The following is a 144,179-nucleotide window of genomic DNA, read 5'->3' as shown; positions in this document are numbered from 1 at the left end:
AATTCATCAGGCACACTGAACGCACATGTGTTGTCCACTTACGCACACACAACCTTGTTGTTGTAACCTAAGTCACCGTTGACTACATGTAGGTCACCACTGAGTTGGTGAGGCACAGTCACCCTGTGGTATGGTACACACCACCTTCAACAGCAACAGCCACAAAACTGAAGTTGTCAGCAATGGCACAAGACAACATTTTTCGATACATGTATCTACAACTGCCCATGCACCCTTGTCCCATTGTGCAAGTGCTACATACGGCAGGCACTGGAAGACAACTCGGTCAGCACCAACATCTGACTTGGCTGATGCATCTGTGTATACATGTGTTGGAGTTGGTGCAGGCTTTGGGATATTATGGGATAGCACCACCAACATTGACATGAGGCTCCTATTCACCAGCAAAAACACACACACATACACACACACAACTGCTCTGCCATGTGGCTTTTCTGTGATTTGCAACATTGCCAATCTGCAGCTGGTACGTCATCTACACAGGGAATATATGGGCCATCCTCCTGGTAACATAACCATCAACATGTGTGATCACCTGGTTGGCCTCTGCTTTCAGATGTATACACCACTAAGCTAGGTACATGGGCACCATATTTGAAACCTATATCTCCATGTACCTACAGGTGTACCCAGTGGCCGGCATCTGCCTCGCCTGCCTCTGCATCCTCCATACAGCCTTCACATGTTTTCCCACTTTGTTGTGTGCTACTGGGTCACACACAGTAAGTGATGTCAAGCTGGGTTACATTTGGACACTATATGGCAGCATGTCCACATCTGCTGTGGGATTCATCCTGGCAACATATCTAGCTACAGTTCCCACAGTTCAAGGTGTTAGTGTGTCTGGTGTGGGGTGATGTACTTTGACCTGTTGTATGGGATATTGTGACATGAACATTTGCACATTTCTGTTTTGCGTGTGTGTAATGTTGATGCAAGGGGTATGTTGGATTGATACTTACCAACTAGGACTGCATTTCCATATGTCCCATCCTGGTAGCGCTGATTTATTATGGACTGTTGGAAGATGTACGAATCATGCACACTCCCTGGGAACTTGACTATGACATTGGTGAACAGTCCTCGGTGGTCCACTATCGCATGCACATTCATGGAGTGAGTGTGCTTTCTATTGCGATATATGTGTGCACTGTCTGCAGGGGGCACAAATCGTACATGTGTGCAGTTTATTGCGCCCAGAACTTGTGGGAATCCTGCTATGGCGTAGAATCCTTGCTTGACCAGGAGCTGTTCCTGCAGGGTGTTGGGGAAGTAGAATTACCGCTGCCACCAATCTGTTGGAACCTGGGATGTCAGGTCACCTAGGGTAGCCTGGCCTAGGGTAAGATATAAATACTAGAGGCACAAGTGTGAAGGTTGCAAACCACCCAGCAATAAATTCACGCAATAGCACACAAAAATGACGCTACACCAATGTTGGAAAAATAAGTACTTGTTTATAAAAATAGTATTTGCTCTCTTATTCTTAGTATTCACGGTTTAGTAATATACATTCCGTCAGGAGAAATAGCATTAGTCTTAAGTCTTTGGAAAGCTACAGCTCAGTATATGCAGTTAACATGAAATCAGTAGTATTATTTTCAACAGGGTTAACTTGTATCAGTAATCAACATCAATAGTACATTTCATCACATTAGACTCCAAACTTTGATGACACTCAACTTCTATGAAGTGCTCTTTAACTCTCCCTCTCAGCCACTCTAACTACCACCATGGGACACTGCTACAGAAAGGTTTCAGTTGTACAGTACTGAGCAGCAGCAGTCCCTTTTAGACACCTACTTTCCTACTTAACTAGCAGGTACTCTTAGAACAGCCTCACTGGCCACTGTTTAATCCCTCAGTATCCACTTCCCAACCTAGACTGGCTCCTCTGGAGTAATGACCTGCTATAAGCAATGAGCCAGTCTGGGAATTCCAGGTAACCAACTGTCAGTGTAGCCCCTTGCAGAGATTCCTCATGGATGCTGTACACTTTAGTTTAAATTCTCAGCTATAGTGCTGACTATGTCTCACTTCCCCTGTTTAATCCTCCTTACTTGTGGTACATTTGTGAGTTGCAATCTTGAGTCACCAAAGGCAGGGCAAAGGAGCTGAACGCTGAAGAGGCTCACCAACCTCCAGGGCCCCTCAGCTTCCCCCTCCTACTCGAGCCAGCTCCTCCGTGTGGCTTCTGAGCAAGGAAAGGGAGTTTTCCGCGATTCCTCTGAGCCGCTGCTGGGCTCCTCAACTCTCCCCTCCCGCTCGCGCCAGCTCCTTCGTGAGGCGCTCGAGCGGGGGAAAGACGATGCAATTCGCTTCAGGCGCTGTTGAGCTCTCGGCGCCTCCCCGCCTGGTCCCGCCTCCGCCTTCCTGAAGGGAAGCGGCGCGACCGGGCATGCGCGAGCGAGTGGCGGCTTCACTTGGAGACTGCTCGGTTCTACCTTCTCCGGCCCCGCCCACAAGCACCAGCTTACTCGCTCCTTGTGCCGGGTTAGCGCTGACAGGAGACAGCGCAGGAAAAGACGATCCTCTCCAGCAGCGGCCGCCGCAACCACCACAGAGCACACAGGCGGCCCGAACAAGTGACCAGGGCACTATGTGGCGCCTCGTGAAAAACGCGCTACCAGCCCCACTACAGTCACTGGGAGATCACTTCAGCAAGGGCAGTCCCAGGTAACAGGGAAAAGGGGGAAATACGCTTGTGACTTATGGCGATTGACTCCTCACCAGCTCACAGCCCTTATAGCCACTGAAATAGTATCCTGGGGTCACTTCCCTTAAGTTCCTTTACTGGGCAGAGGACTGCGCTCCGCAGCGCTGCAGTCTCCTTCTCCTTTTAACACCCCCTGTTGCTAGACTAGGGGCAACTAGGCGCCCAGGGTCTCCAATCATCCAACGCAGCAGTGATAGGACAAATAACCCAAGGGAGGAAGGGTGGTGAATCAATAGGCCAAACCTCTGACTATCCTGCCCCCACCTTAAGCTACAGCCTGTCCTCTAGCTGACTCTCTCTGGTAGACAAAATGGCTGTCCAGCATTCCGCCTTTCATAGGCTGACCCTCAGGAGTCCAGAAGGGACCAGAAGGTTCTGGAACGCCCTATTCTACTCTATGGGACAGGTTCTGGGTTTGGCAGTTAGGACAGTTAGTAGCCACCATTTTGTGACTCCAACTATTTCCCTGTCAGAAAAGGCCTCTAGGCCTGAGGTGAAAAACTATGAGGGGGGGGGAAAGAACACCTATCCCCTTCACCAACACCTAGAAAAGCTAGTGGACACAAAAATTAGTAAAAGTATGGGGGGCAAAAAGGGGACAAAATAAATAATAAATTGGAGGGACTACGCAAAAAGCCAGACAGGTCTAACACTGGGGTATCAGGCTGATTATGCCATCCAACACAGTTTGGAGTAATATTGAGAAGGATGCCTGTGAGACTCCACCAACTCTGGCTGTTCTAGTTGAAAAGTCTGTGAGGCCAAGAAATGCAGCACGTCCAGCAGCTTTGTTTGCGGGGGATATTAGTTATCCGCTGAGTTGGTGGTGTAAGCCTGTGGGCTATCTGGTTCAGGATGTATTCAATAGATGTCCTTTGGAGCCTGTAGTGGGCTATGACATCCTCTGGTGTTAGGTCACCAAGGCTGAGACATCTGCGCAGGGGCCAGGGGCCAGGAAGTGGTCGCGGTGGCAGTGGTGGTTGTTGCCTTTGTGGGACTCCTAGCTGTACGATTAGTGCCTCCATGGCATCTGCAAGTCCGCAGGTTTGTGTCTTGGCTGGTGTTCTTTATTAGACTCCTTTTATCTCCAGTTTTTTAGTTTTAGAACTGGTTTTAGCAGTTCCTAATTATCTCCAGTTAAGGGGCCAGCCAAGGGGCCTTAGCGCGACTTTCTAATCATTTCGATCATTGCTAATAGTGCGATGGTGCGTTAGCGACTTCTTTCATGCGATTTAGCGAGGGTACGCCTACTTCACATATCATTAGCGATGGTTGAAATGGTAGCTATTGACGGAAAACTGTCGCTAATGGTAGTTAGCGACAGCTTGGTAATAGGGCGATAAAATTATCACTGCTTTAGCGGGAAAAAGTTTAGCTAAAGCGGCGATATCGCCCTTGCTAATATGCCCCAATGTTCTTTGATGTCTATAAATTGTAAGCATTAAATTCTGAAAAACTAAAAAACTACGGAATGTTTTTACATCACATCCCAAAAAGCATACTTTCAGGGTACAGATCTAGGTTCAGATGTATGACCCACCAATTTGCGACTCACTAATTGCAACGCATTTGTGACTCACAATTTGCGGCCTACGAATTGGGATGGGTATTGTTTGCCTATTCAACATGAACATCTTGATTATATCCCTTTCCTCTATTGTGATGGACGGAGCATCTGAACCAATCAAACACTCACACCCAGTCAAAAGATCTGGGTTTGATCCATCACCGTTCTTTAGCCCACTATGCCACCCCAGTTCAGACATGGCGATATGCAAATCAGTCTGACCCTGTGCCTCATGGGGACAGTCCAGCCCGAACTGCCAAGCCATGCCTTCCCTGGACCGGAAACAAGCTTCTGAGGACCGGTTTCTGGCATTACGGCCGTCTTCAGCCCAGCTTGCTTGAATCCAGTGGCAAAGTGAGTAAGGGACTCACATCTGAGCATACCCTGCCACACTTATGGCGGCTAAAGCGGTACAAAAGGGGGTGGTGATGTACGGAGCAACTGAACCAATCAAACACTCACACCCAGTCAAAAGATCTGGGTTTGATCCATCACCGTTCTTTAGCCCACTCTGCCACCCCAGTTCAGACATGGCGATATGCAAATCAGTCTGACCCTGTGCCTCATGGGAACAGTCCAGCCCGAACTGCCAAGCCATACCTTCCCTGGACCGGAAACAAGCTTCCGAGGATCGGTTTCTGGCATTACAGCCGTCTTCAGCCCAGCTTGCTTGAATCCAGTGGCAAAGTGAGCAAGGGACTCACGTCTGAGCATACCCTGCCACACTTATGGCGGCCAAAGCGGTACAAAAGGGGGTGGTGATGTACGGAGCATCTGAACCAATCAAACACTCACACCCAGTCAAAAGATCTGGGTTTGATCCATCACCGTTCTTTAGCCCACTCTGCCACCCCAGTTCAGACATGGCGATATGCAAATCAGTCTGACCCTGTGCCTCATGGGAACAGTCCAGCCCGAACTGCCAAGCCATGCCTTCCCTGGACCGGAAACAAGCTTCCGAGGACCGGTTTCTGGCATTACAGCCGTCTCTACAGGCACCATATCATCATGTGACATGTAATAGAGATTTACACCTGTAATCTTAGATGCAACATAACACGTTTATACAAACAATAATAATGTAATAGTGATACTTTGAGGTTTGTTAGGCAAACATGTGCAGGACACATTGGCAACAGCTAAGTTGAGAACAAGCAGGACATTCAAGTTTATTGTGATTTTAGAAAGTGTAACGTACTAGACTTCATGCCACAAGGTATTCCTGTCAAGTATACAGTAGGTTGGATCTGCAAGACCTTCTCCTCCAAGGGCATGAATGGTATTGAGGGCCTGAGAGAACCACCACCAGTCCTGTTGGTGTCCATGTGATGCTTGGATCCCAGGGAACGCACCTTCCCCCGCAGGTCATTCCACCTCTTCCTAATTTCCTCCTGTGTGCGCAGGTTTTTTGCCACAGGATTTACTCTGTCGACTATTCCGGCCCACATGTGCCTTTTCTGGGATAGGAATGTATTTTGGACTTGGGCTCCAAACAATTGTGGCTCTACTCTTAGGATTTCATCCACCATGACTGACAATTCTCCCTCAGTACAATGTGGATTTTTGGGGCCTGACGTGCAAAAAATAAGAATACATTAAATAATTGATCACAAGGTATTAAGAAAAGTGGGTAAAGGGACAGGAGTCAGGGAGAGTGGAAAACAAAAAAAAACCTCAGTTCACTGGGAGAGCCTTTGGTATCAAACGCCGTGTTGGAGCTGGAATTGCAAAGGATCATGGTCTTCAATAGGGGGTGTTTTATAGTGTAGTATGCAGCTGTTTCCATTTGGCCAATGGATGTATCAGGTGTGATTTTCCATCCAGTGGCAATAGTGATGGTGCATTGTTGAGTGCATACAACAACTGACACACTCTGTCTGAGAACAGCAACAGTGTGCTGTGACCGCAGCGGGAAGCACTCTGTCAATGGGGATGGTGAGGCAGCCTGCATGCATCAAAAAACGCCAGGCAAAAGACTGTCGACTCAGCAAAGTACTGGGGACCACTGCCAGATGATCAAAATCTAGCCTAAAGTCTTTTGCCATTTTTACATCAAAGTCTTTAGGCATAGGATCAGCTAGTGTCATTTATGTCAAGCTGAAAAATTACAAAATACTGTTACCACTTAATGCACAGTATTACAAATTTGTATTGGCAAAATACCATGCAACTCAACCTGGAATGAATAAAATGACCCCTTACATATGTGCTGATCTTGTTATAAGCTCTATCCAAACACAGAGGAGCGCGCCCAGTATTAGTCAAAACAATACCCTATTCAATTCAAAGCCGTAATACTATACGGACCTTGCCATGCTGCTATTTTCAGGCATTCTAATACAAGAAGTGAATCTGTGAGCCCACTGACAAAGAGGCCACAGTATTTGCAGTTTCCAACTTTATTCAGTGTGCCAGGCAGTTTAGAATGAGACATCTGATACTCTAATTACGCTTGATACCAGCACTGCCTGAATTTTGCTCGCAACAATACACTCATATGCTATACCCTTTTAAACGTTACCAAGCCTCTTAAAAATGTTAACTTTACTGTATCATATTAAATATGTTTGATAAAAACGTTTGTGTGTGAACTTTGTATTACGTTTGTGTGTGGATTAATTTATCCAATTTAAGGAGGTTGAAGGGTTGAGTGGGTAATTCTTAGCCCAGATGTCAATCAAACACATGAACAACACGCGTTTTCATTGCAAGAAGTTTGACAAATTATTGCTGGGAAGAAAACTGAATATTCATGCATGAACCTGATTTCCCACCCGCCGTCACTGGCAATGTTTAAAAGAACGACATTTATTTCAATTTTAATTGAATTGGAAGCACCCATGGCACAATTATTCATGAAATGACGTAAAAAAATGCATGCATAGGGCAAATGAGGCAAACAATGAATAGATTATGCTGCTTCTTAATTCGAGCAAAACACATGAAAAATAAATAAATCAAGTGATGCTGATATTCTGCTCTTGCAGAGGTGTCATATTACTCACAAATGGATATCATCTTTGAAGGTATTTAGCTTCTGAGTGTTTGAATAATACATGATGCACTTTGTAGAGCAAGAATTTCTCAAGGGAGTTTCTGTTTAGAAGTGTTTGTAGTGTACCTGGGAAAATATGTTATGCATCACTCCTCTCGGAATGAAATGCCGGTGGTAAAATGAAGTGTGTTTGATAGTAGACAAAACCTTTTGTGAGTCCTGTCAAGTGTCAGCAGCTTGTACAGCATGCCACAATTTGTTTACTTCAAGTTAAGGCTGGGAAATGAATGCAAGATTGGAAGGGTAACTTTAAAATCTGATGTATCAGCTCTGGTTTCATGTCAATGAAACATAGCAGAACATAATAAAATGTAGTAAAAGCTCCGACGGCTTCCTAGTAACCTCATGTATCTGAAGGTTTCAACTTTACCTGCTGCGGTGAACCAAAGTAATTTAGGAGAACTAACCGTTCCATGGACTTATACATGGTAACCCTGTGTGTTTTGTATAGTACTACCCTGGCTAGAGACATTTCAGAGCACTTTATAATGAAACAATGCAGTGCAAATGTTTAACAACATGTTTCAATTATTATCAACAAAGTAACTACTAGGCCTGGGCAGAATTTTGGTTACACCAGAAAAATCAGAGAAATGTTGGTAAATCCACTCCCACTCACTGTTCGAATTCTGCTGCGTTTAGCTCTATTTCTTAGCACAAAATGCAACCTTACATCCATTTTGGATGCAAGGGTGCATTCTGTGCAAATAAAATAGCGCTAAATGCTGGTAGTGAGATTGTGGAAAATCCTACCCCAAGAGCACATTTAGCAAGCGCAAGTGGCTGGTTGCACTTGCTATTCATGTGTTTTTGCATTTAGTGCTGTTTCTTAGCGGAAAATTGTTCCTTGGGGCATTTATGCTCAAAGAAATAGCACAATATGCACAATTACTCTTCCCACATAATTAAATTGCAATCTTGCTGAATTCTTCGGTAATTCTGCATGATTACGCCGCACAGAAATACAGAGATTATGTCCACCCCTCATACCAATTTAGGGCCTGATTACGATGCAGGACGGATCTGCTTCCGCAGTCCTGTCTGACCACCGCAGTCTCTTCAGAAGTGGTTGGTTCGACCGCCAGATTACAATGCATGCATCCTGTACTCCGACCGACCGCTTAAAGACCACCAACACCGACAGCCTTTCTCCGACGGCCGAGATGGCAGTTGGAGAAAAACAGCATCCAAAGGGCAGTACAGGGATCTCAGACTGCTGTCTGGATTACAATGTGTGTTTCCGGCGACCTAATCATGGTGGTCCAACCGTCTCCCTCGAGTCGTCTGAAATGATGGATTTAGGGTGCACACTCACCCAAATCAGTTTCTCCCTGACAGTGTACGGCCTGGATCCTTTTGTCCAGGAGCCCCACAACATGGCAGCTGAACCCAGAAGACTATGACCCTGTGGGTGCTGAAATACAGGTAAGTCGGTAGGTGGCATGAATCCCTATTGACTGCACTGTGAATCACCACACTCCAGCATTGGGGTACATACAGCACAAGGCATATCCCCACATATTACATGCGTGTGTGTACATACCAAATGTTTCCTGTGATTTTGCATGCAGTTGCAGCAACATATTTGGGGGTATGTTCACCTCCATAGATGAGACTGCCGCAGTAGCAGTTGTTGCATCGCAATACGGTGGGGGGAAATATCCCAGCCTTGGCGGTCGGAATCCGATCACGTCAGCAACGGTCAGACTGTCGGTCCGACCAGCAGCGTAATTGGGCACTGAGAAATAGTCAAAACTGAACGTCAAATTAACAACAAAGAAAATATGCTTTAAATATAGATAATTTTCTATCTTCCACTTCCTAAAACTAATCTCAAGAGTTCGTCAATCAGGTAAATTCATCCTTGAAACAGTAGACAAATGCAGCGTATTGAATTATCATTTAGTCTCAAAAGTATGACAAGAGTGGAAAGTGGAGATCCCTCCCATTCTCTCAAGAATATTGATAGTCTTTAATATATAGTTGGAAATATCATGACTACTAAAATATTGAAGGTGGCAATATTGAAGGTTAGTAATTTGGAGGCTTGGGGGAGGGGGGGTTAAGTAAATATATAAAAGTTTAAAATATTGTTTCCTTAAATATTGGTACATGTTATTGCTTTCTCTTTTTTTCTCAATTTAAAAATTATTTTTATTGGATATTCAAAGGAGAAAGCAAACATTTTGGACAAGCCAGGCAATGCAAAACAGTTGGCCATGGCCCTCCGGCAGCATGTCCATACAAGGATCATCATTACAAACCCTAGAGTCCAAAGTAATCCCATAAAATACCCCATATCTTGCAATGTCCATAACCAGCTGACATGCCTGCAAGTGTGGTTGGCACTTGATGTCCAGTTCGGGCTTTATCCCGTTTACAAAGTAAAGTGCCCAACCCCACTCGCTAACTTTTGGATCACCTCCCACCCAGGTCTTCCAACAGTCCCAAGAGGGAAATCTGAGCAATCAACTGGCCTAACCAACACCCCTGACAAAATATCCATGAGTTAAGACATGATAAAAGTGTGCACTGTCTGCTCAGCAAGTATGACATATGGGTGTTGGAAGCTTACCCAGCCTTCATCACCCCAGCGGCGTCAGGTATGTAGTGTGAAGACCATTCACCTGAATCATTCAGAGTCAAGAGGAAATGGGCTGTTCTCTCTCGGGGTCATAAGCACCTCCCTCCCATCCCCGTCCTTTAAGGTGCCAACCTAGGATTCCCACCGGAGAATTAGTGACCAGGGCGCGGTAAATCTGGGAGACTTCTCCCTGTCCTAGATGTGGTATGGAACCTTACCCACCATGGGACTGAATTCAGGGACCTCCCCCAAAGAGGACCGATAAGACAACAAAGCGTGGCAGAGCTGCAAGAATTGGAAGAATTGGGGGCTGTGTCTTTGGAAATCGGCCTATAAGTTCAAACATGACTGCATGCATGGACCATGCCACACATCACCCAGACGTGAGATACCAATCAGATCTCACCTCCAAAACCCCTCCAAGCCTGTCACATGACAAAGCACAGTACCCCTTCGGAAGGGGGTTTGGAGAGTAATCTAGTCGTTCCAGCCGTTCCACCTCGTGGCCACTGCCATACCCCAAAAATCACTATGGTCAAGTCTGTAAGGGAGCGGGGGACCAGCCACCCATACACAATCACATGCCCAATGCACTATCGCATCCCATGACATGAGCGACAGCTCCACGCACTATGTACGGTCTTCACTCCCACCATGAAGCCAGTCATTTAGAACTACAAGCTGTGAGACTGAATAATACAGCTGCAGGTCTGCTGCTGCCAGCCTCCTTCAAAGGTGGATTGTAAGTATTTACCAAATGCAATGCACAGAACTTGATGGGGCCACAGAAAGGGGCAAACCAAGGCCTGAACACAGCAAAACAACGACCTGGGGATGCTATGGTGGACAATTTGCCAAACACACAGGAAGCATGGCAACACCATCATTGTAAACAAGGCAATTTTCCACATGATGCTAAGTGCAGCCATTGCTCTAAATCTTTGCGCATGCCAGCCATCAGGGGTGTCAGGTGCAAGGACCGGGCAAGATTGGAAAGGAGCAATATGTAGAAGCCAAGATAGACGAAGCTTACCCACCAGAGAAATATATAGGCCCGCCAATTGTGAACTTGCAAGGAGCCCATCAGTGGGAACAACAAGGACTTTGAGTGGTTAACCGGTAAACAGACATCTGTCTATAAAGGTCAAACATGTATAAAATTTAGTAGCCATTTCAAAAGGGTCATTGCAAAAAAGCAGCATGTCTTCCGTGCAGAGAGCGATTCAGTCCTCTTTGGCCCACAAAAAAGAACCCCTGTAACTATGTCATAGTGAACTCGCATCGCCAGTGGCTCAATTGTGAGGGCAAAGAGAAGGGGGGTAGGGGACATCCCTGTCTGGTTCCCCCCTGAATCAGGAACACCCGCAAAATGGACACGTTCACCTGAATCTTGGCCATGGGGCTGGCAGGGTCCATACATAGGGTACAGTGATGTGTACCACAATGTGGCAAAACTTGCATTGGCCACGGTGAATCAGTGTAGGAATTACCCAGAGGAGATGATTAGCCAGCACTTTGGTGTATATTTTAAGCTCTGAGTTAACAAGCAATATTGGGCGATAACACGTGCATTTCACTGATGACCGCTCCGCCGCGTGTAGGACCACTTTGGTCGCCTTGTTTAACTCTGCCTAGAAGCATTCCTTGGTTGTCACATCATTGTAAACTGCCCGTAAATGGGGCGACAACATTTTCAGAAATTTCCTGTACTATTCTAGAGGGGAGCTGTCAGGTCCCAGTGTCTTGCCGGAGTTCATACCTGAAAGGGCTGTATCAACCTCCTCTAGCGGAATGATTTATCCAGCTCAGCTGCATCAGCCTCCGCAAGAGAGCACCGTGACAAATCTGCAATTAGAGGGGAACAGTACTCATGCGGTGGTCTCTGGCGGTGGGCACATAATGAGCAATAGTAATCAGCAAACACTACAGTAATATCAATGATCTCGGTGACCAATCCCCGCTCAGGAACCCGGATACTAGGATCTACCCATTCTGCTAGTCTCCAAGATGCAAGTCAGAACAGGAGCTTGCCCGACTTATCGCCCCAGCCATAAACCCTGCTCTGGGAGACCAACCAGGACTGTCTGGCCTCGTCAAGGCATAACTGCTGCAATGAGAGCCTGTACAGTGCTAGCTGACTGGGTTCAATAGAATTTGCAGACCATGCTATGTGGGCTTCCAGTCCTTCAATCTGTGACAATTTCAGCTGGTTCCAATTACAAAAGTATATGTGGTCCACCCTCCACATTAATGTCTTATCGGAGGCCCAAAGTTTCCCAAGGGAATCCACGGAACCAACATTGAGCTCCAAGAATGTGTCAATCTCCTGTGACAGGTATTCTGCAGGTGCGCTGTCCACAAGGCACCAAGCATTAAGGACCCATACCAGATAAACCCCCTGGGCCTCTCAGCTCAGGTAGGCAGTGACTGGGGCATGGCTAGAAATACCTTTGGGAGGTATATCCAATCCATTAGTGAAGAGCAAAATGGTAGCTGGCATGAAGACATTGCTGATGCGTGAACTGGTCATATGTGCTGTGGAGCTATGATGTTTAGGCATGTGTGCAAGGGTTCCAGTTGTGCCAGACATTACAAAGGCCAAGGTAAGATGCCCAGTCTGCAAGGCAAGAAGCCATGGGTAGGGGCCAGCACAGGAACTCAAACTGTCAGCTTGGATGAATATCATGTTAAAATCCCCCCCACAAAGATGACAGCCCACGGAAAGCTCGCAAAAACCTGCTCACCGCGTCTAACATTAGACCGGACAGCCGAGGGCAACATAAACGTGCAACAATTTGTGAGCCTGACCGTTAATTGCTACTTCCACTGTTACACAAATACTCTGAGGGTCTGATGAGCTGTTGGCGATTACCATCTGGAGGCATTTGTGAAACAGAATAGCTACACCGCAGGATTGCTTAGTGTGGCCAGCATGATATACCCAGTCGTACCCATAACGTGCCAGGAATGGGCATCGGGTACCAAGAAGGTGCGTTTCTTTCAGTAGAAGCACCCAATACTGCACTCAGTTTACTACAATCATTGAGACCCTTGACATTTCATGACATTAATTTAAAAGCGTAGGACACAGAGATCAAGGAGGAACCCAGATGGGCATCCAATGAAGAAGAGGGACCAAGGGATCACAGGGTGTCTAAAATAAAACAAACACACAGCCTAATGGACTGAGTAACTCTGAACAAACACCCTAACATCCCCCCACCCCACACTTCCTTCCTAGAAGCATCTGTCACCCCAACAGCATAAATCACAAACAGAAGAAAAACAACTTTTGGAGCAAGACAAACCTTGTTTCCCACCGGAGATACTCTTCGAAAAGGGTATAGTGCTGCTGGCACAGTAATTCAGTAGAGTCCAATGGGCAACTGTGGTAGCCTCTTCAGGTCCAGGCCCCCTCAGCCTCCGTGAAGCAGCAGAGGTCGAGGCTGCCCAGTCTGTAAGAGGGAGGACCTATCTGTGTTCTTCACCTCCACAATGGCATCCCTCAAGGGACTGGGTGCATCTGTGGTGGAAGAGGCTTGGGACCACTCATTCTAGAAGCAAAACTTGCGGGAGCCCCTTTTTCTTTCGAGACCGCTGTGCACCAGCTGCGGCCTTCTCAAGGAAGTGCCCCACCAAGGTGGTGTGAAATATTAACTAAGGACACGTTCTCCATTGGCCCATTGCCACTCCACTTTGGGGGTATAAGAAAATAGGGATTTGGAAGCATGAATCACTCTGAGACAGGCTGGGCAAAAGGAGCATATATCGCAAGATAGTCACTCGCAGCTTTTGCTTGGCAGCCTCAAAGGATTTGTGTTGACGCTGCATAAGGTGAGTGTAGTCAGGGAAAACCAGGATCTGGGTGGACTGAAACATTGTGGGGGCCAGCTCATGGGTGAAAAAAAGTACCACATCTCTGTCATTATAAGTCAAGATCTTTGCCATCAGTGAAAGAAGGGAGGCCTCGGTGGGGGGCTGCCACAAACAGTCTATGGGCCTGCTCCACCACAAAGGACAAGGGCAAGTGAACCTCAGGAACCCACAATTGGATCCATTTCTCTATGAAACTCTCAGGAGTTGCTCCCTCAGCCCCCTCGGGGAAGCCCACAAAATAAAAGATAGTTCCATCAGGCCCGGTTCTCTGCTCCTTCAGCTCAAAGCTCCCCGCTATGGGACGCAGTGCTCAGACAGGTCACCGCACCTTCAGTGTCAACAGAGAGCCCACCAGGTCAGAGATATGTCCCTTGGTGCCAGCGATGCTCGGTGCCAGCAATGCACTTTATGAAATTGGGAAGATCTTGGCATAGAAGCGTGAAAACCACAACAACCTCCCCAATCCTGGTCTCTAAAGCTGATCGAGAGGCCTGAATGGCGAGAAAGATGTTCATAGCATTGGACGGGCCCACCAGTGAGGGTGGGGTTGCATCTGTGTTGTCCTACTTGAATGCAGGTGGCTATAAATGTATCTATTTGTGATTATGCCTGAGCAGGGTGGGTGCCCCCACCCCATGATGAGATCGAGACACTGATCAGAGCTCTATGAGCAGAGCGAAAGCCCACCAATATATCTCCCTTAAGAGCCAATGTTCATGCAGGGGAAGTGACATTCAATGCTCCAAAGCAGATTACTGGAGGGGGGGTGATGGGGTGAATAAGATGAAGGGGAGATGGGCTCTGACCTACTTGAAGAGGGGCTATCTCCCACCCTGGCAGCATGAGCAGTCAGACCGCCATGACTGATGACAGCACGAGCGCTTAGGTCATCACACCAAGAAATGAGGCCCCATGCCCAATCCTGGGGGTCAGAAGGAAGGTGGCTTGTGGTTCCTAGCCCTCAGGTGAGAAAGGTAAAAAACAGCTCACCTGGAAGACCCCAATGCAGTCATAATTGAGCCCAGTGAATAAGAGCAAAGATTATTCGGGGCAGTGGTCCCCTCTGGTAGCCCAGTCCACTCCCCAAAGCAAACTCAGGTAGTGCCGCAGAGATAGCTTCCAGATGAAGGCTCTATGGGTGTCCAGCTGGTGCTGCAATGGGAAAGGCGCAGCTGAGCATGCCAAGCCCCCTATCCAGAGGCCACAAGCCTTGTGGTGCCATGCCAGCACGGAGAACACTCGGTGAGAGGTCCACAACTTGGTGCCCCAATCCAGCTGCTCTCGCAGGGAAGGGCTCTATGGCCCTCTGAGACTGGCGACACAATACGTGAGTGTTGGGAAAGGTCGTTTTAATGCAGGGCTGGACCTACATACCCAGAACTAAAGTGACTCCTAAGGCTTGCTCGCTTGCCTCCTATTCCGAAGTCTCAGAGACATCAAATACCTCCAACAACGCTCCTACTGTTTCTGGACTGTGCCAACTCTGAGCCCTCTCCTACTAAGAGGTGCCAATCCAGTCCAGGGCGCTGGAAGTGGGTTTTTCTGGCTGTTTGCTGCAAAAAACACACATTACTGTTGTTGCACCTGCTGGAACAGACCCACTTCCTCTCGGCGCCCCTGAGGAAATAGGCATTGCATCACAGGCTGTGCATCTCGAAGATGACACATCGCCTTCATCGTAAAAGGTTAACCGACAACACCTTTCCGATTGAGCAGATCGGAACGACACATCACCTTCTCTGGTTTTTGCATTGGGTCTTCGACGAAGATGCATCCTCCATCCTAAGGTGCTTTTTCAGCAAGACAAGATTGGTCCCTTTATCTGACCTGCACTCCAAGGTAATCAGCCTGAATGTTTGGATTTCCCCCTGTCAAGTGCAGTCAGATGTCCCCGGTTGGCAGTTTATGCTTTAAAGCACTATGCTTGCAGATATTCTTAAAAATGTATGATTCTGATTCTACTTATTGGATTTTTGTCATATTGGTCTTGTTTTATTCACTAAATTCAGCTCTATTATTGTAATCTGGTGTGTATTTTTTTTTGTTTGGTGTTTTCACTGTTTTACTGTTTTAAATGTTGCACAAATACTTTATACATTGCCTGTTATGTTAAGCCTGACTTCTCTGTGGAAAGCTACCAGAGTGTAGTGTAGTTCCTATCTTCCCAATAGGCTCTGCGCATTGGAATAATACCTACAGCAGTAAAGGCCTAGGCCAGACGTTAACTAGGTCTACTACTGTCGATACTAGACTTAAAGTTTTGGGTTTGCCAGCTTAGCTCAGAGTTCACTAGAAACTTTCTCGAATGTTCAAGGAGGAATTAACTTCCCTGATTAGACAAGAAGGGATTTAGTTTCTGACAACCATAGAACATGACAACTTTGCTCTCCCCTAATCAAGAGTCAATCTCGAGAGTCGTGTGAACAAAAGGCAAATTATTTTACTCAGTCAGTACGTGCATTCTTAGTCTCATCAGAATGTAGAGAAAAGGAAGAGACGGGCGTGTTCAATAAAAAGGTGTTATTTATTGATCAGTCTCTTTTCTCATACAAGAGAAATGGATCGATATTATTGCAATACTTATAGTTAAGTAAAGTGCATACATTAAAAGCAATAGTATAAAATAATACTGTAAAAACATTGATATGGTTTCTAAGCCATAAGATGTTTTAAAATGAATAAAATATATTACATACACATATACATTTGACTAAACGTACTCAACTGGTGTTTCTAGATACGCCTACCCCGTGTACCTGACCTAAGTCTAATACGTGGGCGGGAATAGAAAGTTACAGTTTAAGTTAAGTTTGTTTTTGCCAAGTGAATAACTAAAGAATTCTCTGTGAAGGGTTATTCAGTTCTGTACCTGGAAGTTAGGATGAATGAGGAATGGTATCTCTCTCTCTGGTCTCGATATTCCAGGCTGCCTGCGAGGGCTGCCCAGAAACGCCGGTGCTGGATTCTCGGCAGGAGAAAGCAGCGCGTCTCTCAGCGCGTCAGAAAGGCGGGGCTGTTGCCAGCGGGGTCTGCTCTGCTCTTCGCTTCGGCAAGTATGGCTGCTCCGTCTCGTCACCACGCGTGTGTTTGCATATGGCAAGATCGGTAATATTTATACCTTTAAGGTGCCGAGATTGACGTAAGGATGGACATAGATACGTCAATAAGGATGTCATACGACTTGCTCGTTAGCACATTCTTTTGCTGAAGTTCTCGGTGAAATCAAAACAATGGCCGCAGGGTTTTGCCCAGGTTGTCATAGGTTTGATTTGTTATGAGAACTCCGTATGCCTTATCAGGGGCTGGAGGAATATCGCTTGTCTAATTAGATCGCAAGCGTTATGACCTAATCAGATAACACGTTCCTGTGCCGTAGTGTGACTGCGTCAGATAACGGTATCTGCATCATGGGGGTTTTCTGCCTCATGGGCTGACTGCTAGTTAACTTGTTGGTTTGTTTAACTAGAATAGGGTCAGGAATAGGGGGATCGATTCAGAACCTATAGGAATACATGACACCCACTCCACGCTAACTATGGACATATTTACTAATCTAGGCATAGTATAACATAGTACAACATACTATAGAGTAGTGTGTATACCTTACCACCCCAAAATACATAAATGCATTTTGAAATTTTCAAATATACTGAAAAATTGCAGACATATATATATATGGTATGCACTCAAGCTGTAGAAAAATGCCAAAGTAATCGCATTTGTATACATTATTGCTTATTTGGTATATGAGAATTACACATGAAATGGTTTCTTAAATACAGAAAAAAGTTTCGAGACCATTCCATCACAGAATAAAATATCTATGAACATGCCAGCGGGCAGCTAATGTCTATAAGTTATCTAAAATTTAGAAACCTTAGTTCTCTAAGAATAGTTCTTACTTTAAGCAGAAGATAGTGTCCCGAAAAATATGCAAAAATATTTGGGGCTGCTGGAAAAACTGCTGTCCGTGAACTGGAGCGAAATTGTTCATGTGACTTTATTTTTAAAGTTGAAGGCCGAATTCAGGGAACGCCGTGTGCGAGCTTGCTCAAAAGTCTCTATTTCTGTTCGGGTGAGAACATCATATCATTTAGGCTTTCGAAGAAACTGTCAACAGCTTCCTGGGAAAGTTCCACTAACTCGGAAATAGGTGTAATCATGCATTCTTGCGCATGATTGTCTCCATTGACATTCTGATTTGCATTACTGACAGAAGGTCGTACCTGTTCGATGCTGCTTTCATCTTGAACTTCACTACCCATCAATCGTAGTGGTGAAGCTTCCACGAATGCCGTCATCAGGATTGGTAGCCTTTGAGGGCAGCACAAAGCATGAACCTTGATCGGGCTCAACAATGTTTCTGCATCCATCGGCGCATCCGATTGTAGCGTCAGACAGGTGTCTAACACGCATTCTTCTCCGCATAGCAGACACCTCAATACAGGTAAAACACATCTTTGCCACATTGGTCGAAATGATAGAAACCAAGTCATGTTCAGGTCTCTAAGCCGGGAGAGTCCCAGGATTTTTGATATCCGGTCCCGGTATCCAATGGCTAGGATTGTTTCTTCCCTTGTCGCAAGAGATTTGTCTGTGACATGGGTTGCCATAACGAAAAATAAGGACTAAGAATAGGATTCCTGCAATTAGTCCCAGGATCAGGGGAAGTCCGCCAAAAATCGAATGGACGAAATCTGGAAAAATACCCAGTATGGCTTTGAATGGTGTTAATGCCATCGAAAATACTGTCTTAAATACCTTTGAGACCCCATTGGTATCAGAAATATTTAAGATTTCATTCAGGATTGCCGCGAAATGTACGGGGGAATTAGTTGATAATAATGTATGTATCTCTGCAGTCGTCCTTGCGACTTGTAGATCATACGTTTCTTTTGATGACGAGAGCCTGGTAGGCGTCTGAAGAAGGACTGTTTTCATTCTGCTTAAAGTATCTATTCGAATAGAAGTAATTTTCAAATCGGGCCATGCCCTTGCCTCCCTGTCTGGGAAGGAGCTGGGGAACAATGAGCGTCCACAGCACTTGACCTTCGCAGTAGTAGTTACTAGATAAGGAGTCCCGGGCATAAGACTACAACATCTGCGGTCTACAATAAGAATGTAACTCCCATTATAGAGTCTTTGAAAGAATGGTTCTATTTCTGTTGCAGGTGCGCCTTGCTGGTGACATGAAAGGTTGTATGAATTCCCTTCACAGGCTCCATGCAAACCAATTCCGTTACACAGAAGTGTGCCACTTAGTGACATCGCACAATTGTTGCCACTAAGAAACACTTTCTGTCCTTTATTACTGACACATGCATGTGAATTGGGCAGGTTCCATGTTGTTTTAAGGTACCCCTTTCCCAATTTCTCGTACATGCCAGCCTGTATACATTTTTGGCAGTATTGAAACCTGAAGGTTGAGATTGGAATATTTATTATCCCATGTATTATCCATTTACTGACAGGTCGTTCTGACATTGTCATTGGTAATCTTTCTAGTTTTTCAATGCTCAAGATTGTATAATCAGCACCCTTTTGCGCCATACTGATTTGTCTATCAGTAAGGTTAAAGATTTGGAATAGTGACGTTGTGTTGATTAAACGCCAAGGCACATAGCCTGAACGCAGATTTTGTAACGTCCAGCCAAGCTGTACAATAGAACGCAATTGTGACTGACCGTGTTGTAATAACAGTAAGTCTTGCGATAATATATCGATTGCTGACGACACAATGCTGTCCAAAGAAAAAATTCTGGAGGACAGAGTCATTAACCCATTGTCCACTACAGAAAGTGATTTTTCCAAATTAATACGGTCAATTTCCCGTATTCTCTCTGCTGTTTCAATTTGAGTAACCTTCCAGGCCTCATTGTATGCTGCATATACAGAGGCTGCTATGAAACGCTTTTGACGCTGTTTGCGTGGTCCCAAAGTGAAATCACGCAAGTCAGCACCATCAGTAAGTAAAGTTAGGTGTTGCTTAATTTCTGCCAGTGTGGAAGTTTGTAGCCATTGAAGGCATAATTTGCCCACACTGTAGGTGGTTATTATCCCTGGGTGATGTCTTTGAGGATATCTAGGGTCTGGCCTGGTCATTTTAAACCCCTGTGTTTTGTTCAGGAATCTGTCTTGACAGTTATTAGTATCTGTGGGCCAGATCAACCACTGTTTCCAATCAGGATGTGTTCTGTTTTGGTTTAATATATGGTTTACGTCTATCTCTTCATCTGTATCAGAGTTATTGCTAAACATTGTTGGCTTTGGAATAGACGGTTTATTTAAATCTTTGATTTTGGCTAAGCCAAGACAGGTGGTCTGTTGAACAGTGTCATTTAAAAATATCATTTGTTCTGGGATCATGCAGGGCTCTAAACAAAGCTTCTATACCCTGTACTTGCCATTCTTTTGTACCCCAAACACTTTTCAATTCAACATTTTTGTCCCAATAATCAAATCCAAAAGTATTCATTTGTTCAAAAAATGAGTCTGAATATAACAATTTTGTGTTGGTCATCATGGTTTTGGTTCCTGTCTTGTTCGACAATTTAAAATAAGATGCTTCAGCATTACTTGTGTTAAAACCTGAAAAATATGAATATTTGTCGTAAACGGTTCTTGAGCTCCCTTTTGGAGGTGTTGCACAATGTTCCCATTGATTATAATTTAAAACATTTCTAGGTTGTGCAGATCTATGTAAAAAGTGGTTACCATAGTGGTTATAGCAATACATACTGTCATAATTTGTAGAACCCTGCAAATAATCATGTTTGGTAAATTTAGCAGACATCACTAAGTCAGACATCATATTATTAATGCTTTCGAAGTCCCAATCATCAGCAAATGAGTTTGGTTTTGCAAAGTCACTCAATGAGATCTTAATTTGGTGTGGATATTTCAGGATCTCGACCGGACCATAAATTTCATAGTCAGTGTTGTCCCAGGCTACCCCACCAGGTATCGGATTGGCTGTGAAGTTGGCTGAAGAAAGTTCTCTTTTCTCGACGTGTGAAGATGTGTGTGGTTTGAGCATCAAGTTGATTTTCTGACTTGCTGTGTCCATTTTAGCATATTTTCCCTCAATGAAGCGTCCCAAAGTAAGTACCATGATGAGCCAAAGTATGAGAATAAATGCACCAAAACCCACCCAAAATTCAATCCATGGGGAAATCAGATATGTTTCTTTCAGTTGTCTCAAAAGTTCCTTAGCTTTGTCTTTAAAGGTTTTTGATGATGGCTGTGTCTTTGATTCGCTGAAGCCCTCAGAGGAATCATCGAAGTTTATGAAGTAGCCGGATGCTGTTCTGTCAATTGTTCCAATTGGTTCAGGATTTCTGTTTCTTGCATTTTCACTTGGTACTTCATTATAGATTGGTGTGTCTCTGCTAAATGTTTTTATTTGGGGTTTCAGAGGTCTTAGTTCTATTGCATTGTTGCATAGTCCTTGTTGTTCTTCTGTAGGCGTTTCGAATGTGATGAGCCTCTTCGTTAGGACCTCTGTGCTGGTAGCAAACCTTGGTGTTCTGCTACTTCTTGGGAGTCCACTTGGCCTACTGTTTGTTATCGGCCACATGTTGTGGTTTTACCAGGTCGATTGATACAACTCGGTTCTCCTTTTTTCCAGCAAGTGGCGGTAGTACAACTGATCTTGTCCCGTTGACAGACAAGACAGGAACTGCTTTTCTGTAAGAAGGCCCAAATTCCTTCTTTACCGCGATCTTTTCCCTGACTAGATCCCCGACTTTTGGAATCCAGACAGGTCTTGCTGGGACAGGTGGTGGTTCTTCAGTGGTTGTTGGCTGTTGTTTGAACTTTATGTTGCTCAGGTCTTTTCTTGTTTTGTTTAAGTCCTGCAAAATAGCCAAACGGTCTTTGATATCAAAGCTTTTTTCTTTCACCACTGAAGTCTGACTATCAATGTCAGAGATCATCATCCTAGTTCCAAATAATAATTCGTACGCACTGAATCCCTTCAGAGAATTTCTTGGCAAGTTATTGAGACTACGTTGGACACTTATTAGATGTTTGACCCACCCAGCTCCCGAACCTAATATCCTTTCCGTTATAGATTGCTTTATGCCTTGGTTTTTTCTTTACACCGTCCCGTACCCTCAGGAAGGAAGTGAGAAGATTCCCGCTGGACTATGCTCATTTGGCCATGTTTCCCCTCAGGCTTGAGGGCTAGAGTGGAGACAATGGTCAAACGTAGCATGCTCTTAGCGTATATGCCATTTAGACCCGCAAATCTTTGTATAACAGTCCGGACGTCAGCCGAGTGCTGGTGATCTACATTATAAGTGGAACTAGCCTGTATAAGTTAATCGCAACCCTTCCTTTTTACTCCTGATTTTTTCTGGAGTAGAACGACGAGGTATTAAACTGTTTCTCTCCCCACTGTGATCTCTGTTGCAGTTTGGGCAGTTTTTTACAAACATGGTATGACGCAGGCTCATGCCTGGCCACCAGTACCGTGATTGTAATTCTTCCAGAGAATCTTTTAGTTTAAGGTGTCTGAGACCCTCGCCCATGTGTGCGTCTGCGATTAACAAGTTTCTCCTGTCCATGTTTGGAATCACTCTATCCCCCACTCCAGGGATTCGAGCAAAAGGGACGGAGTTTGCATCGATTATGTATGTATAATTGAGTGGATAGTTGATCGGTAACGCTGAGCAGTCGCCTTTTGATGACGTTTTCACTGCCAGCACTGTTTCACCTTCAATGTATTTTAATGTACGCTTTTTTCGAACTACGGGAGCCGATTTAGTGGCTGCCGCTGTGGCTGTCTCAGCCAATGAATTCCCTGCAACGTGAACGCCATCACGCTGATGACTCAGTGAGTGAGTCACGTGAGTCTTTGGTAGTTCTTTTTGTAAAAGAGCTATTTGTTCCCAGAGCAGTTTCTGCTTTATTGGTGCATCTGTGTCATCTTTGTAACCGTTTTGAATCCATGTCTGCAAATCGCTGTTATATGATTTGACGCAGTAATATGAATCTGACACTATAAGTGTCAGGAATTCGCGATCCGCATTATCTAGCGCCATTTTCAATGCTATTATTTCAGTTTGTTGTTCTGAATTAGTTTCTACTGAGTGTGTTTTTGTTAATAGAGGTTTTAGTTTACCTCCGCGCCACACTTCTTTTGTAATCTCACATGTGGGGTTGTATGCTTGTTCTCCCCAAACGGACGGTTGAGCATGTCCGTCTGTATAGATTACACAGGCGTAATGTCGCAAAGGCAGAATGTCGATTGGCAGAGGATATGTTTCTTCATATGCTAGATTTTTCATTTCTTCTAGTTCTGGATCAAAGTAGTAGTATACTTTGTCCGTTGTGATTGAATTCACCCATTGTAACCATTCTGGATCCAATGTTGTTGTTGGTAAATTACACGGTGTTGTTAATGCCTCAAAGGCTGATTCAGCTGTTCTGACTGTGATATGTCTACCGTCAGCTATGTCTTTTTCTCTAGCTATTGCGGTTTGAACTGCATGAACAATTTTTTCTTTGTTGCTGAATTTCTGTTCAGCTTCTGTGTACAAGTGTGATTTGAATGCAATTGGTACCTTTTCTCCCTCATTAGAGGTCAGGTATGTGAATCCGCATCTCCCTGGGATGACTCGAATCACAAGATTGCGTGTGTTATCACGTGTTTCTAATTTTGTTTTAATTAGCATGTCTGTTTGTAAGGATCTCAAAATTTCTGTGTGTATTTGAGTCCAATTGGATCTTTTAAAATCTGGTTTAATTAGATCATAAAGGGGTTTGACCCTTTCTGCGTAATTTGCAATGTATGTTCTTCCGAAATTTAGGAAGCCTAGAATCGACTGTAAGTTTTTTAGTGTTCTAGGTGCTTGGAGTACGGCACATTTCTCTAGGAAATTGTCAGCCAGGCTTTTGCCTTCGCTTGATAATTCATATCCTAAGAACAGGACTGTCAGATGGGCAATTCTGGATTTTTTAAAGTTGAATTTGTAACCCTCTGCAGCGAACCCAAGTATTATGGTGTTCACTCTTTTCAAGTGAGTCTCCAAGTCATCATCTGTTAAGTAAATGTCATCGACATAAGATAATGCTTCATCATCATATAGTTGAAGTAATTCTGTTACTCTGGCTGAAAAATACCCCCGGGCTGTTCTTGTACCCCTGGGCTAACCGACAGAATTGTTTTTGAGTGCCATTTACTGAGAATGCAGTTAAATATCTGCTCTCTGGTGCTATGTTTTGACAAAAGAATCCATTAGAGATGTCTAAGGTTGTTTTGTATTTTTTACGCACTATGTTATTCATTAATGCAGCACTGTGTGAGTTTTGCACTGCAAAAGTTTTGCAACATGTGTTAAGGTGTCGGTAATCCAAAACTAGACGATATGAATTGTCTGGTTTGGAGACCGGAAACAAAGGGTTGTTCATTTGTGAGGTGCAAGTTTCAATCACCCCCTGGTATTCTAGCTGATCTAGTATTTCATTTACCTGTTTTTTAGCTTCTTGCTTAATTGGGTACTGCCTTTGTGCAGTAGGTTGTGATTTTAACTGGATTTTGTGAGGAGGAGAATCCTCATCCCATCCCACGTGATTTTTATATAAAGCAGGTGCTAGAGCCACTGCCCACTTTCTGGCAAGTGTGTATTTTTTATGAATTGGAATATGATTTGAGAAGGCAGGCATAATTACTTCTTCGCCATGAGGGCACTCCCTGACAAACTCTGGTGGCCAGTCTTTTTCAGCTAGAAGGATGTCATAACCCTTGGAGAGGTTATCCCAAAATAGTCCCCTTATTTTCCTAGTCTTATCTCCCTCTATACGTAATGTTATCTCGTATATCTTGTGAGGTTTGCTAACCCTGGTGTCTGCAGTTTCCACTTGAAGATATTCATTCGTGTCCACTGTCTCCAGATGATTCATAAGGACTTTGCGAGCTATGCTCACTTCTGCTGCGCTGTCTAGCATTGTCTGAGCCCACTCTCCGTTTTTCAGTTGTGTCCTCAGTATTCTCGGCATTGTTAACTACCTTGATACTGGCTACCTTCTTTTTTGGAAATTGTAATTTCTTTTTTAGCTGAGCAGGTTCCTTGTCTTTGGACTTGGCGTGCTCTTCTCTTTGTTCTGATCGTCCTCTTCTTTCCGATTTCTGCGAGGAAGTCTGAAAAGATTGAGAGGGACGTGTATCAATGTCTTGATATCTATCAGGCTTTTTTATATTATCCCTATTTCTAAGGTTATATCTTTTCCCAGAGGGGTCACTCTGAGGTGACCTGTGTCTTTGGTTCGGAGATTTTTCTCTTCGCCTAGGAGACCTTCCTCGGGACTGGAATTTCTTTTCTTTGGGATTGGATTGTTTGTTTCCATCCCAGTTCTTTTTTGGTGAATTATTATTAAAAAATATTTTTTCTGGACTTTCAGTCAGTTGTGGTTTTACTGGTATTCCACCTAAACTGTCTCTACCTAGTTCCTCATAGGATTTTTCTATGATTCTGGCAATTTCAGCTGGTTGGTCTGCTATATCTGTCTCTTTTAACCTCTGGCGGATCGCCACGTTTGCTGCTTCACCTTTTATGTTGGCTAATAATATAGCCGAGACCTGCTTGAAGTCTTTCAGTAATTTCATACCAAGAGTTAAAGCAGGTTCTGGACCGTATTCGTCTTGAATTTGTTTTAGCACATCTGGTATTACCGAAATGGATGGAACACCGTGCGTTTTTGTGTAGATGGAAGCAAAGACTGTACCCCAAGTGTCACAGTCCTCAATGTGTGGTGCGATTCCCATTGGGAGACAGATAGTCAGAATCCTGTGCTTTTCTAGCGGGGTGGTGTCAGGAAACACCGCCTCAATTTGGGTAATTTTCTGTGCCAACCAGAATGGTATTTGTTCCCGTTTAGCCGGTACTTTAGCTAGGCAGGATTGGATGTTCTGTGGTGTAATTTTATTTGTGTTCCCCTGATGAGGGGTCAGCTGTGGAAGTTTAATCGCTGGCTGAATTGTTGAAGTCCGCATCACATACTGAACTAATTGTCTATGAATTTTTATTAATTGTTTTAGCTGTGTTAACAGGTTAGCTGCAGACATCCCGTCGATGTCTGGATGTGGTGTGTATCCGGCTAGGACCGGCCACGTTGCTCCTGGTCTACCTAAAGGACCGAGCCTGGTGATGTGATTATTATGTTTTAGGGCGCCATCAAATAAGAGCAAATGCTCTTGGAATTTGAGTGGTACTTCCACCTCCTCGAAAGGAGTGTACTCATTAGGAGGTTCCTCTATTTTGTAATAGTGGAAGTACTTTGTTACAGCATTTGCTGCTGGAAAATGTATCCATGAATAGTATACCTCTGTCTGCCGATATTCGTGTGCCTCAATTACGAATATGACTGTGCCACCTCTAGGTGTCAGTCCATTTTCTATAAGTTTAAGGGTTATAGATCTCCTTTTGATGACTGGGATGAGTATTATATCCCCGTCTGCATCTAGTGCTGCAGCATCAGCCGCTGCGAGTTCAGCTGCTAATCTAACTGCCTCTCTTTCTTCTTCATTTTCTGACATTTTACTGTCCTGAAGGTTATTTTGTTTGTTTGCAGATCAGGTTTCTTATGGAAACAAAGATTAGATGCACAATATTTTGGAACAGTGTATCCTTCAACGTTGACTATACCAAGAACCATACATAGGAGTTCCCTCCTGCGAGGTCTGGCGGATATAACCTTTCACCCACTCCAGACGTCTTTGGAGTATTTGGGAAAAGGGGTCTGAGTGAGAAAGCACGACTGAGTTACTCTAAATGTCTTACGTTAGTTTTATCGCCCTTTCCAAACGCGTTGGGCGCCATGTAGTGTAGTTCCTATCTTCCCAATAGGCTCTGCGCATTGGAATAATACCTACAGCAGTAAAGGCCTAGGCCAGACGTTAACTAGGTCTACTACTGTCGATACTAGACTTAAAGTTTTGGGTTTGCCAGCTTAGCTCAGAGTTCACTAGAAACTTTCTCGAATGTTCAAGGAGGAATTAACTTCCCTGATTAGACAAGAAGGGATTTAGTTTCTGACAACCATAGAACATGACAACTTTGCTCTCCCCTAATCAAGAGTCAATCTCGAGAGTCGTGTGAACAAAAGGCAAATTATTTTACTCAGTCAGTACGTGCATTCTTAGTCTCATCAGAATGTAGAGAAAAGGAAGAGACGGGCGTGTTCAATAAAAAGGTGTTATTTATTGATCAGTCTCTTTTCTCATACAAGAGAAATGGATCGATATTATTGCAATACTTATAGTTAAGTAAAGTGCATACATTAAAAGCAATAGTATAAAATAATACTGTAAAAACATTGATATGGTTTCTAAGCCATAAGATGTTTTAAAATGAATAAAATATATTTCATACACATATACATTTGACTAAACGTACTCAACTGGTGTTTCTAGATACGCCTACCCCGTGTACCTGACCTAAGTCTAATACGTGGGCGGGAATAGAAAGTTACAGTTTAAGTTAAGTTTGTTTTTGCCAAGTGAATAACTAAAGAATTCTCTGTGAAGGGTTATTCAGTTCTGTACCTGGAAGTTAGGATGAATGAGGAATGGTATCTCTCTCTCTGGTCTCGATATTCCAGGCTGCCTGCGAGGGCTGCCCAGAAACGCCGGTGCTGGATTCTCGGCAGGAGAAAGCAGCGCGTCTCTCAGCGCGTCAGAAAGGCGGGGCTGTTGCCAGCGGGGTCTGCTCTGCTCTTCGCTTCGGCAAGTATGGCTGCTCCGTCTCGTCACCATGCGTGTGTTTGCATATGGCAAGATCCGTAATATTTATACCTTTAAGGTGCCGAGATTGACGTAAGGATGGACATAGATACGTCAATAAGGATGTCATACGACTTGCTCGTTAGCACATTCTTTTGCTGAAGTTCTCGGTGAAATCAAAACAATGGCCGCAGGGTTTTGCCCAGGTTGTCATAGGTTTGATTTGTTATGAGAACTCCGTATGCCTTATCAGGGGCTGGAGGAATATCGCTTGTCTAATTAGATCGCAAGCGTTATGACCTAATCAGATAACACGTTCCTGTGCCGTAGTGTGACTGCGTCAGATAACGGTATCTGCATCATGGGGGTTTTCTGCCTCATGGGCTGACTGCTAGTTAACTTGTTGGTTTGTTTAACTAGAATAGGGTCAGGAATAGGGGGATCGATTCAGAACCTATAGGAATACATGACAAGAGGGTGAGAGCAACTTAATTTCTGGTGTGTATCAGACTTACCCTGACTATGATTGTGGTCCCTACTTGGTCAGGGTATATACCTCTGCCAAATAAAGCCCCAATTTCTTACAGTGAGGTGCAGTGAACATGTCTGCCCTACAGTTTAGATGCCTTGTGCTTAATGGGGTCACCTAGTCACAGGGGGAGCACTCGTGGGGGCTCACAATTGGATGTCCCAGTCCAGCAGGCCCACGGGCTACGCTGTTACCCAGGAGCCTAGGAGGTGGCACTTACGGGAGTATCAGTGCAATGAGGTTCGACCCTGCCTCAGAGTTTTCTCCGGGGAGCCAGGAGCACATGCCATATTGGCCGACCAGAACATGCCCCCCTAAGAATTACTTTTCATATGTGAAATAATATTTATAAAGTGTCATTTTGGATAGGAAGTTAAATATTTATAAAACCTGTTTTTATTTTTCTGTGTGTATATATGTATGCATGTATAAATATATATGATGTATAATATTTAAAAAGAAATTGTAATGTATATTATAATAAATAGCCATTTTTTTATACAGTGGTGGATTTTTCAAGGAGCAGGGTAAAACAAACATGATTGCAAATGTTTAAAATGTTATTAGAGTCTGTTAAAATTTCAAACATTTTAGTTCATTTAAAATAAATATTTGTTTCCTTTTTGATAATAAAAATGGAAATTATATATTTAAGAATTAAAACACATATAACCAGAATGATGAATACACATTCAAATCGTAATAATAAATGCATACATCAGCTCAATATTTGAATTAAAAAACATAATTAGAGAAAATAATGCTTATTATTTTATAAAGAATAAATAGCTTATTATTAATACTACTTACAGAAATACATATTTTTGAGTTTTAGTGTATTTTAGTCAATTGGTCAATTTATTTAAATGAATAACTATGTTGATGAGTTAGAATATTAATTTTTAATACATCCACATTTCTTTTATCCTTACTGTTTTAAGCACTTGGAGTCATAATTTTATGTTCCCTAATTAGCCTTTAGAGTTGTAATGATACATCATGGTTACTCCAATTGTATTATGTTAACTCAATGTTTATAAGACATTGGAGTTTGAATAGTACATTTGTATTCCCCCTAATTTATTGTGTTCAAATGTGTTGTTTGCTTTTGATTTGGAGATTGCATCTGCTCTCCACCAATTTTTATCTGTTACTCGATTATTTATAGGGTCTGGAGTTACAATATCAAATCAGTTCTCCACCATGTTTTCCCAATGTATATAGGTCTTGGAGCATGTATAGTAATTCTTTACCACTCTAATTTTTGTTTTACTTCCTATATTTATGTGATTTCAAGATAGCATGGTAAATCCTTTCTCTTCAATTATGCGTCAATAGCCCAATGTTTATAGGTCTTGGATCCAGAAAAATCTGCTCTACTCCTAATATATGTTGCTACACCAATTTCGCATGCCTTGTAAAGAGAATGGTAAACTGCATTTTCTCAATTATGCTATGTTCTTACAATGTATTAGACTAAGAATGGTCAATCTAGTACCCTGCAATGGTTTGTGTTTAATCCCAATGTTTATTGGTCTTAGAATAGTAAATCTTTCCTTCCCCTTAATTTACTGTGTTAAAACAAAGTTTGTATATCTTGAGTTAAAATATTACATTTGCTCTCCCCAAACATTCTTTGTTACCAGATATTGAGATTCATAAGGTGGCTAACATTATTCCATCACTGTTAAGGTGACGGGATTGCACAAAGCCTATTTAGATTTCACAGTTGTGCTGGTATAGTCCTAGTGACATATTCCTGATGGAGGTATTCCTTCGCAGGACGCATTCAAAATGTTACTATTCCTGTGATTTTTGGAAGGATGCTAGTATCACACATCTGATGTATTTTTCCTGATTGCTCACACTATGAAACAAACTCCATTTCAGACCATGATCTTTGTCATTCCACTACAGAAGAACATTGTTCTAGGGCACTTTTTCAGTCAAGTCAGGTTTTTTTTTTGTTGCCATCTCTGTTTCTTATTCAATGTACCTTTTTTTACAATCTAGTGGGTTAATACATTCATTTAAGTGTATTGTTTCATAATGCCAGGGAGGAGCTATCCACAATTTACTGAGAGCGAATTGCCAGTTATGGTGGATGAAATTATTAGAATAGAGCAGCAATTGTTTGGAGCCCAAGTCCAAAATAAAACTACAGCTCTGAAAAGGCAAATGTGAGCCAGAATAGTTGACAGACTGAATTCTGTAGATATCCCATCTGCCAAAATATAAATCTCATTAAATCCTATTGGATTTGGATTTTGGTGGCGGGATATCCATCACTGTTGTGACAGAGTAACTGGTCCCCCGAGATCTAAATCAGGACCTACATCTAACCCCTCCAAATTCCAACACTTTCTCTGCCTTTCCTTATGTTGGATTGCGAATTGTAATTCTAACCTCTTCAAAGTTCACCACTTTACCTACTGTTTATTAGATTGGCGTTGGAATAGTAAATCTAATCCCTTCAAACTGCAACCATTTCCCTGATTTTGCTTAAATTAGAGTGGGTATAGTAAATCTAACCCCTCCAAAGGCCAGCACTTTACTAAATGTTGCTTAGATTGCAGTGAAAATTGTAAATGTAACCCTTCCAAGTTCAATTGTTTTCTCTGTTTTTCTTTACCATGGGATTGGAATAGTAAATGCATTCCCTCTAAAATATAACATTTTCCCTACTTTTGCTAAAATTAGGATAGGACTAGTTAATCTAACCCTTCCAAAAAACAACATCTTTCCTCCTTTCGGTAATGTGGTTGTGAAAGTTGTAATTGAAACCGGTCCAAAATCCAAAGTTTTCCCCGCTGTTGTTAGGATTGGAGTGACAATAGTAAATCTAGCCCCTTTAAATTCAAGAACTTTCCCCATTGTTGATTAGATTAGATTGGGAATAGTAAATATAACCCTGTTAAAATCCACTAGTTTATCTGCTGTTGCTTACTTTGGTATTAGAATAGTAGATCTCACTTCTTCAAAGGTAAACATCTTCTCTACTGTTGTATATTTTGAACTTGGTCTTACTGTGTATTGCTTGATTCATTTTTAATTTACTTATTAAAATAAATAATTTACATTTTAAAAAATTACTTTTTGGTTGGTTTGCATATTAATGAAATAATTTAAGTGCATTTTATTTATGTTTCTGTTTTAATAAAAAGTGTAGCTTTAATATGGTTTAAATGTTTATATGTTGTTTTTAGTTTTTTCGTATTTACATATATGTGTATGTGTATGTACATTTACATTAATATTTAAAGTATTTAATCATATAATTATTTTGTACTTTTATAGATTCAAATAGTTATACATAATTAAAGCTCCCAGTTTTCAATATTTACAGATAAATTCAGACAGGAAACAATATATTTTCTGTCTGTATTTATTTTTAAAAGCGGAAAAATACTGAAAATTATGCTTTTTGTGGGTGACTCTCCAAGCTGTCTTTCGTGCTTTCTAGGACAACAGCTGAACAGGTAGACAACATGGGAAGTTAAAAAACAGGTTCAGATTTTGTGGTAAATAAATAATTAATTACCAGTACTATTTTTGAATACATTGAATAAAACAGATAGCTCAATAAATAAGAGACAGGATTCGAGGTATCTGAGTCTAACAGGCTTTAATCAGGCATAAGGGAAGGGACAGGAACGGGATAGCCTGCACGGAAATGGAATGGATGGCAGCTGCAATGCCTCATCGACAGTGCAGCATATATATAGTATAATACATTACATTACATTGCATACAATAGGCGTAGCAGTAGGCGTAACTCGTAGCAGTCGCGAAAGATAAGAACAAAATGGGTGTAACAAGAAGGCGTGTACATGGACATGTGATGTAGACGTCACAGAAGTGTCATAAATGGGGCGGAAACATGGAGGGGGCTTCCTGAGCAGCTGGGACCTTTAACCTAGTGATGCGCGCAAACGGGCAATGACGTGTTACCAGGGAGAACTGGGGGCTATGACTTCTACACTAGAAGAGGAGACTAAAGTCTACGGTGTCAGGACGACATGTACCTATGGCATATCTGGTATCTTGTGTTTGGAGTACATGTTGATAGAAACTAAAAGCTATCAGGGCAGAGGCTACTTGACTCTAAGGCTGGTGCATGCATATATTCTTCGTGTAATGCGTGTGCTATGAATCTTCTATGAATATTAATACAGTAATTCTCTTGCATGGAGACATAAAGACTAGACTATAGCTGAAGCTGTTTATACGGTTCAGTAGCTAAGGAATGCAAAGACGAGGAGCTGAACTGATAACTAGAAGCATAACATACTCTTGGCAGACAGGCAGGCAGAGCCAGGCCGGGCCGGGCACCGCGCGGCAGGAAGTAAGTGAAGGGTCAGGGATGCAGGTGGGGGCTGTATCGCTCCTCGAAGCGGGTTCAGGAGACTGGAGCTTGAATCTGGCGTCCGGGCCCTTTTGAGGCCTAGGAACGGGGACAATTCAATGAATTAACGTGTACACTGTAAAACATGGCAACATAGGCCTAATACTCGTTGCTTTCACGAGAACTGGAAACTGACATACTAGAGTTGGACACAACTGTAATTGCGTCTTTAATCGATCATAGGGGGATACATGCATATCGATCATGCACATATAACATAGGATGGGGAACACGTAGGGACATAGAACAAGGCAAAATATAATTTTCCTCATTCCCTCCTTGACCCTACGTTTCCATCAGGAAACATCAATATTCATGATACCATCTATCTGTTCATATAGCATCATTTGCTCGTCTCGAATTGTCTTGGAACGGGACTTAGGACTAGGAATACAAGAGGTAGCACACAAGCCGCAAATCGCAGGGCCACATTGTAAACAGAGGCAGCAACTGAATATGATCATTACTGCTATACCTATAAATGACAATACTTTCCATCCCCAGGCAGATATGATACTCCAGAGCCAACCGGACCATGTCCAGGTGCCTGGATCTTGGTGTAACTGATGGGCAATTTTATGAAGTCTGGTTATAGCTGAATATACAGACGGTGCGTTATTAGGAATGAAAATGCAGCAACTAGATCCGATGACTCTACAAGCTCCTCCTCTATCGGCCAGTATGACGTCAAGGACGAGACGATTTTGGAGCACGACAAATCTCATAGCAGATTGCTCTTCAGTTAAATTACCTAGAGCGGAAATAGTCTCATTCACTACTGCTTCAAGGGTTCTGGTTAACCTACGTATTAACTTACTATTCTGGACCGGACCTATGAAGAAAAAGAATCCTTTATTGAAGTCTTGATATTGTTCTAAAGTAGTTTCAGTTTGATCGACAATTGGGGACTCAGTCTCCCTTCTATGTCTAACGTGTACTAGATGTGTGTTTCTGTGATAATCGGGTGGGGCTAGAAAAACTGGTGGCAGTAGGAAGGCAATGTAACATGTTCCATCCCAATCGAGGGGCAGACGTATATATGCGGTCTGACCACAAACAAAATAAGAATGACGTGAGGCTTTGAAAATGGATTTCCCACTGTCACTATACTCGACCACAGTAGTACAATCACTATGTCCTACATGTGCGGAACCATTCTTTCTGACACATAATTCGCCTTTAACTGGTAGTACTGAAATAGCGGGCAAATCTGGAGTAGTATCGGACTGGACATTCAGGACCATGAAATTCGAGGAATAATTACCTAAATCATATACTTCATTTTCTAGATCTAATCCTGTTCTATGGGAAAGACCTTGCTTGTCTGGGAAACATGTTCGATTCAAAAGGGACATATCAGTTAGGGATGACGTTAACGTGGACCATGCTCCACACGAACCATTGTGTGAAAACGGATAAGGAAAAAGTGGCAGAACTCCCTTCGGTGTCTGGAAAGGGGGAAGTCGACCACACACTCAACAATTAGTGGCATTGCCGGTCTGGTGTGAATAGTGTAACATTCTGATAAATGTGTTATTACGCATAGCAAGACGATAGGATAACTCGTGAGGAGGCAGGTCACTAAATGTGTGCTCTACTGTAACATTAGGAAACATATGTACATGTGAAATAGGAAATCATAAATGAAAAGTATAACTTATGCAGGTAACCATAAGACTCAGAAACATAAAAAATAACAGAGTAACGATGCATCTACTGCAAATATTCTTTTGATAGCGTATTCTCTTAGAGTTTTGACTAACTCTCTCACTATGTGGGTCTGTCTCATACATGTCAGGAACCTGTCTAACCGCTTCACCCGAGAGGGACTTAAACAATTAAACTGTCTGACTTGCTAGACCTCAACTTGGCTTTATACTCCTGCTGCGGAGTTTTCTCTAACAGGGGAAGTTTAGAGTCTGTGTCTGGGCAGTCCTTGAGAACGGGGCAGTCTTTGATAAATATCTTTGGTCGTAATCCATGGAATTTCTTGATGTGGCTGGTATGCACCCAGCCCTTGCGTCCCTCGAGCTTGACGGCGGTCCTTGTTGTTAATAACACCAACTTGGGCTCCTTCCAGCGGGGCTCCAGCGGACTTGAACGATCAAAATTTCTCACGAGGACGAAGTCGCCTGGTATGACTTCGTGCGGTTTCACTTCGGTGTTGTCTGGAAAAGCAGCGGCGACCTGTGAACGACAAGAGTGTAGGGCAGACATCAAGGAAGCTAAGTAATCTGTCAGCATATTACTGGAAACGTCTGTAATCTTTCGGGGCATAGGTGTACCCCACATATTTGGAGGATGGCCGAATACGACCTCGTACGGGGACAGACCTGATCTGGAGTGTGCAACCATTCTCATATAAAAAGGGCAACTGGCAGTGCTACCAACCAATCTACACCTTTCTCTGTGCATACTTTTGCAATGCGGATTTTTAATGTCTGATTATGTCTCTCAACTAGACCAGCTGCTTCGGGGTGCCGTACACAGTGGAACTTCCACTGGTACCCTAACAGAAGGGATACTTGTTTCATGAGTTCAGAGGAGAATGGCTGGCCGTTATCTGAATACACGACCCTTGGCAAACCATAGCGGGGGAAAAACTCACGAACCAACTGCCTGGCAGTGGTCGCGGCAGTGTAATCTGGAACTGGATATGCTTCTGTCCATCTGGACAAAGCGCATACAACTACGAGTACATACTTGAAACCTCGACATCGCTCCATCTGAATATAATCCATCTGGAGGACTTCAAAAGGGTGGTCAGGAGGATGGAATCCACCTTGTTCCACCGGGACACTTTTACCTGGATTGAACTGACAACATATCATGCAGGTACGTACTTTCTGTTTGGCTGCTGCTCGTAAATGCTTGTTGAACCAAATGTTCTGGATACTGTCTAACATGGCCTTTTCTCCTAGGTGTACTGGACTATGTGCGGCATTAATAATGACTTGAACCATTGAGTCGGGGAGAAACCATGTGGCTTTTCCCTTCGTCAACCATCCTTGATCTGTCTGGACCCCTCCTTGTTCGGACCATTTCTTGATTTCATCAGAGGTAGCATGTGACTGGATATCTAGTACATCTTGTGTAGGGTCCTTAACTGTCATACAAGTAGTCTGTTCTGGAATGTGTGTCGGTGTCTTGTTAACTGGAATGTCTGGAGTCTGAGCTGTAAGCTTGGCTGTACGATCTGCCAGGTCGTTACCCTGGGAAATGATGTCAGTAACTTTCGTATGTGCTTTGCACTTCATAATGGCAATAGCTGTCGGTAAATGTATTGCATCTAACAGAGCTTGAATGAGGAGACCATGCTGAATCTTAGTTCCATGAGAAGTCATGAAACCTCTCTCTTGCCAGAGCACTCCAAAGTCGTGTACGACTCCGAATGCATACCGTGAATCTGTGTATATGTTAACTTTCAGGTTCTTGGCTCGTATGCAGGCTTGGGTCAGAGCAACTAGCTCTGCTGCTTGAGCAGACAGGGTATCAATACGGTGTGTTTCTATAACTTCGGTTTCAGTAGTCACTGCATACGCGGCTACTAGTTCTCCTGTACTTGTTCTCATACATGAACCATCCACATAAAGTGTCAGGTCAGGATCAGGTAATGCAATATCTGTCAAGTCTTGTCTTGGCTTTGTCATGGTGTTAACAACTTCCACACAGTCATGTGTGGCAGGACTTGAAGTAACTGAGGGTAACAGTGTAGCGGGATTTAAAACGTTGCAGCGTCTGATTTCTATGTGTGGCTGAAACAGTGTCAATTCATAACCTGTTAAACGTGCAATTGTCAAGTGCTGAGTCTGTGTTCAGTTTAAAAGAACTTCCACGGAGTGTGGAACTTGTACTGTCAGGTAATGTCCTAACACTATGGAATCACTTTGTCTGATAGCTAGAGCTGTGGCTGCAACTGACTTGAGGCACGCAGGCAGAGCCTGGGCCACTGGATCTAATGTGCTAGAAAAATAAGCACAGGGCTTGTATTGTCCTGCTTGATCTTGTGTGAGAACAGATAATGCAGTACCATCACGTTCTGTAACAAAAAGTGTAAAAGGCTTACTGTAGTTTGGTGTTGCTAGAACAGGTGCTTGGCATAAAACTTTCTTTAACTCATTGAAAACAAGTGTATGTTCCTGGGTCCAAGGGAGGACAGTCAATACGGCTGCCTCCTGTGCCGTTAACTGTATCAGTGGCTTGGCTAGAAATGCGTACTGAGGAATCCATTGTCTACAGTAAGAAGTGAGGCCGATAAAAGCTCGTACCTCCTACTGAGTCTTGGGCTGTGGAAGATGCGCTATTAACTGGATACGGTCTGGTGTCAACTGCCTACCCCTCTTGGACAGTAAGTGTCCCAAGTAGACCACTTGCTGGACACAGAACTGGAGCTTTGAAGGGGACACCTTGTGCCCCATCTCGGCCAGGAAATACAAGACTGTCAGTGACGCACGTTCGCAGTCACGTTCAGAACGGGCTGTAATTAACAGATCATCGACATACTGGAGTAGGGCAGTGTCAGTTGGCATGTGAATATTGTCTAGTTGTCTCTTAAGTGCTTGACTGTAAATACTAGGACTTTCTGTGAATCCTTGAGGAGCTCGTGTAAATTTATAGCTTCTTCCATTTAAACAGAATCCAAAAAGAAACTGGCTGTCTGGATGAATGGGGACACTAAAGAATGCGTTCTTGAGATCAATAACTGTAAAGAATGTGGCTTCAGAATCAATGGCAGTCAAGAGTGAGGAAATATCTGGGACTACTGGGTACTGGGGTATGATACATTTATTAAGTTCTCGAAGGTCAATCACTAATCGATACACTGGAGGTGCATTTGGATCAGTACGTTTCAGGACTGGAATGATAGGAGAATTACATACATTGGAGTCAGTTTCTACAACCACTCCTTGAACAATAAGCTTGTCAATAATTTTGGATAAGGCTGCTACAGCCTCAGGTGGCAATCTGATTCGTGGTAATACAACACCTTGTTTCAGAGTGACACGATGGGGTGTGATATGCATACAACCTACATCAGTTGGACCTTGTGCCCATAAATGCTGTGGTATATTCAATAATCTTGGATCAAAATCACGTAATACATAATGACCTTTAAAATCTCGCAGGAACAGTCTTACTCCCTCTGGGGAGCAACAAATTATGGCACCTAATTCTTTCAGTGTCTTAATGCCTAATACATTTTCTGGACATGACTTCGTAAGTAACAAATCAGTAGTTCGGGACAGTGGACCAACTTCTAGAGTAACTGGTTTCGATATTTCATTAACAATAGGCTTTCCTGAAAATCCAAGGGAAACATTTCTAGAGCCTGAGAGCGGAGCCCCTGGAACCTCGTCATGACTGATGGTAGTCCTACTTGCCCCTGTATCAATCAGAAACTTTCTGTCTTTCCCTAATACTTGACTATGTACATAGGGACCCTCTTGATCTACAGGAATCTCGATGAGAGGCAAGCCAACCTCCCTCTCTAGGCTGTTTCATGAATATGGCTGATAATCTGGATACTCGGACTGTGCATACTGGTACATCTGCTGTGTAACGTGCTGTGTTGCAGCTATAGGCTGCGGTACTGTAACTGTCTGTTGTGCGTTCTGCGGTGGCTGGGAAGTCTGTAAAACTTGTTCTTGTCTAGGCGGACGCGGTCTCTCTTTAGTCTTACCAGTAGCTATGTTATGTTTCAGAACTGCACATTCGTTTATAAAATGACCTGGCTGTTTACAGTAATTGCATGTCCCTTTAACGGGAGCTGTAGGATGACTGGCTTGATTCGGACCCCTCTTCTGACTGTCTTGTGGAACAGACTGTGCAACTAATACTTTCATTTTCGTGTCTTTCATACGTCTTCTTTCATGTTCCTGCTCTTCCCTGATTCTGTTCTGGTGATACTGGAGCATCTGGAGCATCTGTGACGGAGTATTAGCTTGCCAAGAACTCTCGACTTTCAGTACTCCATTTTTAACTTGTGGACTTGAATTATCGACTAGTTTGGTAACAAAAAGATGTGGATACGATTCACTACTTGTTTTCAGACCACTATTAATAATGAAACATTTCTCGAATCTAGAATAAAAGTCACTAGTATCTTCATCTTGTTTCTGTTTACAGGCTGAGATGGCATCCCAGTCTTCCTTTTTCGTGGCTAGTAATCTTGGCAAGACTTGTATTAACAGTTCGGGCAAAGCTTTAGCTTTATCCCCAAGACCGGTACCTGGTACTCGTGTATTATCTTCGGCTTCTAATGCGGACCAATCTATCTTATTCTCTCCCACCTCCCATTCTTTTTCTTTAAGTTTTTCATATATGCCCGCAGGCAACAAGACCTTTAACATTTTAATGATATCAGGATACGTGTATTCTCCCATACGGAGCATGTCTTTTAGTTCACGGTGGAACCCTGCTGGATCTTTATCATGACAGGGGATTAACTTCTTCATTTCTAAGAGTTCTATTTTCGTGATGGGGGTGTAAACAAATACTCGTTCTAGAGCACCCCCCATTGTCCTAACTGGATGTACTTCTCGTAACGGATTCTGTCTGTCTATGTAGAATGACTTCCTTACTGGGGGTGGAACGGGAACAAAATGCGGAGTCAGGAACGTACTGTATTTGTGGCGCTGTTCTAGAATGACATTAATTAAATCGGTACCTAGACCTTTCCATCTGTACTGGAGTAACTCGTTCAATACATCATGTAGCGGACCTGGATCAGAATGCTGTTCCTCATACAGCGTAATGAGGTGCTGGATCATATACATACCCACCAGACGCTGCTCGGCTGGGGGCAGTTTCAGGAACATTTGTGCCACGATTTCATCTGGAAACGTGGTAGAATCACTAGTCCATCGGACTGCTGATCGGGCTAGTTCTTGTTCATGCATGGTATTAAGTTCACTATAACCTATTCGTGATTTCAGAATTTTATCGGTAGCTTGGAATACTTGCTCAAGAGAACATTGTTCTGGCACTGGAGGAGGAAAACTTTTCTTGTAATCTGGACGTGAATGTCTGTCGGAAAGTCTAGTTCTACCTACATACGCTATTCTGTCGGGATTCTCGCTGTCTACCTCTTCACTTGAAGAGTCATTCTCTTTCTCGGCTATTTTCCTTGCTTTCTCTTTTTCGTGTATGTCTAGAATTTCCTTACGGATTTTCCTGTACATAGTGTCTATACAATTCTGTGTCTTGTGTTTTCCCTCGGCTATATTATCACTCCACTTTGTCAGGACTTTCATCTTATCTTTATCTTTCTCAGGATAGTCTTGTTCTCTTATTAAACAGTTAATCAAAAACTGTAAAATCAGATGTTGAGTCTCGACTTTTCTGTGTGCCATAGCTTCGTGAATACTTTCTGGATCCTCCCCTGTACGGATAAAACGATATATTCTATCTAGATGGTCCTTCATGTCTGGCAGAGTAACCAAAAAGGTGGTAACTCGTCGTAAACGTACTGAATACAGTATCATGTAATCTTCACCTGGTACTGAATCATATACGCAATCAGTAAGGTATTTCTTGAGGGCTGCGTAAGTAGAGACTTTCGGTGTACGTTGTAACGCTGCTTCTCTCAGCGTCATTCGTTTCGTTTGAGGCGGGGTGGTAGGAGCGCCTCCCGCCGCCCCTCCTGGGCTAGAGTCGTCAGGTAATACCGGACGTGCGGGTGCTGGTAACGTGACTGGAAAAACGGGTGCATTTACTGTAGGCTGGGCCGGGGGTACATTAACTTGGTCCCCGGGACCAGTGGCTGGAGGAACAGGGATTACATTATTAACAGGGTGCTGAGGTTGAACAGGCGGAATATGATTTGCATATTCTGGAACTGTATCGTCCAAATAGGACGAAAGAAAAATTTCAGCTGCAGTCGGTTTATGACGTAGCCTAGTCGGGACTAATGATGGCGGAAAATTACTGGATGCTTCCGGGGTTGCCTTCGGCAAGCCCTCGGCAAGAAGAGGATACATGCCCCTTATAAGGGCATTTCTCTGTCTGTCTGACTGTTCTGCTCTAACTCGTTCACCTTCTTCTAGAAGTTCCCTTTCTTGGGCTCTCTCTGAGGATTCCCTACTTAACTCTGTTTTTCTGATTTCTTTTTCGGTTCTTCTATGAGATTCTTTGCGCCATAACTCGATGGCATCTTTCTGGGACTGTCGGGCTTTCTTTTTCCATAATGCCTCTTCTACTCGCATGATGCACTCGGCATCCCATGTACCTGATACAGGCCATCTATATTTCTCTTCTAGATCCTTGGTATAGTCGACCCATAAATCTAAATACAATATGGCACTTAAGCCATGCTTATGATACATAAAATGTCCTGGACTGTCCCTAGGCGGGACAGGAACTGATTTTTCGAGTAACCCTTTCCGGGTTCCTATCTGACGTAACTTGGAAAACAGAGGCATTCTAGACTTGAATCCAAACACAATACAATACACGATAAACACAGTAATGAATAGCAAAACAAATCACTCATACCACGACATTGAAAACACATTAAATAACATTAATAACAGTTCGAACAGAATATTACCTGGTACATTTAAAACATAATACTCGGACTTCTCGAGAACAGACGTACTAGAATTACTGGATGCACTGCTAAAACAGTACAGAACATACCGGTCCCATAAAGAGACACGTCAGGACCCATATCCACCTAAGTGAATACTTCGGACTGGATCTGTGTACCCAAACCCATCGGACCAGAGACAAATTAATTGACCCTGTCTAGATACTACCCCAGCAACGGTACTCACCGGGCAGCAAGAACGGAAGGCCTCGGACTGGACTGGACTGCTACGACGTCGGACTACGAACTTCGGACTTCAGTTACAGGTGGGCCTCCGGATACCTCGGACCTTGTACTCTCGGCTTGGGCTCTGGTCGGGACTCGCCGCATTCCTCACCGCCTCGTCTGGATGCTGGACCGCAGTCTCCGTCTCCTCCGTGGGCCTGAGGGATACTTGAAGCAGAAATATCTGCACGTGCACGGTATGGTTCCGTCACGGCTGCAGAGGGTCAGGGGGCCTGCGTGGCTTCGCCGGCGCATGGGGAAAGGGCAAGTCCCTGTTCGGGCGCCATTATGTGGTAAATAAATAATTAATTACCGGTACTATTTTTGAATACATTGAATAAAACAGATAGCTCAATAAATAAGAGACAGGATTCGAGGTATCTGAGTCTAACAGGCTTTAATCAGGCATAAGGGAAGGGACAGGAACGGGATAGCCTGCACGGAAATGGAATGGATGGCAGCTGCAATGCCTCATCGACAGTGCAGCATATATATAGTATAATACATTACATTACATTGCATACAATAGGCGTAGCAGTAGGCGTAACTCGTAGCAGTCGCGAAAGATAAGAACAAAATGGGTGTAACAAGAAGGCGTGTACATGGACATGTGATGTAGACGTCACAGAAGTGTCATAAATGGGGCGGAAACATGGAGGGGGCTACCTGAGCAGCTGGGGCCTTTAACCTAGTGATGCGCGCAAACGGGCAATGACGTGTTACCAGGGAGAACTGGGGGCTATGACTTCTACACTAGAAGAGGAGACTAAAGTCTACGGTGTCAGGACGACATGTACCTATGGCATATCTGGTATCTTGTGTTTGGAGTACATGTTGATAGAAACTAAAAGCTATCAGGGCAGAGGCTACTTGACTCTAAGGCTGGTGCATGCATATATTCTTCGTGTAATGCGTGTGCTATGAATCTTCTATGAATATTAACACAGTAATTCTCTTGCATGGAGACATAAAGACTAGACTATAGCTGAAGCTGTTTATACGGTTCAGTAGCTAAGGAATGCAAAGACGAGGAGCTGAACTGATAACTAGAAGCATAACATACTCTTGGCAGACAGGCAGGCAGAGCCAGGCCGGGCCGGGCACCGCGCGGCAGGAAGTAAGTGAAGGGTCAGGGATGCAGGTGGGGGCTGTATCGCTCCTCGAAGCGGGTTCAGGAGACTGGAGCTTGATTCTGGCGTCCGGGCCCTTTTGAGGCCTAGGAACGGGGACAATTCAATGAATTAACGTGTACACGGTAAAACATGGCAACATAGGCCTAATACTCGTTGCTTTCACGAGAACTGGAAACTGACATACTAGAGTTGGACACAACTGTAATTGCGTCTTTAATCGATCATAGGGGGATACATGCATATCGATCATGCACATATAACATAGGATGGGGAACACGTAGGGACATAGAACAAGGCAAAATATAATTTTCCTCATTTTCCCAAAATACAGGCATATGTTAAGATATATGTGTATTATAATGCTGATATTTACCTGTGGGTGTGTTATTTTGCTATTTTGGCTGCTTAATTTTCTATAATGCAACTCTTAGCAAAGTATGAGTGCATGTTTATCAGTTAAATAAATGTTGAAATTTACCATTTTAGGAATCAATTTATTCTCAAAACACAAAATACATATGATTAAATACCAATAAGATACCAAAAAAGAAATATGGATAAATACAGATTTATTTATTTATTTATTTATGCAATTTTATATAGCGCGAACTTTACCCGAAGGTGTCAGAGCGCTTTACATAGGACCTAGTTACAACCATAAGGACTGAAGGTTACAATCGGAAAAACAAATTTGCAAAATAAATCTAAATACAATATGGCACTTAAGCCATGCTTATGATACATAAAATGTCCTGGACTGTCCCTAGGCGGGACAGGAACTGATTTTTCGAGTAACCCTTTCCGGGTTCCTATCTGACGTAACTTGGAAAACAGAGGCATTCTAGACTTGAATCCAAACACAATACAATACACGATAAACACAGTAATGAATAGCAAAACAAATCACTCATACCACGACATTGAAAACACATTAAATAACATTAATAACAGTTCGAACAGAATATTACCTGGTACATTTAAAACATAATACTCGGACTTCTCGAGAACAGACTTACTAGAATTACTGGATGCACTGCTAAAACAGTACAGAACATACCGGTCCCATAAAGAGACACGTCAGGACCCGTATCCACCTAAGTGAATACTTCGGACTGGATCTGTGTACCCAAACCCATCGGACCAGAGACAAATTAATTGACCCTGTCTAGATACTACCCCAGCAACGGTACTCACCGGGCAGCAAGAACGGAAGGCCTCGGACTGGACTGGACTGCTACGACGTCGGACTACGAACTTCGGACTTCAGTTACAGGTGGGCCTCCGGATACCTCGGACCTTGTACTCTCGGCTTGGGCTCTGGTCGGGACTCGCCGCATTCCTCACCGCCTCGTCTGGATGCTGGACCGCAGTCTCCGTCTCCTCCGTGGGCCTGAGGTGTCAGAGCGCTTTACATAGGACCTAGTTACAACCATAAGGACTGAAGGTTACAATCGGAAAAACAAATTAGAAAATGTTTTGACTTACATAAGAACCAGTTGAAAACATACAGACTTAGGATTACATGCGTTATAAAAAGGTACAAACAGAAAAAATTGCAAATGTACAAGAGATAAAGTCACACAAGGAGGAGATACAAATGGATAAACTCTAGGCATATACTAGTGATATCTCTATCTACTTAGGGAGGGGATACACATGGATATACTCTAAGAGTCACATAGGAATGGTAGAGAGCAAAGCGGACACCTGCATAAACTAGTGATTAGAGTTATCTCTATATACATAGGGAAGGGGTAAGACTGGAAATACTCTAAAAGTCACATAGGAATGGAAGAGAGCAAAGCGGACTACTGCATGTTCCAGTGATTAGAGTTATCTCTATATACATAGGGAAGGGATACACATGGATATACTCTAAAAGTCACATAGGAGACTAGTCATTAGAGTTATCTCTATATACATAGGAAAGGATGAGACCGGATATACTCTAATGGTCACATAGGAATGGTAGAGAGTACAAAGGTCTACTGCATACACTAGTGATTAGAGTTATCTCTATATAAATAGGGAGGGGATATGTCTGGAAAAACTCTAAGAGTCACATAGGAATGGTATATGGTGCAAGGTCTAAAGCAAATACCATTGATTAGAGTTATTACAATAAGTCAAAGAGCAGAGTTCCATAAGTGTGGATGCTGTCACAGTACAAAGGGAGGGTGGGAGGGATGGAAGGGTATGGAGAGAAGGGTAAGCAGAAAGGGGAGGGAACATTTGAGGATCATCCACGGGGAAAATGGTAAAAGGACGAGGGAAAGGGAGGAGGGCTAGAGTCCAGAGAAACTGTCCGAAAACAGCAACAAAGTGTCGGTCAGGACAAAGCAAAAGTCAAGAAGTCCAGGAGTGAAGGTGGGAGATGAAGCTGGAGGCCAGCCGCAGGCGCGTCACCATCTTGGAGAGCTTGCAGTCAGCCGTCAGGTGGGGGTGAGAGTGCGCCAGGTGGTGAAGGCCATGTTGACGCTGTTGGTGCGGTCACGCGTTGGCCGTGAGGCGCTGCACGGCAGCCGGTGGGTTGTGTGTGCCTTCAACCGCAAGCGGTGTGGATTCCGGGACCCGGCAACATTCAGAACCCTGGTGCCATGTGGGGGGGGGAGGGGTGAGTGGTCCGGGGATCTGGCCCGTGTTGCAGGGCCACAAGGCAATCCAGCACTGGCAGTGGCCCCAATCTGGCAGCAGGTCAGGAGGCAGGCCAGAAAACCAAGAGAGGGCCGTAGGATTAGCAGGAGGCCGGGGAGAAGTTGGGGCGAGCCAGTGGAAGCGGCGATCGCCATCCGAGAATCGCCGCCGACCGCCATCTTAGAGTCAGGCAGGCGCTGGGAGGATTCCCTCGGTGGGGGTCTCCACCGAAATGAAACTAGTGGAAATTATGCCAGCTGCTGCGGTGAGAGTCTCGACAAGCCGGGGTAGCGCAGGACGCAATCCTACCTCCAGCGGCCGCAGCAGTCATGGAAATGTTCAAAAAATAAATACCATAAAGCAGGGAGACCTACACATAATACTCTATATATATATATATATGTATACTTCAATGTACTTTTTAGGCTATTTTCAGTTCCATAATTCTATTTTAAATATGTTGGTAGTTTGAATACTGTAGGGCATATTTATCAAGGTTTTGTGCCGTCCTTGAGCCACACAAGTGGGCATATGGGTGACACAAAATCTAAGTGAGATTTATCAAGTCACACAAGGCCACCTTGCGTGGCCTTGCATTGCTTGATAAATCTAGAGTAAGGCAAAGCAGATCATATCACTGCCCTGTGTTACTCTGGCAGGGAGGTGTTCCAAGATTAGAGTGTGGGTATTTCCAAGCATCCACCCATGGATTTTAGCACATTCACATATTTACCATTAGTGGTCGTTCTGGGCATGGATCAAAATGCGACACCACCCCAGTTGAGGTGTAACGAGGTGAAATATCTTGTTTTCTAATATTTTCCTTTTTCTATATGTGCTTATTCCTGCAGCATAAAAAGAAAGAGGAAATGCTTCTCACATTTGTGTTTATGCAGGAAGCTGTCCCTTCCTGCACAAAAAGCAAACCTGCCTCCAATGCAGGCATGCTTGCAACACAACACAAGCGTGTCAGTGTTGGTGCTAGGCAGCCAATAGTGAACTAGCACTAGGAAAGTGCCGGAATTTGCCATATAATGTTACATAAGGCCCTTTTCCTTTCATGCAGCGCAGCGAGGTGGCTTTCTGCATTGTGCTGCGTAAAACATTGCTAAATATGCCCCAAAGTATGTAAACTTGATATTTATCGTGACAATATTTACGACACAATATTTTTGAAGAAGATTCTTTTTGTCATACAACCCTTCTAGAAACTACTATAGCCTTACAGCCCGCCATAGTGGGCTCTACGGGCATTACAGGCTTGATCCAGAATTAAAGGCCTGAGCCGAAAAGTGAGTGCCTTTAACCAGGGGGGGGCCTTTAATGGCTGGTAGAGCCCACTATGTAGGGATCTAAAGCTATTAGAAATTTCTGCCCCTACAAGGCAGAGTGTTCTAATTTGTAAAACATTGTCCTCGCAGAGGGCTTTGTTAAATATTGAAAGGTTGATGCTTCGGGCTTCTACTGGCCATTAGAAGCCCAGAGAACTCCATTGTTTTCGATGAAGCGCTTAACATTGCCATGTTCTGATAACAGATAGATTCATCATAACCATGGCAGAATCTATCTTTGTACTACGTTGTGGGCACTCCCCTGTCTTACGGTGTGTGTTGAGATGAGACTTAAGATGTGAGCCGTTTTGTGATTTATGTTTTCATATGGCTGTTCTTGATTCTTTTGTTTTAGGTTTAACAGCAAAGAGAATCAAGCCATGTCATGTCTTCAGAAATTTAGCTACTCAGTGGTTGAATACATTTGTGGTACACTGTGCATCGCTCGGCTGTTGCAAATGTTTGTTCTGTACCTGGAAGATGTGTTATGCAGCCCTCCCCTTGGATGTAATGCGGGAGGCAACATGATATCCTTTTGATAGTAGACACATTTTATTCAGTTCTGTTATATGGCAATTTGTTTGACAGCGGACTTTACTTTGTTTATTATATGTATGGTTTGGATATGTATGCAAATACTCGAACATTGTAATATAAATTATGCTCAATTACTTCACAGTACTTTTATATTATCAAATAATAACGCATCAATGAAACTGAACAAGTGTAGTCAGATGCAGTGACATCTCCTATAATTCTCAACAGTCTCATAGATCCAAATGTGTTAACGTGACAACAGCTGTTGCAAACGCAGAGATACTGTTAAACAGAGATTCTGGCCTTGATATGAAAAAGTTATATCATTGGCATTCGCTATTCTGAAATACCACCACTATCTATGTCTGCTTGGACGGTACAGCCATCAAATTACCCAACTTTCAATGCCAAAACTAGACTGCAGCAAAAACATTTCGAATTAACGAATGGCAAGAATAATGTTTATAGCAGATTGACTGTTCTGCTCGTTTATCCTTCGGTGTCAACAGGGCTTAGTGAATTTAACTCACCCAGAGGATGGTCGGAAATATGCTCCCTCTGACCAGTCAACTGATCACTTATAAATGTCCGTATTTCAAGGCAGGGGGGGAAATAGAGTTGTTTGAAATGACCCTTTGGGAGAATATTGTTGATTTGGGCGTTTCACCACTCTGATTTTGATTTAGCTAGGGTTGGAAGGTGTAAATCCAGGCTAAATGTAGAGATATTGGTTTCTTGTCCATTTACCATATGTTGTGTATTCAAAACAAAGTGCCACTGAGCAACTAGAGTGCTGTAAAATCACTTCTCTACAAAGGGACTTTATTCCCATTAGCACTTGACTAAATAAATCAATGTAGGAAATCATGGAGATAAACTTTGGGCTCGTTAGCAAAGGAAACCTTTTGTTTCAGAACTAGTCTATAACTGTGAGAACATTTCAAATTGGAAGTTATATGTACGACGGCCAAAAAAGCGCCTCGCAAGTTGCGAGTCTTTTGAAACTCACAAATTGAGAGGCGCTATTTAGGGTGTACAACAGTGTGAAACACACTGTTAGCGATTCCCAATGGGGTCGTAAATAGAGAGGCTCATGAATATGAATGATCCTCTTGCAATTTGTGACCCCTTTGGGAATTGCAGGCCCTCCCAGGTATGTTGGCCTGCTGGGCTCAGCAGACCACTATGTCTGGGACTGCTTTTAAATAAAGCAGGTTTTTTTTCAAATTCTGCCAGTTTTCCTTAAAGGATAACCTGATGCTTTAACATTTTTTTTTTATCATTTTCGTTTCATTTTTTGAGAGGCAGGCAGTGGTCCCTGGGACCACTGCCTGCCCTTAAAAAATATTTTACCCTGTGTTTGCAAAGGGGAAGTCCCCTGGGGTCCCTTCTCTTTTCTGACCCCATTACCACCCTTTTGAAGAGGGTGGTAATTTGCGACTGTTTTGCGCCCGCAATTGTGGAAGCAAAACATTCTTACATAGGATTGCGCTTGCTATTAGGATGGGAAAGCCCCTTAAAGCATCAGGTTATCCTTTAAGGAAAACTGGCAGAAGTAGTTTGGAATTTATTTCAACTGCCAAGGCTCCCATCGGATTGTGGGACACCCGTTCATAGCATTCTTTATCCCCAAGCTGTCTCTCAATCTCTCCTTTATAGTCAACGGTATTCATGATAACGACGTTTCCGCCCTTATCTGCCTCTTTGATCACTATACTGGTGTCCTGTTTTAATCTCTTTAAGGCACCTTTTTCCCCTTTTGTGAGGTTGGATTTTATGTCTCGATGTTCCCTACTTTCCCTTTCGAGTTTATATAGACTGGCACTAACCCGTTCGGAGAAAGTGTCAATATTGTGGTGATATGTACTAGGGAGGAACTTAGAATTGGAACGTAACCCACTATCCATCGATAGGTTTTCCGAAATGTTGTACTCTGATCGTATACAATCTAAATCAACCTCCCTTTCCTCACTAAGAGTGGTCAGACACTGTAGATTTTTAATTTCAGCAATAGACATAGTTGTTAATTCCCCAGGTCCCCCAAAATTACGGCTAGAAGATGGCTTGTTGCTGAAAAAATCTTTTAATTTCAATTGCCTGGTAAATTTAAACAGGTCTACATGCAAATCCAAAAAATCACCATCCTGTGTGGGACAAAATCCCAAACCTTTACCCAATAGTATGATCTCATCTTGATCCAAGATATTATCTGATAAATTGATCACCCTCAATTCTGTGTTAGACATTCCTTCTCCAGTATCAATCACTCCAATCCGTTCTACTGTTTCAATTGGTCCTTGGGTTTGTTCTTCGCCGTGGTATGGAGTGAAACGCGTTGGCTGTTGTTGTGTTGCAAATCAAATTTTGACTGTGACTTTTTAGAAAAAATGAACATTACAGAATAAAGAAACTTTTTTTCATATACTTCAAATTGACAGTTCTGTTGGACCCTTTTTGTAGTGCGCCCCCATACAAGACAAATAAACTACCTGTGATCTGGTTAGCACAGCGACGCCAATTAGCAGCTGACGTCGAGGGTGGCGGCACACACAACTCTACAGATTTTGGAATTGGGTTTCAGGTGCGGCATTGGAAGGTCCGCTGCTACATCTTTTATGCACCTTGATCTTTGTTTGGACCAGCAAGCACTTTTTCCCATCCAGTTATAAACAAAATGCCTAAATTTGATGATAAGCGTGAGGAGATGGCGCAGGACCTATTTGGAAAGGACACAGGGGCAACCCCCACCATACAGAATGCCCAAAAGACTGGAGGGCTAAAAGCACTATTTCAAAAGTTGGAACGCCTCAGAAAACAGGAGCTCTCACGTTGGTGGGATGGCGTTACAATGAAGCAATATATTAATCAGAAAAAAGTACCTCGAGGCTTACGTATACTCATATTTCCAACAGTTGAGGATTTAAGTGAAGAATTGTTGAAGGATTGGGAAACCAACCTAGAGGGGGCATCATGTGTTATGATGCAGATACTTATTAAACATGCAGAGGAGAAGGGGGCAAAACTGATGGCAGAGATTGAGAGTGTCGAGAAGGAAATTGAGGCTTGTGAGAATAGCGAGCTAACCGAGAAAAACTATGAAATTTTGAAAAAAATAATTGATGGTCATCAATGCTATTTGAGGTACAAAAAATTAAGAAAAATTAAGCGAGATGACAAAGATTACAGTAATGGTCGCATTTACACCTTTGCGAAAAAATTTGACAACATAACAATAGATGAATCTAACAAGAAAAGGATGAGGGAAGAAAGTGAGGAGTTAAAATCTGCTAGCAGCACCTCACTGTCCTCTTTGGAGAGTATGACCTCCACAACAACCTCAGGTGGGCTCCCTTTAGATGCAGGCCCCTCCACCTTTCAAAAAGAGATGGAGAAGCTAAGAATAAGTGGCAACCAGGCCAAAAAGGTGCAATACCAAAAAAGACAAGGAGAGGGGGCAGGCGGCACCAAAGGGGCAACAGGGCTACAAGGCGAGGAACAGGTGAGAAGATCAGAGAGGGCGAAGAACAAACCCAAGGACCAATTGAAACAGTAGAACGGATTGGAGTGATTGATACTGGAGAAGGAATGTCTAACACAGAATTGAGGGTGATCAATTTATCAGATAAGATCTTGGATCAAGATGAGATCATACTACTGGGTAAAGGTTTGGGATTTTGTCCCACACAGGATGGTGATTTTTCGGATTTGCATGTAGACCTGTTTAAATTTACCAGGCAATTGAAATTAAAAGATTTTTTCAGCAACAAGCCATCTTCTAGCCGTAATTTTGGGTGACCTGGGGAATTAACAACTATGTCTATTGCTGAAATTAAAAATCTACAGTGTCTGACCACTCTTAGTGAGGAAAGGGAGGTTGATTTAGATTGTATACGATCAGAGTACAACATTTCGGAAAACCTATCGATGGATAGTGGGTTACGTTCCAATTCTAAGTTCCTCCCTAGTACATATCACCACAATATTGACACTTTCTCCGAATGGGTTAGTGCCAGTCTATATAAACTCGAAAGGGAAAGTAGGGAACATCGAGACATAAAATCCAACCTCACAAAAGGGGAAAAAGATGCCTTAAAGAGATTAAAACAGGACACCAGTATAGTGATCAAAGAGGCGGATAAGGGTGAAAACGTCGTTATCATGAATACCGTTGACTATAAAGGAGAGATTGAGAGACAGCTTGGGGATAAAGAATGCTATGAACGGGTGTCCCACAATCCGATGGGAGCCTTGGCAGTTGAAATAAATTCCAAACTACTAGACTGGAAAGAGATGGGACTGCTTAGCGATCAGGAGTACAGATATCTTTTGGTATCTAATCCAAAATCCCCGTGTATCTACATCCTCCCTAAAGTACATAAGGGGGGTCTATTTCCCCCGGGTCGCCCTATAATCTCAGGAAACGGGTCAGCAACAGAAAGACTGTCTGAGTTTATTGACTTAAAACTCAACAAGCATTTCCTAAATCTCCCCTCATTTATCCAGGATGGCAAGGATATATTGAATAAGTTGCAGGATTTTGAGTGGTCCAACGACTTGTCGTTTGTCACATTGGACGTAACTAGCTTGTATACCTGTATACAACATGACATCGGATTGAAGGCTAGTGAGTTTTATCTTGACAGAGAAGGAGCAGATCTGTTACATAAAAACCAGATGGTCCTCGAGATGATGGAACTGGTATTAACAAGAAATTACTTTCTATTTGATGATGTCTGGTACCATCAGAAAAGGGGGACTGCGATGGGGACCAAATTTGCCCCGTCATATGCCTGTCTCTTCATGGGCCAATTTGAGAGAGGACATGCATGGAATCATAATGCCTCCCCCTGGACTGATTACATCGTGTTCTGGGGGAGGTATATTGATGACATCATTTGCCTCTGGTCGGGGGTCAGAAAGAGAGCTCTTGGAATATTTTGAGTACCTTAACAAGAATTGTATGAATGTAAAACTGACAGTCGAGTACAGCAGGGAATGTATTAATTTCCTTGACTTGAAGTTTTATATAAAAAATGGTAAGATCCAAAGTACTCTTTTTCGCAAAGATACGGCCTGCAATGCTGTCTTCCATGCAAGTAGTGCACATGCTAGCTCTACGATTAACAATATACCCTTTGGCGAAATGGTACGCTTCAAACGTAATTGTAGTGAAGATGAGATGTTCAATGGTAATATACATGAACTCAAAAAAAGGTTTGAAGCGAGAGGTTACAAAAGGGATATTCTATGTAAGGCTGAAGAAAAGACAGGTAAAATCCACAGAGATGCTACCTTGGTGACAAAACCACGCAGGGAAAGAAGAGTAAAACACAACACTAATATCAGATTCATAACATAGTATACTAGACATAGTGGGGCTATTTTCAAAATCCTGAAAAATAACTGGCATCTCTTGAAGGAGGTCCCAGGATTACAGTCACACATAATGATCGCTCCCTCCGTTACTTTTCGGCGGGGAAGGACTTTACGAAATGACTTGTGCCCCAGTTATCTAAAGATTGAAACCAACAGAAGCTCTATTTGGTTACCACCAAAGCCAAAGGGTTTCTTTGTATGCAAAAACTGTAACATCTGTGAATACGGTAGGGACAAAATCAAGAAATTTGCGTACAATGGGTCCCAAAACTTTGATATTCAATCCTTTATAAACTGTGCAACTACCTTTGTAGTTTATGTACTAGGGTGCAGCTGCGGATTAATTTACGTGGGCAGCTCCAAACGCAGTTTAAGGGTAAGAATTCAGGAGCACAGGAGGGCTATCCTTAACAGAGACATGAAATATGCACACACTAAACATTTTTGGGCAAAACATGGTGGCAAATCTGAATTTTGGTTCCATGCTCTGGAACAGGTACACCAACAGGCCAGAGGAGGAGATCGTGAACTGTTGTTGAGACAGCGGGAGGCAAAATGGATTTGTAGATTGCAGTGTATCAGGTATGGTTTGAATATTGATGATGAAATGCATTACTTTTTGGAATAGGCATGACCAAATGAGCCAGTGCAGAATTAAGTGGCATAGGATTCTATTGACATACTTGATTCCTGAGTTATAAATTAGAAAACAAAAGATCTATCTATGTCTGAATTGCTGATGTGTGGTTTTTCTACTGTTGGCCAATTTTGTTTAAATAATGAAATAGAAATAACGATGGGGAAATGTACCGTTCTCTATCATACTCTCAAACTATTAAAATCATCAGGACTGAATTCATTTACCAATAAGGGTATTACTGTTATTGGAAAAGGATCGCATTTGGGACCGTATCGTCAATGCCAATGTCCTTATATGTGTAGATTTTCCCTAAGGAATGGGAACATTAATGTTGAAATGCAGTCGACTTGGTTATTGGCTAATAGTCAAGTTGCAAAAATCTGTGATGAATAACATATGTGATGATCATTGAAAATACATGTATATGCCTAATCACTGTAGGTTGGCACTTTAGCTGTGTGGGGACCTTATTTATGAATTAAAAGAAGAATGGATATAGAGTGGTCCTTCCAAAAATTCAAAAATTCATATTTTTGTGGATTGACCGCTTTTCTATCTCTATTGATTTCCGTCCAACCACTACCACTTTTTACATACTAATGATCAATCATAAGAAACAGAAAACTGGACACGTGTGTTTGAATATGAAGGGGATAGGGTGATAATGGTTATAACGTATCGGTTAGATGTGCTACAAAAAATAAAAAACAGTTGAATAATAACTATTGGAGCTGAGCGCTATTTAAATATTTTATTAACAAACAATATAATTTGTATGTCGGTATTCTTATTGACACATAGGATAAACATGATAAATCGGTACAGGACTATAATGTGGTTCCAAGAAAAAGAGAACCCCAAAAAAACCCCGGTAGATATACCGAAACCACCTTTCCAATATGGCGCCGTATGTTTTGTGATATTTTGGGTAGTATTGTGGTCCAAACTCCGAAAGGGGAAGGACTAGCTCAGTTATTGAGTGGTGCTCGAAAATAAAAGAAGGCGTTGGGAGCGGCGGCCCCGCCTTGGAACCATCCACGCCGTGACCGTAATACGGGAGAATAAGAAATATGTGTTAGGTAAGCGCTATCCCAATCGTTCAAGTGTTACGAACGCGCCGATAGTATTAGGGAACTTTAGACAAATTAGCCACTAGAGATTAGAAGTTCTTGGAGTGTAAAGTCCTTCCGTGTTCAAAATGTGTTCGAGTCATTTCCGGCGGCGTATAAAAACTAAGGTGCTACTTTTAACTGACTGAAATATATATAAGAAATTATGAAACTGAGGAGCAACATATATGCCTTTGTCTATTAACTATGAACTTTGATTATGTATTTTAGATACGTTCAGTTTGATATAATCTGGGTATCGTAGATATGTTGTTTGGTACTTGTAGTCCGGGGTTACAGAGAATCGCTTTACTCAATCTGTTAACTGTGGATCGGAGTGTTGGGACCTGTAGTCCGTGGATACTGCGAATGGCTAGAATCTACAAACCAAGAGCTGGCTACTCGAGCTTTTTAAGAGAAAGTTGCCCTCATCCTGTGTACCGTCATTCTATTTAAGTTTAGAATTGTACCTCAATTGGTTTTGTTTTTTAACAGGTTCATCATTTTGAACCAGCACAGGTGTGAGTAGGAATTGATTCGGTTTCCTACACCTTGACTGCAATCAACGGAACGTGACCGATCGCCATAAGATAAATATAATACAATTTTTTATGTAAGTACTGCATGATTTTTTCTGTAAGTACTGCACGATACGTTCTCAATACATGCTGTTTCACGGTTAGTGGATTTAGAGGGAGACGGTAATATGTCTCATGTCTAACAGTGCAGGTCCCATGCAGGTTTATGATCAATTTAAGGTGGCTTTGAGGCGCATGCACACAGTACCATCGAATCGACAGTACAACGGGGTCAGTATAACGGATGAGATATGGTCGTTGCTCAATCAGGAAGATCATTTTCCAAAACGAAGTTGGGGATACCAGCCCCTTTTCTAATGTTATAGGCCCGCTGTTGGTGCATGTATAGTATCTAGTTTGGAGGGCTTTTGGAACGCAGTATAGAAACGGTCAGGTTGAAGATTTACTGTGATAATGTTTCCTTTACTTTTAGAGATTCGTCCTTTTGGGAGAGAGAGAGAAAAAAACTGTTTGTGGCCATTAGGGATCGGGGCACGCGTTACCGGTTTAAATAATTCGGTGAGCCTTTCCATTTTCAATTCATAACTAAGGGCATGTTGAGGAACTTTAGGTTTAATATCACAAGTGCTGATAGCACAGAGGAGGCCCCCGCATATGGGTGAGATGCAGAATACCCAGGTGTGGAGAGCCGGTAAGATTTGTTGTAATTGCCACCATATTAAAGCTTAAATTTGAAACTTTAACATGTACTCTAGCGGCACATTCATGTGATACTTCCCCTCTTTGCTGCCTTCTTTTACATCTTTTCCCTGGGTCCACACCCCTCCCCCCCTGATTAGGTCCCGGTTAATATGAAAAGGATGGTTAATCACTGTTGTGCCTACAAATGTAAAAAGGCAATAATGCAAAAATGTAAAAATATAAAAATATAGAAATGTTTAAGTTTGGGAATTCAAAAGTGTTGAATTAAGTGAACTATGAAATATTTTGCATCGAGGAGTGAGAACCATGGATGTTAAAAGATTAAGCCACAACCAAGGTTGGAAAGTATGAATTGTGATATTTGGTTTCCTGTTGAAACGTTTGTTAAAATGTACCAGAAATAGAGAGTATAACATCTATGACAATTATAATTGTACTGAGGGTGAACTGGTTCATTGGTCGTTGCGCCCGTTTTTCTGGAGTGCAGATGTTTTTATGTAATATTTTTAAATGATTAGGGATGTTGAATTTGATTCATTAATGAAATGTAACATGCATTAAGGTTTGTTGTTATCTGTTTTTGATTTCAGCCCTGAAGAAACTCGGTGGTATGGAGTGAAACGCGTTGGCTGATGTTGTGTTGCAAATCAAATTTTGACTGTGACTTTTTAGAAAAAATGAACATTACAAAATAAAGAAACCTTTTTTTCATATACTTCAAATTGACAGTTCTGTTGGACCCTTTTTGTAGTGCGCCCCCATACAAGACAAATAAAATAAACAGATCTTTTTATCACACCTAACTATAATGTTACATTAACCTTTGAGTTTTTCAGTGAATTTCTAGTTTTTTTTATTGTAAAGTAATATTTTATTACCAAAAGTAAAGAAAGTGCCCTACTATGCATGGCCATGTGTGGCACAAGGTCGACCACATGACCGTATGTTTTTCAAAAGGGAGGGGTCCACGAATGCCTCTCCCTGATCCTTATTAGACCCTGGCCACCCCATCCCTAAGGTCCAAATTTTTTTTAGGTGAGGGGGCAAGTGGCCAGTCTCCCTGAGCCTTATTAGGCCCTGAGGACCCCTTCTCCCAGGGTTGTATTTTTTTATTGGAGGGAAGGGGGACACATGGCTACACTCCCCACGCCTTATTCACTCCTGGGGACTCCATCCCCCAGGCTATTTTTTTAACTAAAGGGGAGGGTGGCATGTGGCCCTCCCTCCCTGAATCTTATTAGGTTCTGGGGGCCAATACGACAGGGCTGTTTTTAAAAAAAATAAAGTGAAGAGGGGGCATGTGCCTCCCTCCTCAAACCCCATGGCATTATTTTTAATCAAAGGGGTGGGTCCATGTGGTCCCCCTCTCTGAGCCATGTTAGATGATGTGGACCCCAAGTCACTACTACAATTAAAGGGGAGAGGGTCCCTATTGCCTCCCTCCATGAGCATTGTTATGCCCTGGGGCTTGCCCTATTAAAGGTGGGTGCCCTGGTGCCCACCCAGGGCACCCACCTTATACTTGTTGTGTTTGCTCGCAATTGGTAAGAGATTAAAAAATGCTACTGCTAAGTGGGGTTTCCCTGCCCGTGCAGGCATTGAAACCACTATGTCCCAGGGTGGGTTTCCATGTACATAGCATGTGAGCCAGGACCTGGGGCATGGAGTCCCTGTCCATTAATGGCTCAGAGAAGGGGCTATGCGGCACCCCTCCCCATTTTCAGTGATTTCGGCCACAAGGATGCGTTCCCCTGAGTCTTTAGAGGCTTTGGTTGCGGGGCCACATGGCCAACTTGCAAATTTTTTGAAAAGGTGGCCCTGGCGGTGGGCGTCCCCGGGAATCTGGAGGCTCAAAGATGGGTTGGGCCTCCTCCCCTTAATTGCAAATTTTGACCCTGGGGTGCCCTCCACTGGTCTGTAATTGCTCAGGGAGGGGGGGCACATGGTCTTGTTACCCTTATTGATTATGGCCACAGGGCTGGGCTCCCCAGGGCCTATAATTAATGAATGTGGCCTGGCAGTCATTTTTTTTATCCTGCAGGAGAGTCGCTGGATCATTGGAAATTTCATAGATTTTTGTTTCTATTTGGCACTGGGGTTCAGGGTATCTCTACCCTGCCACCCTTATATTACGTTTCATTTTTGACTTCAGGACAGGAATCTAAGCAGTTCATTATGATGGCGGGCTGACATGAGTCCACCCGTCACCTGGGACCAACCGCCAGACGTGCGGCAGTCCCATCTGCCCAATTAGGAAGAGCCTGCCATAATGGCGGGCGCATCCTGCCCTTTTACCATTGTGGATGGTGCTGCTGGCTGCAGCACAATCCGCAATGGTAAAAGGGCATGCCTGGCATTTCCCTGCACCACGTGGCAGGCACCACGTGGTGCCTGGCACTTGGTGCAGGGAACTGCAGGGAGATACCATTACCACCCACTAACCAGGGGGACTGCAACGGGCCCCCATACTCAATCCCCACCTGCATTTCCATGGCAGCAACATCATCATGGAAAGGCCAGTTACCGCGTCCATCCTAATATGGATGGCAGTGCCTGGTAGGCACTGCCACCATAATAGTGGCCAAGTCCACCCAGCCAGCAATCGTAACCATTGCCGACCAGCAGAAAAGCGGCAGACGGACTTCCCATCCGCCGAGTTACCCCCTATAGTAATATGACGGGGGTAAATACAGTTTGGATGGTGGGCAGATCGCCATCATAATGACCACCTAAGTCCCTAAGTCCTGTGATAGCTGCCAGCAATATATTTTTGATGTTGCTGGAAGCCAGTCAGTGTGGTTGCTCCCACAGGAGTCTGACTCCTGTGGAAGCACGATGGCCCAAGGGAAATAAAGCTCCTTGGGCCAATCAAAACACTTTTTAAATTGCCGCTTCCATGAGAGACTCTCACTGACCCAACCGTCCAGATATGCAACTATGTTTTAACCTTAATTTCCCCAAAACTTTGAAATGATTTACACCAAATCACAAACAGCGCAATCTACAGACCAAGATATGGGCTCCTTCCAAATTTGGCGTAATTCCATTGAGCAATTTTTGCTGGAGCCCTTCTTAAAGAAGTTTATAGAAAATGCATCCGTGGCCATCCGTGGCTGGACGAGGCTGGGCCTGGCCACCCCTCTTTCACCTTAACCATCTTACTCGTTTTGACATTTGTTCAATGATAATTCTATTCAGTTAGGTTTGTCTACTTTATTTAGTTTTGTGGTTCTGTATTGGTTATCCCAGATATTTATGCTATTCTGATTTTGTGTTTAGCGTACTAAGCGTTTAGGCCTTTTGGGTTGGGCCATTGCCCTGTACTATTCCTCATTTGGGTATTTCTTGTTATTATTTCCATAGAGGTCCCGTAATGTCTTCCACTTTAGGGAAAGGTAGGGGGAAAAATAATGCTGCTAGCAATACGGGAGGGTCCATTTCTAGAACTATGGATTAGTTTATAACCCGGGCAGCTGTTGTGCTGGAAAGAGAGATAGCTCTTACAGAGAAGAGACTCTCACTTGAACCTATTTTTAATAAGCGCTCCTCAATGGGTACCATAAGGGATGCAGTTACGCCGGACCTTTCTTCCTTACATTCTTCTAAGGAAGGAACTCGATTGAACAGTAGCAGTGCTGTGGATGTATCCGCTGTATCCATTGATTGTTCTACCGTAGCTCCCACTATTCTAAAAATCACACCAGAGCAGGATTCTGTAAAAGCTGCTGTTACACCGGCCAAACGCGGGAAAAGGAAGCGAGGGGGAGGTGCACAGAGGGGTAGGTGTCCTAAAGTTTTTAAAACTACTAACCAGGGGTGAACAACCTTTACAACGAAACTATTACAACGCACTACCATTACAACGCGGTATTTACAACGCAAACCATTACAATGCATTGCGCTGGGGGCGCTCTAGGACAGGGAATACGTTTAATTTTCTATCCAACACCTTCCCTAGTGTCCACGGGGACTGGAGTTGGAATAGAAAATTACACTTACCACTATCCAGCACCTCTAAGCGCTATGCGTTGTAAAGGTTTGCGATGTAAAAACTGCGTTGTAAAGGCAGGCGTTGTAATAGCCTGCGTTGTAACGTCATACATCCCTAACCAGGGTACTGCTTCTGCTACTATGCCTCTTGAAGGGGCTGCCATTACGACAAAATCTCCCCTAGCCTCAGCTAATAGGATTCCCGTTGATTTGTCAGATCAGGCTCCTGATAAATTATTGGGTCAAATAGAGCACCTCATGAAGTCCGTGCTACTCCCCCTTTTCGAGAGAATTAAACGGATTCACGAAAATTTGGGGAACTTGGAAAAAATTGTTAAGACCAATACTACGGCCCTAGAAAAGGTTGTAAGTCGAGAGAAGGTCTCCAAGTGTCTAGCGGTGGTAGATAAAATCTTGGACTCAGGTACTGATACAGTGACTGGCTCCAAAAATCTCCTCTCTACTGCGCTCACCAGTCAAAGCCAGTTTGATAGGAAGGGCAATTTAGGGGAAGCCAACTCTAGCACTTCTGACAACAAGAGAGGTGAAGTGCTACGGTGTGTGGGAAGGCAGGAACATGTACTACCCATAGAGGCAGAAGTAGTTACTCATAAGGAGATGGTAGCAGTTGAAAATGTAGGTAGGAAGACAAAAATGCTTACTATTGATCTTCTGCCCGATTCAGCCCCATATACTGTAATCTTGACAGGAGTGCCAGAGTTGTCACAGGGTAAACTGGAAAATCATGGGGAGTTGAAGAATAAAGTAATCTTTTGGCTGAGTAATTCTAGGCCTCTTCCAGCCCACATCAATGGGGAGATCTTACTTGTAAGGAGGGTGATCTGACTGGGTAGTAGACATAAGGACAGAGCAGGGGACTGTGTTATTATAAATTTTAGAGACCCAGAGCCGTAACGTATATTTGCGAAGGATGGGAGAGTGGTAGGGAGGGAGGGATACAATCGCATAGCCTATGCCACTTCTACCCGAGATCAAATATGGGTATACCTTTGCTCTCGAAGAAGTGGTTTGACCACCATCTTAGCACTTGGAACCCGGTATCTGGGGGTGAGCGTTACCGTTCTAGGCTCAACCAATTTAATACCCAGTTCAGTCACTTTATCTCCACACAGAACAGATTTGCCCCTTTATCGACTCTTGAGGCAATTGACTGACTTGGGGAAGAGAAGGTTCGGAATAAGCCTTTATTACTTGGGTGCCTGCCCCTCGCCTCTGGGGGCTCCGAATGTAGTCTTGCAGTGAAGTCGTCGGAATCGGCCCTTCCCCATACTATCCCGTGTCTAAATCCTATTCCCAATATAAACAGTTCCATTCTTGTCGATGCCGAGGGTTGCCGGGTGGAGGTTCTTAACCCGGTTACTCCTATGGCGAAGGTTTCCTCTTGGAACATAGCTGGTTTGGAATCTAAACTAATGCAACCTGACTGGGCTAGCTATATTGATAAATCTGATATTTGGTCTTTTCAGGAAACATGGGCTTTAACTCCTGTTTATCGTTCAGGTTTTCTGAATTTCTCAGGACCAGCAGTGAAAGGTGTAAGGGGCAGACAATCTGGGTACGCCAACGTGAGGGAGTAACAGTGGTGGAGATCCTGATTGAAAATCCGGACATCATGGCAATTCGGGTAAGCTCTACGAAGGGGCTTGATGTTATCTTTATTAACGTTTATTTGAGGGGCCTGCAAGGGGGGAAATGTTCCCCGGTCACTCACTTACTGGAGAGTTTTCTAAGCACCCTATCAAACAAACAAAATAGGGTGGTGATGGGGGATTTTAACACTTGTTTTGAGCCCCTAGGTATGGATGATGGGAAGCTCACAGAAGCTGAGGATTCATTGTGGGGGATCCCTCCGCTGGAGCTATAATCCATTAAAAAAATGAACTCAAGCCGCTCTGTTCATGAAGGGGTTGTGCCTGGATAAGGGAATGCGGGCAGCCAATGGCAGAATGAAGTCAGACAGGTTAGGGGCAGTGACATTCGACAATGGAAGATCTGGGTCCCGTAAAGATTATATTATGGTAAACTTACAGTTGAAGTCTGGTTTGATAGATATGGATTCCATGTGTAGAGCTGAAAGTGACCATAACCCTTTAGTCTTTACTATAAAAGATAATAGTTTTTCTGAGTTTAAGATGGTTGACACCCCTATAGCCCACGTGGTAGCAATCATAGCCAATGATGAAAAAAGGGTAAGATGGCCGAAAATAGCCATTAATGAGGGTGCATTGACACGGATCAAGAGTTTGCTTACCACCACTCTTGACAAACTCAAAAGTTTCGGGTCACAAGCTGAGCTTATTGATAATATTTCTAAAATACATACTGACTTTTTTTCAAAGCTCAAACTAATATTTGTTAAGGGCCTCCCACCCAAACTTAAGAACAGGGAACTAAGACTCAGTACATGGTTTAACAATGTATGTAAACAGGCTTGAAGAGCCCTACTATCAGCCATAAAATCTAGAGCCCCGGATGCTATTCGTCGTTGCAGGGCTTCATATAAGGCTGCCCAGCACCCAGCAAAAAGGAATTGGAATGAGGAACGCTGGAGGGGGTTGCTTCAGGTTTGTCAGGGGCGTAATATGACTAAATTCTGGCATTACCTTAAATGGGGCAACCACCCTCAAGACTTGGTTCCTTCTAACTCTGTGGAGCCAGAGCTGTGGGTTTTGTATTTTGCCAACCAATTTAAAGTTAAGACTAATCATTCTGCCTTAAATCCGTCCCTTAAGAATGATGATGCCTTGGTATTCGCCCCTAGTGAAGTAAAGTCGGTCCTAAAGGCAATTCCTAGTGGTAAGGCATCGGGACCTGATTGTGTTCCTGCAGACTTGTTCAAACATGACTACGATCTTTGGGTTCCCTCTTTGACTCTGTTAGCTAATGCCCTTGCGAAAGGAGCAGTGGTTCCCGATTCATGGTTGGGGCTGAAATTTTACCAATTTATAAGAAAGGCGACCGGCTAATTATCGCCCAATTAGTCTTATTGACTCGGTCCAAAAAATTGTGGCCCGTCTTCTTTTGGGTCGTATACAGTGCTGGATGTCGGACTTTGATATCTTAACGCCGTTACAGGCAGGCTTTTGTTCACATGTGGGCACCCTCGAACAGGTATTCAGGTTCATGCTCCTATACTGGAAAGTGGTACTCTTAGGGGGGTTTGCTTTTTGCGGCCTTTGTTGATCTTAGGTCTGCTTTCGACCTAGTACCTAGGTATAAATTGTGGGAAGTCTTACTGGGGATGGGAATGCCCAAAGAGCAGGTGGCTCTACTTATCAACATGCATGTGAATACTTTTGCCAAAGTCCGATGGGGCAAGCCGGGTGAGGAGACAGATAGGTTTGAGGTCTCCAAAGGGGTAAGACAGGGGTGTGTGTTAGCTCCTGCCCTGTTCTCCCAATGGGGTGACAAACTATTTTTCTAACTTTTTGACCGATGCACCCTCCCTTGCTGGCAGGAAAGTCCCCCTGCTCATGTTCGCTGACGACACGCTCATAATCTGATAAACGAGACAAGGTTTACAACTCGCTTTGTCTCGTTTTGAGCTTTTCTGCAGCGAACATGAGCTGGAGGTGAACGTTGGAAAGACCAAATTTATGGTCCTTCGGGGCCCAAGAGCCGTTAAAGCTAGGGTCGAAATGTGTGGGGTCACCTTAGACCAAACTGAGGTCTTCACATATCTAGGTGTTACCCTAAGTGAAAACCTTAGTTGGAAACCCCGGATAGACCTCTTGTCCCTCAAGCACGCCCAGCTTGGGGGTGCCCTTCTGAAAGAACATTCTAGCTCTCATACTAAGCCCATGGCCCCTCTGATTAAAATGTATGGCTCCAAAATCTTACCATCTGTTATATATGGTGCAGAATTGTGGGGTTATAGCGATATTTCCCAATTGAAGGTGGCTCAGAATAAGTTCTTAAGATCAGCAATTGGGTTACCCCAATCCACACCCCGTCTTCCCTTATTATTTGACTTAGGATGTATGCTGAGGCCCTTCTGGAGGTAAAAGGAATACAGGGCGCTTCTAGAGTTCCCTGGTTATCCTTTCTAAAAGCGTCATTGTTGGATATTGCGATGGGGGCTTTATTGGCCAATCCTGCTACTGCCGTCTTTCCTTCGAAGAAGGCTTTTAAGGAAATGTATTGGAGTAGGATCAAGGATAAGAGACTATCTACTGAGTGGGGCACCTCTATGACCTCGGCTTTTCTTGTTATTAAGGATGTTCCGAGTTATGAAGCTTACTGGGATACTCTAACTAAGCCACTAGATCGAAAATTGTATCACCAGGTTAGAGTGGGCTCACTCCCCCTACGAGGGTTAATGTGTTCCTGGAAGCCACAAGGCAGCAATAAGTGTCCCTTTTGTGTAAAGGTGGAAGAAACAATTGATCACTTTTTATTTTGTTGCCCATTGTACTCATTACCCAGACGTGTCTGGTTAAGACCTGTATGTTGTTCACTAGGAACTAGGAGGCATATTACCAAGCAATAGCGATAATTATTGCTATTGCTTGGTTAGAGACAAAAGTTTACCGCTGAGTTGCGGCGATTTTTATCGCAGATAAACCTTGGTATTACCAAGGTTTATCGCAAATGCGATAAAAATCGGCCGCAATGCATGAATATCGCTGAAAAGTCAGCGATATTCATGCATTACCGAGCTAATGCTCTTAGCCATGTTATCCACCTCCCATTGGATAACATGACTAAGAACTGCTCAGGGCAGGTGTTAGCTTTTGGAGATATTCGCGCTTAGCGCGAATATCTCCAAAAGTTGGTAATAGGAGATAGCGATGTTAGCGACTGTTTCCAGTCGCTAACATCTTGGCACGCCCACTTTGCATGTCATTAGTGATAAATATCACTGACATGCAAAGTGGAGCCCAAGATGGTCGCTATCTCCTACTAGCTGTCGCTAACTGGTGTTAGCGACAGCTAGGTAATAGGGAGATAATTTTATCTCCGCTTTCTTGGCTTTTAAAGCCAAAAAATCGGAGATAAACCCCCTTGTTAATATGCCCCTAGATCTGCAATGACAGCCAGTAGAATATTGAAATTGGACACCTCAAACTATATTGTTATTGGTGTGTCAAAGTTTGTTAGTTGGGATTTGTCAATACGTTCACGGAACCTGAGTTCATAAAACACCAATACTACATTGTACGTGAGACAGATGGTGATTTTAAATCTTGATGAGTATGTAATGGTACCAGTCATGTGTCTTTTGTTTCAAATATTTAATAATGTTTTAAAATTTTAGGTTTTAGCTTGTATAGTATTTATGGCTTTTAATGAATCTTATGAAATGTGTCTAAATGCTGATGTGTATTTTGTCTTTTATGATGTAAATCGAAATAAAGACCTTTTTTGACTGACTGAAAATGCATGAGGATTTTGCATTTTGGGACACCCTATTCTTCCTTGTCCCCTGCTGGATGGGTCACCCTGAAACTTTTCATGTGGAAACTAGTCAAAAAGTAGCACCTTTTTGGAAAGTTTCTTAGAGGTTCGTCAAACTGTGCCAAAGTTATCAGCAATATCAAAAATGCTTTTCCTATGGAACAGTTGACCTAACGATAACTTTCAGTTATATATATCACTCATAGTTAGGAATGTGCTTCCTTAGGAAAACTATTTTTTTATTTTGCTTAGAACTTTTGTGCTGTTTATGCATGTTCACAAAACTTTCAAAAAAACGGTGACCCTTAACATGTTTTCCCAATTCATTTTTTCAGAGGAAATTTAGACACAGCTACAACCCAAACAGATAACCACCAAACTTGGCAGAAAGCGTTTACTGTGCATTCACAGTGGATCGGAATTTCGCAGTAAAATAATAAAAAAAAGTGCTTGCAATAAATAAACCCCTCCAAAGTGGGCCAGGGCTTGGGGCACAAACACTTTATGGGCCGAGGTGTGCATGCCACCCAACAGAGAGCTTATCTGAGGCACTGGGAACCCCATCTCCCAGGTCAGATTCAGAAATAAAGGAGAGGGGTGTGTGCGTGTGGCCCCCTCCCCGAGCTTCTCTGAGGTTCCAGGGACAACATCCTCCAGGGCTTATAGTAAATTAAAGGGCAGATGGTCACACAGCCCTTCTGCTCTGGCTGTCAAAGGCCCTAGGTACCCCATTCACCAGGACAGAAGACAGAAAATCTTGAAAAGGGAATGGGGCATGCATCTCCCCATCCAAAGACTCACAGAGGCTCTAGGAACCATATCCCGCTGCTGATATTTAATTGTATGGGAGGGGGCATGGCCTCCCTCCCTGAGGCCCTCAATACCCCGTACTCTGGGGCCAGCTCTATTGTTGTGTCCCATGGAGCCCACCTCCGGGACACTGTTTCCCTGCCCGCAAGAGCTGTGCCTTCCTGATGAGCCCATAATAAGGGTGGAATCAGGACTGGGTTGCTAGTATTCCAGTTCAAGACTTGGCATGTGCCTGGCAGTTCTGGCTGGACAATTCCTATTAGAGCAGGGTTAAGGCTACTGTGCATGTGGCTGGGTCCAAACTGAGGTGTCATAGTGTGAGGATAATGATGCATTGGAATGCGTCCCAATCATCATCAGTGGCTGAGATTAATGCAAGCATTCCATCGATCACTTTGTATTTTGATTCCCATACTGCAAGAGCAGCTTTTCTTGTGCTCCAGCCGAGTGGAGCAATTTTATGTCTCCACACCCACAAGGGCACGGGCAGAGAGAAACTCCCATATGACGGGAGAAGTTTTCTCCTCCTACTAGGAGGGAGCATGTTAGACTTCCCTGCCTGTACTCTTGTGGGCAGGGAAATCACTGTGTCCCAGGGGATGGTGCCCCTGTGACATCGTCAGTGAGTCTGCCCTGGGGGATCAGGTTCCTGGGGCATAGTATGGCTCAGGATGGTAGATGTGCCCACCCTTCACTCAATGTATAACTGTCCAGAGGGATGGTGGTTATTTTGGCCTCAAGGAGGCTTGGGGAAGGGGAGGCGTTCTCACCTTCCCCTCAGTTTAAAACACAGCCAAGGAGGATGGGGTCCCTGGGACACAGTGGTGGCTCGCTGAGGGAGTGATGTGGGCGGTGAGTCGGGAGAGGGGCAGGGGGAGAAGGTAGTGGACTCAGACATATGGCAGACAGGAGTAAAGAAAGTAATTAAATAAATACAACTATTTACATTACACTCGCTGCACCGCCGAGCTGGTGATGCAGTGAGTGCAAGGTAAATAGTCTGATTCCACTACCCCCAACCCTGCCCTCCGCCGCCCTGCAGCACTCCTTCTGCGAACCGCTTCTGCTGGGACCTCACACCCCTTCCCCTTGCTTATATATCAGCCTCAGGGGATACGGTCTCTGGGGCCCAAGGGGGCAAAGGGAGGGGGACCACACCCCCTTCCCTTTATTAATATGTCTACCTTGGGGATGGGGTCACCTGTGCCTTAATTGTGGCTCACACATTGTCTCTTCAACTCATAAAACTCTACCACTGACATCCAGAAGGATAAGCCATATAATTTACAACTAAATAATCAGTACACTGGAGAAAAGTTCACTAAGAAAACTATTTTTGTTAACTATAAAAGTGGTGATTCAATTTGCTGATCTCTTTACATCCACAGAGCAGTATATTTTGTTTAATATTACTTCCTAACTGTCTGATTCTCTCTGGCTGCATATTGATAAGAGCCTCAATTCCTGTTAGTAAAACAGATCAGTGGGCTAATATGCCACTTCTGCTCAGGCTGTGGGCCACATGTTTGAAACCTAGAGGAGAGATACAGCTTCACAACCAAAAGCAACAGTGCTGCTGGGCTGGTTATTATTGACATGTGTTGTGCTATGAAACCATATGACTGTAGCTGCAGGTCCAAATAAAATTATGTAATTATTATTTTAGGACATCTGGGTATTGTTTTTCTTTGTTCTGTTTGAACACTGGGCCTGCATATAACTATTCAATAAGTATTCTCATGATGATGTAGACATATTGTTATTAAGAACAGTGAATGCCACACAGTGATGTGATACATCCATCACATGAGGGAGAGTAATGAGCTTACATGATGAAATGAATCATCAAAAAATAACTCCTTTTACATATAAAACTGATTCAAACCACTTCAACACAATCATTATTTGGCTCACATGCACAGCACTGAAAATCAACAGTTCAACTTTGAATAAAGATGAAGTACCAGATCAGTCAACCTGTAAAGGACATGACTTTAATGCATGGGTAGGGAGCAGCAGCAAGCCGAAATTTCTTCATACGTAAAGATACAACACAGACAAACAGCAGTGGACCTTCACCTCTCACACAGTACCGATGCAGCACACTCGGTAGGACTATAGGATGGTGAGGAGTAGGTCAAGTTTCCCTTATGTAGCAACCAACACTGGAGGGAAGCAATTGTGCAAGTCTTCACATAACTTTTGTGAAATGAGAAGTAACAGTTCAATGTTTCATCACACATTGCCCTCCAAAGACAGAAAGAGCGAAAACAACACAAAACAAATTTCCGCCATTTAACTAAACTGGGATATTAGTTACATGATGTATTCCTAACATGGAGCAATCTTGCTGTAGCCCTAAATCTTGACCACACAAATTATGCCTCCGCCATGCACTCTTTTCACAGTGCTTCATGATACCAATATATACTCTGAGGAGAAGAGATTTCATTTTAGGTGCCTTTCGTGTGCTTCCTCCACAGCAAAGATTCTGGAGGCTTTTGTTGGCAAAGGCAAAACCTTTAATGGCCACATTCTGAGAACTGGACTGTGTAAAATAAATACTAAAAGATTTGGGAATAAGAGGAGTCGAAATGGTAAAAACACTTTAGAGGCTCTGCATGATGCTACCCTTCTGAAATCCAAAATATAAAAAGAGAGGCGAGGTTGGTAAATGATGAAGGCAGAACTATTAGGCATGTGTTCAACTTTAACCCATTGTTAAATCAAAGTATGCCAAGTATTCAGGTCATGTAGAAAAAGGATGTAAGTTTATTCTTAAAATTCCAATGTAATGCCTCACCATGAGCAGCCTCCTTGTTGCTCAGCCCATACACTCCAACTGACTCTTACCAAGCCCAAACACTGTCAGGATTCTAATGGCCTTACATGCTGGCTGAGCAGCAAGGCAGAGAACATCGATGGGGAGGTTACATGATACCAGACAGTAGAGTACAACACATCTCCCCCCTTATAGAGACATAGAAAACCCCATGGGCACAAGCTGATAAAACACCCAAGCAACACATCCAACACATTTATCAATCCCACCCCAAAGCAGAACAGCAGAAAAGATTAATCAGGAACCCCAAAACCACTCTGTCCTTTCCTTAGGGAAACATAGCAACACGTTCATACAACACATCCTTAGCCAACTAGGGAGTACACTAACATGAGGGTGCAATACACATGCCCCTAGGAATCTTCGCAAGGGGTACCTTTCAACTCTTACACTATGGTGTCTGGCAACCCATCTCGCCTCACACACAGGGAATCTTCACAAGAGGTATCTTTTGAAACTTACACCATTGGTGTCTATCACCCTACATTGCCACACACACAGGACATCTACTCATAGGGAAACTTTTAACCCAAAGACACTCCCACGCTGACAGGGAATCTTCACACAGGGTATCCTTAAACCCTCACAATCAATCAATCAGTGAACTTGTAAAGAGCACTACTTACCTGTGAGGGTCTCAGGGCGCTGAGGGGGGGGGTGCTGATACTGCTCTAAGAGCCAGGTTTTTAGGGGCCTTCTGATGTTGAGCAGGTCTTGGGTCTGCCTCAGATGGGTGGGCAGGGAGTTCCAGGTCTTGGTGGCAAGGAAGGAGAAGGATCTGCCACCGGAGGATGTATGTTTGATGTGTGGGACGGCGGCAAGGGCGAGGCTGGTGGAGCGGAGCTGGTGGGCGGGGGTGTAGAAGTTGAGTCTGTGTTCAGGCAGGCTGGTCCGGTGTTGTGGAGTGCTTTGTGTGCCTGGGTGAGGAGCTTGAGGTGATCCTCTTGTTGACGGGGAGCCAGTGTAGCTCTCTGAGGTGGGGGGTGATGTGGCTGCGGCTGGGGACATTGAGGATCAGTCAGGCGGAGGTGTTTTGGATGCGTCGTAGTCGTTGCAGGTGTTTGGCCGGGATTCCTGCGTAGAGTGCTTTGCCGTAGTCCAGCCTGCTACTGACGAGGGCTTGGGTCAGCGTTCTTCTGGTTTTGGTCGGGGTCCACTTGTAGATCCTGCATAGCATGCGGAGGGTGTTATAGCAGGAGGAGGAGATTGCGTTGACCTGCTTTGTCATGGAGAGTGAGGAGTCGAGGATGAATCCTAGGTTGCGTGCGTGGTCCATGGATGTTGGTGCTGTTCCCAGTGTGGTCGGCCACCAGGAAGCGTCCCACACAGAGGGGTTGGGGCAGAGGATGAGGACCTCTGTCTTGTCCGACTTCAGCTTCAGGCGGCTGCTCCTCATCCATTCGGCGACGGCCTTCATTCCCTCGTGGAGGTTGGTCTTGGCGGTGTGAGGGTCCTTGGTGAGGGAGAGGATGAGCTGGGTGTTATCGGCATAAGAGATGATGTTCAGGTCGTGCTGGCGAGCCACTTGTGCGAGCGAGGCCATGTAGATGTTGAACAGGGTCGGGCTGAGAGATGAGCCCTGGGGTACGCCGCAGATGATGTCGGTGGCTTCGGATCGGAAGGGTGGGAGCCAAACTCGCAGGGTTCTGCCGGAGAGGAAGGACGTGGTCCAGTCCAGGGTTTTCTCCTGTATTCCGGCTTCTTGGAGGCTTGTTCTTAGTGTGTGGTGGCAGACCGTGTCGAAGGCAGCCGACAGGTCCAGGAGGATAAGGACTGACGTTTCGCTGTTGTACAGTTGGCGCCTGATGTAATCTGTGGCGGCGATGAGGGCTGTCTCGGTGCTATGGTTCCGTCTGAATCCGGACTGGGATGGGTCTAGGATGTTGTTGTCCTCGAGGTGGCGGGTCAGCTGGGAGTTGGTGGTTTTTTCGATGACCTTCGCCGGGAAGGGGAGGAGGGAGATGGGCTGAAAGTTCTTGAGGTCTTTGGGGTTCGCCTTGGGCTTTTTGAGGAGGCCGTTGATTTCGGTGTGCTTCCAGCTTTCCGGGAATGTTGCTGTGTTGAAGGAGATGTTGATGACCTTCCATAGTTGGAGCACGATGGTTGCGTCCGCTTTGTTGAAAATGTGGTGTGGGCAGGGGTCAGACAGTGATCCTGAGTGGATGGACTACATGACCTTGCGTGTCTCATCATCGTTTACGTGGGACCAGGAGGTCAGCTGGGTGGTGCAGGTGGCGTTCGGGGTGGGGTCTATAGCAGTTGGGGTGGATGGGGTGTTGAAGCTGTCATGAATGTCGACGATCTTGCGATGGAAGAAGGTGGCCAGTAAGTCGCATAGATCTTGGGTGGGCGGGACGTCGTTGGTGTTGCCACTAGGGTTGGAGAGTTACTTCACTATGATGAAAAGTTCTTTGCTGTCATGTGCGTTGTTGTCCAGGCGGCCTTTGAAGGACGATCTCTTGGTCGTTCTGATGAGGTGGTGATGTCTGCGGGTGGCATCCTTGTGGGCTATGTGGCTGTCTGGTGTGCGGTCGTGGAGCCATTTCTTCTCCAACTTCCGGCATGTACGTTTGGAGGTCTGGAGTTCTTCGGTGAACCAGGCGGCTTTCTTGCTGGAGTGGTTGGTGGATGTTTTCTTGAGTGGGGTGAGGGTATTGGCGCAGTCGTTGATCCACTGTCTGAAGTTTCGGTCGGCGGCGTCTGTGTCGGTGGGGTCGGTGGGCGGGTTCTGGGCGAGGGTGGAGGTCAGCTGGTCTTCGGTGACTTTGCTCCAGCAGCAGCGGGGGAGCTGTTGGGTGCGGTGGTGCATGGTTGGTTTCTTGAAGGTGAAGTGGATGCAGCGGTGGTAGATCCAGTGGAGTTCGGTGGTGTGGTTGAAGGTGATGTGGGTACTTGTGGAGAAGACGGGGTTGAGCGTGTGGCCGGCGGCGTGGGTGGGTTCGGTGACGAGTTGTCGGAGGCCGAGGTTGGTGAGGTTGGCGATCAGGGTGGCAGAGTTGGTGTCAATGTTGTTCTCGAGGTGGAAGTTCAGGTCTCCGAGGAGGATGTAGTCTGTAGAGGTGAGTGCGTGGGTGCTGGCGAGGTTGGCGATGGAGTTGCTGAAAGGAGCCCGGGGTCCAGGGGGTCTGTAGACGAGTGTTCCTCTGAGGGTGGTGTTTGGGTCGGTGTGGATCCAGAAGTGAAGGTGTTCGGCGGTGTTGAGGGAGTCGTCTGAAAGAGTGTGGACCTGGAGGGTGGACTTGTGGACAATGACTATTCCTCCTCCCATTCCGTTTGCGCAGTCTCTGCAGGAGATCTTGTAGCCGTCCGGGATGGCTATGGCGATGTCAGGTGCCGAGGAGTCGTTCCACCAGATCTCGGTCAGGAAGGCAACGTCTGGGGTGGAGGTGTCAAGTAGGTCCCAGAGCTCGACGGCATGTTTGCGTGCGGAGCGGGTGTTGAGGAGTATACAGCAGAGGTGGTTGGGTCCAGTCCTTGTAGGTTTGGTGGTTTTGTCGCAGGTGAAGTTGCAGGTGTGGCAGGAGAAGGGTCAGTGGGTGCGTTTCGGGGCGGCCTGGAAGCAGTGGTGGTCTCGGCCAGTGTTGAGGGCAAGGAGGGTATTGGCGTTGTATCGGAGTCTGGCGTCTTGGTGTGCATGGGGTCCAGGGGTTTTGGCGCTGGGCTGGTCCAGATGCGGACGGGCACAGACAGGCTTGCCTTCGGCGCGCCAGCGGCTTGCCCACTGCGTGCGTCTGCTGCGTGTCCGGGCGGCAGCAGCCATTTAAGGCAGGGAAGGAGGGAGGAGCAGCTGGGGGGCGGGAGCTGGGTGGTGAGGGGGAGTGGCCGCAGGGGGCAGCAGCAGGAACGGATAGCAGAGGAAGAAAAAGGGGGGGTGGGGGGAACGGACTGGGCAACAGTGACTACCGTGCTAGTGGGCACACAAAAATTACAACAGCAGAAAAGGAAGCAGGACTAAAAAGGGAACCAAAATGCACAGCGGCTGTCTGGGGCACAAAGGAGACGAGCACACGCGCTAGGAGCGACAGCAGTGGAGAGAGCAGGCACAGGTAGTGCTGCTCGGCAGTAGGCAGGCGACCTGGCCTGAGCAGGGTCACACACTCCTGCAATGTCAGGGAATCTCCATAAAGGATATCTTTCAAACCTTAAAACTCCCCACTGACAGGAAATATCCACTAAGGGTTTCTTCCACTCTACGCACATTCCCAAACAGACAGGGAAACTCAACAAAGGGTGTGTTATTTTCCATGTATCACTGACAGAATATTGAGTAAAAAAATATTGTGTTACCAAAATATCGGGACATAAATATCGATGTCAAAAATATCGACCTGTTATCTTCATAATGGTAAGTATAAAAAAATCGGAAAAAATATTGTTCTTAAAAATATCGAAGTACAAAATATCGGTTTTTTAATGTATAAAAAATGATGTAAAATAAATTAAATAATACATCTACCTTAAAAAAATATTGAGAATTATTTGTAAATGTTACCAATTATAAGTAATACATTTAGGGGCCGATTTCCGATTCTGTAAAATCCTGTCCGAATCGCCGTATGGAGCATTTTTCCCATACATATTGTATCCCTAACCATCCCCGTACGTACGATGTAGTACGATGTGCACCCAAAGCAGTTCTCCGTATGAATCATACCAAGGACTGTACGACTCAAGAATCCATACGGATCACATTCGGAACATGCAGTACGCGATATCCGTACGGATCGACGCATCATTTTCTGACCTAGCAAGTACGAATCGTCTGGACAACACTCCCTACTACTCTCTTGATACGGGGCTGAAAACGTCCGGAAAAGCAGATTTTGACTCGAAATGCATACGAAACGCCCCCCCTACGGGTACGGTGCGTACACCCCATGATTGCAGGGGTACAGTGCATTGGGGTACGGTTCGTACACACCTGTATTTAATGGGTACGGTGCATATGTCCCGAGCGAACACCCCATGATTGTGGGTGTACGGTGCGTAGGGGTACGGTTCTTACCCCCCAAGGCTGTAGGTGTATGGTGCGTACTAATTGCTTCTACGTGACATTTTCCGTACGAATCGCGTACTTGTCGGGTCGTATGGCATGTTTACGATTCGTACGGTTCACTGTGAGTGTCTATGTCGTAAGGATTTCACCTCGTGTTTCAGACGGTTCGCAATGATTCGGATGTATTTTTTACCTACGGATTGTACTACGCGATTCGGACGGATCTGTACGATTCGTACGGAAATGGGTACAAATTCGAATCGTCGTACGGATTTGTTTCCCGAATCGGAATCGACGCCTTAATGTAAAATTAATTAAACATACATATATAAAATTAATATTTATATATTTGTACTTATTATTAATTAAATACATAATTATTTTAATTAATTATAAAATGTTAGAAATATATTCAAAATTATAAAGTAAATTTTATACTACATTGAATACAACAGTAGCGGAGGGTTAAAAAATACTATTCACATTCCAGCGAGTGCAACAGTGGGGTAAGTGTTGGATAGCCAAGAGGAATAATTTACTCTTCCCACTCCAATTAATGAAACAGTAGGAAAACTGTTGGATAGTGGAGGGGAATAATTTACTATTCCCACTCCAGTGAATTCAACAGTAGGGAACATGTTAGAACGCGGCAGGAAATCATTTACTATTACCACTCCAGCAAGTGCAACAGTGGGGAAAGTGTTGGATAGAGGAGGCATAAAAATTACTATTCCCACTCCAGCAACTGCAACAGTAGGGAAAGTGTTGGATAGCAGAGGGGTACAAATTACTATACCCACTCCAGCGAGTGCAACAGTAGGGAAAGTATTGGATAGCAGAGGGGTAACAATTACTATTCCCCTTCTAGCAAGTGCAACAGTAGGGAAAGTGTTGGATGGCAAAGGTGTGAAAATTACTATTCACATAAAGAAATTCAAATTTAAAAACAAATAAAATATCTTCTACAATACAAAATTAAGTAAAAAAAACAAAAACAAATCATATATAAAATATCAAAATGTACAAAACATAGAAACATAATATGTTGTCGCAAAAATGTATCATTAACATAAAAATATAACTTTTTAAATAAAAAAATACAAACAAATAACTGTCTTGTAATAAAAATGTATTTTAATCCGAAAAATTATAAATTACATAAAAATTATATTTGTTCCCTACCCTATAACACCACACAATTTACAACACATATCTAAATTTAAAAAAGTGTACCGCCATAATTAACACAATTAATTAACAATTATACAAATATTAAGAATTAGAAACCACATTTAAAAAGGTAAAAATTAATGTACTAACAAACATTACAGCTATAGAACACATGCTTGGTATTAGATGTTTAAATGTTACATATTATACACCACACACTTTACATTGACATCACTTTGTATGGCTGCAATGTATTGAGCATCATGACATGATGTGGAGGTACATACATTACTTGTCCATGGTGTGATATATCAATAGATACCATGCAACAAGTACAGATTGTGTGATTACAAGGACATGTCGTCATCTAACGACTAGCAGCACAACAATTTTATGTGACGCATCTTTGTTGTTTACTCTGAATGGAAGACATTACATCTGAGCATGAACTAGCCATTGTAATATCATGCATACATTTGTCATATCATGTGCTTTGCTTTCTTTCTTACTACTGACCATGCTTGTTTTGTTTTCATATGGGCCTGGATGCTCTGCCCCCATGGTACTTGCAGATATCATTCAGTGCTGTGCATTATAGTGACGTGAATTTCTTGAACATGTGATTTGGTGAGTCACACTTTGGTTTCTGTGACAGTTACTTACGCTTAGCTGTCAGCACACTGGAAGTGGTTATTGGATCTATGTCAGTTTGGTGGGATGTGAGGGCTGGTGTGGTCATATGGCTTCATGATTTTTGAGAGAATAGCGGGGTGCATGTGCTGCCTACTTACCTGTTCTGTGTCACATTTGTTGGGAATTTCAGAGACATCTTCCTGGGTGTCTGGTGGAGGGCTCTATCCCGCTCAGCTTTGGGACAACTGTACCTGGTGGGAGTTGTAGTGCACTCTTCCCAAACAGAACCACCCCCTTCCTGTTACAATGGCTACCTACCTGTTAGGTGAAGGTGGGCAATGCAATGGCTGACACATGGTTGGGTGTGGGGAGTGCTCCATCCTGCTCAGGGGTAGGATAATAGAGCATGAGATGGCTACCTACCTGTAAGTTTGGTTGGTGAAATACAATGGCTGCCACATGCTTCTGGGTGGTGTGGGGGAGTGATCCATCCTGGTGTGCTTTGGAACAAGGGTGCCTGGTGAGAGTTGCAGTGCTGGCGTCCTAACAACAAACCCCCTCCATGAGAAGATGGCTACCTACCTGTAAGTTTGGTTGGTGAAATACAATGGCTGGCACACGCTTCTGGGTGGGGAGGGGTGTGTGCCCCATCCTGGTATAATTTGGGACAAGGGTGCATGGTAGGAGTTGTAGTTCAGTGTTCCTCACCACAAACCCCCCTCTCAGTAAAGATGGCTACCTACCTGTACATTTGGTTGGTGAAATACAATGGCTGCCACATGCTTCAGGGTGGGGTTGGAGGAGTGCTCCATCTTTATGAGCTGTGGAACAAGGGTGCCTGGTGGGAATTGTAGTTCAGGCTTTTTCACCACAAACCCCCTCCCTGTGAAGATGGTTACCTACTGTAAGTTTGTTTGGTGAACTACAATGGCTGCCACATGCTTCTGTGTGAGGTGGGAGAGTGCTCATCCTGGTGCGCTTTGGAACAAGTGTGCCATGGTGGGAGTTGTAGTGCGGGCTTCCTAACCACACACCCCCTCCCTGTGAAGATGGCTACCTACCTGTAAGTTTGGTTGGTGAAATACAATGGCTACCACATGCTTCTGGGTGGGGTGGAGTGTTCCATCTTGCTGAGCTGCAGGACAAGGGTGTCTGGTGGGAGTTGTAGTTCAGGCTTCCTCACCACAAACCCCCTCCTAGTTAAGATGGCTACCTACCTGTACATTTGGTTGGTGAAATACAATGGCTGCCACATGCTTCAGGGTGGGGTTGGAGGAGTGCTCCATCTTTATGAGCTGTGGAACAAGGGTGCCTGGTGGGAATTGTAGTTCAGGCTTTTTCACCACAAACCCCCTCCCTGTGAAGATGGTTACCTACTGTAAGTTTGTTTGGTGAACTACAATGGCTACCACATGCTTCTGTGTGAGGTGGGAGAGTGCTCCATCCTGGTGCGCTTTGGAACAAGTGTGCCATGGTGGGAGTTGTAGTGCGGGCTTCCTAAACACACACCCCCTCCCTGTGAAGATGGCTACCTACCTGTAAGTTTGGTTGGTGAAATACAATGGCTACCACATGCTTCTGGGTGGGGTGGAGTGTTCCATCTTGCTGAGCTGCAGGACAAGGGTGTCTGGTGGGAGTTGTAGTTCAGGCTTCCTCACCACAAACCCCCTCCTAGTTAAGATGGCTACCTACCTGTAGATTTGGTTAGTGAAATCCAATGGCTTCCACATGCTTCTGGGTGGGGGGAGTGTTCCATCCTGGTGTGCTTTGGGACAAGGGAGCCTGGTGCGAGTTGCAGTGCTGCCTTCCTAACCACAAACCCCCCTCCCAGTTAAGATGGCTACCTATCTGTTAGTTTGGTTGCTGAAATTCAATGGCTGCCACAGGCTTCTGGGTGGGTTGGAGTGCTCTCTCTTTCTGAGCTGTGGGACAAGGGGGCCTGGTGGGAGTTGTAGTGCTGGCTGCCTATCCACAGACACCCCTCCCTGTAAAGATGTCTGGCTCCCTGTAGGGCAGAGGACGGGACTGGTTACATATGTCTCTTGGGTGGAGGAGTGTTCCATCCTGCTCAGCTGTGGGACAGGGGGCCTGGTGGGAGTTGTAGTGCTGGCTGTGTGTACACATGCAACCCAGGGAATGTTGCTGGCTACCTTTGAAGTAATTCAGAGGGAGTGAATGTTACATCTGTGAGACATGTGTTGGGGAGTGTGTGGTGCACATGACTGCATTTGGGCCTAGGAGGTGTAGCTTTGTAGTTGTGCAAGACAGTACATAGCAGTGTGATGGTGAACACTTGTTCGTACTTACCAGCCTTCACTCCCCGGCTATTCCTGTGAGACTCTCTGGATGCAGTATGGCAAGCAACCTTCTCCTCCCATGCAGTGAATGTTCTTGGTGGAATGGGAGGGCCACAGCCAGTCATCTCAGCTAGCTTGAGGATCTCGTTGTTCCTCTCTTTAACCTTGCTCTTGAGGTCAGGCCACCGCTATACAATCTCCTTTTTGGTGCGCGGGACAGTCCGTAATGAATTTAATTGACTTTTCTAACTACTAAAGGAAGAGGTGTGGCGCCGCGGCTAAGGCGACTGACTCCAGAATCTGGTGATCACGGTTTGATCCCCTGAACCGGCGGCAGATTAGTCCAGCACCATGTGACTCTGGGCAATAGCTTGCTTAATCTTTCCGATGGCCCTCAGCGCCTAGAGACCCTTACGGGTGATTGTGCACTTTACAAATATGGATTATTATTATTATATTTCTATCCTACCCACTTTTGTGCTCTGGTGGCTAATGGTGTCTGTTGGACCAGGTTACCAAACACTTGTGGTTATACTCTGATTACCTCATCTATCATGACTGAAAACTCATTGTCAGTGAATTTGGGCATTTTCTTCTGTGCCATGGTGTGTGATGTGCAAATGTGTAAAATGTGCAGGTGTGAGAGTGCTGGTGGTGATGTAAGTGGTGTGTGTGTGTGTGTGTGTTGTTGTGCTAGAGAAGTATGTGGTAGTTTGCCTCTCATTTGTGCTGTAGGTTTGGTTTCCTTCAGGGGTGGAGTATTGCAAATGATTCTGGTCAGGGAAGGAGCTGGTTTTATACTCAGCTGTGTGGGTGTGTCAAAATGGAGTATTGCTGTCAGGTGTGTTGTGTTGGTTGTCCCGGGATTTTTATTTTTGTAGTTGCCATGGGGTTGTGTCATTGAGGTGTGTTAGTTTTTTTTCTGAATGCCATAATAGTTCCGGAGCAGCCACGGTGGTGGGATGCAACTGCCCTTCCGCCAGCTCTCCCATTCATCACTGTTTGCAATCGCGGTGGTCGGAAACAGCGGACCATTTCGCTGTCTCCTCAATGGTTTCTTAATTGGACAGGCGGTTGTTGTAAATGAGGAAGGCTCCACAATGAGGTAAGTAAAGCTTGAGCTTTATTGCAGCACAGATGTAGGTAGGTCAGTCCCCAGTCCAACCCGAGCTCCAACTGCCAACAGGGCGAAGGAGCGCTCCAGAACACAGAACTTATGAAGGGTTCTAGAGTGCTGGCCAGGGAAAGAAGCCAAGCACTGTACAACATATCTCCCCTCGTTGCAAGGAAAGCAAACACATAAAAGAAAACATCCTAATGTACATAGTCATTCAAGTATGTGGGAGGGCGACGAGAGCGGGAGCTCCTTAAACCAACGTCAGCCAAGGGAGAGGAGAAAGGAGCAGGAACGGAAGCAGAAACAAGTGAAGCAGAAGTACACAAAGAGGTAGAAGCATCACCACCACCCACCTCCCCCCGTTCAGTCGGCAACGGCATGGGCAGGGTAGAGTTACCAGACGACAGTAAGTATCCATTACAACCATCATTATGAGCCGGGAGTAGGCCATCAGAAGAACAGTCTTGGCGTTTCTGGTAGAGGGCCACCCTCCGGTAATTCCAACTTTCACCATTAGTCAGAACAATAAAGTGAGGGAAAACCCTCTTGACTTTGTAGGGCCCCCTAAATTTACTGAGACCTTTGGCAAATCTGCCTGGCTTAACCTTAACCAGGTCACCAACGGAAATGGGCAAGGGAATGTTGTCATGAATTAAAGGGACATTGCCATTAGAACTTTTTAGCCATGCAGGGGTCAATTTGCCTACGGGCGCGCGACCACGCATAAGTTCAAAGGGAGACTTTTCACCACTCTTATGGGGTGTGGAGCGGTAAGCCCAGACTAATTCCTGGACACGCTCTATAGAGAAACAGCCAGATTCAACAAACATCTGAATTATACCCTTGACAAGGCGATTCACCCTTTCGCATATGCCATTGCCCTGTGGATTGTAAAGACTGGTCTTCTGATGTCTGATACCACACTCATTCACAAAGTTAGTCATCTTCAAAGACGTGAGTTGAGTCCCATTATCTGAAATGAGAATAGAAGGGTACCCCTCATTGATAAAAGTGCTTTTCAAAAACTTAATGGTGACATCAGTGGTGATTTCCTTTACGAACTGAACACACAGCCACTTGGAGAAGCAATCAATTAAAACAATTGCAAAACGATAATCAATAGGTAGTTCATTCATAGGTCCTATGAAATCAATACAAACACTATGCCAGGGAGTATTTTCAAAAGCAATTTTTTGCGAGGACTGAGAGCCCAATACCTTGAGGCGTTTCTCCCCCTCCTTGCAGAAACTACACTTTGTAACACAATCCACTGCATCGTTGTCGATAGAGGGCCACCAAAAGTTCAGTTTGACGCGGCGTTGGGTCAAACTTTGACCCAAGTGCCCTTCATGAGCCAAGTCTAAGATCCTTTTCCTTAGTGAAAAGGGAGGGACAAAACGGTCACCTCGCATCAAAACATCTTTACCCTCCAAAGAGAATTCATCCAAGATTTTTAGGAAGGGTCTGATTGAAGGACTAACAGTACTTTCCCTCCTAGTACCATTGGACACAAGCCTGATGACAGCCTTCAAGGTTAAATCCTCAGTCATGCCTTTGGACCATTCATCACGAGAAAATGAACCACCGCTCACTGACAAAACATCCTCCATCACTGCAACCGCAAGATCATCTGACGGGAGTACCGAGTCAGAATCAGTGGAAGGAATGGGAAGTCTGGACAAACAATCTGCTTGGACATTCCTCCACCCATGAACAAATTCGATCTCACACTGATAATCTTGCAAACGGGAAGCCAGTCTCGCCAATCTCGGGGAACCCTTGCCAGCCCCACCAGGAGCTAACACATTTAGCAAGGGCTTATGGTCTGTACGTAGAACAAACTTGTAACCCCATAGATATGTTCGAAAGTAGCTTGTTCCCCAGACCGCGGCAAGAGCTTCACGCTCAATTACCGAGTAGTTAGACTCAGAGGAGGATAGGGGTCTAGACGCGAAAGCAATGGTTTTTTCAGCACTACCATGCCTTTGTAAGAGGACTGCACCAAGACCAATGGCACTGGCATCAACCATGAGAATGGAGGGTCGAGCAGTGTCAAAAGGAGTGAGCACATTGGCCGATTTGAGTTCTCCTTTGATGAATCTAAAACAGGACTCATGTTCAGAGGTCCAATTAAATTTTACACCTTTTTTGAGTAAGGATCTCAGGGAAGCAGTCTTGGATGAGAAGTCTCTTACGAATTTCGAGTAAAACTCGATCAAACCCATAAAAGAGCGAAGCTGATCCTTGTCAACTGGGGAGGGTGCCAACTCAATGGCTTCTAGTAAATTTTTCTTAGGTTTAATACCTTCTTCAGATAAGCAAAATCCTAGGTACTCAATTTCTCTTAAGAGAAAAGCACATTTTTCCTTTCTTAGAGTCAAACCAGCCTCATCCACTCTGATTAACACATCCTGTAAAATTTTGTTGTGCTCTTGTAGGGAATTACCATAAATCAAGATATCGTCTTGAAAATATAGTACCTTATCAAGACCTTTGAAGACTTCAGAAACGAGTCTCTGGAACACACTAGCAGCTGAAACTAGCCCAAAGGGTAGCCTGGTGAATTGAAATGTGCCCTCACTGGTGATGAATGCAGTTAAATGTTTGGAGCTTTCGTCCAAACAAATTTGATGATAGGCATGTTTGAGGTCTAACTTACTGAAGAACTTTGCCCCTTTGAGAGTTGATACCAATTCTCCTATGTTGGGTAGAGGGAATACATCTGCTACTACACACTTGTTAAGGGAACGAAGATCCACACAGAACCTGATCTTGTTGTCCGGTTTCTGCGAGATCACAACGGGCGAAACCCAAGGAGACGCCTCGACGGGTTCGATGATTCCCCCTTGGAGCATCTCTTCAATAGTAGCTTTGACCTCATCTCGTAGGGCAAAGGGCACTCTCCTTACTTTGTGCTGTACGGGTGAGCTGCCGTCCTTGAGGACTATACGATGCGAATACCCAATGAGTTCACCCAACTCATCTCTAAAAACATTTTTATATTTAGTTAAAATGACCTCTATGGATGGGGTTTCAACAATAGCGATGGGATTATCGGATCTAGGATCAACCACTATGTGCAGATCATATTGTTGGTGACGGCCTAAGATTGCCGGACCATCAGCAGATATGTAAATCTTACCACATGCCAATCTTCCTTTGAAACTAATTTCAGCTTCGAAAAAACCCAGTATATCGATTTTCTCCCCCTGGTATCCAGATGGGAAAATGTCACACTTTTTCAACACTCTTTCGCCCCACACACTTTTCATCAGGGAATTGGGAATTATAGTCCATTTTGAACCTGTATCTACCATGAGTGTAATCACTTTTCCATCAATACCAAATTCATCTTTATATGGATTACTTCTCTGGTTATCACACGCACACACTGTGTCAGTCAGGACTAGGGTTTTGTTGACATCACGTCTCAATTCATCACTTTCGTTCACAACTGTAACTCTTGAATTGTTCTTGTTCCTACACATTTTTGCGAAATGTCCAGTCTTACCACACTTTAGACATTCCTTGTTATTTGCAAAGCAAAATTTACCATCAGAGGGATGGGAAAAACTACCACACCTAGAACAAATCTTTTGATTATTCTTGGTAAAGTAAGATTGTTGTGTGTTCTTTTTCTGAAGGACATAACCCTTCTTTCTAACAATTGCGATGGCAGTAGCTTCGTCGTCACTATTTTCGCTATGTATACTCTTATGAGAAATTTCTGCTACTTTGGTCTCCAAACTACCTTTCTGCAGTTCCTTCATACACTTTTCGCTTTCTTCTACAATCTTAGCAAGCTCTATGGCATCTTTTAAACTTGGATTCTTTGCCGCCCATAAACGTTCTTGTACTTTTCTATTATTGGCTTGAACGACTAGCTGGTCTCTGATTAGTTCGTCAGCCATCTGGCCAAAGTTACATTTGATAGATAACTCTCGCAATCTCGCTACGAATTCATCAATGCTCTCCTCAGGCAATTGTTTATTTTTATAAAATTTAAATCTTTGGAGAATAAGGTTTTCCTCCTTGCCAAAACGGGTCTCCAATCTTGCTATTGCTTCCTTAAATTCGTCAAAGTCAGCTTGTGACCCTACAGGTAGTACTTGAGGCAAATACCTAAATAAACGTTGCCCTTCTTTACCCAATGTGGTCATGAGTAATGCTTTTTTCCGTTTGGGTGAATAATCTTCGCCGTCTAGAGCTTCAATGTAATTATAAAACATTACTATCCAGTCTTCCCAAGCTATCTGAGGTATGCCAGGCTCTGATAAGAATTGAGGAGGTAGGGCGACATTGATAGCTTGGGCCATGTTCACTGACTACACAAATAGTAAACTCGTAAACACTCCAAATTTAACCAGAAAAAAAAATTTATAGTATAGGCTTACGTTTATGATGAAGGAGAACTGGGGTGAAGAGCCAATATCAGCAACAAGTAGATGCTTAGCGCTCAAACAGGAGCGTATCTGTGGAGAACCAAAATATCTAAATCAAGGCAAAATGTCCGAAAACGTCGTGTGTAAGACGTTTGCAATGGTTACTATAGCGAGGGTATGTGCGCTAAAGTTTTCCGCTTCTGAACGAGATTTATTTTCAAAGACGCAGGTTCGCTGTAGCGATGCGTTCCAGTGATGCTTTAGCTTGCGTTTCAATGACGCAGCTTCCGGTTGTCAAGCAGTAACTTCCGTTGTCTGCGTTATGTCGTTAGAGCCTGCGCAGACACTGTCAGGATTTGCGCTTCCATGACGCTGCCGCTGCTGGCGCGTGTTGCGTTGCTAATGCTCGTTGCTAAGCGTTAGTCTTCTGGTGACGCTTGTATGGTGTAGTGTTGCTGACGCGTGTTGCTAAGCGACTCACCGTGATAATAGTCAGTTGCGGTGACGTGGCTTAGTGAACCAGAAGTCCTCCGAAGGCAAGATTCCTGAATAAATCAAGTTTTTTCTTTCTAAGCAGTCGTCTGCGTCCTCGTTCCTCGCTGTGCACACGGGGTTCTTGAGGGGATTCTGAGTCTACCGCTCTGTAGGAGTTTCTTGCAGCTGCAGCAATACGTGGAGAAGAAGGGGTTGGACACTCCACAAGTCCAAGTCGCCAAGTGTTGTAAATGAGGAAGGCTCCACAATGAGGTAAGTAAAGCTTGAGCTTTATTGCAGCACAGATGTAGGTAGGTCAGTCCCCAGTCCAACCCGAGCTCCAACTGCCAACAGGGCGAAGGAGCGCTCCAGAACACAGAACTTATGAAGGGTTCTAGAGTGCTGGCCAGGGAAAGAAGCAGCACATTTTTCCTTTCTTAGAGTCAAACCAGCCTCATCCACTCTGATTAACACATCCTGTAAAATTTTGTTGTGCTCTTGTAGGGAATTACCATAAATCAAGATATCGTCTTGAAAATATAGTACCTTATCAAGACCTTTGAAGACTTCAGAAACGAGTCTCTGGAACACACTAGCAGCTGAAACTAGCCCAAAGGGTAGCCTGGTGAATTGAAATGTGCCCTCACTGGTGATGAACGCAGTTAAATGTTTGGAGCTTTCGTCCAAACAAATTTGATGATAGGCATGTTTGAGGTCTAACTTACTGAAGAACTTTGCCCCTTTGAGAGTTGATACCAATTCTCCTATGTTGGGTAGAGGGAATACATCTGCTACTACACACTTGTTAAGGGAACGAAGATCCACACAGAACCTGATCTTGTTGTCCGGTTTCTGCGAGATCACAACGGGCGAAACCCAAGGAGACGCCTCGACGGGTTCGATGATTCCCCCTTGGAGCATCTCTTCAATAGTAGCTTTGACCTCATCTCGTAGGGCAAAGGGCACTCTCCTTACTTTGTGCTGTACGGGTGAGCTGCCGTCCTTGAGGACTATACGATGCGAATACCCAATGAGTTCACCCAACTCATCTCTAAAAACATTTTTATATTTAGTTAAAATGACCTCTATGGATGGGGTTTCAACAATAGCGATGGGATTATCGGATCTAGGATCAACCACTATGTGCAGATCATATTGTTGGTGACGGCCTAAGATTGCCGGACCATCAGCAGATATGTAAATCTTACCACATGCCAATCTTCCTTTGAAACTAATTTCAGCTTCGAAAAAACCCAGTATATCGATTTTCTCCCCCTGGTATCCAGATGGGAAAATGTCACACTTTTTCAACACTCTTTCGCCCCACACACTTTTCATCAGGGAATTGGGAATTATAGTCCATTTTGAACCTGTATCTACCATGAGTGTAATCACTTTTCCATCAATACCAAATTCATCTTTATATGGATTACTTCTCTGGTTATCACACGCACACACTGTGTCAGTCAGGACTAGGGTTTTGTTGACATCACGTCTCAATTCATCACTTTCGTTCACAACTGTAACTCTTGAATTGTTCTTGTTCCTACACATTTTTGCGAAATGTCCAGTCTTACCACACTTTAGACATTCCTTGTTATTTGCAAAGCAAAATTTACCATCAGAGGGATGGGAAAAACTACCACACCTAGAACAAATCTTGGGGGTTTTCTGCCGCGGAAACGACCGCCACAGACGGATTTTCACCTGCACCTCCCGCTACCGGTGGTCTTTAGTGGCATTGTCCCACAGCGGTCCTTTTTTTCTGGTGGTTGATCCTAATCTTGCTACCCGTTTTGCCGCGGTATGTGCGGATGGTTCATTTCCGCTACCACGCGGGCGTACTGGTTTTCTGCCCGTCATCCTAATACACCCCTAAATTACTTCCCACCCTACTCCCCTATCAACCCACAACCCGCTACAAAAAAAACGCCACAATTTACATAATTAATGATTAATAACAAATTAATAAATAATTATTAATAACATAGGGGCCCGATGTAGGTCGGTCGGTAACGGCCGAAAATCGGTATTTTCGGCCGTTTCCGACTGGTATTCAGTAATCGGTATGTAGGGACACATTATTTTACAGATTCGGTAAATTTACCGATCGGTAAATTTACCGAATCTGTAAAATACCGATTCGGTATTTATACCTATTCGGTATTATTGATATGTAGGTGGGACTCTTCTGAGTCCCACAAGCCTTACAGAATCGGTATTTTACCATGAAATCCAACGTCATGGTAAAAAACCGATTCCGGTGTGCATGCACATGTGTGCATGCACACCTGTGCCATATGACAGGCAGACCTGCCCTTAGGGCAGGTATGCCTGCCACATGGCCCCCAAATCTTTTTTGGGGGTGCTAGAGGGTGTCAAAGTGACACCCCCTGCACCCTTGTGTCAATCTGTATTTACCGATTCGGTAAATACCGACCGGTAATGGCCCATTCATTCCTATGGGCTTCAAAGCCCATAGGAATGAATGGGCCATTACCGGTCGGTATTTACCGAATCGGTAAATACAGATTTTTACCGATTCGGTAGCAGGAACATCTGGATGTTCCTACATCTCAACCCCTTAGATTTACCGATTTGTAATTACCGAATCGGTATGATTCGGTAATTTAAAATCGGTAAATCTATTTTACCTACATCTGGGCCATATTCCCTACAATTAACAATATAACATATTACATCAATAAATATTAATTATGAACAAATATTAATAATGTAAACATAATTAAATTACTTCCCACACAATTATCATAATTACCAATTATTACTAATTAATAACAAATTAATAGATAAATAATGATAACTTATTCCCCACAATTAACAGTATAATATATTGAATAAATAAATATTAATCATGAAACATTATTAATAATATAATTATACCTAAATTACTTCCCACCCTATTACCATATAAACCCACAACCCGCCCCCCAAAAAATGAGACAATTAACATATTTATCAATAAAAACTAACAGACAATTATTAATTAATTAATAATAATTATTTACCATAATTAACACTATAAAATCAAACTTAAATAAATACTAATAAATAAAAATATATATTTAATTTATTATAATTAAATTACTTCCCACCATATTCACCTATAAACCCATATCCTGCTACGGAACTAAAACGCAAAATTAAATTAAAATAAAATGAATATTCAATGTATTATAATTAAATTACTTCCCACCCTATTCCCCTATAAACCCCGAACCTGCTACGAGTCGTACCCCATGTACGATTGGTGTACGAGCCGTACACCCATCGTACAATGGGGGTACGGCTCGTACACCGATCGTACAATGGGGGTACGGCTCGTACACCGATCGTACAATGGGGGTACGGCTCGTACACCGATCGTACATGGGGTACGGCTTGTACAATGATTGTACAATGGGGTACGGCTCGTACACCGATCGTACAATGGGGGTACGGCTCGTACACCCCATGATCGCAGGGGTACGGTGCATACCCCTGCGATCAGGGGGATACGCACCGTACCCGGGGGGGGCGTTCCGTACCTGTTTCGGCATGAACTCTGCTTTTACAGCTGTTTTCAGCTCCCGTAGAAAAAGGGTTGTACGGTGCGTACCCGACACATATCGTACTTGCTGGGTCGTAAAAACCAGCCGCGAACCGTACAGATGTCGCGTACAGCGGGTTCCGAGGGAGAATCGTACGGATATTAGAGTCGTACGGTGTCTTGTACGACTCGTACGGAGTACGGCTCCTGGTACGAAATGTTCTTCGTCGTATGTACGGGACGTTTACAGGTACGATTCGTATGGGGAAAAAACGCTCCGTACGACGATTCGAAGTGCTTTTTACCGGATCGGAATCGACCCCTTAATGTGAGCAAAAGCCATTCTGGATAACTTAGAAAATAAGACAGCTAGAGGCAGTATTTCCACACACAAGCCCTCAATAAAAACACAGAATGCTAACAATCTGCTTGCCAATGGGGATAGCTCCCTAGATAGAGGATTGTACCACTTGGGGTACAGTTTTCGCTGCCATGTAACCCAGAACTCATGGTATCTCGTCGTTAGCAGTAATACCAAACGTATTAAGACAAATACAAACTGAGTATGGAGTAGAACCTGCTCTGAAATTAGGGATGAAATTATTAGGTAATTTTTCCAAGGTATCAGCTATTATATTAGCAAATATAAAACAGGAGGCAGCAGCAGTGGAAATAAGCCAGCGCGTGAGGAAATTCACTCCTTTACAACAGGAACGTGAATTTCCTAAAATTATCACTGACACCTACACTGAATTAGGTAGAGATAGTTTGGGAGCTAGAGCAGCAAAACCTAAACTTATGGGTGGTACTGAAAAGGATAATACCAAGCAAACTCCTGATTCTTCCAAGAAGAAATGGAATAATAATAAGAAAAACCAAATGATTAGAGAAAATAGATCTCTATATAGGAGTGGGTCTCCTCAACAGGAGCCCTCTGAACCTTAGGAATAGAGATAACATTAGAAAACCTGACAGGTATCAGGATTCTGATATACGCTCACAAAAGAATACCCTTGCACACAACAATTCTAAATAACACAATGTGTCTGTGTGGACACTTATACATAAAAGAACAAAGCCTGTGGATAAACAAGAAATTCAACAAATTGTACGTGAAAATTGAAGTGCTTTAATGTTCTTTAGAGCAATCCAGCCGACACGTGTTTCGTTGCAAGTGGGATTGTTATCCCGCGACTCCTCAGGGCTATGATGCAAGGCAAAGTCTCTAGGGAAGTCGCTTCACTGGTGATAATTCCGACCCCGCAGGACGCAGGACCCAGGACCCAGGACTTATAAGGCGATGTAAACGTGATGTGGGAGTGGGGTCAGATCCACGGTTGATTTGAGTGTTTTCTCTGGGTCCTAGAATACTCATGTGTATATTCACTGCGAAAAAGCTGGTGAAACTGAGTTGTTCACCAGAGGTCGTAATCCTATCTCTGTCCAATAGAATTTCAATGGAGTATACCAAACGTCTGTGAGGTTGGCGTGTAACCGGAGTGGATAACTCCTCATGTAAGATGCGCCGTTTTTTACAGGCGACGTGTGCGTATTCCAACCTCAATCGTTCCGTGTTCTGGATACGCAACATTTTGCCTACAGAGAGAAATGTAGCTCACTGCTGGCCTGGAAGGCTAAAGCTGATAGGGCTAGAAACATGGGACTTAATCAGTAGGGAGTCAGGAGATGTGCTGTACGCCAATGCACATATATGCGTAGAAGCCCAAAGCTATATGAGTAACCTCTATAGCGAGGATATCCAACCTGGCCGGGAGTGTAAAGAGGATTGGTTAAAAATATCGACACTTCCTCAATTAACAAATAAACAGTAGAGGGCATTGGAGGGAGAAGTTATGGATGAGGAGATCAGGGCACAGTGTAGGGGAATGGTATGGGGAAAGGCAGTTGGACCGGACGGTCTCCCAGTTTAGGTTTTTCCCTGCATTGGGATATAGAATACAGATATGACCCAAGATTAAAGACACAAGCATTGCTGCAATATGAACAAGAATATCCTCTCCCAAATTAAATAATGCCTCTAGATCAGTATGAATACATTATTTACACTGACAGATCTGCTCAGCCGGCCATAGGAAGTAAACATCAATACAGCGCCACTTGTGCAATTGCAAAGGGTCATATGCAGGATGGCATGTTCCATCCTAGCAAAACGAAGACACAGTCTCTAGGAGACTGCACAGCTCAGCTGGCAGAACTAAAAGCATTATTACTGGCACTTATAAATACGGATTGGGAATTCCCCACACTGATTGTGTGTGATTCCTTTTATTGTGTCCAGTCATACAACAAATATTTTCACTACTGGGGTCAGAATAGGTTTAGAGACTCAAAAGGTGGCACAATCAAGCATAAAATTCTATGGGAACAGCTAGCTGCGTTGAAAAACGAACTACCAAGAGCTCATGCGATATACAAGCTGAGTTATCAACGTGATGGAGTTCACATTGAAGGGAATTAATTGGCTGATGAAGCTGCAAAGGGGGCAGTATGTACTGCTGCTGTAGCTGCAATTACTCATTCAAAAACGAGAATAGATGGACAGATAATGGTAGCTGTCATTGCTTCAGGCAAAAACTGCCCAACTTTACCAAAAGGTTTTCAACTCAAATGCTCCTACAAGTTAAATGCAAACAACATTCGGTATGCTCAAATTCCAGGAGTGGGGATAGAGTAATACCAAACATGGATCACAGATTAGGCTTAATACTAGCTGCACATTAGGGTCTAGGTTCATCACACGCATGGATTACAGCAACAGTTTCTTTACTGAAACAACCCTATTGGTGGCCTGGTTTAACAAAACAGACAAAGGATTTTGTCTTAATTTGCAAAATCTGCTAGATGGTGGGTTCCACCGTGGGGCGTCCCGTGCAGATACCTTTACTGACAGACCACTCGCACATGTCTATTTGGAGCACTGCAGCCCCTTACACTTACTTACAAGTATATCATGGTGGCAGTGGATTTATGCTCAAGATTCCTATGGGTATGGCCTCAGGGCTCAACTGACAGTCAAATTGTTATAAAATATTTGCGAGTCTTCATAGGGACATACACACTTGGCACATTACATTCTGACTGTGGCCCGCGTTTAGCTTTAGGGCTTACAAGGAAAGCATGGAAGTTTTGAGTGTAGCATTGCGGTACTCCTCTATGTACCATCCTAAGGGAAATTTGGTTGTAGAGAGGAAAAACCGGGACTTAATAAATCTTTAACAGCAGGAGTATTAGGTTCGGTGGTAGTTGGGTCAATCACTTATATGGGGTACAGCGTGTCCTTAATATTGTGCCAAGAAGTCTTCTAGAGGTGTCATTCCTTATGAGGTCCTATGGGGACAAGAATGTGGGCACCTGATCTCAATTATGAAAGTTCAGTGGCGGATGATCAACCATTTGACATCAATAAACGATTGGCTGTTTTACATAATCATAAATGAATCCTGGACCCAACTAAGCGACGTGCAAGTCAAACGCACTGCCACTGGGGAAGTCAAATCAGTCACTGCAAGACCTATCTGGATCCTAAAAGTCAGGGATCTGGTCGGAGAAAAGATTGAGGACAAGAGAAAATTTGGGCCCTCATACAGAAAGCCTGTACTGGCTGTCAAAGGAACAAGAACAGTAGTTCTTCCGCCACTTACCGGAAAAAAAGAAAGAAATTAATCCCCATTGATCTGATCCAACCACACTATGTGGCCGATACTGAATAGTATGCTTTGTGGGCTCCTGGGTAGACGATGCTCTTGCTACCATACAGGAAGTTCATACGGAAAGACTCATAACATTAGAAAAGTCACCAGTACAATATTATGGAATTACCAACAACGAAATGAAACTCGTTCCTCTGGAAACAGAACTTCAAACAAATCAAAAAAAAAAAAAAAAATTCAATTCGGCCGAACACCGATGTCTACATCAATATGCCTCGACAAGAGACACCCGCCTGTTCTACACAACCTGCCGAGCTCCTGAAGGTAGATTGAACTGCATCTGGCTACTTCATCGGTATTGATACCTTCTCTCTTGATCCCAGTGAAACTGATACAAAGCCAGCTCCAGTTTCCCATAAGCAACAAATGCGGTAACTTTATACTTTTCTGAAAAAGACTTACTTCTTTTCACCTTGGCTCCAGCTCTGGATAATATCTGGAATATTGTTTTTCCTGTTCTGGATTGGCCTAGTGACTGTCTTTTGCTTACTATTGAATGGAAAATATCGCCCAGAAAGCTCTGCAGTATAAATTGTGAACTTGGTCTTGAAACCTCATACATCGTCTCATCATGAACAAAGAGACTTCTTATCTGTGAACATTACAGCTGTTTTAATTCCTTATGGTATAGTTTGGGACAAAGTTGATTATGATGATTTTCGCATCATTGAACATTTGAAGATTTCACATTTATTTAAAACTTCTCTAAATGATATCATTACCTCCAGTACATTTTCTGTTGATTGGGATTTTGAAACTGTAAAACCTGTGTTGTCTGATTTGGAAAAATCTGCTGCATTTTCAAACAATGAAATGTTAGACGACACGTCTGACTTTGCTAGCATGTGCTGTGACCATCATTATGGTCATCATTTTTTACACTAGTCCAGTATCCCACGTACTGTTTTCACATACCAACAATGGAACATTGCCCGACACCACTAAATGGTAGTTCGAAAACCTTTGCACAGAAATTTACATATTTTTCAGGGTTTAACACTTCTGACCCAACTTCATATTACTATAAGGTTGCACCTACACATGTACAGAAAAATATGCTAACTAACACCAAATAGATATATTCTACATCCTTTATTTACTAACTGTCTGAACATAGTTTTGACTTATGGAAGGACACTATAGACACAAAATCAGTCTGGGGTTCTAAAGAATGGCAAGTTCAGGGAATGGACGGACTATTTAGAGCATGCCTCATTCCGCAACAGATGATATTTCTGAATGAAACAGTGCAACAGACTTCCTGTCTTGGATTTGCCAGGAACAAGGATTGACCACACCAGGGTTTTGCACACCATGGCACATCAATTTTACATCATGTTGAGGAGATACAAGAGATGACATCATGCAGTACAATACTTCAGACCCCAATGGGAATAGATGGTTAGTTTGACCCACAGACACAAACAGATGTCAATCAAGATTCAGGGGTGCAACCAAAGGGTTTAGTATCCATAGGGTAGACCCATGATATGTACAAAGAGAACATCCGGGGTAGTGACATCATATAGTGTTGGGAAGGTGTGCCTTGATTGGCTTAAAACCTCAACACTATACCAGCTGAAACAGCACTTACCCTTACTCTCAGATGAGGTGGATCTAAGGATTTTTTATAAGGTCCCGAAAGCCATATCCGAAATGTTTCTATTATGCTGTCTATAATGAAATCGAGAAAATCTCTCAACAAGAAGTCGCAGAGAAACTTCGTGAAATAGATAAAATTAACCTAGAAAAGGCATTAGGTGTGGTTGACAATAGTGTGACTACATTAACATCCAGGATTTGTTCACTGGGCAACATTGTATCTTTTGCTATAGATATACTAGAATAAGACGTGTCCATACTACAACAGGGACAATCTCAACTAAGTTCTATTATGTTATTAAGCTGGACGCTGCAATCATTGCTGGTTATATGGCAATGTGCTTTAGCAACAGTGCATCCCTATTTTATGCATATAATCTGACTGAAAAGCAGATAACAATGGCACACAGGGGTGCAAAATATACAATGTTGTGTATTGAAAACCTGGACAAATTGCCTTTTACTGTGGCAGAGTCACCATCCACAGAATGGTTAATCCATGGCCATATAACACTACCTGTCACCACTTTCCAGTTTCAGTATTGCCTAGTACAACAGGCAGGCAGATATGAAGCGATGGGTAGGGAATTCATCAAGGAATCTTGGGAATTGCCATACAGATTTTGATGTAGGAGTGGGGACATGAAAGTGTTCCTTAGCGGTACCAACTCCAAAAATTCCATAAGTGGATCTCTAATATGCCACTATATCATGCTGCACAGGTCCTGTAATGGTTCAGTTGCTAACTTATCCTGTCACTTGAAAGGATTCATGGCTGCCATGATTAATCCGGTGTTTAAGTTGCTTTCAAATGGGAGTTACTTGATGCTGAATGAACAAGGTTGTTGCTGGATACTTATGGGTATCACATATCTTGTCACTGTAATTATTGTTTCCTCCGACCCTTACAGTCAAGGAGGAACTGTTATGGCCTTCATTGAATGTTTCCTTTATACGGTTTGATACTCTGAGCCTAATGAAAGCCATGCTTGTACAGCAAAACATGCACTTAACCTCTGCCACAAAAAACTTATGATCGCCAGGTTGCAAGGTCCTTGGCTGAGATACAGGAACTAGTACGAACAAACTGCCCTTTCCATTTCACAGAAATGGTAGAACCTATCATTAACATGTCTGATACAACGGGTATTGTCCACCTATTTAGGACCATAGGTTCTGGACTGTTAAGCACCTTTCGGTATTCAAAAAAGCATTTAGTAGTAGTAAAGTTAGGATTCCTAACTTTATTACTAAATGCCTTTTGTGAATACCGAAAGTTGTATGGTTAGGATTTTGTCTCAGATTACTTTTTGGAATCGGGCCCTGTAAGTTTAATTAATTTAATGAAGAGGAGCCTATATGTCTAAGAGCTATTGAGGGATGCCTATCAGATTAATTCAGACGATAAATGCTGAGAGAAACTCAAAGTCAAAACCTTCCTCATGAATCCCTCCGTAGACCCGACTGACCTCAAGAACATCAGGTTTATCTCTCTTCTCCCTTTCGCCGGCAAAGTCATCGAAAAAGTCACCGACACCCAGCTAGCGCACTTCATAAAAACCAATAACATCCTCGACATCTCTCAATCTGAATTCCGCAGCAACCAAATCACCGAGAGCGCCCTCATAGCCACTATCCGCATCCCTCCTTGACCAAGGTCACACAGCAGCCCTTATCCTCCTAGACCGCTCAGCAGCCTTCAACACCGTCTCCCACCGCACACTAGCTGCAAGACTTCATAACACTGACATCCAGGGAACTGCCTTAGACTGGATTTGATCTTTCCTCTCAGGCAGAAAACAAAGAATAAGTCTCGCGGCCTTCCTCTCCAAACCTACAGAGATCAGATGCGTAGTACACCAAGGATCCTCGCTTAGCCCGCGCTCTTCAACGTCTACATCACCCCCTTGAAACCATGGTCAGAAAATGGACTCAACATAGTCGCATATGCCGACAACACCCAACTCATCCTCTCCCTCACCAAGAAACCCAGCATCACCTGGCACAGTTTCCCAGAGGGGATGAAGGATTTCGCAACTTGGATGAGCTGTAGCTGCCTGAAGCTCAACGCAGAGAAAATAGAAGTCCTCATCCTCAGCTCCACCCCCTTCGCATGCGACAATACCTGGTGGCCCCCACCCTCAGAAACCCACCCACCCCTACTGACCACATTCGCAACCTCGGCATCATACTCAACTCTTCGCTCACCATGAACCGCCAGATCAATGCTGTGTCCTCCACATGCTTCAACACCCTCTGCATACTCCGCAAGACCTTCAAATGTATCTCCCCTACTCCAGGAAGACTGTCACCCACGCACTCATCACCAGCAGACTGGACTATGGAACCGTGCTCTATGCCAGAATCAACAAAATACTCCTCTGCAAACTCCAGACCGTCCAGAACGCCACAGCCAGGCTTGTGTTCAACATCCCACGATATGACCACATCACCCAACACCTCCACGACCTCCACTGTCTCCCAGTAGAAAAACAATAACATTCAAACTGCTCACACACCTACAAAGCCCTCCACAACTCCAGACCCCAATACCTCAAAGAAAGAATCTCCTTCCACGCACCCAAGAGAAACCTCCTTTCTGCCCACCTAGCCCTGACCATGGTCCCCCACATTCACAGGTCCAGAGCGGGTGGCAGATCTTTCTCCTACATCGCAGCCAACGCCTGGAACGAGCTCCCCCTCTGCATCAGACGAGGCCCTACACTGCATCTCTTCTGAAAGGATCTCAAGACCTGACTCTTCGGATGACCACGGCGCGGCTCGAACTCCCCCACGCCCCCACCCACCCAGCACCTTGAGACCTCATGAGTGAGTAGCGTGCTTCAAAAACCCTGATATATTGACTGAGACTGAGTTCTCGTAGCTGCCAGAGCTGCAGAGTGTGCAGACTGACAGACTGACAAACTGCTGATATGGAGGCTGGAAGTGTCCAGAGTGAGCCAGTCATGAACATGAAATGTAAACAAAAGTGTAAGACAGAAGGACACAGAGTGATGTCTCCACATAAAAAGAAGTTGTGCTTCAGGTGTGGATTTTCGTTTTCACACAAAGATAAATGTCCCACCTTTTGAAAGCTCTGCAAGGACTGTGGGGAGGAGAACTAATTTGTAACGGTTTGCAAGGCGAAAGAAAAAGTATGTGCATCATGGCGTGAAGACAAAATGGCCTCTCGAATGTTCCAGAGGCGACTTTTGATGCACACCCATAAAGCCAAGTGGCCAAATCAGTTGAGGTAAGAAGACTCAAAATGAAGTCAATAGTAATCTAAATCATTGTCAAACCGTTCTTCAGTATCAATATCGGGGGGAAGTGAAGAATATGGTTGCGCAATGTCGATGTTTACCTCAGAAAAGCATGCACTTGTTGGACTGGCTACATGTGCGGAAAAATACAGGTTAAAGAAAAGTTCACATTTAAAAACACCGAAGTAGTTTCACATTGTCCGAATATTACATTAAGTGTACATGGTTGCACAAAACCTTTCATTATCAACAGTGGTGCATCGATAAACATGCCTGAGGAAAAGTATATTGAAACTATCTCCACTGCCATGACTTACACCATCGAAAAATAAAGTGTATACATAGTCTGCATCAATGCCATTAAAAAGTCAAGATTCATCTGTAGCGATGGAGCACAGGAAAACAAAAGTACAGTCACCCATTCATGTACTTCAAGGTATAACCTCAAGTGCTTGTTTACTCAGATTCACACAGCTGCTGATATGGGACTGATATCAGTGAACTATAACAGGAATGCTCATCACAAAATAGTAAGTCAGTTCCCTTTGTTGTTTCAAGGGTTGAGAAAAGTCAAGACTATGAAAGTGCAATCGCACATTAATGTGGACGTCAGTCCTATTACTCAAAGGCACAGACAAATTGCATTTTATTTTACAGAAAGCTGTTGAAAAAGAACTTGACTCCTTACTCAGACATAATATGATTGAGCGCTCCACTGGTCTAATGTTGTAGGTTTCTCCCACAGTGTTAGTACTGAAAAAGACAGTGAAGGAGCTGTAAGCATCTGCGTGGATATGCTTCAAGCAAACAAGTCAATTGAAAGAGACTGACATACAGGTCTGAAAACTGTCGACATGATAACACAATTGAATGGCACAAAGGTCTTCTCACGCCTGGATTTAAATAAAGGATATCATCAGTTGGAACTCGAGGAAAATTGCAGGCACATTACAAACTTTTCTACACATGTTCCATAACAAAAGACTAAGTTTCGGTGTGTCATCAGCGGCAGAGATTTTACAAGATGTCATTCGACATTTTATACATCCTGTCATTAATTATTTCAATTTTAGTGATGACATACTGATTTTCAAAGCTACACAAAAGGAAAATGATATAGTTCTCAAGCAAGTGTGCCATCTGCTTGCTGATGCAGGGTCAACTTTGAATGTTGAGAAATGTGATTTCCATAAAACAAAGCTAAAATTATTGGGCCATATGTGTTCAGATGGGGGCTTGACACCTGATCCAGCTAAAGTGCAAGCATTGCCACCTGCCAGTACCGCCCAAAAGATGTTTCCATGTTAAGTTCATTCCTTGGAATGGCCAGCTACTGTTCTAAATATATAAGAGACTTTACCACCGTAATTGCTCCATTAAAATGCTTGATGAAAACAAATGTTTCATTTAATTGGTCACATGAATGCAAGTAAAGCGTCAAGAGAATCAAATAAGCTATTCATAACGCTATTGAAATGGCATACTTTGATCCAAAGCTTCATACCGAGGTTGTTATTGATGCTAGCCCCGTCGGGTTAGATGCAATCCTTGCACAGCGGACATCCAAATGCTCAAAGATATATTGTTGCATATACAAGCAGACGTTTGTCCCAAACTGAACGTGCTTATTCACAACCTGAGAAAGAAAGTTTAGCAGCGGTGTGGGTGTGTGACCATGTCCACGTATTTTTATATGGAAAGACTTTCATGCATGTGACAGATCATCAAGCATTGTTGACCATCTTTGAAAATCCAAATGCAAAGATACCTGGTCACATTGAAAGTTGGGGTCTGCGTTTACAATTCAACTACACAATCGTGCACCTTCCAGGAAAAGATCTAAACCTTATCCCCTACTTCCGATTAGTGCCTATGGAGTGCCATAATACCCCTTCCAAGATGGCTGAATCCTACTTAAATGTCATTGTGAAATCAAGCACACCAGCTGCCATTTCACTAGAACAGATTTTTATTGCCAAAAGTCAAGATAACGACATTCTAAAACTAAAAGACTTTATTACGCATCAGTCTTGGAACCAGCATGCTCGACCTCTTACCAGTGACAGTGAGTATTAAACTTTAAGAATGTCAAAGATAAGCTGCCTGTGACGTAAGAAGGCATTATACTGAGAAGTTCGAGAATTGGTATTTCGGAGAGTCTGGGACAACAGATAATTGAAGTGGCCCATGAAGAACGTGAATCATTGCCACAAAACGAACTCTCTAAGAGCGAGCATGGATTTCTCATCTCGATGAGAGAGTTGAAAGAGATTTGAAGGCCTCTCATCTAAGCAACTGCCTTTCATCGAAAACCACTCAACACACCTTAAACACGTCACAGTTGCCAAAGCATGACTTCTTCGGTCCTCTTGCCAATGGACATCACCTGATGGTGATTGTTGATGACTACTCCTGTTTTCCAATGATAGAAGATCTCTCATCTATCACTCATAAAAGAGTCATCAAGAGACTAAAGGGCATCTTTGCAACATAGGGTGCTCCTGTGATCTGAAAACTGGACAACGGCCCCCTTTCAACAGTCGAGAATTCAGAGACTTTCTGTCATCTTAACGTGAAGCATCAGTGTCAAGTGGCTGTATTAGACCTGGTAAAAAACACTGCCATTTTACATGCACGTGTTTCTTAAGTTGCCTTTTCTACATGACGACTATTGACACACAGTTGCCTGCATGACAGTGCAGGATTAGTTTCTCTGCTGGGGATGGATTTAACCCAGATCTCTTGACTGAGCGTGAATGTTTTGATTTGTTCTGCATTTCGTCCTACAATTGTGTGTCTTTTGCTTTCTCGCCCTAAGTGCGCCAGATATGCCCAGACGTGGGTCCTGGGCTCACTGTGCCACTGGAATCAAGCTATCCTGGCTGAAGAGGGGTGAAACCCCGAAACCGGTCCTAGGATGCTTGTTTCCGGTCCAGGGAGGACCTGCCTTGGCAGTTCGGGCTGGACTGTTCCCATGAGGCACAGGGTCAAGACTGATTTGCATATGGACAGGTCTAAACTGGGGTGGCATGGTGAGCAACAAAATTATGGATTGAACCCAGATCTCTTGACTGGGGTCAATGTTTTGATTTGTTCTGCATTCCGTCCATCAATTGTGTGTCTTTTGCTTTCTCGCTCTAAGTGCACCAGATTTCCCCAGACGTGGGTCCTGGGCTAACTGTGCCACTGGAATCAAGCTATCCTGGCTGAAGAGGGGTGAAAACCCGAAACCGGTCCTAGGATGCTTGTTTCTGGTCCATGGAGGACCTGGCTTGGCAGTTTGGGCTGCACTGTTCCCATGAGGCACATGGTCAAGACTGATTTGCATATGGCCAGGTCTAAACTGGGGTGGCATGGTGAGCAAAAGAATGATGGATTTAACCCAGATCTCTTGACTGGGGGTGAGTGTTTTGATTTGTTCTGAAATCCGTCCATCAATTGTGTGTCTTTTGCAAGAGGATAAATAATGACAACCTGGCTGAGGCCTTGGCATGGAAGCATGGATATTATTATTATGAATACACACAGATTTCCGTGTTCAGAGAAGAGGAGCACTTTGCTATCACTGTGAGATTCACTGTTGTCGGAGTCTCAGCACAGCTCATTCCTCTTTTCCTTCCACAAGGAGGGATGTCCAACTTGTGATTAAGAAGGAGACATGCACACACTTAACTTCAGGTAATGGGGACTTAGATCATCCACTAGGAGATTTTGGCAGATCGCCCACCCCAGGCATCTAGTAAAGGGAGCGCATAGTAGGAGTACACTATGCACAGTATCTATATGCCAGTATACATACACTGCTTTAGCATAAAGGAGGAATTGTTTATCCTTTTCATTGTTCTCATTTTGCTAATCACTTTCATATGCATCTGTCTATTAATCATTGCAGCACAAATCTTCAACACCAGAATAACAATAGTTCAAATAATATTGAAATGCCTCTTTGTGGCTACTTGTGCATCTCTCTGAGCATGCATGAGTGACTGAACAAAAAGATTATATATTATGTACCATGGTTCCTTGGGGAGTCAGGGTTGTCATGTTCTGAGGTTGCCAAATCCATGTGTTACCCTCCCAGGTGTAGGGATATCTATGGTGGCACTGTGAGCTAGCAGAACTATAGGCCAACATATTCTGAGGGGGTGCAAAGATCAGTTTGGCACCATCCCAATGTTTATGTTGTGCAACAAATTTGCAGTTCCTACTAGGAGGTAGGAGCTGTATGAAATCAGAAAAGTACACCTCTTTTGCCACAGGCCTAAGGCATTGTTGAACGTTTCATGGGTACTCTCAAGAAAGATGTTCAGCGTGCTGAATTGGGAAAGCACGACCTTGAAACTGTCTTAAATTCTACTCTCCAAGCTTACTTTTGATCCCTCACTAGACTACAGGTAAACGTCCTGTAATCTTGATATTCGGGAGAGCCATGACGATCAAGTTACCACAATGGACAAAAGGAAGATTAGGTACTGAAGACAAAACCTATATCAAAGGCTCAGATTGTTAAAAAAAATGAAGACCTATGCAGACCAGCGCCGACATGCAAAAGATGTTAGGTTCACTATAGGAGGTCAAGTGCTTGTCCATCTAGCTAGATAATGGACATCTGATGTTCTCTTCAAAGCTGGGTTTGTGCATGCCACATCATGTAGGAATGGGGGTGCAGTTCCAGGTGGGCACAACATGTGCACCCTTGCATGCACCACCAGGTCCAGGAGCGGCAGGGGGCTGCATCTCTACCACCCTTCTCATGGCGGCCTTACCGCCATGAAATGGGCAGTGGAAAATCAATTCAGGATATGCTTGGCATATTCCTGCCTTTTACTGCTGTGCCACCGCAGCACGATCCTGGATCCCGGTGGATGTGGTGGTCCTGTGGTATTCCGACCACCACACTCAAAATACTGTGGGCAGACCCACAGTGCTGACGGTGGTCAGACCGACACCATTAGTTTGGCAGTCCTAGGACTGCCATACTTGTAATAAGGTCTTGAGTCTAAAAGGGCAATTGAAGACTCCATGACTGCTGTTGTTCCTACTTTGCTGATTGCAGATCATGGACATATTGACTGCCTGTACCCAGTTTCTGAAGACACAGTGGGTACATGTGATAAGAGCGCCACAAAGAGTCATTGAAGAGTTATGATTGTATATATTTGTAAAAAAAATATTTTCCATTTAACAGAGGTGGACATATAGTGCTGTGTGAGTAAGCAATGATGGAACCCTTTTGTCTCCTGATGGACTCTGTAGAACTCTAACATACGATTTAGAGCGTAGTGAAGTGAATGTAGGTTTAGAATGCTGAGTTTGCGGTTACACGCAGAAAAATAAAGCTGCGTTATACTAAGCTCCCTTTGTGGTGTAGTCATTAGTGGGCACCCAGACTGGGGAGGAAGAGACAAACTGTGTTCCATGAGTTTACATAGGAACTGTCAAGGACTTTCTTATAATGTAGGACTTAAGGTACTTTGCCACATTTATCACGGAAGTAGCAAACAGCCTTAATTCACTTTTGCTAATACATTTGATTTCATTTGATGAATCTAAAGGTAATGTACATTTGCCACTGAAGGAAAGGAACCTGCACGTAAGGCCTGGCCGAAGGACCCCCCACTACACCCACTACCCATTTGGAGTGGAATAATTGACACATTCTATGTTCAAAAGCCACACCCTCTGGCAGTACTTGCTAGGCACAGCAGAGGGCTTTGACAAGAGGGTACTGTGGGAGGGAAGAGTGCAAGAAGAGCATTCACAACAGTCAAGCTTGGAATGACCATTGACCTTTCACTGCACGTTCACATTGTCAAGGTGTTGGGGACTGGGTATGACAAAGGCCATGTCCTACTGGCTATGGAGACAGTAGGACATTGAAATTAGGAGGTCATTAGAGATGTGGAGGGTGAGGTAAACACCAACATCACAAATTCTTCAATCATGACTCTGTAGATAGATTTAGACAAGTGATGTGTGGAAGCGGTTAGAGAAGTTTACTGAATCAGAAGTGGCTCTGTTCAATTCATGACAGACATAACAGAAGATACATCTAATGACTTTATTGATGACACTATGATTGATGCTATAAATAATTGCTCTCTCCTAATTTCTTTGATGGAAGTATCTCTATACGTTTTATTTCTGTCACTAGAAAATCAATATGTTGCTAGTGGAAAGGCAGCACTGTAACTTCAATTAACTGCAATTAAAGATAACGCGGACTCTGTGTAACAATAGCCTTCTTTCTTCTTCACTCTTTCTTCTTTTCAAGGCATCTAGTTGATGGATGTGGTGCTTCCATCTTACAACTTTCTTTAATGGCATGAAGATCGGTATCAGAGACCACATGTTTCTGTCAGAAATTCTGCAGAGTCCTGTGCTTGGCAAATGTTGAGGCCTGCGCCCAGTGCCAAACTCGAACACACTGACTTCTGGGGCTGAAACACTTCAGTGGTGTAATTGATGACATGTGATATTTGATGTCACTAGTGTTACCAGTGATATGCTAACTGTGAAATATTTTATAACTTTTTAATATAGCAGTTTTGTACAATAACACAGGCCACTTGGTCACTTCTGAACACAAGAAGGACAAAATATAGAAATCCAATGAAACAACAGGAAATACAGGGTTTAGAATCCAGCTGGCTGTTGGAGCTGGTTCTTGATCCAGCTTTCTTTGCTCAGTCCCCTAGGTGAGGTAGAAATTTAGCTAGAAGCTCTGATGGATAACATAGTTTTTCATATTTTTAAAAACCTAAATACTTTGAAACAGCGCGTTCATAGATCACATCCACGTCCAATAACCTGATATTTCTCAGAAACCCACTTGCAATGTGCCTCAGAATGGCCACAGCCCGTGATATTTGATTTCTCCATTATACAAGGCTCCCTATAGAAATTGTACTACAAATAAAGGGCCAGATTTATCAAGGGTGTCACAGGGGCAGCACAAGTCCTCAAGTCAGATCTACTATGCCACGCAAAGCCACCTTGCGTGACATATTAAATCTGAAATAAGGCAAGGCAGCACAAGTAGCTGCCTTGCATTACTCTGCATAGGGAAGGCATTCCATGGGAGGAGCCTTGGTTTTCCCATACATCCAATCTCAGTTTTGAGCGCATTCCCAGATTTTATAACTCTAATAAACCTAAAAGTGTGTCCAAATGCAACGCCTTCCCAGATGAGGTAAAATTAGGAGAAATATTTTTATTTCTCCTTGTTATATTCTCTATTTATGTGTGCTACATTGGTGCAAGAGTGCCTGCATTGGTGCTAGGCTGCACTCAGTGCGTGAGTGCAGAGGGAGAGCAGGAATGTGCCATATTTTAGTAGATACGGCACATTCAATTTGATGCAGTGCAGCAAGTAGTCTTGCTGTGTTGCATTACTTCAGTTCTTTGTAAATCTGCCCCGCAATGTCTGTGGACTCCGTACAAATTCATCCTCTTCATGCCCACTCTGCTTGTAACTTTTGAAAAGGAAACTTGAGTGGACAAGTTCTAATTTTGGAAAGTGTGTGTAGGTAGGTAAGTAGCCTAAAATGTTACATGATATAGTGAGTAATCCAAATGCATGTACAGTGCTCTGCTGCTTAGCTAAACTGATGCTGTAAAAATATTGCATACAATCCCATATAAACTAATATGCATATATATCACTTCACACGTGCATTAGGCCTTTTTAAATTGACTCCCATACTTGGCCTACTGGATCCAATCCAGCTCCCAGAAGAGTGGTTCTTAATTCTTTAACTTGTGCGGACCCCCACTTTATCATTACTAGAAACCGGGATCCCTACTGAATTGTTATTTGAGACTAAGGTCCCCCAATTAGTCAATAATTGAATCTTAATTTTAAATCATTTGAACCGCAAAACAATACACAAAAATAAAGAAACAAGAATTCATCAAAAATACCTACATATACACAAATGATTAAATATTTCATTTAATTCACAAGCAAATATAAAAAAAAATTCAACTGAAGCCTCTCAGCCTCCATATTACATTTAGTTTGATGCATTTGCAGTGCTCCCACGAATCAATCTGAGGACACTAACTTAATTTTTTAGTCTCCAATTTCAAAATCCTTCACATTTACTGTAAGTTTTAAAATGTTCAATTTTACTTTTGTTTCTTTATTTATATACACCTTTATTAATATGATAATATTATTTCGGTTCCTAAGCAGTCATGGGGTCCCTGAGTAGGCGTTGCAGTCTCATGTGGGTAGATGCATCATTGTTGCCGTTTGCGATTCCTAAATTGCGAAAATTAAGGAATCGCAATTTAGAAATCGCAAACGGCAATGCATGAAAAAATTGCAACTTTTTTTGCGATTCGGTATTTTTCCTTAATTGCGATTCACAATTTGCGAATCGCAATTAGGGAAAACCCTTCCCATTGATTCCTATGGGACAAAAGGCCCATAGGAATGAATGGGAAGGCATTCACATTTTGCGAATTTCAAATTGCGATTCGCAAAATGTGAATGGAATTTCAAGGGTGCAGGGGGGGTTCCAAAGAACCCCTCCCTGCACCCCTGAAATGTAACTTTAAATGCAATTTACACACACACATGCTCCAAGGGCATTTGTGTGTGTAAATTAAAAGTTTCAAAAATGAAATTTGTGCATACTTGAAAGTTTTCGGTAAATTAGCATGAAGTTTAACTTCATGCTATTTTACCCCTTCCAAATTGCGAATTGGCAATTTAAAAATAATCATGCATTGCATTTAAGAAATCTGAAATTGCGATTTCTTAAATGCAATCGCAATAAAATTGCGAAAAGCATGATGCATCCCAAATTTGACAATTGCATTCGCAAACGGCCGAAAATTGCGATTCGCACCGTTTGCGAATGCAATTCTCAATGATGCATCTAGGCCATGGTTCCCAGGACCAACCGCTGTCCTAGACCATATTTCATCGTCCAAGTATCCACAAGTCGCCAAAACCTCCTTATTTAACCTCCCCAGTTTTCATTACTCTGATTAAGAAAAGAAAATAGGACAAACTTATTTTCCTTTGTTCATATCCTGTCAATGCTGACTGTTCTGTTCCCTTTTTATTAGAGTCTGTATGGTAGTAGGTGACAATTAGTAGAATATCTCACATCCAAGCATGCCTCTCCAGACAGGTGTTTTCATTCTCGCTGACGAACATCCTAACAGGGCTTTCGGCGTCACTTATTTATAACGCAATGATGACACGGCCTCTGAGCACGCCCCCGTTCCTATTTACTGCGTCGACGTACTCTAAATTGAGCCCGAGTATTAAATCCTAATATTATTCATCGCGCCTCCGTGAACGAGTTGCCTCATTTTATAATGTTTCCAGGCATAATCACACGTTTACATTGAACTAAATGAGTTTACCACGGTTGACTATGCTACTACGCTCCAAAAAGATCCCAATGCCTACTGAAAACAAGCCATGGCAAAAACAAATAGACATACCCGCTTTTATACTGGTTCAAAAAATGATTACATTTTATGAGCGCATAAATCCTCTAAATACCGGCCTGCACGCTGCAGCTGTATATTAACCAAGTAATTGCTAAAAAGCAACAAGTAATTCTGTCCATTTAAAATGAAGGATTATCACACTGCTGCCGCTATTTCCCCGGGGGGAAGGAGGGGGGGGGGGGGTTGGATTAATGAACCCATAGTATATTAGCGGGACTATTGAAGGTCTTTCCTATAGCACCGAGAGGACTCCTACATTTCATGGCAGAGCAAACCCTTGATAAAGTTGAAAGTCACACCTTGTCAGTGAATGTCATTATAAGGATGGTGTGTTTCCAGAATGTAAATTATTTTCTTTTGGTATTGCTGTACTTCCAGTGCTAGGTTTAGGTACTTTCTTCACTTATTCAATGTGTAGAAGCTGATGATGCCATGTGTCGGAAAAAATATGCAAAAAGCAACAATGGTTCCTAAGGAATTCATTTTATTATTGCTAATCAAACTGGAGGCAAATGTCATCCTGTGCGGAGTAAGGGACAACAATGGAAGAACAATGGGCATTTTGGGGTTATCGACCATGGTGGATATATTTCCTTCTTTTCCATATATTTTGACCCAGAAGTACTGTCATGACCTCTACTTTTTATTTAAATTTCTGTGACCGTTTGGTTTTTGTCTCTTGTAGCTATAAACGTTTTACTTGAACGGATGCCAAATTCGCATATTTTTTGTTTGCATGTGCTTGCTGATGTTCTGCAGACTCAAGGCCCGAACCTATAGCTATATTTCTTTATTCTCAGTCTCTTGCTCCCTCGCCATCTGCTTGTCATTTTGTCTACTGTGTATGTGTATGTGAGAGGGATGAATAATAACAGTTTTCTGCAACTTTTAAAAGCCTGGGGCTATTGGCTGGGGTGTTAGTTTTGGGACATTTTAATTGCGAACTTTTCTATAACAGTTTGAATATGTCTGTGCTGTTGCAGGGAATATATCGGGACCTTGTCGGAGCCATAAATACTTGTATTCTCACTTTATAATGATTTTTTTTAATTCTCACTTCTGCCGTGCTCCTGCTCTTGGGCCAAGTTTTGATATATAAGTCTGCAACCCTTACTTTGGGGCTGATTCCGATCTGGGTCGGAAAGCACTCCGACCGAGCCGGATCCGGGGTGTTTTCTGACCGATCCGGACTCCTGCAGTCTGACCGAGTGAGTACGATGTGGCCGTATGCTGTAGGACTCGGTTCGGTCGGACTTCCATAGAAGTCAATGGGAGCCGGTCGTACGACGCGTACATGGGCTCCCATTGACTGAATGGGTATGTCGCAAACAAGTGCGCCCCCTACAGTGGGTACGTGTCGGTGGCAACCGCACCATAAATGCCTGTGTTGGGGAGACCCCTGGGTCTCTCCCTGTGTCCGAGTCATATGGCTGCGGGTAACAGAGGGTCCGACGCAGACTAGCTCGGTTGTGAAACGTCTCCATTGCGCGCCACGGTTTGCTTGTGACCGAGTCGTACGGAGCGGTTCAGACCCGGAAACGATTTGGACTGAGATTTCCCGCTTGTTCGAATCGTACTTCAGCGTCCTGACCCGTGTACGACTCGGACGGAAATTCAGCCTCCGAATCGGATACGGTAATGTCAAACCCAATTCGGTGCCCGACCGACCGAGATCGGAATCGGCCCCTCACTGTTAGTTTGTGGTGGGTATGAATGGGGCCGGGGCAGGCAGCCATTTTGTCTTTGTCCTCTGTTTCCTTTTCCCTCGCTAAGTCATGAGCTCGGCTTTTCCGTGAGACTAGCCTGTGCGTTACACAGTCATATTCTCTTGGTACTCCCTGACTCCAAATTCCTTGCCAAGTCAGTGTGTTTGATGGGTGATTATTAAATACTTTGAAAATCCTGCTAGCACAGAGTGTATGCATGTTAGTGATTTTTTAGAGGTCACAGATATTATTCCTAATTTTTCTGATTTTGTTTGTCCAACTTTTTATGCTATTGTGTTTGTGGACTGCTTGTAGTCTGCAGGTCATGGTGATTGTTTTAATGAATGTAGTTGTTTGTTTTCCAGCCTCCCTGCTGCTTCCATTTGGGTTTTATAGGTCTTGAATACAATCCCGGATAATATTGTCAATGTTGCATTTTTTTCAATTGTTGGACCCGGCCTCGTGGCGTGGTCCTACCCCTCCAGCATTGCGGGCCCCGGACGACATCGGCCCTCCATCCAGCCCGGGTCGGCCCTGGGCACCCCTCTGCACGACCTACAAGACACCAGTTCCGCCACCCGGCAGCCCACAACCACTGACACGGCACCCTCGGGCCGCCCCAGCATTACCGGTCCGGTGCCCACCACGGACCCACATTCCAGGCCCGACGCCATCTTGGGCCATCACGTCACAGACACGTGGTCCCGGCCCAGCCGCGGCCGCAGCCCCAGCGAGCCCGCCATCGAGGCACCTAGAACCTCCGGGTGGTAGAGTGGCCACTCCACCAGAGACAAGAGGAGAGGAGTTTCGATGGCTCCCCAACCGTCCCCGGACGCCTGGTATTGATCGCCCTCCGGCCTCCCTGGGCGCTGGCTCCACCCCCCTGCTGGGTGTCTGGACACCATCATCCCGGCCCCTCTGACCTCCAGGCGAGGGGGTCCGGACATCAAAGGACTCCAGACCTATATCTGGGCTAGCCCCGGAGTAGGACGGGAGTTGTATCCCGGAGTCGAGAAGCCCTGCTGACGCTGTCGCGGCTGACCCTGAGACGAACTCATCTTGCTGAACCATCCTGGAACCTGCTGGCGCTGCCGCGGTCCACACTCGCTGAACAATCTTGGAACCTGCTGGCGCTGCCGCGGTCCACACTCGCTGAACAATCTTGGAACCTGCTGGCGCTGCCGCGGTCCACACTCGCTGAACCATCCTGGAACCTGCTGGCACTGCCGCGGTCCACACTCGCTGAACCATCTTTGGAACCTGCTGGCGCTGCCGCGGTCCACCCTTCCGGAACCCCCCAGCTCAAGGATTGAGAGCTGTGCGCAGGGTCTCCTTGCAAGTGACCAGCTATAAGACTGTCCCGCTACCTTACTCCTTTGTCACAAGACTTTCCAGATCTTAGGAGCTGCTGTATATATTGAAACCTTACTTATTGCCAGATAAAGCTTGAAAACTCTACCAACGTGTGGTGTACTTTTGTAGTGGTGTGGTTACTCTGCTGTACGATTCTAAGAGAGGGCCCTTCCGTCGAAAGGCCCCTCAACATCGCTTGGTCCCTTCTCTGAAGGAGGGGTAGACCTAGGGGTGGTCAGTCAGACACCTTCTGCTGCCCCCGGGTTCGCCTTTCTAACATTGGTGGCAGGCGCTGCGATCCGAGCCCACGCAAAATCGTACAGAGAGGGATCTACCCGCTACAGCACACGGAAACCATGACGACCCAATGAACAAATCCACCTGCCGAATTCCAGAAAGAAAAGATGGAAGAATATAGCCACAAAGAACTAAAACAATTCTGTAAAGATATGGGTATCGCTACCACTGGCCTGAATACAAAAGAGGACTTCAAATCGTCCCTACAAGCCTGGGTGGAAACCCGAGACAGGCCACCCCAAGAAGAGAATAGCCTGAATGGACAACCGGAAACGAGCACCCCCCCGACGGGGGAAAGAACCGCAACCCTAAATGCGGACCTCATATATGAAGACGCTCGAGAACGAGAGCGCAACCGGCTACACGAACTAGAGCTTTCACGACTCCGGTTAGACGGAGAACTCCAGCTAGCGGAGAAAAAGATAGCCCTCGAGCAACTACGGCTGGAGGGGGATCTAGAAGAAAAACGGAGACAACGTGACCTCGAAGAAAAACGATTAGCCTATGAACACGAACGAGGCCTGAAAGAACTCGAAATCAAAGCCAAACTCAACGAAGACAGTGCAGCCGGGGCCAAGACCTCGGCCCCTCCCGTGGACACCAAGGTTCACCTACCAAGAGATGTAGTCAAAGAATACTACAAGAACGACGACATACAGCAATGGTTCAAAGCCTACGAGGTGGCCATGACCGCCCATCGGGTGCCCCTGAAGGACTGGGGCGCCGGCCTGTGGGGAAAGTTCATCAACGAAGGGAGGGACGCCCTGCTGGAACTCCCTGACTCCGAAATGACTTCCTATGAACACATGAAAACGGCCCTACTCACACGCTACGGACTCACCCCCGAAATGTACCGGCAGAGGTTCCGAGACTGTAAAAAAATCCCCGGTACAACTTGGGTGGAATATGTGAACTTCTTTAGCAGAGCCTTCGAGGGGTGGGTCAAAGGCAGCCAAGTCACTAACTACCAGCAGTTGGTCGACCTTATATTATGGGAGCACCTCGCCGACAACTGCTTCAGTGAACTACGACAGCACCTCCTCGACAGCAAGTTGACCGAGCCGCGAAAGCTAGCGGTCGAAGCAGATCGGTGGGCGAGCAACCGCGTCCACCGGAACCCCACAGGAGAATATGGACGAGGGTCCCCGGGGAACCACCGGCCGCGAGGCGGCGGGTCGGGCATCAGCCGAGGCCGAGACCTTCCGCTGGGGTCGTCGCCCGCCTCCTCTACACCAGCCTCCAGCCCGAGGGGGGCCCATCCAGCCCGACCGGGGCCACGCCCCAACGTTACGTGCCACAGATGCCAGCAGCTGGGTCACTATGCCAATGATCCTCTCTGCCCCATGAACCAACGGCCCGGCCCCACCGGACCCCCGGTCGACAAATCACTGCAGCCGCCCTGAGTGAAGAACAAGATGAAGGAGAAGAGATCCCTATGGAACCCGAAAGAATGGGAGTCCGCGGCCATGTGCCTCGCCTCCCTGGGCGACAAAGACATGATCCCCCGAGACCAGATTCCGATCAACACCCAGAAGTACCGCCAGTGGGTCACCATCAACGGACGCCGGGCCGAGGCTCTCCGTGACACCGGGGCCAGCATAACCGCCGTCCGCTGCCATCTGGTGACCCCAGAACAAATCTTGCCACACGTCCTGTGCCCTGTCCGGTCAGCAGACAATTCCGAGAGCCTGTGCCAGATGGCCCGCATCCCCTTCGAGTGGGGAGGAGTGTCCGGCATGCTGAAGGTCACCGTCCGAGACGATGCCCCAGTGGACTGCCTTCTAGGGAACGACCTGGAAAGTTCCCCCTGGGCACAGATCGAACGAAGAGAGCATCTGGAGATGCTAGGCCTTCCTGAGTGGGTTTGCGTAACGACCCGATCCATGTCCACCCGGGACGCAGTCCCAACCGAAGACAATCTGCCCGAAGAACCTGAATGGCCGGCACCTCCGCCACCCGCCACTGCCACAGCCGAACCCGAACGGGGGCCGCAGGGCCCCAGCCATGAAGAGCTTCCCGAGCTCGGGCCCCTTCCCGAACTAGACCAGTGGCGCCAAGAAGGGGGCCCCACCCGCGGGCAGCTCCGTCAGGAACAAAGGACCTGTCCTTCCCTTGAGGGACTCCGACAGCAAGCCCCACCCAAGCCACAGGAGCCCCCTCGGGGTCCCACTGGATCTATTGGGACCAGGACCTCCTGTACAGTGAACAGAAAATCGCCGAGCTGGGGGCCGGCCGAGTGCTAGTCGTCCCCCTCCACTTCAGAGACTTCCTCTTAAAACTGGCACATGATGTGCCCCTCGCTGGGCACCTGGGGCAGGACAAAACCTACAGCCGCCTGGTGACCCACTTTTATTGGCCGAAGATGCGCAGCGATGTGTACAACCACTGCCGAACCTGTCCGACCTGCCAAGCCAGTGGGAAGAGTGGGGGGAAAATCAAAGCCCCACTCCAACCGTTTCCCGTGGTAACCACTCCCTTCGAGCGAGTAGGGATCGACATCGTGGGGCCCCTGGATCCTCCAACCTCTCAAGGGCACCGCTTCATCCTCGTCCTGGTGGACCACGCCACCCGCTACCCAGAAGCTATCCCCCTCCGGACTATCACAGCCCCCGTAGTGGGCCGAGCGCTCATGGGGATCTTTTCTAGAGTCGGCTTCCCCCGAGAGGTCGTAAGTGATCGGGGCACAAACTTTATATCAAAATATATGCGGTCCCTATGGCAACAGTGCGGGGTCGCATATAAGTTCACCACCCCGTATCACCCTCAAGGGAATGGACTAGTGGAACGATTTAATAGGACCCTGAAAGGAATGATCAAGGGCCTAGAAGAACCCCTCCGGTGCAAATGGGACGTTCTGCTGCCATGCCTCCTGTTCGCCTACCGGAAAGTACCCCAGAAATCCCTGGGGTTCAGCCCCTTTGAACTATTATATGGACACCCTGTGCGAGGCCCCCTCAGCCTGGTCAAAGAGGGCTGGGAGCTGGCCGCCTCCGATACTCCGCCCAATGTTTTCCGATACCTCTTGACTCTCCGCAACCAGACTCGGAAGTTCCGGGAACTGGCCGAAACTAACCTAAAAGCCAGTCAAGAGGAGATGAAGCGCTGGTATGATGAAAACGCCTCGTCCATTGAATTCGAGCCGGGCCAGCAGGTCTGGGTCATGTCCCCGGTCGATCCCGGCGCCCTCCAGGACAAATGGACGGGGCCCTTCAAGGTGGTGGAGCGCAAGAGCCCCGTCACATACCTAGTGGACATGGAGTCCCCCCGGAACCCCCTCCGGGTCTTACACGCCAACCGGCTCAAGCCCCACTTTGTCCGCACCGAACTGAGCCTATTGTTGGCTACCGATGACGGAGCAGAGGACGACTCCGAGCCTCTACCAGACCTCCTGAGCACCTCCGAGAAAGATGGCTCTGTCGAAGGGGTCTCCCTCTCTCCCACGCTGACACCCAAACAGCGCCAGGACTGCCAGAAACTGCTGGGTCAATTTGCGAACTTATTCTCCCTCACACCCGGGGTCACCCAGTGGTGTGTTCACGACGTTGACACCGGGGACAGCCCGCCCGTGCGGCACCGAGCCTACAGAGTCCCCGACCGAGTCCGGGCCTGCATCCAAGCCGAAGTTTCCAAAATGCTAGCCCTAGGCGTAGTCGAACCCTCAGACAGTCCCTGGGCCAGTCCCGTCGTCCTGGTCCCTAAGGCCGCCGCCCCCGGGGTGCCCCCGGAGCTGCGGTTCTGTGTCGACTACCGGGGACTGAATGCCGTCACCAGGACCGACGCCCATCCCATTCCCCGAGCGGATGAACTGATCGACCGCCTGGGAGCCGCCAGGTACCTCAGCACCTTTGACCTCACGGCCGGGTACTGGCAAATCGGCCTCACGCCAGGAGCACAAGAACGATCCGCTTTCTCGACCCCGGATGGCCACTACCATTTCAAAGTGATGCCCTTCGGCATGAAAAACGACCCGGCCACCTTTCAGAGACTTGTGAATAGGGTGCTGGCGGGGCTGGAAGAGTTCAGTGCCGCCTACCTGGACGACATTGCAGTGTACAGCCTTCAGTGGGATGAGCACCTGTCCCACCTCTGGAAGGTCCTGACGGCCCTCCAACGGGCCGGACTCACAATAAAAGCCAGCAAGTGCCAGATCGGTCAAGGGTCCGTGACCTATCTGGGACACCAAGTGGGGAGCGGCCAAGTGGCTCCTCTACAACCCAAGATCGACTCCATCCAGGCCTGGGAGCCCCCCGTCACCCATACCGCCGTCCGAGCCTTCCTGGGGCTCACTGGATACTATCGGCGGTTCATAAAGGACTATGGGAGCATTGTGGGGCCCCTCAAAGAACTAACCTCCAAGAGACTACCCCCGAAGGTGCACTGGACCCCCGAGTGCCAAGTAGCCTTTGAGACACTAAAGACTGCCATGTGCACCGCCCCGGTACTCCAGGCCCCCGACTACAGCCGAGAGTTCATCGTCCAAACTGATGCCTCGGAACACGGCATTGGAGCCGTCCTCTCCCAAATGAACTCTGACGGAATCGACCTTCCGGTGGCCTACATCAGCCGGCGCCTGCTGGCCAGAGAACAACGATGGAGCACCATCGAGAGGGAAGCCTTCGCCGTCGTGTGGGCCCTTAAGAAACTCCGGCCTTACCTCTTCGGCACCCACTTCCGGGTACAGACCGACCATCGGCCCCTGCGGTGGTTGATGCAGATGCGGGGCGAGAACCCGAAATTGCTGCGTTGGTCCATCTCTCTCCAGGGGATGAATTTCACCGTGGAGCATCGCCCTGGCAACGACCACGCCAACGCTGACGGCCTCTCCAGATTCTTCCGCCTCGGCGAGGAGAATCCCCAAGAAGATGGGTGACTCTCCCCTGCCTTCAGCTGGAGGGGACGTGTGTTGGACCTGGCCTCGTGGCGTGGTCCTACCCCTCCCGCATGGCGGGCCCCGGACGACATCGGCCCTCCATCCAGCCCGGGTCGGCCCTGGGCACCCCTCTGCACGACCTACAAGACACCAGTTCCGCCACCCAGCAGCCCACAACCACTGACACGGCACCCTCGGGCCGCCCCAGCATTACCGGTCCGGTGCCCACCATGGACCCACATTCCAGGCCCGACGCCATCTTGGGCCATCACGTCACAGACACGTGGTCCCGGCCTAGCCGCGGCCGCAGCCCGTCATCGAGGCACCAAGAACCTCCGGGTGGTAGAGTGGCCACTCCACCAGAGACGAGAGGAGTTTCGATGGCTCCCCAACCGTCCCCGGACGCCTGGTATTGATCGCCCTCCGGCCTCCCTGGGCGCTGGCTCCACCCCCCTGCTGGGTGTCTGGACACCATCATCCCGGCCCCTCTGACCTCCAGGCGAGGGGGTCCGGACATCAAAGGACTCCAGACCTATATCTGGGCCAGCCCCGGAGTAGGACAGGAGTTGTATCCCGGAGTCGAGAAGCCCTGCTGGCGCTGTCGCGGCTGACCCTGAGATGAACTCATCTTGCTGAACCATCCTGGAACCTGCTGGCGCTGCCGCGGTCCACACTCGCTGACCAATCTTGGAACCTGCTGGCGCTGCCGCGGTCCCCACTCGCTGAACAATCTTGGAACCTGCTGCCGCTGCCGCGGTCCACACTCGCTGAACCATCCTGGAACCTGCTGGCGCTGCCGCGGTCCACACTCGCTGAACCATCTTTGGAACCTGCTGGCGCGGTCCACCCTTCCGGAACCCCCCAGCTCGAGGATTGAGAGCTGTGCGCAGGGTCTCCTTGCAAGCGACCAGCTATAAGACTGTCCCGCTACCTTACTCCTTTGTCACGAGACTTTCCAGATCTTAGGAGCTGCTGTATATATTGAAACCTTACTTATTGCCAGATAAAGCTTGAAAACTCTACCAACGTGTGGTGTACTTTTGTAGTGGTGTGGTTACTCTGCTGTACGATTCTAAGAGAGGGCCCTTCCGTCGAAGGCCCCTCAACATCGCTCGGTCCCTTCTCTGAAGGAGGGGTAGACCTAGGGGTGGTCAGTCAGACACCTTCTGCTGCCCCCGGGTTTGCCTTTCTAACATCAATTAATGTGTGTTATTTTTTTGGGTCCATGTCGGCCATGGATACTATTTTGAATTATTATTATTTTTTTTCTAGCCTCTCGTCTTTTTTTCCATAGACACTGAATAGACCACAGTTAAATGATATCACTCATTTCTCCTATAATGAGGGGTAGGTTTTTATTTCATAAAGCAACAATTTTCCATGACTACCCGTGTTGTGCTCTGCTATGTTCCACACTTTGCTTTTCTTCAGAAAGGGCATTCATTCTAAAGTGCTCTCAAGTTTCAGTCTGGTACTTACCTTTTATTGGGCTATCTGATTATTTTCACTTCACCGTAGGTCTCTGTGGGTATGGCAGGTGTGAGTTATCAGATTTGTTTGATAGAGGCTTTTTGTTGGACCTGGCATCCTTGGCGTAGTTTTCTCCCGTCTTTTTCCTTCTGCCTATTGTATTTTTGCTGTTTACTGGATTTAGTTTTTCCTGGTCTAGATGCTTTGGGAACTTTGCCACTGCTGATCAGTGCCAACGTGCAGTCCTCCCTTTGTAAAAGGTGGATATGGATTGGTGTTTCCATGATTGGCTTGTTTGACTTACTACTAAAAGGGAAAAGGGTGGTACGTTTTGTAGGGAAATGGCACCTCACAGGGAAATTCACAGTATACTGTCAGAGGTTTGAGTCAGAAAGCGGTGCTGCAGAGGTAGAGGGAACCACCCTCCTCTCTGCAATGTGGTGAAACCATCAAAACCACTTCAACAAAGTCCCCCAGCACAAGCAAATACAATCAATACAAAATATGTGTCATCAGTGTGGACAATCTTTGTTTTCTTATTTATCTTCTTTTATGTGGTGTTTTGTTTAGCTGTTAGGTTCCTTTAGGCTAAGGAATCTAACAACTGAACAAAAGACAAAATAAAATAAAATAAATAAGAAAACAAACATTGTCCACACTGACATCACATATTTTGTATTGATGTATTTTTTGTGTGCTGGGGGACTTTGTTGAAGTTGACTTACTACTAAGTCCCTAGTACAGTGCACCGTGTGTGACCAAGGCCTGTTAGTCATATGCTGCAAGGGGGCCTGCAACACTGTTTGTGCCACCCACACAAGCAGCCTTTTAAAGAGGTCTCAGATTTGCCACTGCAGTGTCTGTGTGCAGTTTCTACTGTCATGTAGACCTGACAAGTGCCCACACTTGCCAGGCCCTAAACTTCCCTTTTATTATATGTGAGGCACCCCTAAGGTAGGCCCAAGGTACCCCTGTGGGCAGGGTCGAGTGAATGTGAAAGGTACGACATGCACTGATGTGTGTGACATGTCCTGATAGTGAAATACAGTGTATTTCCTTTTTCACTATTGAAAGGCTATCTGTATCATAGGATAGAATGGGAGTTTACTTATAACATCTTATTTTATTTGAATGTTTTATAAAGCGTGAACATGACCCAGCAGGGTATCAGAGCACAGTGCAATGTCACCTGCTGGTTAAGCTTGAGCAGGAAACACCATAGATAACTTCGCATAAACAGTAGAAGCATATTAAAGACAAAAATCAAATAGACATCTACACTGTAAACAATAAGCAGATTTAATAGTAGACAGGGGAGGGCAAGGTTGTAAGGTCAATTCAAATAGTTAGTGAAGTTTACAGTTCTATTGTCTCATGTAGCTATTCATGAGCAGGCCTTTGACTTCTTTTTTAAAAGAAAATGTCGAAAGGATTATCTTGATTTCTGGCAGGAGAGCATTCTATATTCTCGGAGCAAGACAAGAGAAGGCGCAGTTGGACATTCTTTTTTTTTTAACTTCAGAGGTTTCAGCAGTAGATTGTTTTACCTTCTTAATGTCCAATTCTCACCTGATAGTTCAGGTTTATTTGCCATGTAAGTGGGCGTGCTCTTACTCAATGATTTGTGTGTCAATCAGGCTGTATTATACCTGATCCTTGCCTCTTTGGCAGCCAGTTAACTTGGAATAGATCAGGTGTGATGTGGTCACGCTTTCTTGAGCCAGTGATGAGTCTGGCAGCTGAGTGGCCCTTAAAGGGGCCAGTTTAGTTTTAGGCAGCCCAGCCAGGGTCGCAATTCCACATTCTAAATGGGATATAACAAGGAATTGAACTGTTTGAATTTCCTTAATGTGCATAGTTGGGGATTGGTTCCTCTTGTTGTAGCATTGATGGGACTCTATATATTCAGACATTTGTCCAGGATTAGGTATAGTGATCTAGTAGGGTGCAGTTGAAGGCTGTTAGTTGTTTGAGCCAGTCCTGAATGGGCACAGTATGATTGTGGAGTGAATTCAGTTTTTGTGAATTTAGCAAGAGGTGGTTGTGAGATAACCATTGTTGTGTTTTTAAAAGCGCATGGTTAAGAGTAGTAATGTTATCTGCTGAAGAAATTTTCATATACAGTTGGGTGTCATCCGCGTACATATGATATTGAATGTTAGACCATTTCGGAATTTTGGTGGGAGGTTTCAGATACAGGTTGGAAAGAGTTGGTGATAGAGTGGATCTTTGTGGAACACCAGTTGATACCGTATTACTGTTGGAAAGGTGGATGACTTTCAATCTATGAATTCTACCCTATAGGAACAAGTTAAACCAATTTAACACAGTACCTTATAACCCTATCCTTGTTTCAAGGAGGTCAATTTATTTGTTGTGTTGGACGGTGTCAAAAGATGAGAAGAGATCCAACAGTATAAGTAGGCAAGGTTCATTCTGGTCTAGTACTCTTAGGGCATCGTCCACAATGTGTGTTAAAGTGATATCTGTACTGTGTCCAGATCTGAAACGAGGCTGGTATCGGGCCAGGAGTTGAAAATGTAAAATGTGATTACAGAGTTGTGTATGTACGTATTTCTCAAGTAGTTTGGATAAAGTCATGATATTAGACATTGGTCGGTAGTTGTTAGGGTCTGATAAATCCGCCTTAGGTTTCTTTGGTAGGGGGATGACTTGTCCAATATTGAGGCAATCTGGGATGAGGCCTTCCATGAGGGATTAACGTACAATATTTGACCAGAGAGGAAAAATGGATTCCAAATTCAAATTTCAGTTAGGATTAGGAGGTCTAGATCATGTGAGGTGCCGGCAGAGCTAGTGTTCAAAAACTACAGCTTGGCACTTTGCCAACAAAGGATCATTTTTCACTGTGAAATTGAGGAGTGAACACGTTGCGTTTTGCGCCCTTTCCTGTTGCAGGCACTAGGCCAACCCACACTAGTGAGGTAACATTTTTCTTGTAAGACTTTGGGAAATGCGGTTGAGTGGAAAATTGTCGATCCATGCAGATTCCAGAATTTTACACCACAGAAATGTGTGGAAAATGTGTTTTTTGACAATTCTTCAGGTTTGCAAGGGATTCTGGGTAACAGAACCTAATGGGAGGCTGCCAAGTCACCCAATCCTGGATTTCACTGGGTGTCTAGTTTTCAAAAATGTATAGGTTTGCTAGGTTTCCCTAGGTGCCGCTAGAGCTAGGGTTAAAAAACTACTGCTAGGCACTTTGCCAAAAAGTGTTATTTTAAACCACATTTTGATTTCCGTTGTTTCCTGTCGCGGGCACTAGGCCGACCCACACAAGTGAGGTACCATTTTTCTAAGAAAACTATGGGGAACGCGGGGTGGATAGAAATTTGTGGATCCACGAACATTCCAGAACTTTCCACCACAAAAATGAGTGGAAATGTGTTATTTAGAGAATATTGTACGATTCTGGGTAACAGAACCTGGTGGGAGGCAGTCAAGTCGCCTAATTCTGGATTCCCCTGCGTGTCTAGTTTTCAAAAATGTATACGTTTTCTAGGTTTCCCTAGGTGACAGCAGAGCTAGGATAAAAAAAACAGCTGCTAGGCACTTTGCAGAAAAAGGGTTATTTTTCACTGCAAAATTGAGGTGTGACCATGTTGCGTTTTGCGCCATTCCCTGTCGCAGGCACTATGCCGACCAACACAGGTGAGGTACCATTTTTCTTGGAAGACTTTGGGGAACTCTAGGTGGGTGGAAAATTGTAGATCCACGCAGATTCCAGATCTTTCCACCACAGAACTATGGGGAATTTACATGTTTTTGACAATTTGTTAGGTGTGCAATGAATTCTGGGTAACAGAACCTGGTCTGAGGCAGTGAAGTCACCCCATCCTGGATTCCCATGGATGTCTAGTTTTCGAAAATGTTTAGGGTTTGCTAGGTTTCCCTAGGTGCCTGCAGAGCTAGGGTTAAAAAACTACAGCTACGCCAAAAAAGGGTAATTTTTCTCTACGAAAATGAGGTGTGTCCACATTGCGTTTTGTGCCATTTCCTGTCGCGGGCACTAGACCGACCGACAAAAGTGTGGTACCATTTTTTTTGGAAGACATTGGGGAACGCTGGGTTGATGGAAATTTGTGGATCCAAACAGATTTCAGAACTTTCCACCACAGAATGGTGGGGAAAATATGTTATTTTTGATATCTTTTTAGGTTTGCAAGGGATTCTGGGTAACAGAACCTGATGGGAGGCAGTGCAGTCACCCCATCATAGATTCCCCTGGGTGTCTACTTTTCAAAAATGTATAGGTTTGCTAGGTTTCCCTAGGTGCTGGCAGAGCTAGGGTTCAAAAACTACAGGCTGTGACCCCCACAGAAATCTGGAGAAAATCAGTTTTTTGGACAATTTTTGAGGTTTGCAAAGGATTCTGGGTAACATAACCTGGTGAGAAGCAGTCAAGTTGCCTCATTCTGGATTTCCCTGGGTGTTTAGTTTAAAAAAATGTATAGGTTTTCTAGGTATCCATAGGTGCTGGCAGAGCTAGAATTCAAAAACTACAGTTAGACTCTAGGCTGACCCACACAAGTAAGGTACCATTTTTCTTGGAAAACTTTGGGGAATGCGGGGTGGTTGGGAATTTGTGGATCCAAGCAGAGTCCAAAATTTTCCACCACAGAAATATGGGCAAAATCTGTTTTTTTTGTTTACAATAATTTAGGTTTGCAAGGGATTCTGGGTAACAGAACCTGGTGGGAGGCAGTCAAGTCACCCCATCATAGATTTCCTTGGGTGTCTACGTTAAAAAAATATATAGGTTGGCTAGGTTTCCCTAGGTGCCAGCAGAGTTAGGGTTCATAAACAACAGCTAGGCACTTTGCCAAAAAAGGGTCATTTTTCACTGTGAAATTGAGGTATGGCCACGTTGCGTTTTGTGCCGTTTCCTGTCGTTGGCACTAGTCCAACCCACACAAGTTTGGTACCATTTTTCTTGGAAGACTTTGAGGAACGCGGGGTGAGTGGAAATTTGTGAATTCGAATAGATTCCAGAACTTTCCACCACAAAAATGTGGGGAAAATCTGTTTCTTTCGACAATTTTTTAGGTTTGCATGGGATTCTGGGTAACATAACCTGGTGAGATGTATAGCTTTGCTAGGTATCCATAGGTGCCGACAGAGCTAGGATTCAAAAACACTTTGCCTAAAAAGGGTCATTTTTTCACTGTGAAATTACGGTGTGACTACATTGAGTTTTGCGCCATTCCCTGTCGCAGGCACTAGGCTGACCCACACAAGTGATGTACCATTGTTCAAAGAAGACTTTGGGAAACTCGGGGTGGGTGGAAAATTGTGGATCCATGCAGATTCCAGAACTTTCCACCACAGAAATGTGGGGGAAATTTGTTTTTTTAAATATTTTTTTATGTTTGCAAGGGATTCTGGGTAAAAGAACCTGGAGGGAGGGCTTGAAATCACCCCATCGTGTATATTCCCAAGGTGTCTACTTTTCAAAAATGTATAGGTTTGCTAGGATTCCCTAGATGCCAGCACAGGTAGGGTTAAAAAATTACAGCTAGGCACTTTGCCAAAAAAGGGTCATTTTTCACTGCGAAATTGAGGTGTGTCCATGTTGCGTTTTGCGCCATTCACTGTCGTAGGCACTAGGCCGACCCATACAAGTGATGTGCAATTTTTCTTGGAAAACTTTGAGAAACGCGGGGTGGGTGGAAATTTGTGGATCCAAACAGATTCCAGAACATTCTAATGTTGGGGAAAATATGTTCTTTTTGATATTTTTTTAGGTTTGCAAGGGATTCTGGGTAACAGAACCTGGTGGGAGGCAGTCAAGTCACCCCATCCAGGATTCCTCTGTGTGTCTAAATTTCAAAAATGTGTATGTTTGCTAAGCTTCCCTAGGTGCCAGCAGAGCTAGGGTTAAAAAAGAACAGCTAGGCACTTTTCCAAAAAAAGGGTAATTTTTCACTGTGAAATTGAGGTGTGACCACGTTGCGTTTTGCGCCGTTTCCTGTTGCGGGCACTAGGCCGACCCTCACAAGTGAGGCACCATTTTTCTTGTAAGACTTTGGGGAACGCAGGGTGGGTAGAAAATTGTGGTTACACGCAGATTCCAGTACTTGCCACCACAGAAATATGGGGAAAATGTTTTTTTTTTTACAGTTGTTGCAGTTTGCAAAGGATTCTGGGTAACAGAACCTGGTAGGAGGCAGTTAACTCGCCCCATCCTGGATTCCCCTGGGTGTCTAGTGTTTAAAAATGTATAGGTTTGCTAGGTTACCCTAGATACCGGCACAGGTAGGGTTAAAAAACGACAGCTAGGCACTTTGCAAAAAAAGGGTCATTTTTCACAGCAAAATTAAGGTGTGACCACATTTTGTTTTGTGTTGTTTCCTGTTGCGGGCACTAGGCCGACCCACACAACTGAGGTACAATTTTTCTTGGAAGACTTTTAGGAATGCGAAGTGGTTGGAAATTTGTGGATCCACGCAGATTCCAGAATTTCCACCACAAAAATGTGGGGAAAATGTCTTTTTTTAACAATGTTTTAGGTTTGAAAGGGATTCTGAGTAACAGAACCTGGTGGGAAGCGGTCAAGTCACCCGATCCTAAATTCCCCTGATTGTCTATTTTTACAAAATGTATAGGTTTGCTAGGTTCCCCTAGTTGCCGGCAGAGCTAGGGTTAAAAAACGACAGCTAGGCACTTTGCAAGAATGGGTCATTTTTCACTGTGAAATTGAGGTATGACCACGTTGCGTTTTGCACCGTTTCCTGTCTCAGGCACTAGGCCAACCCATACAAGTGAGGTACCATTTTTCTTGGAAGACTTTGGGAAACACTGGGTGGGTGAATATTTGTGGATCCAAACAGATTCCAGAACTTTCCACCATAGAAATGTGGGGAAAATGTGTTTTTTAAAATATTTTTTGCGGACTCTAGGCCGACTCACCCAAGGGAGGTACCATTTTTCTGGGAAGACTTTGGGAAATGTGGGTTGAGTGGAAATTTGTGGATCCACGCAGATTCCAGTACTTTCCACCACAAAAATGTGAGGAAAATGTATTTTTTTGACAATTCTTTAGGTTTGCAAGGGATTCTGGGTGGCAGAACCTGGTGGGAAGCAGTAGAGTCCCCCCATCCTGGATTTTCCTGGGTGTCTATCTTTTAAAAATGTATAGGTTTAATAGGTTTCCCTAGGTGCCGGCAGAGCTAGGGTTAAAATGCTACAGCCAGGCACTTTGCCTAAAAAGGGTCATTTTTGACCGTGAAATTGAGGTGTGACCACGTTGCATTTTTCACCGTTTCCTGTCACGGGCACTAGGCTGACCCACACAAGTGAGGTACCCTTTTTATCGGAAGACTTTGGGTAACGAGGGGTGGTTGGGAATTTGTGGATCCACGCAGATTCCAGAACTTTCCACCACAGAAACGTGGAGAAAAACAGTTTTCTTTCACAATGATTAAGGTTTGCAAGGGGTTCTGGTTAACAGAACCTGGTGGGAGGCAGTCAAGTCACCCCATCCTTGATTCCTCTGTGTGTCTACTATTTAAAAATGTATAGGTTTGCTAGGTTACCCTGGGTGCCGGTAGAGCTAGGGTTCAAAAACAACAGCTAGGCACTTTGCCAAAAAAGGGTACATTTTCACTGTGAAATTGAGGTGTGACCACGTTGCGTTTTGCGCCGTTTCCTGTCGCAGGCACTAGGTCGACCAACAAAAATGAGGTACAATTTTTCTTGTAGGACTCTGGGGAACGTGAATTCAGTGGAAAATTGTTGATCCACGCAGATTCCTGAACTTTCCACCACAGAAATGTGTGGAAAATGTGTTTTTTTGACAATTTTTGACAAAAAGGTTTGCAAGGTAATCTGGGTAAGAGAACCTGGTAGGAGGCAGTCAAGTCACCCCATTCTGGATTCCCTGGGTGTCTAGTTCTCAGAAATGTATAGGTTTGTTAGGTTTCCCTAGGTGCCAGCAAACATGTGGTTCAAAAACAACACCTAGGCACTTTGACGAAAATGTGTCATTTTTCACTGCGAAATTGAGATGTGTCCACGTTGCACTTTGCGCCATTTCCTGTCGCTGGCACTATGCCGACCCACACAAGTGAGATACCATTTTTCTCAGAAGACTTTGATAAACACCGGGTGGTGAATATTTGTGGATCCACGCAGATTCCAGAACTTTCTACCACAGAAACGTGGTGAAAATCTGGTTTTTTTTGCAATAATTTAGGTTTGCAAGGAATTCTGGGTAACAGAACCTGGTGGGAGGCACTCAAGTAGCCCCATCCAGGATTTCCCTGGGTGTCTATTTTTCAAACATGTATAGGTTTGCTAGGTTTCCCCAGGTGCCCGCAGAGCTAGGGTACAAAAACAACAGCTAGGAGCTAGGCACTTTGCCAACAAAGGGTCATTTTTCACTGTGAAATTGAGGTATGACCACGTTGCGTTTTGCACCATTTCCTGTCGCAGGCACTAGGCCAACCCATACAAGTGAGGTATCATTTTTCTTGGAAGACTTTGGGAAACACGGGGTGGGTGAATATTTGTGGATCCAAACAGATTCCAGAACTTTCCACCACAGAAATGTAAGGGGAAAATGTGTTTTTTTAAATATTTTTTGCGGACTCTAGGCCGACTCACCCAAGGGAGGTAACATTTTTCTTGTTAGACTTTGGGGAACGCAGGGTGGGTAGAAAATTGTGGTTACACGCAGATTCCAGTACTTGCCACCACAGAAATGTGGGGAAAATGTTTTTTTTTTTACAGTTGTTGCAGTTTGCAAAGGATTCTGGGTAACAGAACCTGGTAGGAGGCAGTTAACTCACCCCATTCTGGATTCCCCTGGGTGTCTAGTTTTTAAAAATGTGTAGGTTTGCTAGGTTACCATAGATGCCGGCACAGGTAGGGTTAAAAAACGACAGCTAGGCACTTTTCAAAAAAAGGGTCATTTTTCACTGCGAAATTAAGGTGTGACCACATTTTGTTTTGCGTTGTTTCCTGTCGCGGGCACTAGGCCGACCCAGACAACTGAGGTACAATTTTTCTCGGAAGACTTTTGGGAATGCGAAGTGGTTGGAAATTTGTAGATCCACGCAGATTCCAGAATTTCCACCACAAAAATGTGGGGAAAATGTTTTTTTTTAACAATGTTTTAGGTTTGAAAGGGATTCTGGGTAACAGAACCTGGTGGGAAGCAGTCAAGTCACCCCATCCTAAATTCCCCTGGTTGTCTATTTTTTCAAAATGTATAGGTTTGCTAGGTTCCCCTAGTTGCCGGCAGAGCTAGGGTTAAAAAACGACAGCTAGGCACTTTGCAAGAATGGGTCATTTTTCACTGTGAAATTGAGGTATGACCACGTTGCGTTTTGCACCGTTTCCTGTCTCAGGCACTAGGCCAACCCATACAAGTGAGGTACCATTTTTCTTGGAACACTTTGGGAAACACTGGGTGGGTGAATATTTGTGGATCCAAACAGATTCCAGAACATTCCACCACAGAAATGTGGGGAAAATGTGTTTTTTAAAATATTTTTTGCGGACTCTAGGCCGACTCACCCAAGGGAGGTACCATTTTTCTCGGAAGACTTTGGGAAATGTGGGTTGAGTGGAAATTTGTGGATCCACGCAGATTCCAGTACTTTCCACCACAAAAATGTGAGGAAAATGTTTTTTTTTTGACAATTCTTTAGGTTTGCAAGGGATTCTGGGTGGCAGAACCTGGTGGGAAGCAGAAGAGTCCCCCCATCCTGGATTTTCCCAGGTGTCTATCTTTTAAAAATGTATAGGTTTGCTAGGTTTCCCTAGGTGCCGGCAGAGCTAGGGTTAAAATGCTACAGCCAGGCACATTGCCTTAAAAGGGTCATTTTTGACTGTGAAATTGAGGTGTGACCACGTTGCATTTTTCACCGTTTCCTGTCACGGGCACTAGGCTGACCCACACAAGTGAGATACCATTTTTATAGGAAGACTTTAGGTAACGAGGGGTGGTTGGGAATTCGTGGATCCACGCAGATTCCAGAACTTTCCACCACAGAAACGTGGAGAAAAACAGTTTTCTTTCACAATGATTAAGGTTTGCAAGGGGTTCTGGTTAACAGAACCTGGTGGGAGGCAGTCAAGTCACCCCATCCTTGATTCCTCTGTGTGTCTACTAATTAAAAATGTATAGGTTTGCTAGGTTACCCTGGATGCCGGTAGAGCTAGGGTTAGAAAACAACAGCTAGGCACTTTGCAAAAAAAGGGTACATTTTCACTGTGAAATTGAGGTGTGACCACGTTGCGTTTTGCGCCGTTTCCTGTCGCAGGCACTAGGTCGACCAACAAAAATGAGGTACAATTTTTCTTGTAAGACTCTGGGGAACGTGAATTCAGTGGAAAATTGTTGATCCACGCAGATTCCTGAACTTTCCACCACAGAAATATGTGGAAAATGTGTTTTTTGACAATTTCTGACAAAAAGGTTTGCAAGGTATTCTGGGAAAGAGAACCTGGTAGGAGGCAGTCAAGTCACCCCATTCTGGATTCCCTGGGTGTCTGGTTCTCAGAAATGTATAGGTTTGTTAGGTTTCCCTAGGTGCCAGCAAACCTGTGGTTCAAAAACAACACCTAGGCACTTTGACGAAAATGTGTCATTTTTCACTGCGAAATTGAGATGTCACGTGTCCACGTTGCACTTTGCGCCATTTCCTGTCGCTGGCACTATGCCGACCCACACAAGTGAGATACCATTTTTCTCAGAAGACTTTGATAAACACCGGGTGGGTGAATATTTGTGGATCCACGCAGATTCCAGAACTTTCTAAAAACAGAAATGTGGTGAAAATCTGTTTTTTTTTTACAATAATTTAGGTTTGCAAGGGATTCTGGGTAACAGAACCTGGTGGGAGGCACTCAAGTAGCCCCATCCAGGATTTCCCTGGGTGTCTAATTTTTTAAAAATGTATAGGTTTGCTAGGTTTCCCCAGGTGCCCGCAGAGCTAGGGTTCAAAAACAACAGCTAGGAGCTAGGCACTTTGCCAACAAAGGGTAATTTTTCACTGTGAAATTGAGGTATGACCACGTTGCGTTTTGCACCATTTCCTGTCGCAGGCACTAGGCCAACCCATACAAGTGAGGTACCATTTTTCTTGGAAGACTTTGGGAAACACGGGGTGGGTGAATATTTGTGGATCCAAACAGATTCCAGAACTTTCCACCACAGAAATGTGGGGAAAATGTGTTTTTTAAAATATTTTTTGCGGACTCTAGGCCGACTCACCCAAGGGAGGTACCATTTTTCTCGGAAGACTTTGGGAAATGTGGGGTGAGTGGAAATGTGTGGATCCACGCAGATTCCAGTACTTTCCACCACAAAAATGTGAGGCAAATGTATTTCTTTGACAATTCTTTAGGTTTGCAAGGGATTCTGGATGGCAGAACCTGGTGGGAAGCAGTAGAGTCCCCCCATCCTGCATTTTCCTTGGTGTCTATCTTTTAAAAATGTAAAGGTTTGCTAGGTTTCCCTAGGTGCCGGCAGAGCTAGGGTAAAAATGCTACAGCCAGGCACTTTGCCTAAAAAGGGTCATTTTTGACTGTGAAATTGAGGTGTGACCACGTTGCATTTTTCACCGTTTCCTGTCACGGGCACTAGGCTGACCCACACAAGTGAGGTACCATTTTTATCGGAAGACTTTGGGTAACGAGGGGTGGTTGGGAATTCGTGGATCCACGCAGATTCCAGAACTTTCCACCACAGAAACTTGGAGAAAAACAGTTTTCTTTCACAATGATTAAGGTTTGCAAGGGGTTCTGGTTAACAGAACCTGGTGGGAGGCAGTCAAGTCACCCCATCCTTGATTCCTCTGTGTGTCTACTATTTAAAAATGTATAGGTTTGCTAGGTTACCCTGGGTGCCGGTAGAGCTAGGGTTTGAAAACAACAGCTAGACACTTTGCCAAAAAAGGTTACATTTTCACTGTGAAATTGAGGTGTGACCACGTTGCGTTTTGCGCCGTTTCCTGTCGCAGGCACTAGGTCGACCAACAAAAATGAGGTACAATTTTTCTTTTAAGACTCTGGGGAACGTGAATTCAGTGGAAAATTGTTGATCCACGCCGATTCCTGAACTTTCCACCACAGAAATGTGTGGAAAATGTGTTTTTTTGACAATTTTTGACAAAAAGGTTTGCAAGGTATTCTGGGAAAGAGAACCTGGTTGGCACTTTGACGAAAATGTGTCATTTTTCACTGCGAAATTGAGATGTCACGTGTGCACGTTGCACTTTGCGCCATTTCCTGTCGCTGGCACTATGCCGACCCACACAAGTGAGATACCATTTTTCTCAGAAGACTTTGATAAACACCGGGTGGGTGAATATTTGTGGATCCACGCAGATTCCAGAACTTTCTACCACAGAAATGTGGTGAAAATCTGTTTTTTTTTACAATAATTTAGGTTTGCCAGGGATTCTGGGTAACAGAACCTGGTGGGAGGCACTCAAGTTGCCCCATCGCGGATTTCCCTGGGTGTCTAGTTTTCAAACATTTATAGCTTTGCTAGGTTTCCCCAGGTGCCCGCAGAGCTAGGGTTCAAAAACAACAGCTAGGAGCTAGGCACTTTGCCAACAAAGGGTCATTTTTCACTGTGAAATTGAGGTATGACCACATTGCGTTTTGTACCATTTCCTGCCAGAAGAGTGTTCTCCATGGTAATCTGGGTATCGTTGGTGACTGGACTTGCCATATCGGAGCAGAAGGAACAAAACTACTATCCCTGCTTCAACTCCCAAGATGAGAGGCAGGCCGTCGAACACAGAGTGCACAAAGTTTGGAAAAAATACCTAGGACTGCTTCAAAGGGTGCTAACAGTCCCGAAAAAATCATCTTAAATACATGTATAATACCACTGGTATCAGACATGTTTAAGATATGACCGAACATTTCTGAGAAATGTATGGGGCAGTTTGTTGATAATAAGGCATGTATCTCCGCAGACGACCTTGCAACTTGCAGATCATACATCTCTCTGGATGAGGTCAGTGGCACAGATTTTTGTAAAAGAATGGCATTCATTCTGCTTAAAGTATCAATTCATATAGAAGAGATGTTCAGTGAAGGCCATAGCGGCGACTCCCCGTCTGTATTAGTTTTTGGAAACAATACTTGCGTACAGCAAGTGACCCTGGCTGACACACTAACTAGATAGGCTATTCCTGGCATCATTCCATTCCACAACAGCTGTGATCATTCAATATTATGTAGCTCGCATTGGAAAGCTGCCTAAAAATTGGATCTATCACTGCTGACGGGCAACCCTGCAGGTGGCACGATAAGTTGGTTGAAGAACCGTCGCTGAAGCCGAGTTTTCCAAGAAATCGTTGTGGATTTTCGGAACTAGTGGAAGTAGCTATGCCATATTTGGACTGCATGAGCTATGTCTAAATATGGTTATGTTTTCCATGCCCATATAAGGATACGGTGATTTATACCTATATAAGGGCATGAATTGGGAAAATTACACTTGGGTCCTAAAGTGCTACACAACAAAATGTCAAGGGAAGAAATATTAGTTCAACTAAAACAACTAATAAAAATACATAGAAAATTGGTTCAATATGTCAAGCGGACTCTAACAGTTCAACCTCCTATAAGGATTCCACAAAAAACCCCGGAACACAAATAAAATCACACCACAGATTATACATTCAGTCATTGGTAAATTGCCTGCAAAAAGGGAACAAATTCCATTCTGGATAGCTCAGAAAATTACTCAAATCAAGGCAGTATTTCCTGACAGTACACCTCATGAAAAACACGGAATTCTCACAATCTGTTTACCAATGGGGATTGGACCACATCTGGAGGACTGCGACACTTGGGGTACAGTCTACACGAAAACACATGGTGTTCCATCTATGGCGGTGATAACAGACGTCCTGAAACAGATTCAAAATGAATACGGGGCAGAGCCTGCTTTAAATCTAGGTATGAAATTACTGAAAGATTTCAAACAGGTCTCAGCGATAATACCAGCTAATATTAAAGGTGAAGCAGCATCCGTGGCGATCCGCCAAAAAATAAGAGAAATTGATATAACTGAGCAACCATATGAACTGACCAGAATAGTTTAAAAATCCTACGAAGAACTAGGAAGAGATAGTTTGGGTGGGAAACCAGTTAAACCCCAACTAACAGAAAGTCATGAAAAAGTCTTTATTAAAAACACTCTCACCACTCCCAAAAAGAAGTGGGAGAACACTAAACAAACATCTAATGAGAAGCGTTCTCAGTCCCGAGGAAGGTCTCCTCAAAAGGAACCTTCTAAAAAGAGGTATAACCTCAGGAACAGGGATAATTTGAGAAAACCTGATAGATATCAAGATACTGATACACGTTCCTCCCGTACCTTTCAGACTCCCTCACAGAAATAGGAAAGAAGAGGACGGTCAGAACACAAGGAAGAACGAGTGAAGTCCAAAGATGATCACCACGTTCCAAAAAATAAGAAAACCCAATTCACCAAAAAGAAGGTAGCAGGTCTAAAAATCAGACATGCCGAGGATCTTGAGGACACAACTCAAGAACGGGGAGCGGGCCCAGACAATGCTGGACAGCACAGCGCAGCAGAAGTCACCATAGCTCGCTAGATCTTGAAGGATCATCTGGAGACAGTGGACTTGACTGAGTATATTCAAGTTGAAGCAGCTGATACCATGGTTAGTGTACCCCATAAGTTATATGAAGTAACACTCCGGATGGAGGGGGACATAATTAGAAAAAAGGGGTGTCTTTTGGGAGAAGCTCTCTAAGGGTTATGACATTCCTCTAGCTGAAAAACAATGACCACCGAATTTCATCAGGGAGTGCCCACATGGCGAAGACATCATTATTCCTGCCTTCTCCAATCATATTCCAATTCACTTAAAATACACGTATGCCAGAAAATGGGCTGTAGCCCAGGCTCCAGCATTATATAAAAATAATGTAGGATGGAATGAGGACACTCCTCACCACAAAATCCAGTTAAAAACTCAACCAACTGCACAGAGGCAGTATCCAGTTAAGTAAGAAGCTAAAAGGCAGGTCAAGGAGATATTATATCAACTTGAATACCAAGGGGTGATTGAAACATGCACCTCGTCAATGAACAATCGTTTGTTTCCTGTCTCCAAACCTGACAATACATATTGCCTCGTTTTGAACTACAGACATTTAAACTCTTGTTGCAAAACCTTTGCAGTACAAAATGCACACAGTGCAGCACTGATGAATAACATTGTGCGTAAAAAATATAAAACCACATTAGATATTTCTAAGGGTTTCTTCTGTCAAAACATTGTACCTGAAAGCCGGAACTTGACCGCTTTCACAATTATGGGGGCACAGCGTCACTTCTGTCGTCTCCCCCAGGGATTCAAGAATATACCAGGGTTATTTCAGCCAGAGTAACAGAAATACTACAAACATATGATGATGAGGCATTATCTTATGTCGATGACATCTATCTAACAGACAATGACTTGGACAGGCACTTGAATAGAGTAAATACCATTATACTTGGATTGGCCTCTGAAGGGTACAAATTAAAAATTTAAAAATCAAGAATAGCCCACCTCAATGTCCTATTTCTAGTATATAAGCTATCAAGTGAAGGCAAAAGCCTGACAGCCCACTTTTTAGAAAAGTGTGCTCTGCTCCAACCTCCAAGAACGCTGAAAAACTTACAGTCAATTTTAGGTTTCCTGAATTTCGGAAGAACATACATTCTAAATTACGCAGAGAGGGTTAAACCTCTCTACGAATTAATCAAACCTGATTTTAAAACAACTAATTGGACTCCAAAACACACATAAATTTTGTGTTCAGTGCAAACAGACATGTTAGCAACAACACATTTACCGACATGTGTAAACGTATGCAACCTTGTAATCAGAATAATCCCAGGAAGATGCGGATTTACGTACTTAACCTTTAATGAAGGTGAAAAAGTACCAATTGCTTACAAATCACACTTGTACACACAAGCTGAAATGAAATTCACTTCTACAGAAAAAATTCTGACAGTGGTTCAAACTGCAGTAGCAAAACAGAGAGCTCTCGCACAGGGTAAATGCATAATGGTCGTTATTCCTGTGCCTACCTTAGAAGCAGTGACAAAAGCAAGCATTCCGAATGCAAAGGCTTTTCATCCAAGATGGATACAATGGGTTAACTCTCTTGCTGCAACAGACTTTGAATACTTTTTTTACCCCATTTGAAAACTCAAGAATTTCTACAATACGAACAAGAATGTCCTCTGCCCACTGAGATTCTGCCTCTAGATCATTACAAATGTATAATATATACGGACGGATCAGCACAGCCAGCAATTGGGTGTAAACAGGCTTATAATGCTGTGTGCGCGATTGTTAAAGGTCGCTGGCGCGATCGTAAATTCCGACCTATGGTTACAAAAACATAATCTCTCGGAGACTGTACAGTTCAGTGAGCTGAACTACAGGCTTTCAAGATGGCATTTGAAAATACCGATTGCGAATTCCCCACACTCATAGTGTGCGATTCGTATTACTGCGTTCAATATTACAATGAATACTTGCAGAACTGGTTTCAAAGCGGTTTCAAAGATGCAAAAGGTGGCACAATCAAGCATAAGTTGCTTTGGGAACAAGTAGTTCAATTACAGAAAGAACTACAAAAAACTTACGTGATCCAAACACTGAGTCATCAGCTTGATGGCGTTCAGGTTAAAGGGAATTCATTTGCTGATGAAGCCACGAAGGCAGCTGTGCAAACGGCTTCCGTAGCTGCAATCACTCGTTCAAAAACAAAAATAGATGGCGAAACAATGCTAGCTGTCAATGGCACAAGCAAAGGCAGCGGAGCTGCGTTACCTCTAAACTATCCACTCGAAAATTCATACATAATTGATGCCAACTCCGTCCCTTTTGTTTGAATCCCTGGAGTCGGGGATAGATTAATCCCAAACAGGAGACGTAGAGGAGCTTTGATACAAGAAGCACATATGGGAGAGAGTCTGATACATCAAGGGATCTTTAAATCCATTCTGGAATTAAAAGAGACGTTCTGGTGGCCAGGGATGAATGCCCACTTTCACGAGTATGCATTTAATTGCCATGACTGCAACAGAGATCGCAGCAGGGAACGCCGCCAGATACCTGACTACAGTGTAGCCAGCCCAGTACAGACACCATTGTTAGACAGCATTAGACTATCTACACACAGACGTCACTATGGACAAATGTGGTCCCACAACTATTATGACAGATTCATTTGGATGTAGCCTCAGCGCTCGCCTGATGCCCGAACTCTTACAAATGATTTGCGAGTCTTTATTGGCACATACGCAGTCGGCATGCTACATTCTGACCAGAATCCTGCGTTTAGCTCCAAAGCTTACAAGGAGGCCATGGCCAATCCGGGTGTTGCATTGCGGTATTCAAGTCCATTCAATCCTGAGGGAAATTCTGTAGTGGAAAGAAAAAACTGGGACATAAAGCAATCTATAACAGCTAGGATATTAGGCTCGGGTTCACGGGTGGGTCAAACATCTAATAAGTGTCCAACGTAGTTTAAATAATCTGCCACGAAATTCTCTGGGTGGAATCACTCCATATGAAATTCTTTTTGGTACTAGAATGCTTGTCCAGGACCTCGATCGTCACACTTCAGTGGTGGAACAAAAACCCTTTGATATCAAAGACCGTTTGGCTGTTTTGTAGGACTTAAACGAGAAAAGGAGAAGTCAAAGCAACACAATACAGAAGGCAATGACCACTGAAGGAGAACCACCTGTCCCAGCAAGGCCTGTCTGGATTCCAAAGATTGGGGATCTAGTCAGAGAAAAGATCGCGGATAAGAAGGAATTCGGGCCTTCTTACAAAAAAACAGTACCTGTACTAGCAATCTACGGATCAAGAACAGTGTTACTACCGCCCCTTGCTGGAAGAATAGAGAACAGGTTCGTATCCATCGACCTGGTCAAACCACATCATGTGGCCGATAATAAGTAGTAGGCCCAGTGGACTACAAAGATGTAGCAGAAGACCAAATCTTGCTACTATCAAAGAGGTTCAGACTGAGAGACTGATAACATTTGAAGACTCTGCAGCACAGAACAAAGGACTAAGCAATAAAGCTATGGAACTTGTGTCTCTTGAGACTCAAATAACAGTTTGTCAAAACACTCCTGTCTACAATGATGTAACTTCTGACTATACTAATATGACAAATGATCCGGTTGCTCCAGTGATTTAAAAAATCCTGATGCAATTCCAAAAGTTGACAGAACTGCCTCGGGCTATTTCATTAACTTTGATACGTTTTCCGAGGATCCCAGTGAGCCCGAAACGGCACCAGCAAACAAAACCTTTAAAGATCAAGTAATAGAACTTTTTCAGCAACTCTAAAAAACGTATCTGGTTTCACCATGGGTTGAATTTTGGATTGTGCTAGCTGTGTTCTTATTCCTACTTTGGCTAATTCTTGTATTAACTTTGGAAATGCTGATAAATGGAAAATATAGCAAAATGGACAGGTAAGAACATTAACTCACTCCTCAAGCCACACAAATCATCTCATCATGAACAAAGAGACGTGACATCAGTGAACATCACAGCCGTTCCTATACCTGGTGGTATAGCATGGGACAGAACTGATTTTGACATCTATGGCCCTGCAGATCTGTTGAAGATTCCACATCAATTCAAGGTTTCCTTGAGAGACTTTGTTTCACCCAGCACGTTTTCTGATGATTGGGACTTTGAGACTGTTAATAATATGATGTCAGACTTAGAAATGTCTGCTAAATTTACAAAACATGAATACTTAGAAGGTTCATCAGATTATGCACAAATGTATTGTTATAATCATTATGGCCATCATTACTTGCACAAATCTGCAAACCCTAGAAATGTTGACACTTTCAATCAAGGGGAACACTGTCCAACGCCACCAAAGGGTAGCTCAAAAACATTCTATGAAAAATTTCCATGCTTCTCAGGTTTTAATGTCTCAAATTCGGAAACATTTTACTTTAAAAATGTTATTAAGACGGAATGAAAAGTATGTTAACCAATACAAAGCAAATGTATTCAGCAGCCTTTTATGCCCAGCTGTTCTCATAAGGGTTCAACTTCTGGAGTGACAACATTGAAACAAAAACTGTCTGGGGCTCAAAAGACTGGCAGGTGCCGGGTATAGAAGCTTTATTTTGCGCCTGCATTATCCCTGAACAAATAATGTTTTTGAACGACACTGTGCAAAAAAGATTTAAACAAACCGTCCATACCTACACCTATACCTGATGGTAAAAACACTTCAGAGGGAGGGGTTGACGTAGAAACTATTTTTCTTAAAAACAGAACTGATCCGGATTGGAAAAAATGGTTAATCTGGCCCACAGACACAAACAACTGTCAAGATAGATTCCTGAACAAAACACAAGGATTTACAGTAACTAGGCCAGATCCAAGATATGTCCAGAGACAACATCCAGGGATAGTAACAACACACAGTGTAGGAAAACTGTGCCTTGAGTGGCTACAAAAATCTACACTTACAGAGGTTAAACAACACTTATCTTTACTTAAAGATGGCATTGATTTAAGGGACTTCTTACAAGGTCCGGCAAAACGACGTCATAAACGTTTCATATACGCAGGTGTATATGCCATTTATAATGAACGTTGTAAAGCGACACAGGCAGAGACTGCAGAAAGAATACGAGAAATTGATTCTATTAATTTAGAGAAAGCACTCTCTGTAGTTGACAATGGCTTAACAACCCTCTCATCCAGAATGTATTCTTTGGACAGCATAGTATCCTCTGCCATTGACATAATGGAACAGGACTTGCTCATGCTACAGCATGGACAGTCACAATTGTGCTCTATAATGCTTTTAGGCTGGACGTTGCAAAATCTTCGTTCTGGATATGTGCCATGGCGTCTAATCAACACCACGTCATTGTTTACTGTATTTAACCTTACAGATAAAAAAATCATTTTGGCACAAAGAGGAGCAGACTATATGGTGCTGAGCATCAAAAAATGGAAAGATTATCATTAACTGTTTCAGAAAAACCTATAACAGAATGGCTAATACATGGGATATTCACTCTGCCTGTTACTATTTTCAATACTGTTTGAAACATATACCAGTTGCCGTATATGAAAGGTTGGGTAAGGAATACATAAAGTCAACCTGGGAATTACCATACACAGACAAATGTTGAAGTGGGGGAAAAGAAGTATTTCTTAGTGGTACACAATGCAAAAGTGCACTAAGCGGTACACTTTTATGCCAGGGTATTATTTTTACATGGAGCATGTGATGGTTCTTCGACTAACTTATCCTGCCACCTGCAGCAGTGATAGATCCAATTTTTAGGCAGCTTTCTAACTAATTTGAATGATCACAGCTGTTGTGGAATGATGCCAGGAATATCCTATCTCGTAACTGTGTCAGCCAGGGTCACTTGTTGTATGCAAGTATTGTTTTCTAAAGCTAAGACAGACGGGGAGTCGCTGTTATGGCCTTCACTGAACATCTCTTCTATTCAAATTGATACTTTAAGCCAAATGAAAGCCATTCTTTTACAAAAAACTTTGCCACTGACCTCGTCCAAAGAGGCGTATGAACTACAAGTTGCAAGGTCCTCTGCAGAGATACATGCCCTTTTATCAACAAACTGCCCAATACATTTCGTAGAAATGTTAGGTCGTATCTTAAACATGTCTGATACCAGCGGTATTGTACATGTATTTAAGACTGTTTTTTCGGGACTGTTAGCACCCTTTGAAGCAGTCCTCGTCATTTTTCCAAACTTCATGCACTCTGTGTTCGGTGGCCTGCCTTTCATTTTGGGACTCGTGGCAGGAATACTATTCTTGTTCCTTCTGCTCTGATATGGCAAGTCCGGTCAGCTGCGACACCCAGATTACTATAGAGAACACTCTCCTGGCAATGAAGTGTCGTGAGTGCATGATACAGATCCTGGGCCTGGCTCGGTTGAGAGGCCTGAATACCATGTGGTTCCTATCATTCCGACCAATCTGACAAGATTGCATCTTACCTGTCCTGTGATGCCTGCTATGGAGAGAAGAATGTGTGTTGGACATCTGTCTAACACCTCCATTAGCACTGCCAACGGATGTTGATATCTTGCTTCGTTCAGTAACGGCGCATGAATCATGTGGTCCCCAGCGGCTACCAATCCTGATGATGGCGTTCATTGAGATGGCACAGACGCAATCTGCTGACGGTGAGATGTGTGGATTGACAGGCACACAGGTACCATCTCCATCTCCGATGAACTTTGCTGATGCGGCTAACGCTGACGGCGATGCTTCATATTTTTGTGCTATCGATTTACTTAATGAAGTGGTCCAACTTTCACCTACTCTAGTAGATGATTTCTTTGCCAGCTTAGAAGATTTGATGTTTTCTCCTAACAACGAGAATGACTTTTGAAGTTAGCACACAATGGAACTCTGTACTCGACCGTCACTTTTCAAAACAGAACTTCCAACTTTAAGAACTCTATTTTTCTGCTGTTTGACTTTTTCCCAAATTGAACTTTTTTTGGCACAAAGCAATCTGCTTAATGTAGAACTATTCTTAGAGAACAATAATTCTTTGAAACACTTCAAAGTGACAATATTTGACCTTGTCCACAACCTAAACAGTTTATATATTCTGTCATGGAATGGTCTCGACCTTTCTTCTGTATTTAAGAGATGTTTTATAAATGTTATTTCATGACTCATTCTGATAAGCATATTCCAATATCACATTACATGCTTTGAATGAAAATATTGCTTTTTTAATTGCGTACAGCACAAATGCTCATCTTACGTATACAACCATTTCAAATGCATGTTATGTATTTTGGGAGGGAATTTTTACACATCATGCTTTAGATATGTTTTAAATGCTTAGAATTTAGTAATATCGAACATAATAAAGTGGAGTGGGTGTTGTGTAGCATTTTAGAATCCAAGCGTAATATACCTATTCATGCCCTTCAATAGATATCAATCACATTGCCCTTATATAGGCATATAAATCATGCCCATGTTTAGACATAACCCATCCAGTCCAAACACAGGCATGGCTACTTCCACTAGTTCCAAAAAGCCACAACAATTTCTTGGAAAACTCGGCTTCAGCAGTCAGGGACATCCCCTTGCTTGAATAATGATTTGTCCTAGAAATCATGGAGTTTTCAAAGAACTACCATTCCCTTGGGGTTCTTTTATGACGTTATTATGTCTGACTTTACGTCAAACAAGGCACCTTTAAGGTATAAATATGCCTACACTTGCCCTAGCAAAGACACGGTGGTTTGGAGTCCAGAGACCAAGATACCAGACCTCCTGCATTCTAAAATCAAGGTACGGAGCTGATTAGACCCTAAGAGAAATCTTGGTTAGATTCTTGGCAAAGACAAACTAAACCTATACTACACCACACTTACTTCTTCCCTCGTACTAGACTTAGGTTAGGTACATTGGGGTAGGCATATTTTAGAAGCACCAGTTGAGTACTTTTAGCCTTTGTTATTTATGTATGCATTTATCTATGGTCTAGGAACCATTTAATGCTTTTATAGTACTATTTTATAATACTCTTTTTATTGTACGCATTATATTTTGCAACTAGTATTACGATTGTAGCAGTTCACTTTACTTGCATGAGAAAGAAGACTGTTCAATAAATCCTTTTATTAAAAACGCCCGTCTTTCTATTTCTCTGTACCCCTGATGAAACGAAGCATGCACGATTGACTGAGTAAAATATCTATCCATTGTTTCAACGACTCTGAAGATCAGTTTTATTCTTGGGGAAACAAAGTTGTCATGTTTATGCGGTTGTCAGAAACTAATCCCTTCTTGTGTATTCAAGAAAGTTTCTAGTGACCTCTGAGCTAGCTGGCACTCATAATTAAGTCTAATATATTCGACAGAGACCTAGTCAAACTAAGTCGTACGTCAAATCTATAGGATATGTTATTCCAATGCGCAGAGCCTATTGAGAATATAGTAACTACACTGCAATAGGTTTCCTCGGTTTCCCCAGGTGCCAGCAGAGCTATGGTTAAAAAACTACAGCTAGGCACTTTGCAAAAAAAGGGTCATTTTTCATTGCAAAATTGAGGTGTGTCCATGTTGCGTTTTGGGCCATTTCCTGTCGCTGGCACTAGGCGGACCCACACAATTGAGGTACCATTTCTATCGTAAGACATTTGGGAACACGGGGTGGGTGGAAAATAGTGGATCTATGCAGATTCCATTACTTTCCACCACAGAAATATGTGGAAAATGTGTTTTTTTTCACAGTTTCTGGGGTTTGCAAAGGATTCTTGGTAACAGAACCTGGTGAGAGGCAGTCAAGTAACCTCATCCTGGATTCCCCTGGGTGTCTAGTTTAAAAAAATGTATAGGTTTGCTAGGTGACCCTAGATGCCGGCACAGGGTTCACAAACTACAGCTAGGCACTTTGCAAAAAAAGGGTAATTTTTCACTGCGAAATTGAGGTGTGACCACGTTGCGTTTTGCGCCATTTCCTGTTGCGGGCACTTGGCCGACCCACTCAAGTGAGGTACCATTTTTCTTGGAAGACTTTGGGGAATGCGGGGTGTGTGGAAATTTGTGGATCCACGTAGATTCCAGAACTTTCCACCACGGAAATGTGGAGAAAATTTGTTTTTTTTGACAATTTTTTAACTTTGCAAGGGATTCTGGGTCACAGAACCTGTTGAGAGGTAGTCAAGTCACCTCATCCTAAATTCCTCTTGATGTCTAGTTTTAAAAAATGTATAGGTATGCTAGGTTTCCGTATGTGCCGGCAGAGCTAGGGTTAAAAAACTACAGCTAGGCACTTTGCCAACAAAGGGTAATTTTTTACTGTGAAATTGAGGAGTGCCCACATTGCGTTTTGCGCCATTTCCTGTCGCAGGCACTAGGCCGACCCACACAACTGAGGTACCATTCTTCTTGTAAGACATTGGGAAACGTGGATTGAGTGGAAATTTGTCGATCCACACAGATTCCAGAGCTTTCCACCACAGAAATATGTGAACAATGTGGGTTTTTTGACAATGTTTTAGGTTTGCGAGGGATTCTGGGTAACAGAACCTGGTGAGAGGCAGTCAAGTCACCCCATTCTGGATTTTCCTGTGTGTCTAGTTCTCAAAAATTTATAGGTTTGCTAGGTTTCCCTAGGTGCCAGCAGACCGATGGTTCAAAAACGACAGCTAGGCACTTTGCCAAAAATGGGTCATTTTTCACTGCGAAATTGAGGTATGTCCACGTTTCCTGTGGCGGGACCGCCGCATGGCTGGCGAGCGGTCCCTTTACCGCTAGGGTGGTGGGCAGACTTAAGTACGCCTGCCATCCTAATCACCCCCTTTCTGACAAAAACACCTATATTGGTCCTTCAAAATTTAAATTTGATGCCATACTTGTGTGGAGATCAACTAGAGCCCACTTATTGATGAGATGAATAATGATCTACAGGGATATATTTTTTTACTAATGATGATTGATCATTATGTATTTTAACCTATTTTTCACCATACACACTTTGCACTTTTATTTATAATTACAATATCATTTGGGTTGCACAAGATTGTGATTGATAGACTTCAAATTGTAGCTGGGTGATGACAATTGTGGCAGAGTGCATTTTACTTTTTCACATTTACACGCATATATGGTATCAATGCTAACAGCATTCTGACCTATTATTATTTTACCCATTTACATCAACATACCATTGAACGAGCACTTTGCGATATTTAAATTAACCCACAGACCCCAACGACAGGGATGAGTATAGATTCACTTTACCAATCTGCTGCTACCTTAGCTTCAAAAAACAGTATTGATTCAGTTTTGAATATAGGTCGGACCCTTTATTCTCGATTGCAATACAGAACAAACTGATGTGCTTCGATAGTTCAGACAAATATATATGTTATAACCTTTTTATAGATATTAGTTGCCCCTAGACACATTAAATTGAATGTTCTGCTAATTAATTGCTATTTTGCACATTTGAGCAACTTTATGAAGTCTAAAGATGTGAACAGAGGCCCAAAGCACATTGCCTAATATAAAGTGGTATCAATATTAGGACAAGAGACGTGAATCTTATTCTCACTACAAATACTTTACACTTTAGCATATATACACTTTTTATCTTTGATCTAGTGCTAACAATTTGCCTAGTTGCAAGATGTAGGAAAACTAGATGGTCATTGTAATATCTTACCCTATTAATATGATGTGGAATACATTTTTTTTCTTGGTTGCAACACTAGGAATAGTGATGTGCCTAGAGAGTTTCAATAGACAAATAAGCTTTAGCATACTCACAGTTAACAGCTGCATTGAGATATATTAAATCAAATGAATTGCTGCTAGTTCAAAGTTATTTTGCACAATTTAACAGATTTATGTTTTCGTTTGCATATAAATGAACATTCATAGCATATCATCCAATATATTGGCTGGACCAATAGTAGGAGAAGTGACGCGGAATTTCTGTTCATTGCCCCCATTTATCACTTCAACACATATGCACCTTATACACATAATCTGCTGCAGGCTATTTGCCTGTTTGCACAGTATATGAAAATCAAATGGTCTGTTGATAGAATCTCAATTTATTAATAACATGTGGAGTATGTTAATAATATGCACCTTTGAAAAAAGCATAAACTAGTTAAATCACTTATAGGTGGAAACTGGTTCAAGTTAACAATATGCCTAGCTTTTAAATCATGTTCACCATATCAAACGCTACCAGCGGGTACAATGAAGAACTTTCACTGTACCTACCTAGCGACAATAAGCACACCATTGATATTTTCTGATGCTAAAGCAGCTCAGATATGACGAACTATAATTTGCTTACATGGAACATCAGGGGACTAAACAACTAAAGAAAGACCAGACTTGTACACGCTTATTTAACAAAACACAAAATAGAAGTATGCTTCATTCAAGAAACGCATTTAAACAGCACTACACAAGTTAAATAACAGCGCTAGGGCTCAAACTATTCATCCATCTCCTACAACTTTGCTAGGTGGTGTCCATATTAATTAGACATTGTGTAGACTGATCAGTAACTATGACACATATTGGCTCAGAGGGCAGGTTGGTGGTTCTGGGTGGCAGGCTGGGTTCAATCAGTCCAACACTGGTGGTGATATATGGCCCAAATATGGACTCGCCAGATTTCTTTCACAATGTGTGGGCTAAAATCAATACGGTGGGATGTGCCACTATCATATGGGGTGAAGACTTCAATGCTCTAATAGATGATAATATGGATAGGAAAGGCTGGTCTCACAGGCTACACCCAAGATCTAACACGGAAATTAATGCCATAATAGCAGAGGGATGCTTATCAGTCAATTGGCAGCACAGACACCCGGATACGACTGAAGGCACAAGTATCACTGCTCACAACCACCCCATGTCAATGTTAGATTATTAGTTGGTGTCACCTGACAAAGTTGCCTGTACAACAAAGGTTAGACAGTAAACACATGAAGGCTTCCTGCATGTTCTCACAGATGCGGTCTTCAGGGAAGAAATCAGAGGAGATATAGAAGAATACTTTTCTACTAACACAGGCAAGGTGCAATCTCAGGCAACTCTGTGGGAGGCCTTCAAGGCCAATATACAAGGGAAATGTATATCCAGACAGTGTAGGGGATATAAAACTACTGGGAAATATAAGGGACAAAATCTCAGAATACGAAGAGTATGCACTTAAGGAGGTAAAATTCTTGGGGAAATATGCTCAGGCCAGATGGTATGGCAGAGGGGATAGACCTAGCAGAACCCTGGCTCACATGTTACGCTCATCCAGCAATGCTAAATTGATATCAGAGATTTTGGATGATAACTAGGTTACGGTACGAGGTCCTCAAGAAATTTTAGGCCAATTCACAACATTTTACACCACTTTAAATACTCCCTCTTCATGTATAATACCTGCGGAGGTACATGCCTATATAGATTCCATTGAGTTTCTCTGGTAGGGCACAGGGCATAGCTAGACAAGCCCTACACTGTAGAAGACATAAAACAAGTAATAAACAGTCTACCCTTGGATAAAGCCCCGGGTTCAGATGGCCTCACCAGCTGCATTTTACAAAAGTTACGCAGACTTGTTAGCACCCCACCTGCTAACACTGTACAGAGGGGCTCAGGAAACTGGGATCCTGCCCCCACAATGAGAGAAGCAATAATACTGTCACTACTCAAGCCAGAGAAACCACCTAACATAGCCCCTTATCCTTGATCAATACTGACACAACAATCTATGCCAAATGATTGACAAATAGAATGCAGCCCCTAAACCTCTTGATGGCTAGACCCGATCCGTTTGCCTTCATTTTGGGCAGGTGAACTGCACACAACCTACACATCTTTTTCACGGTGCTGCATCATTTAGATCCTCAAATACAGGCCTTGGTGGCACTTTTAGATGCCACCAAGGCATTTGACTCACTGGAATGGAAATACCCCCTTATAATATTACCGAGATTGAGATTCAGTCCGCTGTACATTAATCAGATGAAATTGCAGTACACCTACCTCTCTGCTAGACTTAGATTGAACGGGATGATTTCTCTGCAGCTGCCAATCACCGGAGGCACAAGACAGGGATGTGCCTTGTCCCAACTACACTTTGCGGTTGCTATGGAACCTCTAGCCTCAAGACTTCTGCAGCACCACACTGATGGGGGACTGGGTTTTTCCATCAGGGGTCTCATTGTATCTCTGTACGCGGACAACATCACCTTAAATAGTAATAACCCTGCAGACAACCTGAACCCAGTGCTGCGCTAAATCCTAACATTTGGTGGGTTATCTGGTATACAAATAAATTGGGCAAAGTCCGTCCTGTTTCCGCTCTAGGCAGACACCAAGCCCTGCCAACTGGAGTACCCTCTGAAATGGGCAGATAGCCCTGTGCGTTATTTGGGAATATGGTTGAGCAGCAACATTCAAGAATTGTGGGACATGAACTATGACAAGGCAGTGTCTTGGCTGGAAGGTAAGATAGAGACTTGGTCTAGACTGCCATTTTCACTAGCGGCTCGAATCGCTGTGGCTAAAATTGTGTTTTTTCCTATGTTTATATTTTTTCATTAATATCCCTCTTACGCAGGCCTTCTTCAAAACAATGCGATCTTTGTTAACATCTATGATTTAGGTGAGAAAACAGGCTGACGTCTCATAGGAGTTTCTGACGCTTCCTTTTGCACAGGGCGGGCTAGGAGCACCGGACATCACATTGTATGCATACTGTGTCCAAGCTCAATTCCTTCATTACTGGGTTCATCCTGTACCATTTCAGCCTCATGTCGCAGTGGAGATAGGCAAAGCTGCGACCTCACCACTTCAAGTTGTACTATGTCAACTATATAAACAGCCACCCAATGAGATTGACACAGTAGAGACATTAAGATGGGGCTAGGAGGGCCTGAAGAAAAGAGCCAGACTCTCCACGCAGGTTAGCGTGCTAGTTGTTCTCCTCACCTGATCTATTTAATATGGAGACCAAGCGCAGGCGCAGCGGGCGCGCCTTAGGCGCACCGAAGGCGCGCCTAAGGAAAGCCCATCTGCGCCTGCCCGTGCCAAACTGCGACCAGGGGCCAGTGAGAATGTCCGTCTGGTCACTTATACGCCCGCTGATCTCCACAAACTTCAATACCCAGGGCCTCCGAACTCCCGCGCAGTTATCGCTGCTCGGGACTTTGGAATTTATCTCCCCCGGAGACTCTTACCAAGTCATCCTGCATCTAGTATCCCCATGCATTTAAGTGAATCCCCTTCACCCTCCCTAAGGACCAAGCGACCTGGGATGGATTCTCTTGTGGTGACCTATCTCAATACTCGTTCGCTGGTGAAGCACCAACTTGAGATTTTTCAGCTGTTGGAGGATAATAAGACGGATATTCTCCTTCTATCTGAAACGTGGTTGTCAGACGACTCTGCTCCAGACATTCTCGCTGCCATTCCCGCTGGCTATTATATACTTCAAGCCAACAGGCCCGCTGGGAAAGCTGGAGGGGGGGTCGCAGCCATCATCCGCCTACAGCACAAGTTTACGACCCTTGAAAGTGTCACTCTCCCAAAGGTCGATAGCCTTATCCTTAAATTCTCTTCCCCCAGGTTTTCCTTTATCTGTGTTCTTGTGTACCGACCCCCGTATTACATGCCTCTCTTCCCCCATTAGTTTGGGGATTTAATCTCCCAATTGGTTATTAATCACGCCAAGATTATAATTATTGGTGATTTTAATTATTGGCCTTCAGACTCCCGGGAAAGCCGTCTCTCGGAAGAGTTCTCCGACCTTTTGCTCGGTATGTACTGCTGCCAACATATTAAAGTAGCGACACACAGAAAAGGCCTTATTTTGGACCAAGTTTGGACC

Source organism: Lissotriton helveticus, chromosome 4_1, assembly GCF_964261635.1.
Source record: "Lissotriton helveticus chromosome 4_1, aLisHel1.1, whole genome shotgun sequence".
Taxonomy (NCBI): Eukaryota; Metazoa; Chordata; class Amphibia; order Caudata; family Salamandridae; genus Lissotriton; species Lissotriton helveticus.
This window is presented reverse-complemented; position numbering follows the sequence as displayed.